The sequence below is a fragment of the Sceloporus occidentalis genome, unplaced genomic scaffold (genome assembly GCF_023333645.1).
Source record: "Sceloporus occidentalis isolate IW3139 unplaced genomic scaffold, rSceOcc1.0.p SCAF_3, whole genome shotgun sequence".
Lineage (NCBI taxonomy): Eukaryota > Metazoa > Chordata > Lepidosauria > Squamata > Phrynosomatidae > Sceloporus > Sceloporus occidentalis.
Genome location: NW_028316983.1, coordinates 218475338 through 218590836, shown reverse-complemented (window position 1 = coordinate 218590836; position 115499 = coordinate 218475338). Strand labels below are relative to the sequence as shown.

General features: G+C 40.2%; 2 protein-coding genes across 5 annotated transcripts; both read right to left on the bottom strand.

Moving 5' to 3' along the window:
* Positions 1 to 3247: 3247 nt before the first annotated feature.
* LOC149317506 (neural-cadherin-like) lies at positions 3248 to 81605 on the bottom strand. Its single transcript, XM_089518381.1, has 34 exons — positions 80885 to 81605; positions 80545 to 80845; positions 59284 to 59478; positions 56795 to 57020; positions 55465 to 55669; positions 53390 to 53501; positions 50296 to 50545; positions 49169 to 49311; positions 48017 to 48189; positions 45791 to 45959; positions 43426 to 43596; positions 41991 to 42163; positions 41695 to 41862; positions 39750 to 39999; positions 38021 to 38148; positions 36910 to 37096; positions 35635 to 35778; positions 34691 to 34974; positions 29902 to 31519; positions 27805 to 27898; positions 26642 to 26826; positions 25611 to 25843; positions 22571 to 22848; positions 19815 to 20029; positions 19447 to 19574; positions 18897 to 19024; positions 16159 to 16282; positions 15883 to 16063; positions 14290 to 14456; positions 12699 to 12963; positions 9715 to 9895; positions 8245 to 8498; positions 6357 to 6511; positions 3248 to 4031 (listed from the first exon to the last, which is right to left on the bottom strand). Exons 1-34 carry the CDS (start codon positions 81569 to 81571, stop codon positions 3633 to 3635), a joined length of 8571 nt encoding a protein of 2856 aa, XP_089374507.1. The 5' UTR covers positions 81572 to 81605; the 3' UTR covers positions 3248 to 3632.
* Positions 81606 to 88704: 7099 nt separating this feature from the next.
* Positions 88705 to 114134, bottom strand: DPY19L4 (dpy-19 like 4). 4 transcript variants are annotated; one of them, XM_089517650.1, is made up of 20 exons: positions 113950 to 114134; positions 112352 to 112445; positions 111358 to 111465; positions 108635 to 108759; positions 107483 to 107573; positions 105461 to 105582; positions 104655 to 104800; positions 103549 to 103672; positions 102127 to 102261; positions 100741 to 100872; positions 100241 to 100339; positions 99182 to 99255; positions 97639 to 97797; positions 96138 to 96257; positions 95302 to 95422; positions 94853 to 94909; positions 94166 to 94248; positions 91964 to 92096; positions 90671 to 90829; positions 88705 to 90547 (listed from the first exon to the last, which is right to left on the bottom strand). In XM_089517650.1, the coding sequence occupies exons 4-20, from the start codon at positions 108695 to 108697 to the stop codon at positions 90383 to 90385; spliced, it is 1983 nt and encodes a 660-aa protein (XP_089373776.1). In that variant the 5' UTR covers positions 108698 to 108759; positions 111358 to 111465; positions 112352 to 112445; positions 113950 to 114134; the 3' UTR covers positions 88705 to 90382. The 4 variants fall into 4 exon arrangements, with proteins under 4 accessions (XP_089373776.1, XP_089373775.1, XP_089373773.1 ...); XM_089517649.1 differs by lacking the exon at positions 112352 to 112445; XM_089517647.1 differs by lacking the exons at positions 112352 to 112445; positions 113950 to 114134 and having other exon boundaries at positions 111358 to 111475.
* Between the last annotated feature and the right edge of the window lie 1365 nt (positions 114135 to 115499).

Here is a 115499-nt window from a genome sequence, read left to right as displayed (position 1 = left end):
TTCCCTCTTAGTTTAACCGCAGTCCTGGCTTTGCGGGAGAGGCCTGCTTCCATTCCAGACTGCAGAGATCTATGTCTGGTCCCACTTTAACAGCCCTGCCTTAATGCCAAGCAGTTCTGGGATTTGTAGTTTGGTGGCACCAGACCTCTCTGACAGAGAAGGCTAAATGTCTCACTGAACTACAGCTCCCAGAATTCCATAGCATTGGAGCCATGGCAGTTAAAAGTGGATTATTTCTGCAGTGTGGACGCAGCCAGAGCTAGGCTGAGGTGTGAAAGGGGTCGAAAGGGGCCTAGTCTGCCCTAGCCCTCCCCTTTTATTTTGGGTGTGAAAATTAGAAACGGAGCTTAGAGATAATACCTTTATTTTGCCTACATTTCCCAGAATCCCCCAGTGCTATGTCTTATGTCCTCCATTTTGAGCATGGCTAAGAAGCATGACTTTACATTTATATGAGTGTTGTTAGCTTTTATTTTGGAGTAGCCTAGGTTTTTCTTGAATGTCCTACATTTTTCAGTGCCTTGTCCTCCTTTGTGGCTATGACATCTGGTCACCCTGAATGGGGACAGCAGACATGGGCTGCTTGAGGGCACAAGGCAAATGTCGAAAGGGGGTTTTCCCCTTAATTTCAGCACAAATGGACAAATGAAAGGGACGATTTAAAAGTAGGTTCAGTCAAGTAAAGTACAATTTCAAGCCTTTGTCTTGCTCAGACTTCTATAAAGTCTTGCAAGCCAGCAAGGTTTCCTAACAAAGATAGGTTCATCACAAAAATACAGTTGAGTACATAATAAAGTACAGTATAGCAGCACATAAACCGTACGAAACAAAATTATGTTTTTAGCATTTTACTGTGTAATAATTTTTTCTTGAATGTCCTACACTTTAGAGGTGCCTTTTCCTCTTTTGCGCTTAGGACATCTGGTCACCTTGCTGGAAGCTGGTATAGCTGGGTAAGACCCATAAACTGTGTCTGAATCCATGTGGCCTAACTATCCAGGAATGCTTATGCTCATCTATGTCCAAATGCATTGCTGGAGATAAATGGCTTGGCCTCAATAATCCATGTTTTAATAATCCTTCAAATGGGCTACTGCAATGTGCCCTAGTGGGGCTGCCCTTGAAGACAGTACAGAATGCCATATCCTTATCCAGGTTATCTGGGGTGATCAAGAGGGAGCATATTACTCCAGTTTTTAAATCTTCCATTGCTTGCCAATGTACTAGCAAATCTAATTCAAGATTTTTTCATTCCAGACGTCAGCAGCACCACCTAGATGTTGCTCAAAAGATGTGAGCAGTACATCTAGAGAACCCCATATTGCCTAACCCTGCCTTATACATTTCTAGGACCCAAGTATTTAAATGGAAGCCTCTCCTGCTATATTGCACTTAATGTGTCAAGATTTGTAAAAGAGTCCTTTTTAGTGCTACTAGTAATGGCAAATCCCAGAGTGCCAGAACAGACTGGGACCTTCTTTGCGGCTGCTCCTAGTTCACAGAACTGTCTGTAAAATAAAACCCCTCCATGGGCAACCTCTTGGCATAATTTTAAAACAGTGCCGGGCAACTTCTAGAAGGTACACATAGCTCACATTGGCCATTGTGGACAGCATTCTTCCACTGCTCTGACATCCACGATTTTCCAACTCAAAAAGGCTCCTTGTATTCTCTAGGTATATGGATGAATTTGCTGTATTAGGGATGGAGCTGGACAAACGTAGGTCCGGTAGGGGATCTTTAAAAACCAATAGCCCCAGAACATAGAGAAATGCTTCTCCACAGCTCTAAATGCTCGATAGCCATTCTGGTGGATAAAATGTTTGCCAAAAAATTAAAAAATGAAATAAAATGGAGGGATCGGGGGGCCACAGCTGGCTTGTGACTCATACTTTGCCCACTCTTGCTTTAAAACATTTTAAATTTTACTAGGTGTTTTGATAATAGAGGTCCTAGAAAGATTACGATAGTTGTTTGCACTGCAGTGTTCTTCTGATTATGAAATTATGGGGTTTTGTGTTTTATGGTGTATCTATAACTGTATACTGTAGTTTGTAATGTTGTTGGAAGCTTCTCTGGGCTTCAGCTATTGAGTGAGCTATACAAATAATATATAAACAATAAAAATAAATAAATTGAATGACTTGGGGCAAATTATTTTTATTAGCCCAATGAATTTTACAAGGTTGTTGGGAGGATCAATGTGGAATTAGATACACAGCATTGAAGGGCAGACTAAAAATATAATTAATGCGAGATTTATTTCTACTTCTACTAATGTACATCTTCACATGTCAAGGTATGTGTTTCCTTCGACGTCTGTGCAATGATGCACACTTATGACTGTATGCACCTGAACTAAGGGATAATGTGTTTCCCCAAAGAATGATAATACAGGTTGCTGACTTTTATTTGTCTGATTTGGGGGGGGGGGGGGTTCCCTCCCTTAGATTAGATTTTTATTTTTTCATAGTTGAAATGAATAATAGCGAAAAGGCATGGCAAACATGCACAAACAATACAGAAATATTTAATGTGGTTTGAAATCTTGTGATTTCATCTCATTCTTGTTTTTGACACGGTTTTAAATGCTAGGGCTCATTTTACTGGAAAAAATGCTTGTGTTTCATTAATTCTCATTCTAGCGAAGGTTATCACTGATATAACTTATAGCTCCCAGCTGGCTTTAAAGACACTGCAAGGGGAACAATTCACAATGATCTAGCAAGAGTGATCTCTCTTATTTCTGCCCAAGCCTATGGGGCAGATGAGGAGAAGCAATGAGCCCTTCCATTTCTAGCTCAAAGTCTAGTCCATTGCTGGCTTTACTGTTCCCAATCCTGATAATATAATACATTTTCAACAACAAAAAATGTGCATGCCCTTGCCGAATATTGACTTAGAAAAGCTGCACCAAACTGAAGTATACATATACTGTAATCTCACCATATTCCGACAGCACCCACAGATTTCATATGAATGATGTATATACTTTGTATTTTTTATTTCCATAGAAGTTAGTATCTATATTCTCGCCTCCTCTGCTTATCTGGAAAAAGTGACCCGGAGTCTGACTCCCTGCACTCATCCCTTGCAGGGAGAACTGGCCCTAATATGTACATAATGCTTTGCCATACAGTAAGTATGAAACATGAAGCTGAACTAGAAAAACTGAGACAGACAATGAAACAAGTATACAAATGTATTTTACAATAGCTTTGCAAAAATTTGGGTTTAATACGATTAAATAAGACAAGATAACAGAAATGGCAATATCTGCACCTACAGAATATTACTAAAGATTCACACATTAGAAATACTTCATGCTATTTCAGTACAGGTACTACAAAATTTATTTCAAAGCTATCATGAAACATTGTGACAACAAATATCCCTCTAGCTTTATTTATACAGTACACATAAAAACCTTATATTCAGATCATTCAAGGGAAGGTGAGATCAGCCACTCTAAGGTACTGTTCCCAAATGATCATCATTAATAAACAGAATAATTTGTTTAATACTGTCAAATAACAAATTAAATACTCATTTTTAGTAAACAGCTTCTTAAGTACAGTCTAGGAGGAGGCTTCCATCTCACAAGCAGTATGTTAGGTTCATGACTCCATGTTTTAGAACTTTTCAGTTCGTTCATATAACTGTTTTAGCTTTACAAACTTTGATCCCCATTCACTGAGACAATCATAATTTAAATCTTCCTCTGTGCTGGAGGTCTCTAAGGAACTCAAGCTTCCACTGAGAGAGCCCTGGCCCTCTAAGCAATAGACATGCATGCTGTCTGTTGGAAGACTCTGCAAATCCTTGTCTGCATTCTGTATTATTTGAGATATACAATGCTTGAAGTCTAAGACACTGGTAACCAATGAAAGAGTTTCTCTCAAGCATGCAGGATTCTCATGGGGGTTTCTTTGTGGTCCCGAATGTGATCTGAGGACTGGAGCAGCAGTTCCTGAAGAAAACTGAGGTATGATTTGTACAGGTTTCATTAGTGTATCTATATTATACGCACTCTGAGGATGGGGAATAGAAGGAAGAAAAAAAGAAACAACAAATGCTGTTATCAATAATAAAATATAATTGCATTATTTTAGTAATTTAAAAATCATTTTATACAGCTCTTCACATTTTTCAAATGCTTACTCCCTTTTGTGTTTATCATCCTAATGACCTGAAGGGCATGTCAATCACTTTCTGTCTTGTTTTGAAAAGCAGAGAAACCACAACTTGTCCTTCAGACCATACAAAAGAGGGGGGCATCTTTAACCTGAACACAATCAGGCTGTGGCAAGTGAAGGAATTGAACCTGGGTTTATGGAGGCTATTTGCCATAATAAATGGAAATGAAATGAACCTGGGTCTACCAGGTCCAAGTTCAATTTTCTGTCCACTGAACCAAAGTCAATTTCAATAATAAACAGAGTCATATAGATGGCAGTACTATGCATATTATCCCCTTCTTCACCTCCCATCAATGCAACTTCATACAATCAATTCCTACTGATATTTTTCCTACTGTAAGTTGCCAGCCACTGTATATAATGGCACACAAACTATGTACTAATGATTAGAATGACACCTCATAAATTATATTGCAGTGATTTTTTTTCTTCACAAAAGGAGAGCAAGTTCTTAGGAAGTTTATTATATGAAAAAGTTTTCAGAGATCCTTTAAGAGGAATTGGCCAGCAAAACTCCAATCCTGGAGCAAGTCCATAGGATGATTTCACACAACAAGGACAAGGACAAACACCACCACTTGAAATGCACAAAGGCAATTAATATCACATACAACAAGACGGGATTGATAATTAAGTACCTTGTCTACTCAGTGTTGGTTTAGCATCAGCTGAAAGCATTGTATTCAGTTTTATCTCCTCCTTTATATGTGGCGACCAATAATAATTGCGAGTACTCCAGGCCTGGCTCTTGGATTTTGGGGGCCTCTTGGACAGGGAAATCTTAACCCCCTTAACCTGGAAGAAGCAGGTCATGTAAACTGAGAACTCTCTCGTCCTGCCATTAACCTTTTGGGGATGGGGAGGATTGCTCCACCCAGAAAGAGAATGGTGGAGTGATAGACCTTTTGCTGGTCTACCTCACCACCTTCCAGAGCCAGGCCTGGAGTACTCAAAGGGATGGGACAATGATTTTTTTTTTTTTTAAAAAGGAAGATAAACAACATGTGTCAAGGAAGGTCTATAGCACAGCTGGGAAACGTGGAGTTCCCATACATTTTGGATTGCAACTCTCACAATCCCTTAATTCTGGCAATTCTGGATAGAGTCAATGATTGTAGCAGGACAAAACATTTGAAGGGCTAGACGTTCTCCTCTATAAAATCCTGGATCCCTTTTACACTACACTATTAGAGTGCTATGATTCCTTGAAATACCTTAGCTGCAACCTTTGGAATTATTGGGATTGCACTTTGGTGAGGCATTAGAGTTTTCCGGCCAAGAATTCTAAATTCTAAAGAAGTGGGCTCATAGTGCTATAATTGTGTAAAGTGAAAAATTCCCTTGTCTATCAGAACTCTCATCATTTGCCTGAGAAAAAATAATTGAGGAGGGAGATGATCAAGGATGCTAAGGGACCAGGGTCTGGAAGGTTCAAAGGGAATGTTAGCAAAGTCATAAAGTTTATGACAGAGTTTGGAATAGAAGTCAAGGGAAAACAGGGAATTTTGTAGGGAACAGTTATTTCCTGTCATTACTCGGGAAAGAACTGTGACTAACCCTCCCACTATCACTCCTCCCAACTCCGATTCAGACTATGGGGTCAGATCCACACTCCCTACTTTACAAGTTATGCATCCAATGTGCCATGCCAGTGCCTTATAAACCCCCCCTCCTCTGTTTTGTTGTCCCCTAAGAACTACATAACAGGGTTATAACAGGATTACAGGTTAGGTAAATTGCATGATAAAGCTTGGGGACTGTGAATGTAGCATGGGTTGTCATTAAAAACAACCAGGGCTACAGTCCTAAATATGCTTGCCCAAGAGCAAACACCAATGAATAATGGTGCTTATTTCCCCATGGGTGAACAGTTGAGACCCTTCAGTTGTTGTTGAACTACCACTCTTAGCATTCTTCATATAGTGGTTAGGCCTGATATCAGTTGCATTACAGCAACATCCAAAAGGACACAGCTGTCCACCTCTGATTTATAGGACTGTTAATTCCTGCAAATGATTTCACCTTTCTAAGCTTTTCTCCTGACAGAAAGATTCACAATCATGTCCCCTATTTACATCTCTGATGCATAATTGAATCTGGGCTATTAATAATTTAAAATGCTGTAGTGATGCCATACCAGATCATGCAAAACCATACCAGGTCATGCTCCCCTCCTCCTTCCTCATTATAATTGAAGACATTTTCTCTAACATCTTCCCAACTTTCATGTTCCTCGGGAATGTGGTAAATTCCTCCCTTCCGAAATCTTGATCTCCCCCACTGACTCCACACAGTATAAGAGACTAATAAACCTGATGAAGGTATAACAAGAGAGACAGAATTTGTCATAAGCAGTATTTGTTATAAGACATACTTATTATAATCTGCAAATTGCAACAGCATTGTTTTTCTAATATAAAAGCAACCTGAGTAAAATAAGCTAGCATTTAATGTTTATATTTCTAAGGAAGAAATGCAATGCTTTAATTTAAGGGTCTAATAAACAAAGGTACACGTTTCAGGAAGGTAATGAATCATCTATATCTTAAAAGCAAGCTTCATTAAAAGGGTATTTTACTTACCTACAGGAATCCACTAGGACATTTAAATAGAAGGCATTTTGGCCAGTCTCTGGCCTTTCACCAATCCTGAGTAAATAAGATACCCAAAGTAAGTAAAACACTGTTTTAATGAAGATTAAAATGGTTTTATAAATTAACTGAGTCATTACTTTTCCGAGACATGTACACTGTTTGGAGGGAGGCTTTTAGCTTCATTCCAAAACAGTCGAGAATTCATTTAAAGCTGAGTTCAGTTTTGAACCACAGGTTTCAAAGACTTGCACACAAAGTTAAAGTACTGAGGCAGCCTCTGCCAGTTCACATCATGTTCTCTTACTATCTAGATATGTGGGACAATGAGCCCCTTTGTAGAGCCGAGTGTATGCATACAGCTCTATATCACAGTCTTAATAATGTACTGTTCAGAAATTTTCTGAAGACTTTCAGGAGGATGGAGAGTCCTTGTACAATCATGAAATCTCCCTATTCAAAGGACTATGATAGCTCATTCAGAAAAGGCTGAACAGTGCAAATGTCTTGAGTTGACAGTTGCAGCATATTTATTAGAATGCATGCACCTTCCTTGCTCTTAATGTCTTACAGTAAGTAAAGTAAACAGTGTTTTACTTACTCAATTTCTGTAATGCACTCTACATGGGGCTACCCTTGTGCCTAGTCCAGAAACTTCAATTAGTCCAAAATATGGCAGCCAGAGTGATCACCGGAACAGCTAGAAGTGACCACATTACTCCCACCTTAAAATCTCTTCACTGGCTGCCTATTAGTTTTTGGGCACAGTACAAGGTGTTGGTTATCACCTTTAAAGCCCTACATCGCTTGGGTCCAACTTATCTGCGGGATTACCTTCTTCCATACAATCCGCCCTGCACACTTAGGTCCTCTGGGAAAAACCTTTTACAACCAATAAAGGCCAGTTTGATTGCAGTTACCCAGAGGGCCTTCTCATCTGCTGCTCCCAAACTATGGAATGGCCTGTAAGAAGAGATTCGGAATATTACCAACCTTGACAGCTTCAAAAGAGCTGTCAAGATGGATCTCTTCCAACAGGCCTTCCCTGAATAATTCACTTGGTCTCCCATGGACATGGATTATCACAGAGACACCCAAAATTGCCTGTCCTCTGTCTCTGACTGGCTTTGACTGTTGACTATTTTAATTGTTTACAAATATTTTATTATGTATAGTTGGGGGGGAATAATAGAATCTATTTTAATATATGTTGTATTTTACTGTATTTTATCAATCCTGTGGGAGAGGCGGGGTAAAAATGGCCACAGCTGGCTATGAGATTCTGGGAGGTGTTGTCCAAAACAGTAATGTTTCCAAATTCTGGCCAAGACCCCCATGGAGTATCGTTACTAGCCAAGATGTTAATCAGTGGGAGAACCCAGAGGCACTGATGGGGAGCATTTCCATCAGACAGCATGCAGTAACATAACATAAGAGAAGTCAAATGTTCCTACCTAAAAAAACAAGCAGGCACATGCTGATAGCCAAGATGGAACCAGAGCTGAGTCCTACTGGTCGCCCCGCTTTTACAGGGCTTACTTCACACCATTTTCCTTTATAGCCTTCAGGACATTGGCAGACGTATTTGTCCCGAGACTGGGCCACACAGGTACCACCATTCCTACAGTTCCAGTGGCCACAGGGTGATGAGGTGCACTGTTTAAGGCCAGTCAGATTATCTGTCACTTCTACTTTTCCAGCTGGACATCTGAAGGAAGAAACCCACCATTTGAAAAAGACAAATACATTATATACATGCTCGGTATTTGGCCAAAGATCTGAAAGCCCTCCCCAGAACAAGATTCTCAGCATGCAGTTTGAGGACCCACAGATCTAAATGGCATTGAGAAGGCTATAAAATGGCCTTTCGGATCCATCTGCAACCTATGGCCCACACTTTACCCATCCCTGCCCTAGACCAACTCAAGTGTCCCCAACTGGTATTCTCCAGATGTGTTAGGATACATCTCCTATGAGCATCGGGATGATTGGTTTTATCATCCAACACATCTGTAGGATGCCAATTTGGAATGGGGATGCCCTTGACCAGGCCTGGACAACATTAGTGGTTCTTGGTCCCCAAACCTACTCTAGAACTCCCCATGGGATATCACCCTTCCCCTACTACTGCTGTGCCACCAAAATTCAGCAACATTCTAGGAAAGCCCCTTTAGCAAGAAGAAACAAGGTTTTTGTGTCTTGTTGAAATTTGTTAATGTTGTTTGAGGGCTGCAAAAACAGCCTTGTTGGCCCACAGGCTGTGCGTTGGTCGCTCTACCCTAGACCCATGGCTGTCACAGAATCTAAAGTGGCAGCAGTACTAGTCCCAGGAAAATATGATATCGAAAAGCTAAACAGCCACACGTCCCTCCCAACCACAGAAGTACAAAGTGTTCCAGACAGAGACAGGAGGCCCACTATACCAAGAAGCAGAAAGGGACAGGATTTCTCCATGCCCATTTGCTGCACCTTATATATGCTGTCAGTGGCTGTGCTACCTGAGGGATCATGGGGGCTACAATCCAAAAAGAGCATTTTTTTCCAAGCAAATGCAGTGTGGCAATATGGGAGCTTCACAGTACTGTTAAACATTCAATACTAAATAAGATACATGGATGGTTTTTCTATTTATAAAAGCATGAAATCTTCATTGTGTCCAGAATAGAGTAGTTTTCTGGTAGAATTTAACACCTAAAGTTGAAATATAATTTGGAAGCCACCTTGAGTCCCACTTTGGGAGAGAGGCAGCATATAAATAAAGTAATAAATATAGTAATCACAGAGCCTGACACCACCAGTGATGCTCAGCATGGTTGTTTGTGTGTGCGCACGCTGTGTGTTTGTCTTCGGAAATAGAAGAAATTTCCTTTCAGAAAACTGCACTTTAAGTAAAAAAGAAAACAAGACCACATAAAAGTGCATACCTGCATTCATACTTCCTCCACAGATCTACACAGTGGAAAGGATTGTAACAGGGCTGATTGCTGCAGGAGTTGGAATGGCAGCCTATGGTAATGCCCTCCTGTTCCACAATGAAGCTGTATTCAGTGCTTTTACCATCTACAAGAAGAGGCTGGCCATTCAGACGGACATCCCTCATACAGCCTGGAAGGAGATAGAAGACAGATCTAGGGGCCATTCAGACTACACTTTACCCCGGATCAGAAATCGATTCTTCCACGTGAAGTTCATATTCACCCCAAATCTGTCACAATCCATTTCAAGGCATGCACAAGCGTTTCATGGCAAATGCCCCTTAGCGCAGGTCATTTAGAATTGGGGCAAAAGCCGTTTCTTTTGAAAAACCCGGGTTCTGCGAATATGAACTTGCCCTCGATCATGATCGGGGCCAGTTCAGGGAGGGATTTAGGTCAGAGGGAGGGCAGTGGGCAGGGCATTCCCTCCCTTTATCGGGGAGGAGGAGGAGGAGGAGGAGGAAAGAGACAGAGTAAGGATGCAAAAAAGGGGAATCTGACAGGAGGCAAATGACAAGAAGCAAAAAGGGGGAATCGGGGTGACTGATGGGGGCTGCAGAGGGCAGGCAGAGGGAGGGCAGAGGGGGGAACTGGAGAAAGTGACGGAGGAGGAGGAGGAAGAGGCAGGAGGAAGGATCAATTCAGGACAGGTCAGAGGGAGGGCACGAATGGAGCTTACATCAGGCAGCTTTTCCTTTTTATTTTTTAAATTATGTTTGGCAAAAAATGCGCATAGTTTTTGTAATAGATATATAGATAGATATATAGTAAGCTGGAGGAAGGGTAAATTCAGGCCAGGTCAGAGGAACAGAGCAAGCCAAGCCTCCGCTCTCCACCAGGGACCTTTCTCTTTTTATTTTATTTTTTAAAAATTATTTTTGGCAGTGTATGCTTCAGGTAGCTATATATTAGATAGAACATGGCTAGCTGCTTGTCCACTTTCCCTTTCATTTCCTCACTTCCAGCAAAAGGGAAATGCTGCAAAGGGCACTTTGCAAGACTTTTTTTCCTTTGTGAATGTTACGTTTCTCTTTCCAATTTGGCAAATTGGCAAATAGATACACAGAATGCTTTTCCTACTGTCTCTAAGGAATTCAGGGGTAGCCTAGGAAAAGCAAAGAATGCATGGCATCGCATCCTTTTCTGGCATTCCGAGGTGAGGAATTTATTATTATTGTTGTTATTATTATTATTATTATTATTATTACTACTACTACTACATGTGTATGAGGCATTCTGGGGTGGCAAGGAGGGAGGATACAGGATGCAGAGATGGCATTAGCTTGTATTTTGGGGTTGAAAACAGGGTCAAGGGCAGATCATAACCTGTACTGACCAAAATGCCAACACACACACACAAGAGGTTTTTAAATTTGACAAAATGTGCGCATTCTGGCGCCTGGTTCTTTAAAAAAAGGGGGGAAGCACACTTCCGATGGCCCAATGAGTGCTGGAAATGTCACCTATGACAATCCCAGAACTACATTTGATTGACAGCCAGGCGCCTTCATTTTAAACCCTAATTCTCCAAGAGGCCATTCAGGGTTAAAATACCCTGACTGGTAGTCAGCACTTGCTTCCAGAGGGACTCAGGGAGAGAGAAACCGAAGCTTCCCAGTTCCTTCCAGTGCAAAAGTGCCAGTGAGAATGGGGCCCTAGGTCACCTACACAATCTTCCTTTGACTGATTTTATTTATAAGGTGTCTCCCAAAAAATAGGACTCAAGGCAGCTTGCAATTAAGCTGAACAAACACAATTAAAACATCAAGTGAATACAAGTATTAAAAATGGAAAACAAAGTTTTAAAAACCTCACTAGAAGAAAATGCATCACCCAGCCAGTTAAAAGTAGATGTAAGAGTAATCAGCAGAGTGAGAGGGATTAGAAATGCAAAAAGTACAAACATTAATCATTGTTTTAATTATGACCATTGACAAATAATAGCTGGGTGGCACACAGACATTTTTGAACTGATTTAACACATGCATTGTGATAAAAAAACAACCATGCTGTCCTTGTTCAAGCTAGAGAAGATAGAGTTGAACTGCTAGATGAATCTTTGTTCAGCAGTTGGAATATCCATCTTGTAAACTAGAATAGAGACAAGGGCTTTTTCACACTTAAGTGAAGCTACATGCATTTGATGAAGTGGACTATTCCATTAGAATTTACGTCACAATAAAAAAGGTAAGATATCTAAAGGATCTTTTGTTGAATTGACACAGACATGCTGGAAACAAATTGGTCTTCCAATTGGATGTGGCACTAGGCAAGCTGTTCAAAGTAGAAATGGATGAAGATAAAGTGGCAATGAAAAGCCATTCCCAACACACCACCTTTGATGTTTCTGCATTGCTGGAGAACTGGAAGCAGTGATGCAATGGTGGGAACCATTTGGTACCACTTGCATTCAACTGCCACAGCATGGATAAGAACCAAAGTTCAGAAGCAGAGCATAATATCTGTATGCATCCACATTCACTGTTCAGTTCACAGCTTCTCTGATGAAAGTGGTTAAAAGAATCCATTTTCTAGCCCAGAATGCTGTCTGGAACATTTTAGGAGCTAGTAGAAGTCATTTCCTGTTTCAAAAAAGGCATTTCCTGGGCCCAAATTCGCATAGGACCCCTACACAATGTGATCAAAATGCACTCCACATGCCCTAAAGACATTTGGGGGCAGTCTGAGGCAAAAAAAAGTTTTGTTGGGGAAATTTTGCAAAAATTGTGTTTTACTCTTGGCTGGCCCAGGGGACCTCCAAACAAGGTGGAAATGTTCTCCATGCTTCCTAGAGTACATTTTGGGACATTTAGAAGCATTTCCTGGGGGTCTGCATGCTGCACTTTACCCACCCTTCATGTTTCAAAGAAGGTTTGAATAATTTCTGCTGTTTTCAAATTTTTTGTTCAGATTCCTTTAGTCACAGCCCTTACCTTGGAAATCACTTTCTGAACGATTTGCCAAGCGGTTTCCTAGCACGATGCTTGCCAGATTGATTTTGAACTGTCCTCTTGATTTGACAATGGCTGATACCTCATGGTCCCCTCCACCATCATTAATACGCAAAGAAAATTCATTGTGATACCTCTCTAGGATTAGTTCAGCCCACTGGCCATTGTCTATACGCACAGTGCTCAACTGAAGCACATGATTCTTGTCTCCCAAATTGAAACTCACACCAAAATGTCCACCAATAACCTGTAAATAGACGGAAGACCATGCACTTCACATATATATTATTTTAGAAAAGATGTGTACAACTAAACATCTTAAAAAATTAAAATGTTTCATAAATTAGAATTTCTATTACAAAGATCTCTGGTTTCCTACTGAACTAGGAGACAAAAAATCTCTTGTGCTTCAGTAGAATTATTACACTTTTATTGCATTTCTAATTATAATCCTTTCTTTTCTCCAGTACACACACTTTTAACCACTACATATGTCTCCTCCTTCCCCTTGTACCTATTCTTTTTAATGGGACCCCTTTGATCTTTATAAAAATGTAACAAAAACAGAGACAATCTTGCAATTTCCTGTTTTCTTACCCCAGTTTTGAGTTCACTGATTAATCTCTATTTCAGATACATTTCTAATAATATTTCACAAGTAAATATATATTTGCATTGTTCTGTTCATGTAAAGAACTTTGATGGGCACCAAAGATGTCTTATGTCAAGGATAGGCACCTGTGACTCTCAAAATATGGGTCGATCAGCTCTTCTCAGCCCTAGCCATAGTCCAGTGTAACCAATGGTGAGGGATAATAGGAGATGCAATACAAAATCATCTCGAGCTACAATACAAAGAGTTACCCAGTCCTACCCTTGACTTGGTCAACCCTAGCCAACATCCATTGCTGACTACTAGTTTTCATGTCAGTGTGATGATGAAACTGCTTTGGGGTTTAGTTTAAATTTAGAGGGGCGATCCAAGGTGCTGAAACCTGTCTCCAAACTGAAATCTGGAGCAGATCCACACATACCCTGAGATGGAAACCATAAGCAGCTCTGCCTGTGTTACCTGTCTTACATTGGTGATAAACCTAGGTACATTTTATATTTGTCCTCTCCATTTGATAACCTGTAGGCTGCTCTAACCCCTGTCAAAAAGGGGTAGATGACTTTCAGTGCTGTTCTTGCCTCAGGCTTCCCAGAGGCAGCCTTGAAGAAGGTAAAATGATGCTTGCACGCATTAAAATGAATAAATCATCCCAAATATCAGTGTATTTTCATCAGAAAGTAATAAACACATTTTGATTATGGTGGATCCAACTGTTCTGTTGTTTGCATGACCACTTTTTTTTAAAAAAAGTAACATTGCTCCCACCCATCTACCCCCACCCCAAGTTCTCTTACAGTTCAGGCTTAACAGAGGCTTTCAGATATTGTTTCAGGATATGTTCTGTTTTAGGAAAATAATATTTTTCCTGGGCTTTTTGTTTGGGTTCCACCTTGGATTGACCCCAAAATGCATCATGATATGCACACAAACACACACATAGAGCACCTGTTAAATGTTTACCTCCACTCTGATGAATCCACTCCCATCTGTAGATGTCATACTGAGAAGGGTACTAGATGACATTCTGGTGCGCACTGAGAGTCGAACGTGTGTGTTGTAAGCATTAAATACACTTTTCAACTCATAAAGAATCCAGCTATCCTTTCCAAATGTCCATTCTGGGAGAGCTGGATGTAAAGAACACACCAAAGTAAAGCTGTTTAATAATCTGGTCTCCTTCCTCCATTTCTTATTCACCCACTGTGCATTTACATGAGGGATAGGCAACTAGTTTTCTGCACAAGGATTTGGGAGGAGAAGTACACTTGATTCTCCCAAATGCCAAAAAAAGAAAAAGAGAAAAAGGAAAGGAAAGGAAAGGAAAGGAAAAAAAGAAATGTAAGTTAATGGAAAACTGCTTCTGATTTTAAAAATAGGGGGTTTACAACATTTAAAACAGTACATGGCAGCGTTGCAATGCAACCCATTTAAAAGGTGAGAAAGGCTGCTCCAGCTGGTCTTTCAGTTGCAGTTGTGGTTCACTCACACACACTTTTTTTGACCAGGAAAAGGGTGCCCAAAGAGTCTGCAGTGGTGGAGGGTTGCAAAAACAACATTGGATGTGTATGTACCCAATGTAATGTTTTGCCCAGTTTGATTTATATGCTTATCATTTCCCAAGGAAAATCTTGCATGAAAATTTCTCAGTTGTCCCACAGTGCAGCTTTCTAGTTGGGTAAAATAAATATGCAGTTCTAATAAATTACAGTTCTGAAATATTATAAAAAAGTAATGTATTGAGATCCAGCATAGCATAAACCAAGTTCAGTTCCCAGCTCAGCCATGAAACCTGCTGGGTGACCTTGAGCAAGTCACACTCTCTCAGCCTCAAGGGAAGACAATAGGACACCGCCTCTGAAAAATCTTGCTGAGAAAACCCCATGATAAGGTTACCTTAGGGTTGCCATGGGTCGGAAGCAATTTGAAGGCACACAACAACAATGTATTAATAACATTACTAATTAGTATCAGCTGATCTTAAAGTAACATGCAGTGAGTAACACTTTACTTGAAAGAAAAAAGCAACTTCAACACATTCCATTTTAATCTTAGAAGTTCCTAAGTTCCTGCCCAATTAATAAATAAATAAATAAATAAATAAATAAATAAATACCTGAGTCCTCCGCTTGCTTTTCTCCTTTATCTAAAAATTCCTATTCCTGAAAACTAAGTAATGAAAGCATTATATATTTGATCTAGCTTGTCATAATTTATTCTGGCATCTTTCTGGTTAGTCTCAGCTAGAATACACCCATTCAATCAATTGCTGAACACTGAGTCCATGTAGGTAAATCCCACTTATTCAATGAGTTTACTCTAGTCAGACCTAACAGCAGAATTTAGGCCTTTATTTTTTTTTCCTGAAGAATTTCAACTGCAGAGTCTTGATTGGTGGGGCAAGAATAGTGCAAAGATACAACCATAGTTGTAAAAATAACCAGTCCAACAATATTATCCCAGGTCTACCTCACAATGAATCTACTGTCAAAAGATCTTTGACATCTGCTGTCAACGCATTTCCTCTACATTCCCCCACCACAGTGCAAACTGTACCTTTGTCACATCTTGATCCCATGTAGCCAATGAAACAGTCACAGTTAAAAGAGCCCCAGTCACCAATGCATTTGCCATGGGTGCCGCAAGAGGGTACCCCACCTTTCTGGCACAGTCCATCTGTCAGAGAACAGCCTGGTGCACTGTTTATAGACTCTGCAGGGTGCTCCAAATTGTATACCTGTGCATACAGAGAATATATGCAAAAAGAATCAAGGTAAACAACTAGTTAGATTAAGTTGAGAAGTGGGGTGCATGTCTTTTTCATGCTCTCACCTGGCTATCAATGACGATATTCCGAATGCAACCAACGAACCCTCTGAAATGCTTCTGGGATGTATGGTAGGGCTGGGCCTTCTTTACCCCACCCAGCTGGAGAGGTTGGTGGACATTCAGAAATCTAGCAACAGAAAGAGAACTTAGAGAAGTGGCAAACTTACCGTTGAGGCTAAATGTGCAAAGCTATTTTTTGACAGTGTGGATGGGTACCCACACTGTTCAATTTTTACTAGGCTTGTCTGTCCACCTAATCATTGGTTCTAAGAATATCTAATGCCTAGATATAATGCCAGCTTGAGAGGCAGGGTCGTGTAGTGGTTTAACTATTGGACTAAGACACTGGGAGATCAAGGTTAAAATCTTGTTCAGCCATGGAAACCCATTGGGTGATGTTGGGCAAGTCACATGCTTTTAGCCTAAAAGAAATGCAAGGGCAAACCCCCTCTAAACACATTCTGCCAAGAAACGCCCATGATAGGTTTACCTTAGGGTTGCCATAAGTCGGAAATGACTTGAAGACACACAACAACAAAGATATAGTGCTCATCACATCTCTCCTGTGTTGGCATCCCTTCACTGGCTCCCCCTCCCTTTCCGCATTCAGTACAAGCTCCTGCTGTCGACATTTAAAGCCCTCCATGGACTGGCTCCTCCTTACTTATTAGACCTTCTTTCTCCTCACCTTCCCACCAGGGCCCTCTGTTCTGGTAGTCAAGGTCTACTGTCTCAGCCCAGGATTTCCTCTGCCCCATCCCGGATTCGCCCCTTTTCACTTGCTGCCCCTCACTCCAGGAACCTTCTTCCCCCACAAGCAAGAGCCATCACTTCTTTAACCAGCTTCAAAACGGAGTTGAAAACCATCCTGTTCAGAGAAGCCTTCCCAGGCATTGCATAATTGTCGCTTACTATTTGATGTTCTTTTGGTGCCTGTTTATCAAACCATTTCCTGTATTGCTATGTATTGTATATGTATTATCCTACTTGAGAGTATGTATTTTCCCTGGAAAATGATTAACCATCCATTATGAAGCCAAGCCCTCCCTCCAGTCCATCTGCCTTGGTCCAGGCCTCGGAGGTAGAGAGGAACTGCTGGACCTCTTACCCTTTCCCTCCACCACTCCCTTCTCCTTCGGTGTCATGTCTTTTTAGAGTGTAAGCCCGAGGGCAGGAATCCGTCTAACTAAAAAGATTGCATGTACAGCATTGTGTAAATTTACAGCGCTTCATAAATAAAGGTTAATAATAAATAATAATAATTATTATTATTTAATGGACAAAATTTACTGCTCATCATTCCAGTTCATAATCTAATCACTAAATTATGTGATGACTGAACATAGGAACATAGAAAGTTGCCTCATACACAATACCACTTGTCTGTCCAGGCCAGTACTGTATTGTCAACTTTGACTGGCAATAGCTGTCTTGGTATGTATCCGCACTGCAGAACTGACGCAATTTGACACCACTTTAATTGCCATGACTCTTATCCTACAGAATCTTGGGATTTGTATTTTGTTGAGGTACCAGAGCTCTTTGACAGACCAGGCTGAATACCTAACCAAAATACAAATCCCAGGATTCTACAATTAAAGTGGTCTCCCAGAAGATATATAAAGGCTTAATTTCCATACAATTGTTAAGTCTACACAGTTGCTAATATGATGGAAGATGTGTGATGCCTTACATGAAACGTGAAGACAATATATAAATTATGTGCCTAGAGACAATGAGAAGTCTATCTTCTTTGCTAAGGGCACTGTGTGTATTTATATTATTTTATTTATATTCTATGTCCATTTTAATAAAGCAGCCTAGAAGAACATTAAGCTACCTGCTCATCTCCCATGTTAAAATATACTGAAATTCCCTGCCTAAGTGGAATGTTGATGCTAAATTTGCCTGCTTGAACCAGTGGTGTCACTAGGGATGCGGGGAGTACAGACCGCACCAGGTGACACTGTAAGGATGGTGACACTGCTCCTCCCCAAACATCTGTCTGTTGGCAGTGGCATTCACCTGCATCCCATTAAAATGCTGAAGAGATGGGGTGAGTGGGGTGAGGCTTAGTGAGAGGAGAAAGAAGAGGTCCGATTTTTTAAATTTTAATTTTTTAATTTTTTTAAAAAAAATTCTTTTAAAATATCACAATTTTACCAAGTTTTCACTTCAACCACATGAAATTATATATGTGTTTATGTAAATGCATTTAGGCTGTGCATATGATATTGTAATTTAAAAGTATAATTTTAATTTTGCTAGTTGTTCATACTACAACTATTGCCATTACATTCAGTAGTATACACGAATTAAGATTAATGAGTAACATTAGTACAAAAAAATGACTAAGGATTCTGTATGGTATACTATAGAAGAAAATCAAGGCATATGTATGAGAGAGAGACATCATGGGTGACACCAAACTTAATGACGACACTGGTTTGGACTGTATTGTTGCTTACACATTGGGAGCCCAGGTAACAAGGAGGTGATGATGGGAACCTCCAAACAGAAACAGGTTAACTGACAAATAACAAAGTGCCTTCAGTACCTCAGTATTAGACTTCACCACCGAATCAAAGACTGCCTTTAAATATGTTGTCACTAACTCACATGGCTCAGAACCAACAAATAAAATGTACTCCTTTGAAGACCCATCCATCTAAATTGGATTAATCCACCTGAAACTTGAGTTGAATAATCTATGCAGTAAAGCTTTCATTTCAAGGGCTTACCTTTCACTTCCTGGAGTTTCAGAAGACACTTTACAGACATAATGATCCACTTTTGAAACATCCTTTAGGGCAACATCATCATTCATAATAGAAACATTTGCACAGTGGTCCAAGATCAGCTGTACTTTCTAAAATGGAAAATATATTCATTTTGACTGTGGCTAGTAGAGGAGTATCATCATCATCATTAAACATCATCATTATTTCTATCCTCTCCCCAGGAAAAATACAAGGGCCCAAGTAGGATCCAGTTACAGATCTCTTGACACTGGCCATGCTGACAGGCAGATTCTAAGAACTGTAATGCAAAGGATGACCTTCTCAAATTCTTATTTGGTTGTTATACAGTATATCTAACAACCAAATAAGAGCTTGAGAAGGTCATCTTTTGGATGATATATTTTAGATATATTTTTTCATTTAGATATATAGGCACATAAATATACACAGGAGAGAGAGAGAGAGAAAGAGAGAGAGAGAGAGACAAAGGAAATTTAGATGCTAAAATTCAAAACTTTGAGAGTAATTTTTTGGTAGATCTTATACTCGCCTTTCCATCGCTTATTATTTTTATGTTATGCCAGCGACGATCAGCCACATTCACCTTCTCCGACAGCCTCAAGAACAATGCCCCAGAGCCATGGCTTAATGTTAGCGATGGAACACCCCCAGAAAGCTCTGTTTAAGAAGAAAAACAAGGGAGAAAAAACAGGTTAGATGGTTTCCATTCCTGGCATAACTATTATGCTGTCCCCCTGACTTGGCACTTTTAATGTACACTGATCATAAAACTAACATATGGCATTAACTTAATGCATTATCCTAACAGCCAGCAAAATTCTGATTGGTAGAGGAAGATGCATTTAACAGTTTCATCTTAGAAAATGTATGTTGGAAAAAGAACCCTGAGATTTTAACCTAGTGCAATGAAGTCCTCCACTTCCCCTGGCTTCACACGTGCTACTGGCCCATTGTAAAGCAAAAGTCCATCCGCCATTTCAGTAATGAAATCCAAGGAGATTCGGCTCTGGAAGCATGGTTTGATGGGTGGGAACCAAGCATATCCATGTCCTCGGAATGTATGCTGTGTCTGTTGGCATTCTGGCCCATTAAAAGCATTTGGGCACTTGCAGCTGTAGAAATAAATGGAAGGTGCTGTTGTAATTGCTCTTTCATCCTTTATCTAAACATGCATTGAGAGTCACTATGGTGTTGAGCTGTGATTGGGGTGACCATCACCTTGACAGTTTCCAAACATTAGAAGTAACATCAAAAAATAAAAACTGGAGAACTCCCTACATTGTTAGGTACTAAAATAATAATCTAAAAGATTTTAAAATAATTTTATTCTGAAGTTAACAGGCCCACTAATTTTTATATTGAGGTGTCTAGTCTAGGAAGAAGTAAAGTACAAAGTTATGACAAAGAACCAGCCCTGAAGAGGAAAGCTCTTTCTTGTTTGGTTGTTAGATGTCATGGGAGTTAAATTTAACAAGAGATTTCACTTTAGGCAAGCCAGGACTGCCATCTAGTGGTCTGAAAAATATATGAACAAAATGCATGAAAAAACTCTATCTCATGTTTTGTGTACACATGAGAAGGCTGTGTGCTTACAATGATGTGCACATTAATATGCACTTGTGATATATGTTTGACAAGCAATAATGTGTGTTTAAAAAGCATAGATTTTTTTCCATGGGGCAAATGGTGTGACGCTTCGTAGCAATTTTGTTGCTGTTGTCAGGTGCCTTCAGGTCAACCCTGACTTCCAGAAACCCTATCCTAGGGTTTTCTTAGCAAGATTTCTTCAGAGAAGGTTTGCCATTGCCTTACTCTAAGGCTGAGAGTGTGCAACTTGTCTAAGATCACCCAGTGGGTTTTCACAGTTGAGCAAAAATCGAACCCTTGTCCTCAGGAGCCCTACTTCAATGCTCAAACCACTACACTACCTTGGCTATCTCCATAGAAGCTAACCAAATGTAAATGCTTCTTAAGTACAAAGTAAAGTATAACTGTTCCAAGGCATGGACAGCAGTGCAATTTGACAACACATCTACTAAGTGGAGCTTCTATGGAATAAATGCAAATGTCAACATTGCATCAAGAAATCCCTGACTCACTGCAACTGATCTCATTCAGTTTAGGTAAGCCATCATCTCTCAGCCACAGCCCCTCACCTGCAGCCCAGGGAGTGTAATACCAACCTACCAAATTTGTATGTGCTTGGCCTAAAACAAAGCATTACAGCACAGGGACTTAGCCAAGGGGGGGGGGGTTCTTGGGGTCCGGACCCCCCCTTCCATTAGAAAAATGAATGGTGCGTGCTGCTGTGCTGCTGCACCCAAGCCCCATTATAATGGTGGCACTTAGTCTGGACCCCCCCTTCCTAAAATCCTAGCTACATCCCTGTACAGCAGATGTTTAATCCCTCAGAGGTAAGTTCTGGTCAAGGATCCAATCAGTCTGAAAGAGCAGCTTATGATGCTGATAGTGTTAAGGCTTAGTGGGTAGATGTGAAAATAGGTTTCAGTTAATTAGGAAAGGGAAAAGGCTTTTTTCTTTCTCCCTACAAAAATAAAATATTGCAGTGTGGAATGCTCATGTTCATTTTCTCAGTTAGCCAGACATACCATTCCCTAGAATATACCATTCTATTCCCTAGAATATACCATTCTACTTCCCATTCCCATTTTTCAAAGAATCCATTTTTCTTCAACAGTTATTCAGAGATATGTGTCCCTGGAGAAGTCGTCATTCTAGCTAGCCTGTTCTGGGAATTCCACCTTCTTCACATGGATTATTTGGTTGATACTCATTTTTCCTTTGGATACTTTTGCAAACATTGGATGTCATCCTCTCCCTCTTGCTGTGGGTTGTGTGCTGTTTTGGCTACTGAAGGATCAGCACTCAGACTGGCCAGATTTGCTTAGTAATAATGAAAAAGACTGGAGGCCTCACACACATTAATGTTTGTTTCACTGCTGTTTTAAACTGTGGTTATATTAATGATCTCAACATCTGTTTAAATCACTTTTTCCCAAAGGACAATGCCCTCCAATTGGTTTGGACTTCTGCTCCTATCAGTTCCAGACAGCATGGCCAATGGGTAGGAATCCTGAGAGTGGTAGTCTAAAACATTTGGAGGGTATCAGGTTAGGGAAAATTGGTTTGAATGATAAAAATTAAATATACCTTTAAAAAGGGAGGCTGTGGCATAGTTTGAATGCTGGACTAGGTTTCCAAGAGCCCAGAGTTCAAATACCTGCTCAGTCATAGAAACTTGGTGGTGACACTGGGCAAGCTGCATTCTCTCAGCTTCAGAAGAGGGCAATGATAAGTGTCCTCTGAATAAATCTTCCCAAGAAATCTTTGTAGTAGGATCATATGACATAGTGGTTTGAGCACAGGACTGTGACGAGGGTTTAATTCCCAGGCTGGTCATGAAACCCACTGGGTGACCTTGGACAAGTGACATCTCTCAGCCTCAATAGCAAACTACCTTTGAACAAATCTTGCCAAGAAAACTCTATAAGGCCTTAGGGTTCACCATTAGTCAGAAACTACTTGAAGACAAGCAACAACAACAGGGGTCACCATAAGTCAAATTGGGCTAAAGGCATGTAACAACAAAACACCTTTAAAAAGCAGATCAGTTCCTAGTTTTTTTAAATTACCTGTAACCCAGTTCAGTGTCCATGCAGGTGCCACCATTAAAACATGGATTTATCCGGTAGGAGGAACAGGAATAGTGCTTCCTTTCCCGAGCTTCACAAGTGCACTGGGAGTTGCTCAAGACAGTAACAGAGGCCAGCAAAATACTGCCAGATGTTGTTATTGTGGGAAGAGGGCTGAATTCAGTACTGCTGATGCATCCAGTGCTATGAGAGCAGTTTGCAGTCACACATTCATCTATGCCAACCTGAGTGATGTTGATATTCAAGACAGCTTCCAGCTGTGGATAAGATCTAGTTTTAGTATCTGCTTTTTCCCCTCCAAAGAATGAAAAGTATCTGGATTTAGCTTGACTATCAGATTGAAGGAGTGCCTGATGGCTGCTCCCATGTTATCAGGGTGGTGAATCCACTCTGAATTTTAATCTAAGTTTCAAAGTACAAAGCAATGAACCTGTACTGGGGATCGATTCAGTGTCTTGGGTAGTGTCTTTAAAATATGGGCTGGAGTTGATTCATTGCATCACTGACATGAGAATCACAAGCTTCAAGCAGACTGAAGATTACTAGAATTGTCATAAATAATAATAAAACACTTTTTTGTTTTTATTTCAATAATCCTTTAACTAAAAGGAATGTAACAATAAATGAAATAGTAATTTAAAATATTACAGTTACTTTTTTTGAACAAATGCATAAAAACAACACAATGCTGCATTTTTGTAATGGTAGCAGCAGCATGGAAGGATTCTTAATAGCAACAAGCAGACTACATTCCTTCTGCTTCATTTTATATCAGCTTCTAGGAGAGTCTGAAGAATGGTATTTTCAAACAAATACAATTATTTGTTACTTTTGCCTGTACTGTATATATTGAGATGTTCATTATTACGCAACAGACACAACACCTGCTCTAGTAAAATATCATCGGAGCATGGCTGCTTATGTAGTAACAATAGTGGAAGTCCCATTTCCAGAGATAGAGATAATATTTAAACAACATTCCTGTACATTTTGCACAGGAAACATCACCTATTAGTCATTTTGGAAGGTTGTTTGTATATTATGTTTACATACTAAATGGGTGTTCAAGCACAGAACCATCACACACATTACAATGAAATATATTGCTCTACTATAAATAACAGTTGGGGTGCCTATGAGGTGGTCTTTCTGTTGTTCATTGCATTTTTAAAGATTACGGAATGGAACTATTTCTATGGCAGACTGAGTCTGATTCCTAACTTTTTATTTAAAAAATAAAGTGCTATCCATTTATTACTGCAACAAACTGCTAGTGAATTCTCCTCATAGCCCCCCTATGAACAAATCTTACCAGAAAACAAATCTTTGCCTTAGGGACTTACCTTCAAGTCCTACCTTACCTACCTGTGCCTTCAAGTCATTTCCGACATACGCGTAAGTCAGAAATCACTTGAAGGCACACAAGAACAAGAAGCCCTAGAATTCCACAATATACTCATATTAGTCGGGATCAGTAGGCAAAGGGCTATTGTAGCACCTTTACAAATTTAAGTACTTTAAGACCGAGAGAGGAGTTGTGATGAAATGGGCTAGAGAAGAGAAACTGACATAAATCAGACATTAGGAATGGAAATGCACAATAACTAGTTGCAGAACACAGTCTTCCTAGGCATTCCATCCAGGACCTCAGAACAGCAGTTTTTGCACAAAAGAGAAACAGCACAACTGGGATAAAAACACAAACTCCAGTCTATCAACAGTGAATAGAACAGAGACAACGGTTTCCTGGCACACTCCACCTTTGATAACACTAGTTAACACCTCAGCCTCATAAGGGCTCCCATGTCCATTTTATCACAACTCCTTTCTGCTTCCCACCAACATCATACTATATTCCAAGTACTCCTTCTGCCTTTCGTGTGATTAACTCATTTTGGCTTTAGACAGTGTCTAGTTTTGTATTTCTATAACTATTCACACACACACACACCTGCTCATTCATGGGTATAGCTCTCTGTCCATCATCACTTCACTCCATGCATTTGATGAAGAAGACTCATGGGCTGTACCAACATCCCATTCAGGGGTGGCTCTATGCTGCCCCTGAATGGCTTGGGTTGGGGATGGCAGCCACACACCATGCCTATAACCCACTGGAAAAAGAAGGGGCTTCTTTTCCCGGTGCTACAGGAGCACCATAAGGGCCGAGGCACACCCTTATGATGCCCCTCATGCACAGTGCTATTTAGGAACTGCATATAAGCGATGTCATCATGGCGTGCACCATCTCTATGGGTGCACGCCAAGACGGCGCACTGGGCACGTGGTATGGTTTCTGAGCATGTAAACGCTCAGCCCCCGCACAACCCTAGTTTGGGCCCAGGCTGGCACAAAGTGCCAGTCTGTCCAGGCCCTTTGTCTATGAAAGCTTATACTACAAACTTCTTTCTTTCACTTAGTCTCAAAAGTGCTGCAATATCCCTTTGCATACCAAGCCCTAAGTTAGATAGCTATTCTTCTCCCCAACTGAAAATATAGGTGACTTTCATTAGTCATGATTATTTTTTTCCACATCAATTTCAATGGGATGTTGGGAGAACTAAGGCTGGATCAAAATCCAAGTTTTTTCAAAACAGTGAAAAATGTGGGGAAGAGGAGAAGCATCTGTTCATGAGCAACATCAGACCAGGACCCATTTGGCACCTTCCAATATACTCACATAACCCAAGTCCTAGTAATAATGGATTTGCTTGCTGGAGTAAATATCACATTTCCCACCAACTAATCTAAATCACTAGTACAGTAAGAACTACAATATCCATTAAATATTTCCTTGGGGAAATGTTATTTCAATCCTGTTCAATTATGTAGTAATTGCTACTTGTGCAAAATCAGACCATCTGGAAGGGACTAGTGTATACAAAGTTCAATGCTATGCATAAAAGAATTAAATGAATAAAGATTACATCACATGTATTCACTAGAGAGAGACATTAAAAATGTTATCCAGATCTACAATTCTATATTAGAGGAGGGAAAATGAAGGGATAATACATACCCGTGCCTTGGAGACAGCAATATTGCCATTAAGTTTCTCTGCTTTGTAGTAGGGTGACCCATGAATTGCAAACCAAACATCTATTCCTTGTGTTTCACCTGGACTATTCAAGACACTGAAGATGTGGACATTTTCAAGCTGGGCCGGTATGATTTCTGAGAAAAGCTTCTTCAGTTGATTGTACTTACTTTCAATCTCAGATGACTGATATATAAAATCTTCTGCAGTGATATCTGTTTTTAAAGAGACAGCCATGTTAGTCTGTGGCAGCATGGTGTAGTGGTCTGAGCGCTGGACTGTGACTCTGGAGAACAGGGTTTGAATCCCTGCTCAGCTATGAAACCAACTGGGAGACCTTGGGCAGGTTACACACTCTCAGTCTCAGATGAAGGCAATGCCAAACCCTCTCTGAAGAAATTTGCCAAGAAAACCCTGTGATAAAGTTGCCTTAGGGTGGCTGTGTTGGAAACAACTTGAAAGCACAGAGCACAAACACATGAGTCTTAAGAAATATTGTTAGATTATGGCTCATTTGGGTTCTAGAGTAGACAAAGCCAAATGGGAAAGAATGAGCAGCACACTTCTGAACTACCTAAGCACCACAGCTTTTCTAGACTCTTCTGGTCTTGGTCAACAATCCATCTAGAATCAATACTGATGGTACCCTACTGAGCCTGCCAAACCACAGCCTTCAATCCCAATGATCATGAGCTATGGTGACCCAACTGTGGGACTTTGTCAGCATCCACTGAACTACGCAGCACTGAGAACATAGAAAGTTGCCTTATACAGAGTCACATCTAGCCTAATACTTTGAATACCACTTGCTCTCCAAGGTTTTGGAAGGATTCTAGGATTCTCCTAGCCCTATCTAGAGATCCCTGGTATTACTTAGTGGCATTTCATCCAAGTATTACATGGGCCTGAACTTGCTTAATTTAAAAACCAGATGAGATCAATGTGCTCAACATGATAGGGTGCAATAAACATTAGCAAGTATAAAGAAAACTTTCATTGCACTCTTCTTTTACCTTTTATTCTGATAGACCCTGCATTGTGAGCAGCTTCCTCTTTGATTTCCTTTACAATCACCTTTACAGTGGAGACCACATCAGGCCAGATACCATCTGTAACTTTAACCCTTAGGTCATATATTCCTGTTGGAGTTCCTTCCTTTATACTTAGTAAACCAGAATTATCATTGAGGATAAAATACCTGGAAGAACAATTCACAGAACAGTTCAGGTTCAAGCAAAATACATTTACTCTCACCTCTTGATTAATTTTTATTGCTGCATTTACCCATTGCATTTGATTTGCATCTATCTCTAGATATTCACTTCCTACTAAAAATACAAGTGTGCCTGTTGGTCTTTATCACAGAGAAGCTTATCACAACCAAGGCATCCAAAGTCTCAAAGCGCTAGAGATCTGTTATGTGTCAGCACTGATGTAGTATTTTTTGTTTATATCAGCAGTGGGCAATTTTGGACCTTCCAGATGTTCCTGGGTCTGCAGCTCCCATGGGCTATGCCAGGGCTCATGAGAGTTACAATCCAACAATAACTGCTACAAATGGTTAATCTCTGATTTATGTACTGATCACTGGCCAACACAGGGAGTCATTAAAGTAATTTAGTACATATCTATAGAGCTTCTCAATCAAGCTATTTTTCAGCTGAGTATTTCATAACTAGTATGATTTTAAAACTGATATGATAAATATTTTAAAAGACCTATTTTGTAGTCCTAGCTCTTTAAGAAAACAGTCTGGGATTTCTTCTTCTTCTTTTTATCACTTTATATTCATAAAATAAAGAGCATGACCTCATGGCATATTCATACTGCCTTTTTGACACAAGAACTTAATTTCTGATGGATTGGGAAACAGATCACAAAGACTAGACTAGAACATGGAATAGTTAAATCTTTGGATTATGTCCAGCAGCTCCAAATTAGCATGGCTGGCTGGGGGATTCTGTCAACTATAGTCCAAAAATTAACTTTTCCAAACTCTGAATTAGAATATAATCTTCCTCTGGAGAATGTGCTGTGCAATGAACACATTAAATGACAAGACAAAAAAGTGTTTTGTGTGCTAAAAGTCTATACTGCAATTGTTTTCAGAACAATTAATTGTTAGCACATACATTTTTATTTGGGTTGGGAGGAGAACTTTAAAATGGACATTTACCTGGGTGCTTTCCCTTCAAAGTGATATGTCTTGTGATCCCAGTCATCATTATCTGGGGCATGAATCTGACCCAGGACAGTTGTAGGTAGGATACCTTTAAATAAATAAATAAATAAATAAATAAATAAATAAATAAATATATGCTTTCCTAAAAGCAAGAAGGCATTCTATACATACTATAAAAGCATTAAATTTTTCAAATGACCTACTGAGGCAGGTATGCTGTTGGAGGTACAAAAGCTATGAGAAGTGGGAAGGTGACTTCTGCATGTTAACCTACTGTCCAAGCTGTTGCAGGGAGCAAGAATGAGGCTGGAGCTGAAAAGGGAATTGTGGGAGAAGAAGGGACAGTCTAGAAAAAAAAGGATGCAGAATGAGAGGTGGCAGAAGTCACACAGGAGCTCCAGTAGCAAAGATGTGGCAGAGCTAAGAACGCAAATGTGAGAACCAGTTCATTCAAGGTAGTTGGAGGTGATGAGATGGAAGATGGGAACGACTGCCTGGCAGAACCTGTTGTAGGTGGAGGTGGGAGCCAGGCAGCCAGACATGGGGGTTGAATGACCCTTTCACAGGGATTGCCTAAGTCCATCGGAAAACACATATTTCTGATGGTCTTAGGAACTGAGACACCGCTAACTGTATGGTTGGGAGCCACCACAAAATGAGGAACTGTATTAAAGGATCGTGACATTAGGAAGGTTGAGAACCACTGCCCTAGAGGGAGAGGCAGAGGAGAAGTCAAACTCAAAGGGGATGTCAGCCTGCTGGCTAGCGAGCTCTACCTGCCTGCAGTAAGGTAAGGCTGTAGAAGAGGTCAAGTCTGGGGCCAAAAACATGAATGGCAAAGCAACAAAAAGGGAAGAGTAATGAAGGGAGGAGTTTCTCAGCGTGAGCAGTGAGCAAGACCTGTAAAAGCAACCAGTAAGGATTCAGCCACGTGAAAGAGGGACTTGTGATAAGGGAGCTGGCACTTCCAGTTCCATATTGCGGTCCAGGAAATGAGCCATGTTCCTGGCACCACTGCATCCTCCAGCCTGCAGCTGCCCCTAGGCACTACAACATCACCTAGGTAAGGTCTCATTTGTGGCAGACTCCTTGTCCCTTCTATGCCACAGCTATGCAGGACCTTTTCAGTAATAGCACCATCACTGTGGAACTCCCTAACGCAGAAAGTGCAGTTGGTCCCCTTACATGTTTTTACAAAGGGCTAAAAACCTGGTTATTTATATGCACTTTTACTGATTAATTTAAAACTAGGTCAGGTTTTTAAACTAAAGAAAACAGTTTTTGCTCTCATCATTTTGGTTTTAGATTTAGTTCTTTGGTATTTTATCATATATCTGTACCTGCTTTTGTTGTGATTTATGCTGTTGTAGTTACTTTCAGAGGGTATATAACTATGGTAATCTGTCGATGGTGCTTTGATTGTGTATTCCTGCACAGCGGAGCTTGGGCCAAATGGCCCTTGTGGTCTCTTCCAACTCTATGATTTTATGAATGACATAAATATTGAACATCTCCCTGACAGGTTCTGCCAATTGCTACCACCCTATAATTTCAAGAGAAGAAAATACTTGGAAGTGATGGATAGGCTGTGTGACATTTAGATTGAAAAACACCAAATTAAGGAATGCACTTAACTCTTCCAACTTATTATTTCAATTCTTCCTTCAAATATATCCAAATTCAACCAAGGACATCTTTTGAATGGACAAGGGTGAGCAAAGGGAGAATCAAATTTGGGAGACAGCCACCGAGAATATCTCCTGTATGCACCTTGTGCTCCCAATTAGCTGTCATGGAACTGGTTGTGAACTCATTTAATGGGGAAATACAGACTTTGATATGATTACAAGTGCTTCCATGCTAGAGCACATGGTTGGCATGAAGATGGCTCCAGCCTCGATTCCTGCAATCTCCAGTTAAAACAAATAGGCATAGGACTGAAGATTTTCCTTTGAACACCTCAGAAAGTTGCTGGCAGAGTAAAATAAGACACTGTGGCAAATGGGCAATTTATCTGATTGGTATAACGTAGGTTCCTGCCCTCCTAAATGGAAGAACACACACAGCCTAGTTTCAGCCATGCCTCCTTACCATTGTAGCTGTAGATAAAACATTCCATGTTGCCGGCAGAATGAGGATGGTCATTTCGGTCACCAATATTAACAGTTAATGTGTTGGTTGAACTCATAGGGGGGTTCCCACTGTCAGCAATGAGAATCCCCAGATGAAATACCTTGTGCACTTCCCTGTCAAATGTATGCAGTGCGGTCAACATTGCACTTCCATTGTTGAAGTCTTGCAAATTAAAATATGTCACACTGCCAAAGTCACTCAGTAAGTGAAAAGAAAAGGGTGCTCCATTGACTGGGCTGTCTCTGTCTTTAGCATACAACAGTGTTGAGGTATCATTCATCTGGACAACCTGAGGAGAAGGAGTGTTTTCCCAAACAACTGGATTATATGGAGCATCAAACTCTGGGCCATTATCATTAACATCCTGAAGGGCTACAAGGACAGTGGCACTGCTGCTCAGGGTGGGCTGTCCCATATCAGTAGCAATGACCACAAGCTGATACTGTGGCATAGTCTCATAATCCAGTGATCCAGCCACTATGACCCAGCCATCGTTAACCACAGAGAACCTTCCATTTGGGTCTGACTTATTTAGTAGGTGGTAAGAAAACCTTCCGTTCAGCCCAGAATCTAAATCAATGGCGATCACCTGGACAACTTTAGTACCAATAGGGACATCTTCAGCCAGCCCTGCTACTTCATAGAACTGTGGATAAAACAGAGGAGCATGATCATTGTAGTCCTCCACATAGATGACACAGTGAGCTATGCTGAAAAAATCCAGGTCCTCAGCTTTCACTGTTAAGTTAAACACCCTTTCATGGGGCTTCTCAAAATCAATCTGTTTCCTTAGCCGAATCACACCACGCTTCTCAGCTTTGTCCGTGTCAATATAGAACTTACGATCATCATCTCCATCTAGAATGCTGAAAGTCACCACAGCATTTTCTCCTTTGTCTTCATCAGTAGCTGACACCTCAGCAACCTCGGTATTGAGACTTGCTCCCTCAGAGACAAAGGCTGTGTAAATCTTTTGTGTAAAGGCTGGAGCATGGTCATTGATGTCAGTCACCAAAATTGTGGCAGTCCCCGTTCCAGTAAGACCCCCTCCATCCTTTGCCTCAACAACTACCAAGTATCTGTCTTGTTTCTCCCTGTCTAAGGTTCCCAGAACTGTATATATCGTGCCAGTGGCTGGATTAATTGAGAATAAATTGAGGTTAATCTCATTTTGAACATTCTGAATAATACTGTAGGTTAACACAGCATTCTTCCCAGCACTGGGGTCATCAAGGTCTACTGCCAGCATCTCCATGACAGTGGAGTCAGCAGGTGAATCTTCTGGAATTTGCCCCATGAAACAGCCATCGGAGGTACAAAGGAAAAGCGGTGCATTGTCATTCACATCCATCACATCTATGATGACATCAGCAAACCCAGTTAGACCCTCACCATCTTCATCTGTGGCAAGAACAAGGAAGCGCCACGTAGATCGTTTCTCTCGGTCCAGTTTCTCATTTGCAGTGATCTCCCCTGTATACTCATTGATGCTGAACTCACTTTGGGCACCTTGTCCATGCAATGTGTACTGAAAGGTGCTCTGGTCAGCTTCCTGATCAGGGTCAGTCGCAGAAACCTGTAAGCAAGCACAAAGACTGGTTTACCCTTGTAAAAATGGCTGCCAAAACTCTAGAAATTCCTTCTGAAGGAAGACAGTTTAGCTGCTTTTTCTAGTGGCCTTCCAACATTTGTAAGAGAAATTTATCTATTTTGAAAGACCTTGCAACCTGAACATTTTTTCTGATGTAGTTTTTTGTAGCATCTGAAGATGCCGGCCACAAATGCTGGTGAAACATCAGGAACAAACTCTTCCAGAACACAGCCACATAGCCCAAAAAAACCACAAAAAACTATGGATGGCAACCATGAAAGCCTTGATATTTTTTTCTGCTCTTTCTGTTTTTAATTGTTCACTTTCTAAACCTATTTTCACCAGTTTGTTTAATAAATTTTATATTTAATGTGGTTTTATATGTTTTACATTTCCTCCTATTTGAAAGTCCCTTTGTGGGCCATTGTGTGGAAAGGCAGGATGTATGTTGGAATGACAAAATGAAAAAGAAAATCAAAACACTTTTTTTAGGACCAGTGACATCTACACAATGCTGGTGTCTTGTAAATATATATTGGCCTGTTACAGACTGCCAAAATAAAGCTGCTTCGGGTCTTTTTGGAGGTATGCTGTTTAAATGATGCATGCATCCGAAGAATCCGGAAGCTGCACCAAAGCTGCACTACAGTGCTTAGGAATGGAGTGTGGCTTTGGCGCGACCTCTGGACATTTAGGACCCATGCATCATTTAAATAGCATACCTCCAAAGAGACCCGAAGCAGCTTTATTTTGGCAGTCTGTAACAGGCCATTGTTACCATTCAATGACTCATAGTACTTGACTAAAACTGTAATTTTAAGCACACTTACTAACCCCACTCAGCAAAATTAGACTTAATTTTGAGTAAAAACACCTGGAATTGCACTGTCAGTTATTTTATTTCAGCAACTGCAGCAGTTATTGAGTCATGTGTGTGTGCGTGTGTAAAAAGCCAACAAAAGGTGTCAAGTGGGACAATAAAATAATGTTTTACAGAAATGCCAATTAGTAAAGATAGCTTTGTTAGAAATCTCTGCAACTTTTGTTAAAATAGTCAATAATATTTCAGCCAAGCAAGTCATTTACACAAGTCACTTTCTTGCTGTATTCAATCTCATTTATCACCTTTTTTCAGGGATGGGCAATCAGTAACCCTACAGATGTTTCTGAACTGTACCTCCCATCTATCTGAGTCAACACATCCAACTGTGTGGGATGATAGGAATTGTGGTTCAATATTTGCAAGATCATAAGTTGCCCACATTCAGGATTGTTCTATGTTATTCTTGTGTATGTATACTTAATAATAATAATAATAATTTTTATTTATATTTCCCACCTCTCCTTGTGGATCGAGGCGGGATTACAACAATAGAGACAATATTACAAGGTAAAAAACTACAATTTCATATAAAATACACTCAATAAAACAGTAAAACCACTATCAATACAATACATAGATTAAATCATCATTTAAAATACATATCTTTACAAATAGGAGTATTTCTAACTCTCTTATAGCAGATTGGGTGGATAGGTCTGCCTTCTTAAAGGCATCTAAGGTGGTAATGAGATGGCTCTCCTCCAGCAAGTCATTCCATAATTTAGGAGCTATGGCAGTAAATGCCCTGTGGGAAGTTGTTGTTAACCTGGTGTTTACATACTTTAATAAGTTCTTCCTGGTTGTTCTGAGAGCGCAGGGCGGATTGTGTAGGGAGAGGCATTTCCTCAAGTAACTCGGGCCCAAGCCATGTAGGGCTTTAAAGGTAATAACCAACACTTTGTACTGCGCCCGGAAGCTAACCGGTAGCCAGTGAAGAGATTTTAATACTGGTGTTGTGTGGTCTGATCTAGATGTTCCAGTGGCCAATCTGGCTGCTGCATTTTGCACCATTTGAAGCTTCCGAACTTGGTACATAGGTAGCCCCATGTAGAGCGCATTACAGAAATCTAAATGAGGGATTACCAGTGCATGTACCACTGCTTCAAGATCCTTTTGGTTCAGGTAGGGACGCAGTTGGTGTATCAGCTGAAGATGGTACCAAGCACTCCTGGCCATCGCATCCACTTGAGATGATAACTGTAGAGATGAGTCCAGGAGTACTCCCAAACTGAGAACTTTGCCCTTTAGGGGAAGTGTGACCCTGTCTAGGACTGGTTGACAAATCTCCATCCCCAGACTTGGGGTACCTATCGCGAGTACCTCCATTTTCTTTGAATGCAGCTTGAGTTTGTTTTCCCTTATCCAGCCCATTATTGACCCTAGGCAGGCATCCAGAGGAGAGATGCCATCCTTAGTCACTGTAACAGTCGGAGACATAGAGAAATAGATTTTAGTGTCATCAGCGTACTGATAACACCGCACCCCATGTCTCCGGATGATCTCTCCCAGCGACTTCATGTAAATGTTAAACAGCATGGGGGATAGAATGGCGCCTTGAGGGATGCCAGATATCAGCTCTCTCCTAGAAGAGCAACTGTCCCCCAGGCTCACCATCTGGAATCTGCCCAAGACGTAGGATTGGAGCCACTGGAGCGCAGTGCCCCCAATACTTAACTCCTTCAGGTGTTCCAGAAGGATACCATGGTCTATGGTATCGAAGGCCGCTGAGATGTCTGAGAGTACCAACAGGGTCACACTTCCCCTGTCGATGCCCAGACGGAGATCATCGACTAAGGCAACCATGGCCGTCTCAACTCCGTATCCTGCCCTGAAGAAGTCTTTAAATTTGTGAAGCTGTCTTGTATTGGACAATCCAGCTGAGGACTTGGCTACACCAGTTAGGAGATTCTGAAAGCTGTAGTCCCCAAAATTAACATTTCCAAGAACTAACCATTTTTTACTTTTTCACTTTGTCCTAAAACTGGATCTGAAAAGGAAGCAAAGAACTAACTTTGTTCTTGGTAGGAAATCCTGTGGACTCTGGATTCCCTTAGTTATGTGATGGAAGGGAGAAATCTGTTGGACTGTTAATGTGAACCCTTCCATAATGATTAGATGCTATATGTGTGTATATAAACTATTTATAGCTTCCAGAGACCTCTTTCTAAAGAAATTGGATTCTGGGCAAACACTGAAGCCCATGAAATTTCTCAGTGCTCAGAAGAAGTGCAAGCACATAACCATAATTTCAAAATCAAAGTTATATGGCTTACTTGTAAAACAACTACGGGCAGGGCAGCAAGCTCCTCCAAGACACTGCCATGGTATTCATCCTGAGAGAATATAGGTGCTTCATCATTTTTATTGATTACATTGATTATAACAAGCGTGTGATTCTCCCATTTTCCATCAGAAGTTACTAACTGGAGTTCATAGTGCTGCTCTTGTTCATAATCGAGACTCTGGGCAATCAAAATGGTGCCCTTCTGAGGTTCCACATAAAAATCTCCTCGCTCATTTCCTGAAGTGATCTGATATCTTAGCTTGGCATTAGATCCTAAAAAAACAAATAAACAAACAGGAAGCAAATATGGCGGCTGCAGATGCTGTATTATCCTTTTTACCACACAGGAGTTGAGTGATTTCTTTGCTCTTTGGTAGCTGATGACTGTACATTATTAGTAGCAACATTAGTGCTCAGAGACTACTGTTGAAACAGGCAACTTGTGGCCCTTCAGAGGCTATTGGACCTCAGCTCCCTCAGCTCTAACCAGTATAGCTAATGGTGATGGGATGATGGGAGTTGCAGTCCAACAACATCTGGAAGACAACAATTTATCCACCTTGCCTCAGATCTAAAGTGGCCCCCATCTAAGCCAGGTTCTAATGCAAATGTCTATTTCTATTCATAGCCCTAGTATCTATCCTTGCAAAACAACAGCTTGAATAAATCTGTTTAATAAGAATATTTATATTGTAAAGCATATATATATATATATATATAGATAGATATAGATATAGATATAGATATATATATATATAATTTTAAAATCAGTATTGCTATATCCCATATTCTATAAGCTCTGTATTATATCAGAGGTGTAAATTTCCCCCCCAACAGAGATCATGCCATCAAAAACATTCTCCTCACTGCTTCCAAATAAGAATGGCCACTTACGTCAAGACTGCACATAGCTCATAAATGAAAGCTGCATACCTTCATCTTTATCGCTTGCTGTAGCTGTCAAAACAGCATAGCCAACATCCTGGTCTTCATCCACATTAATTTCATACAACAAATGTGGGAAAGCAGGAGAATTGTCATTTACATCACTAATAAATATCCTCACATATGCAGTATCTGAAAAACAAGCCGTTCATTATTAACAACTAGATATTGAATAAGACCACCTCACCATCTCATTTTGGGCCCTCTTCTACGATAAGGGAACTGGTAATGTAAGATTTCCCCCTATAAATCTTGCCATCCATATGGCATTAGCAAAGGACAGGAGGAACAAAAGAGCACCTCTGTTCTAGGGTACCTGCCAGTAGCTAGCAGCATCTGCTGAAATGGTTACCAGTGTTTTATCTCAAGGCTGAAGGCAGTGACTTGTTTTTAGAAATCAAGAAGCATATCAATCATGAGATTCAGTGTCAAAAAAGGTCTATTCAAGTGCTGAGATGATACAGAAGACTGTGCAGGCATGTGAGTTTGCTGACTCTCTCCTATTTTTACTGATATGAACTGGTGACAAATATCTGTAGTAGGGAACCCTCTCTATCCATGTAGTTTACCCACAGTTTAATACCCTGGAAAATAGTGGGATTTAGGCTCAAATTTCATCAAACATGTAGTGTCTAGCCAAAGATCCCTTTTTCTAATTTTTTAAAAAGTGCAGACCTGATCTGAATTGGAACAAATGTACATGTACGGGGCAGACTGAAAACTTTCCTCTATCTGGTTTTCATCTAATAATTTATCTCCTGTGGGGTGGGGGCTTGCAAAAGAGGACAGAAGCCTCCATTGGTGCCAACAAAGTTTGCCTTATTTTTTAAACCCCCAAACAGGAGAGGGTGGATTTTTAGATAAAAATCATATGAGCAGAAGGTTTCAGCCTTCCACGCTGATGCTGGTTTTGATTTGTATTGAGACCACATGCACTTTACTTTAGAGTAACAAATAAAAATGGTTTTTAGGTGTATGCTACATGTTTAACAGGGTATGCAGTTTGTTCCAAAATTGTGCACAAAATAGACACAAAGTTTTCTACTGTACATATTCATGTCTGATTTGTGGAGGATGACTAGGATGGAGGTAGGAAAGAGCCAATAGACTCACCTCTATTCCCCTTCACTAAAGGTGTGTGTGTGTGTGTGTGTGTGTGAGAGAGAGAGAGAGAGAGAGAGAGAGAGAACAGAGTTTCTGTTAGTTAGTGGATTCATTCTTTATCTTCATGGCTTCGTTCAACTTCATGGCCATCATGATTACCTGTGTTAGGCTGTCCATATATACCAGGCCGGGCTGATTCAGAAGAATCCTGCGACTGAACTTCAATCAAATAAGATGCTCTCTTCTCCCTGTCAAATGATGCCTGGGTGGAAATGACTCCTGACTTGGAGTCAATGGTGAAGTACTGGTAATCTCCACTAGAATCCTTCAGCACTGAATAGTGAACCTGCAAAAGGAGAAACATTCCAAGTGAGTCATGCTTTCTAATGCATACATCATTCATTTTCAATGCAAACTAGAAAATGGCTTCAAAAATTATTCTGTTGGAACCTTCTACAGGAAGCAGTACTGATAGTTTAGAGATACCATTTTAATTCCTCACAATGCTAATGAATAATGCTACTTTAGGGGTATTGGCAGATTATTTAAATAGAGGCTTTCAGACTCAACATGTTGATGTCTCAAAAGTGCTGAAGGATCTCAGTCAGAAATACTGAGTTGGAGTGAACTGAGTACAGTAAGGGTGGCTAGCTTAATTAAATGAAAAATAAGAGATGCAATATTTGTGGAGGAAACAAGGATACCTTTTAATCTTCACTGCCATCATTCAGCTACTTCACTGGGCAATTTCTTGCTCCTGATGTATTTAAAGAATTTTTTCTCATTGCTCATTTGCTATTACTAACATGTTATTATATTACAGTATTAATGATGCTTTTAGTAATATACTCCTTTAAATCTTTTTCTTTTCCTCTGTCTTTGCATCTCGTATTGTTTTTTTCTTTTCTTTCATGCAAGTTTGTGTTACTTTTTATTATACTTGTTTGGAAAGCTCTCCAATTCCTTAAGCAAACATTTTTCTCAACATTGCTTCCTAATCACGTAAGTAACAGCTTGCACTTTGCATCATTTCCCTGACTGGGTTTATATAACCTTGATGAAACTATTGTTGCACTTTTGGGTAAATCTAACTATTTTGAAGAAATTTTCCCTTCTTGACTTGACTTTCCAACTTTTTTTTGCCAGTTCAACCCTTTCAGAAAAGTTTCTTCAGTATAAGTGCAATTGTTAAAGAGTTCCCTAGAACGTCTCTGGTCATATAAAAACTCAGTTCAACAGTACTGTTTCCAACTAGTTTAGTCACACTCACCTCTCCGTGAAGTCCGGAGTCTGAATCAGTAGCTAGAACCTGCACAACAGAGGTACCAATATCTGCTCCTTCAGGTACAGAAACTTCATAAGTAGAAGATGTGAAGAATGGGACATTATCATTAACATCTGCAGAACAAACAAATATCTGGCATCATGCAATTGTTGGCATCAAAGTTTTAAATCATTATGACAATGTTTTTTTATGACTCTCTGTACTTTCATAAGGCAAATGTGAAGAATATCTTCCTTTTTGACATTTTGTCCCTAGTTTATACATACTATCCCTTAGATAAATAGAATCATTAACTACTAAATCCTCCCACCCTGACACTGTGCCATGCCCAACAGTCTGTGTGATTATGAAAGCCATTTGAACCTCTAGTCAAATTTAGCCTCTCCCAGAACACTGTTGCTGAAACACTGGGTGCAAGCAGGACACATTGGATGATATTCCATTAGTAGAGCATGCGTCTATTCATGTCTTCTTTGGGATGTTGTGTAATTTGGCATTCTCTTCCACCCTTCACAATGACCAATCCTCCCAATTTCCAGATTCACCATTCAGCAGTTGCATAACTCACTCTGTGGTTGGTAGATAATGGGGTACCAGAAAAGCAACTCCCATAGACAGTTATAAAATAATTATACCATCCACCTGGGTCCTCTGGAGGACCCTGGCAGATCTCAGTAAATGATGTACTCATTCTACTTCTTGATACAGGGACATGGCCAGACACTGCTCTGACCCCATTCTCTCTCTCTCTCTCTCTCTCAATCTCTGTGCCTTCAACTCGCCTGTTGACTTATGGCACCCCCCATGAACTTTATACAGTTTTCTTAGGCATGGAATAATAAAATAATAAAATAAAACTTTTATTTATAGCCCGCTTTTCTGTGACAAGACAATCAAAGTGGCTCACAACACATTAAAATTCACATTTACAGCATTGTATCCCAAATTCCCCCCCTTAAAACAGGATTAAACAATTAAAATATCCATTAAAACAGAATTAAACGAGTATAACGAGGACAGAGCAGTGGGCTAGTACATGATGTGAGGGGCAGTCATTCTGTGGCTGGGCACTTTTTTATTCAGGAAAGGCCTGTCGGAAGAGATCCGTCTTGACAGTTTTTTTAAAGCTGTCTAAGCTGGCAATTTGACGGATCTCATCCGGCAGGCCGTTCCATAGTTTGGGAGCAATTGCAGAGAAGGCCCTCTGGGAGGTAGCAGTTAGTCTGGTTTTTAAAGGCTGGAGTAGATTCCTCCCAGAGGACCTGAGTGTGTGGGGCGGATTATATGGGAGCAGGCGATCCTTCAGATAGGAACACTCCAAGGTGGTTTTGCCAGTTCTTAGCATATCACTGGTGATATATAAAATACAGCCTGATATTCACTGGTGGTGTCCCATACAAATACTAACTAGGGCTGACCCTTCTTAGCTTCCAAGATCAGACAGGATCGGGTGCCTTTAGGGTATTTATGCCACATAATGACCATAGAGAGCTGCAGCAGTTCAACTGCGAGTTGGAAGATGTTGTGTGGGTAGTTGTAGCATAGTTCCAAATGTCGATTTGTTATGCTGTACTGTGCCACATAGGATTTCGGCCAATATCCCAAAGCTCATCAGATAGTAGATGACTGCATCCTGAAACTTATAATTAAATTGTCATGAATTTCCAGATCCATATGTCCTGTAACATGCTGTTTTTTCATGAAGAGGACTGACCTGTTATATTAATACAAACAGTGGTGAAGGATGCCAAAGGTATTGTTGCTACATTCTGAGCCTTAATGCCCAGTGTGAAGAACTTGGTGGTCTCAAAGTCAAGAGGTTCAGCAACCAGAAGTGAAGCAGACCCATCAGCTCTGTTTGGTTTGAGGTAAAAGCGGACAGGCATATTCGTCTCTGGAACTTGTCCCTCCTCTAGGTGATATGTAACTCTTGGATCACCCAATGGTGTTGTGGCTTTGACAGTCTAGAAACAAGCCAACCAACAAACATAAACCATGAAGCACATCACTGTTAGAAGGTGTATTTTAAATCACATCCAATTCTTTAATGCAAATTTTGAGATTGACTGTTAACAGCAAATTAACCGAAATAACAATCTTTCTGTTAATTCATCTTACTGTTCTTTAGTTCCACACCTCTACATGATGGGAAGAGAGGGAAGAAGTCAGATAAAGCCAGGAGGGTGACCAAAATGTTGAAAGGTCTGGAAGCCATGCCCTATGAAGAGTGACTTAGAGGCTAGGAATGTTTAGCCTGATGAAAAGAAGGTTAAGAGGGGATGTGTAGTCAGGTTTCAATATCTGAAGGGATGTCATATCAAAGAGGGAACAGACTTGTTTTCCATGGCCCCAGAGACCAGGACAAGGAGCAATGGATTCTAACTACAGAAAAAGAGATTCCACCTAAATCTCAGGAGGAACATCCTGACAGTAATAGCTGTTCAACAATGGAACACCGCACCTTCAGAGTGTGGTGGAATTTCCTTCTTTGGAGGTTTTTAAACAGAGGCTGGATGGCCATTTGTTGGAGGTACTTTGATTAGTATTCCTGCTTGACAGGGAGCTGGACTCGATTGTCCCTGTGGCCTCTTCCAATGCTATGATTCTAAGATGCATGTTTGAGCAGCATTTTTAGGTTCATTTTCCCTTTACCTACATGGAAGAAGAGGCCACGGATGGCAAGCCCATGTTGTCCCCAATGGCAGCGTGTGCACATTGTCATGCTGCCATTAGGAACAGCCACCAGTGGCAGCGCAACCATATGCACCCACCACCATTGGGGACAACAGAACTTGAGCATCTGTGGATTTTGGTATTCATAGGGCAGTCCAAAACGGACCCCTCGTGGATGCCGAGGTCCAACTGTAGAGCAATATAGATGTGTAACATGAAAGAGCCCCTGGATTACAGAATACAGCGGGATCTTAGTATTTCAAATCCTTACCTCCACAGATATCAAAACCTGAGGGACCTCAAGTCCCATTTTCCCCAATGGTGGTACATGCATATGGCTGCGTGCACACGCTGTCATTGGGGTTAATGGAGCCTGTCCCTAATGACAGAGTGGCCATGTGTATGCGCCGCCACTGGGGATAACATGGACCTGCCATCTGCGGATGCTTAAATTCAAGTCCACGCATATTGAGGCCCCACTGTACTGAGATGGATGGTCAGGATACTGAGATGGTCTGACTCAGTTTTGGACTCCTTCTTATACTGCTAAAAAGAGTTTGGAAAATTTATGGAAGCTTTTGGGAACTGTAGTCCATTAAAGTTAATTTTATTTATATCTATTTCTCTTATTTATATATAGTTTTTCTCCCAATAATTTTTTACGCTCTGATTCTAACTCCCTTTCATACTACACAACTACAGAACTATGATTCCACTTTAACTGCCATGGTAACATCCTATTGAATTCTGGGACTTGTAGGCTAGCTGAGACTTCTAAATGTCCCTCCCTAAACTGCAAACCCCAGGATTCCATATGATGGGATCATAGAGGTTAATGTGGAATTATAGTGTCGTAACTGTGTAGTTTGAAAAGGCACCTACAGGTTCGTGTCTGGCAAGTCACTATTGGAACCAGATGAGAAAATACCACAAGGCGCACTTTATAATTATGCAGTGAGTTGAGGGTAGGAGAAATCACAGCATACCACTATCTTGGTGTCACGAGCCGTGCTCTCTGGAATTGTGACCCAATATGCACTCTTATCCCATTGTGGTGACTGATTAAGCACATCAGTTATAGTGACTGTCAGTTCCACGGTGCTGCTCCGGTTGCCTCCATCAGTGGCTGTGATGTATCTGTTTATCTGAAATGTCTGGAAAAAAATTTGCAATAGCCACTGACAAAAATCTGAACATCTAATTTGTTACTACAGTCTGTAAAAGCAGACACAGCAGATATTTTAATAGCTGAGAAGTGATACAATATAAGCAGAGGAGATACCTGGGAGATGACATGATTTACATATACCCATCCTGTGCTAGGGTTGATTTTGAAGTATTCTGGCTCTTGCTGTGACATGGAGTAGGTAATGGCAGCATTCACCCCCTGATCATCATCATGAGCTGTGGCACAAAGGAAACTTGTTCCCACTGGGGTGTCTTCACGGAGGAAGTCTTTGGAAAAAGTACAAAGTATATTTTGAGCACAACCTAGCCTAATTCAGTAGTAGAATTAAGTGATTAAAGACATAGCCTCATCTTGCTCAATTAACTCTAGTAGCAACATCAGCTTCTGTTTTAGTACACAACTCGTTGTGCTGCCCTCCTCATTCACTTTTAAGAACACAAAAAAGAAGCCCTGCAGGATTAAGAAACAGGTTCATCTTGCCCAGCATTCTGACTTCAGCAAAGCACAATGTTTACAAGGACCCAAATTCATTCCCTGGCATCTCCAAATAAAGCTAGAAAGGACTCCCATATGAAAACTTGAAAATGATGCTGCCAGGCAGTCTCAAAAAAACTGACTTAAATGAATCAATGGTCTGATTCTGTGTAAGAGGAACTTTCTCTTGGGCTCTTTGGTGTCTTGCACAGTCCATGGACTACCTTTGAAAAAGCAGATCTTTCAACCATCATGACATCATCTTCATACTACTAGATATTGATGATTTAATAATGCTGTGATAATTACCTTTCAATGGAGTGGATACCTTATGCCATATAGGCTGCATTGTGGTGAAAGCAGCAATTTCACCTTCCCCATGACTTCCCTTTAAAACAGAAGTGGAGAATCAATTTAAGATGCCAGGCTATACCCCGCACCTGCCCCATGTGAGCCAGAAGTTGTCAGGGTGCATACTCCTGGTGTCACAAGTGTCTCAGCTTCCCCAGCTGCCATTTTCAAGTTTAAAACAATGTGCAGGGAGAGCACATGCCTTGCTTTCGAAGTGCAGGTGCCTCCCAGAAGCATAGCATGAATAACAAGTGGCTCAGTCTCCTCTCACCTAGAGAGGAAATTGTGAACTTTGTCACCACCACCGCTGCAAATCAAGCCCTCCTGAAGTTGCCCCAGCCTTAAATCTCCCTCCTCCTCTAAGTTGCCCATTTCTGCCTTTTGAAGTGTTGAGCGAGCTAAGCCAAAAATGATGTGGACAGGGTTACAAAACTTTAGTTTTCATTATCACTGTCATTCTGAACTATCTCTGTCCATTGCATCTCATGGGCTGGAATGCACATGTTGAATTTTTTTCACACAGGCCTTTCGTCAGAGCAGTCTCCACATAGCAGAATTATAACTGACTTTTGTACTTGCACATGCCAATTGAATATAACAAATAGTCTGTGATAAAATTGATACTTCTACCCTCTACATTTAATTATCTATCTATGAGCATGCATCCTCTCTAACAAACAGCAGCCTGTTCCTGCCTACTCACATTGGTACCGGCTGTTTTCAAACTTTGGATCGTTGTCATTTACATCAGCAATGAAGACAGTAATTTGACACATGCCAATCAATGGCTCCTGAGCTTGGTCTGTAGCTGTCACAGACAGAGTATACTCTCTCTGCTTCTCTCGGTCAAAACTCCGAGTTGTAGTGATGACACCTAAACAGAAACAAAGCTGTAAGAGAGACTGCTGTCTCACCTCGACTTTCAGTGAACATTTCGCAAGCTGCAACAATTCATCCTCACTGATGCCCAACATTCAGGCTTACTAAAATCTTTTCCCTTGCAAATTTTGGGATGCACAGAGGACATTTTTCTTTTCCCATTGTTCAATTTTTATTTTTTTGTGTCATCCAAAATAATTTAGAGGGGTACACACATTCATGGAAGAAATTTTCAAACTCCTAATATGTTTTTCCACTCATTTGTCTTAATCCAGGAAAGGGGATTTTTTTTAATGAAACAAAATATAGAAAGTATCATAATGTCTGGTGATATAACCAAAGTTTATAGGTTACAGGTCACGATAACAGCTTGAAGTCTTAGAAGAAGAATGAACAACATGTCATCCTCCACATGATGTTGGCCTGCAGTTCCTAGCAGTCTCAGCCAGCACAACCAGTGGTGAGGAATCATGGGAATTGCATATTGTTAACATAAAGAGAACCACACCATTCTCATCCCAGCCACCCAGGCAATATGTTGCCATTTTTTAAAAAAAGAACCAAACACCAGGACTTTCCTCAGTCTTTCCTCCCATGTGGTTGTCCAGATGAGTTGAACTACAGGTCCCAGCATCCATCCAACATGGCTATGGAAGTGATGGGAGTTGTAGTCCAATAATCTGGATTGCAGCCAGTTGGCTGTATATTTATAAACACAGGAAATGGTAGCTTGACTGCTGGTTCAGAAGAAGTAAACTGTATTGTTCTTTGAAACTATAAACTACTATGAATCCTAACTGGGGCGGGGGGGAGTGGAATGCTATTATTATTATTGTTATTGTTGTTGTTATTATTATCATCTTATATCCTGCCTTTCTCTCAATATAGGGACTCAATAAATACAACAATAACAACACTGAAGCCATTTCCAAGGAGCACTGAAGAGCAGAGAAGCACAATCAAGTGTTTCATTGCTTGATATTTTCTCACTTCAAATCACCTCTCCAAAAGACATTTCTCTTTCTCTCCCCAGCTCCGGTATTAAATTAGGAGGAAGAGATGGAATTAAAATTCCACAGATGGGAAGGTGAAGCATCTCCTCCCTGCACAATTTCCCTTTCCTTCCTGTGTTCCCCTATGGAAATACTATTAATAAATAAATAAATAAATAAATAAATAAATAAATAAATAAATAAATCCTTCCAGACTGAAGAAGACTTTAAAAAAAAATTCCATAAGTATGTGATCAGATTGTTTATGAAGGAAAATGCTTTTAATAATGTGCTGTACTGGTCATACTTCTTACTATTTTTTAATGCAAATGCTTTTCTAATGCTTTTAATTTTTTTGATAGTTTGAATGTATTTATCAGTTCTGAAATGTTTTTGCTGACGTGAGATTTTACCTGGATCTGTTTTCATTTTTGTCTCATTTTTTCTCCATGTCTCAAGCATGGAGGAAATGGAGTATAAAAATAAAATACTTTATAGTAACTGAATTATATTGAATAAGTAAATCTTCAGCAATGTTGCCAAGGGTGGTAGTGTTTTTTGTTGTTGCTATTGTTACTGTTATTTATATCCTGGCTTTTTACCAGTTTGGGACTCAAGGCAGTTTACATCAGATTAAAAAAAATAGTTAAAAATTCACAAAATACAAGAATTAAGAAGTGATTAAACTATAAAAAAAATTAAAACCCATTAAAACACAAATCGATAGGGTGGGAAAAGCACAAGACAACAAAAATAACAAATAGAAAAGCAAACACATTGTTTAGGAGGCACATGCCTTGTATACTCGATGCTCAAAGGCCTGTCAAAGCAGAAAGGTCTGCATAAAGAAAGTAACTTCTCTGGGGGCAGCCACTGAGAAGGACCCTCCCAAGTTCCCATCAGATATAGCCCTGAGGATGGTGGGACAGAGAGAAGGGCCACAAGATAAAATATATGCACAGAAATAGACTCATGAGTACCTTCCCTGCTCTGAGTCTATTTCTGTGCATATATTTTATCTTGGTGGCCCCTCTCTCTGTCCCACCATCCTCAGGACTACATCTGATGGGAACTTGGGAGGGTCCTTCTCAGTGGCTGCCCCCAGAGAAGTTACTTTCTTTATGCAGACCTTTCTGCTTTGACAGGCCTTTGAGCATTGAGTATACAAGGCATACTTTGATCCGGTAAACTTCTTACCTGAATCACGATCAATACTGAAACCTGGTGAAGCCCCATCCCTGTGCATGAGGCTGTACTTCACTTCCCCATTCAGGCCAAGATCTGCATCATAGGCTTCTACTCGCAGAACATAAGTGCCCGGTGGCTGGTTTTCTAGAACCCAAGTGCTGTCACTGTAATAAGAACACTAAAATAGAAGTCCGTTAGCAAGCCTTCCATGAAGCAGTCTTCTCCAACTTTCAGATATGCTGGACAACAACATACATACAATATATCCTTCAGATATGTTAGACTACAACTCCAGACACCCCCAACCAACATAGTTAATGGGAGGAATCATGTGGAGGAAGAAATGTACCATCCTCTCCAACATTTCACAGATGTAAATAGGGGCATGTGTAGCTGAGCAACATCAGCATGTGATCAAAAGGATGTGGCCAAGTAGTAAGAGAGTGAATATTATTAATGAGGAAGACCACACAAACCTGCAATTTTAAGCAGAGAAACCTTTGAATGCATTGAAAGAATTGATGAAAGCCTGAAAAAGATAAAACCCCGACACTGGCAGGAAAAGAAGAGAATCAGAGCTCTTTAAGACCAGTTGAAAATACAGGGACACAGAGAACTACATAGTATGGCCATCACCACTGATCTGTTGGATAAGCTATACTAGATCAACCACAGAATATTTTTACCAAATAATACCTAGAGGACCAAGCAAAATGCATCTTTAAATGCATAATGTGCAGTTGTCCCTTGTTTTCTTTTGTAAATCAAAGCAAATCCATGCAGGCCCAATATGGACCACGAATACCATGCTCAAGGAAAGAAGGTTTAAATCTTTCATCACAACCACTTGTTCCCCTATATTTAAGCCAGTTTTAATCTTTATGCACTTACTCTGGGATAAGAAAGAAAGTGAGTCTGTGCTGCTTGATATACACTGGAGAATGTAATTAAGTTCAGAGTCATTCTTTTGGAAGGAAGGGCTTCAAGAATTTGAGGGTAGGGATGGGCGGCCATAATGGGTTCTGAGCCGACAGAATTTCTACTAATGGGCCACACTCAGTCCTTTCAGGGAAATTAGAAATCTTTTAATCACTCCTATTTTCTATTTGGGTCAAAATGTGTGCAGTGAGCTGCCTTGTTTTAGGCCAAAATCATACTCCCTGGTGGCTTCTGGAGACACAATTCTTCATAATTTTTTAGGGTTTTATTTTCAGTTTGGCCACACAGTTCTCCTGCCTGGTTTTGGGAATGAACAGTATATTCTGAAGATTTAATTAAGGTTGATCAGATCTTTATAGAGATGAGTTTTTCACTGTCAAACAGGAAAGAGAGCACCCATTCCTCACATTAACAACCAACTCTGAAATTGCTGAGGAAGGGGAGAAAGTGAAATAACACAACAAATAACCAAACTGGCAAGAAAAGGCCACAACTTTATTGAATAGAGAAAACAAAGAGGATTGGCCTGAAAGCAAGAGGTCTGGATCTGCCATCCACCAACCCATGTTGGTCAATGAATATTTAAAGAGTGTACGCCACTTTGGGAGCCGGTTATGCGTATATGTGCATCTTCACCCCATGACATCGGGGAATGCCAAATCGATGCCGCCCCTGCACTGGCAACATGGCAAGACCCTTAGCATTCCTGGGCCCCCTAGGGAGTCCCGATCCTGTGCTCCGCAGCATAGGAAACCACACCCAGCAGATCCGAGACCTATGCTATCGCCATAGAAAAACTGTGATAACATACCACCAATCGCAATGAAAAGGAGGGAGGGTGGGGAGCTGGCAAAAATGGCGCCAATTGCCAGCGCCTTGTGGCCTAAATAGGCTATTCAGCCCATCAGAGGCCAGGAAGCTGGGGAGGGACCTCCCCTCCGGCCAATCTTGGGGCAGAAACCTCCAAGGTCGCCAATCCTGGGCCACTTCCAACCCCGAAGGAACCTGGGAGTCGGAGTCCTCCTGTACTGGAAGTGGCCCGGCAGCCCAATGACACAACGTTTCCTCTCCCGGGCACCTGGGAGTTGAAGTCTGCACCATTGGCTCACTCCCACAGCGCGGAGCCCAGAGGCTCATGCCAGCTACCACTCGGACCCAGTGACACCACCGGACCACAAGGGGAAGCCATCCAATTTCCCCCCACAGCAACAGGACTGGCCCAATGAGTTGGGTGGTCCCATTTACTGCCAAAAAATGAATCTTGAAAAAAGTAAGGTTTTCAGCCAATCAGCTCACCTCTCGAAAAATGGGCTTGTTGTTGTTGATGTCATTAATTCCCACCACAACTTCAGCAAAGCTGCTGAGAGATCTTGGCCCACCGGAGGAATTGTCATCTACAGCAGTGATATTTAAAACATATTCCGGACCCTTCAGTTTAGGCACAGGGTTTCTGCGAAGCCGAAGGATACCTAGATTCAGGAAGGGCCAGAGAAACTAAGGTTACCAACAACAACAAGCAAAAAAGCCATGCCACTCCTACTGCACAAATGAGAGTAACTGGCAGGATCCAATTTAAAATTGAGACACAACATGGAATTCTGAGTCTACTGTTGGAAAGCCATACACCAGCTTTCACCAGCCTGGTGTCATCCAGCTGTTCTGGATTGCTACTCCCATTATCCCCATTAATCTTACTTAATGTTACACCATTCAGCTTTATCTTAATCTGACATCATTCAACTTTATTCTTTGATACCCTAGTACTCTGCTGGCAGAAGGACTTCTCCCTATGCATTATTTTGAAAACCATGTTGTTATTTACTCACCTTTTTCTCTAAACTAAAAGGCCCCAAAGGATGTATCTGAGAACTGAGATCTGCTGATGAGGCCCTCATGAATCCCCTCTCTCAGGGCATTACACCATGGAGGAATGCAGGAGAAGGCCTTCTCTCTGCTGTGGCATCACACCTATAGAATAGTACCTTCTTGGTGACCTGGCTCGTGATGACGTTGCCATCATCCCAGCACCATGAAAACGTGGCTTTGGGGGCCCAGTTGGCGTTACAGAGACCCTCACATACACATGATTTTAAGTCATTTTAACTTATTAAACCAGTTGTCTAGGGTTTTTTTAAACTTGCTAAATTGTTTAATGTTTTTAGCCTTTAAAGATCATTTTATTTTTACACTATGTAAATTAGTCAAATTGATTTTATTACACACCACCCAGAAATCTTTTGATAGAGGACATGATAGAAACATTTAAATAAACTAAATAAACATATCCTTTCTCCACTGAGGTGTTATTTCAGCACTTTGATCATTTTGGTTACCTTTTGCTCTGCAGCATCTTTGAGATGTGGTGACAGAACAGTACACACTACTACAAGTGAGTCCACTCCATAGATTTGTTCAGAGAATGAGATCACACAAGTAGCATTTGCTCACCTTTATGGCTATCCAGTTCAAAATTGCCTTCTTCATTACCACCAGTAATTAAGTACAACACTCCATCTCCATCAGGATCTTTTGCATGGATAGTGGCTACTAATGTACCAGGACCTGCATCTTCTGAGAGGAAAGTTTTGTAACTGATACAAAGAGGAAAAAAAGATGAAACCCTAATTATAAATTTAGTCAACAACATCCTATATAGACCTACACCTCTAAAAAATTTAATAAAACAAATACTAGTAAATAAAATAAAAAAAAAATAAAAAATGTATTTCTTTCCCGCTTTTTGCCAGGCAATCAAAGTGGCATACAACAAATTAAAATACAACCATATATACATAGTACCTCCCCTTAAAACAAGATTAAACAGTATAAGATTAAACATACCCCATCTTCCATTAAAAGGATCAAGTAGAGAACAAAGGTAAAGCTGTGGCAGCTGGGGACCTCCATGTTTCTACTCTGGGTTTTACTCTGAATTTCAAAAGGAACTATCCAATGGGCTGAACCCTATGCCCCAAATGGGTATAGCACCTTGATTTGCTTTTTTAAAGTTCAGGCTAAAACTCAAAGCAGATTCACCATCCCATTGACATGAAGACCACCAGCTGTTGCTGAGCGAAAGAATACTGCCTGACAATTGGGAGCCATTGCCAATTAGAACAGAAAGTACTGAGCTAAATTGATAAACAGGCTTATCTAGTAGAATGCAGCTTCCTCTGTTTCTAATATGAATTTGATATGATTTTCCCTTGGGACTGCATCCTCCTCAGCAGGAAAAAAAGATTCTGCCTCTAAACATTAGAAGAACTTCCTGATGGTAAGAGTACAGTAGAATATGCTACCTTGGGGAGTAGTGGAACCTCCTTTGAGGTTTTTAAACAGCCTTTCTCAACCTTTTTACTTTGGAGGAACCCTTGAAATAATTTTAGGTCTCATGAATTCTCAAATAAAAATGATTATATCTACAGTTCAGATTCCCCCCCTCCCAATCATGATCTCTCATGGAACTCCTAGCAACCTCTCCAAGGCACTTCTAGGATTATAGTGAACCCTGGCTGAGAAACCCTAGTACAGCCAATGGAGAAGAGAGCGCTTCAAAAGACAAACATTCTGCTTACACAGATTGGGAGAACACTGGGGCTTCGTCATTCACGTTTGCCATGCGAATGCGCACTGAGGCAGTCCCTGTCCGAGGAGGGTGCCCCTTGTCGATGGCGATCACCACAAACTCATACATGTGGTTTGATCGCTCAAAGTTCAGTCGCTGGTTGGAATTGATGACACCCTCTGGCGTGATGGAAAAATCGGGACTCTGAATGAAATAGACAATCTCGGAGTTGGAGCCAGAGTCACAGTCTGTTGCAAGAACTAAAGCCAGGAATGTTGGGGAAGAATAAAGCCATGAGGAGAGAGAGAATGAGTTATTACACAGTATTGCATACAACAGTGTTTCTTAAGCTATCTGAAATCAAGGACTAACAAAAATTTTCCTCAGTGTGCCAGGAATGGGTACCCTTTTCGTGCCCATTAGTGATACTTATTTTTTTCATTCCTGGAAACTCTCCAAACACTGGCAGCAGATGGCTCAGGGAACTACCTGTTTGAGCAGCACTGGCATACAAGAGTGGTTAACTCTGATTAAATATAGTTTTCAGTAATTAACAGAGAACTGTCCAGAGCAGAATGTGGAGAAAAGCCTTCTTCTAGAACTATAGTTCCCAGAATCCTGCTGTTGGTGGGTTCTGGGAGTTACAGTCCAAAAATATAACTTTCTCAAGCTCTGATCAGGATATACAAATACTTCTTAACAGTAATCTTACAACTTCCAAGTAACAGAATGGAAGAAAAGATAGCTAAAAAGAAACTACAGTCATGGGTGACAGTGCATGTGATGTCGCTAGGGCCACTTTTGGAAATAATATCTATTTTTATTTATTTTTGGCTTTTGTCATTTAGTAGCTAACATATCTCAGGGCAATGTACAAAAACAACAATATCCATAAAAATTAAAATCAACAACATAATAAGGTAACCAATTCAAAGTATCAGAAGAAGCTAAAATACAAGAACGTCTACCAATACTATGGATATATCATTGCTTTAAAATTTTTCCACAAATACTCGAAGGATTTAAAAGTCTAATGCACCAGTCCTCAATTGTATTCTCATGGTGCAATTAGTTGTTTTTTTTAAAAAACCAAACAAACTGCCCTTCCCCCAGAAATAGCAGTATGCTCATAATTTAATGTTTACTTATTTTTGACATTTGTATACTGTCAACTAAATGAAGATCTCTGGACACTTTCAAAAATACAAAAATAATCTTTACATTTTTCTTTTTGTAATGTCCCCTCCAGTCAAATTGATATACTGTACAGCAATGCTATAAATGAGATACCTACATAAACCTTGGTCATCAACAATCCTGCTTAAATCTTGCAAACTCGGGGCCGTGTCATCCTTCATTTAATCAATCCTTTTGTAAATCTTTAAACTTATCACAAATGAAAGTGAAAACGAAGCCCTATTTAAGTAACTGAGACCACCCATGTCCCTTTGATAGTAGCTCTGACCCCTTAATGCCATTCTCTGTTTGTTCAGATTGCTTTTATACACAACCTGTTATGTGCCTTTCAAATGCAACCTAGTGAAGGGGTGATATTTGCACTACAGATCCGAACGAGTCTTAAGAAAAAGAGTTGATCTTGTTAACTATTCTATGCACAGCTTGTAACAAAAAAGGAAGATGCTTCACAGCATGTAAACATGTTGTGAAAACAGGTTCTGAAGCTCTCTCTGTGTGTTAATCTTGGAATTAAATATTTGTTCTTTTAAAATGTGTGATGTAATTAAGTATGTGTATGGTCACCAAATAACAGTCATTCATTAAAAGTATTGAGAGCAACCAACAAAAATGGAGGGCAATTTAAGTTTAAGCTTCAGCCCTTGTCAAGGAAACAAAAATATTCAAATATCAAAAATATCAAAGCCAAGCCTGTTAGGGTCTAGCTTTAAATTAGCAGAGTAGCAGAAATGTGCCTTTATCTAACTATGCTTCCCTAAGAACTAAGACTAACTCCAAAAACAACCTAAGTAGCTTGTACCTCAAACAAAAGTTTACTAATGCCTTTAATCTATATATACATAGAGGCTATATCCTAATCTAGCTAGTGAATAGTTCATGTTAAGAAGAAATATTCCTCTCACCATCTTTCCAAAGAAAGTTGATGGAGGAGGAAGACGGAGGACGCAATAGGTCACAAGAAAATCTTTGAGAGAGAATGTGTTAGTCTCAAAGGAGGAGTGACCTAAATCACATGGTTAGTTTGAATGCGTGAGAGAGAAAGAGAGTGTGTGTGTGTGGGGGGGGGGGGGGAGTTTGTATGCAGGAAATCCCTATCTATTTAAGGAGGGGAAGACAATGCAAAAATCTTCCAACACAACACATATCTAAAATTTAGTTAATAGAAGAAGAAAAAAAAATCAAGAATGAACATGTATGTGAAATAATCTAACTTCCAAAATGAAATCTTGCCAAATAATGGATTATGATTTGCAGAACAAGAACTAGAAGCTCCCAACCTTACTTCTGACAGCCTAAACTGAAAGCATTTCTTAAATATAATTTATTAGGAAGAGGGAAAGGAACATAGAAAACCAAAGGCACTGTACATACTAAGAGTAAACTCAATTGGCCGAGGGTCTCTTAGCCTGGTAGTCCAGCAGAAACATCCCAAATAAGGTAGTTGTTTTTAGTGTTTGACTGGCTCTCTCCTTAAGCAGAGACTTGCTTAATGAGATTTTTATTACATTTGCATATTGCCCCATAGTTGAAGCTTTAATACATAAACACTAAAAAATATATATCAAGGAAAATTGAGTGTGTTCTCCATAAAAAGGGGGGAAACAGAAAATGGTGGTATGGAGTAGTGAATGGGTATGTTTGAATCCCTTACTTGCAGTATACAATATGCTGGAAGAGAACATGGCTGGGTAAGGTCATACGAAAATTTGGATTGAAGTCCCAAAAAGGGATTTTATTTTTACTACCACTCACAGAATTTCCCAGCCAGCCCTTGTATAAACTACGGTTTCCCACAATGGCTACAATCTACCAACTACAACCTACATCACTCATGAACAGGCACCATGAAACAGACTGGAAACTTCTCAAGAACAGAAAAAACCAAACAGGGGATTTCTTTTACTTACCTTGCAATAAAGATGTCCCTATAGGAATTGATTCTAGAATACTTTCCCGACTATAAATGGATTGCTGAAATTCTGGAGAGCAGTCATTTTCATCTGTGATATGAACTATAACCTGCATGGGGCAGGAGAAGAAAATAATGTTATCAGTACTGTAACAAAAATGAAATGAGAGCCATGACTGATATCAAGAACATGAACACATGGCATGTTCCTATTAAAAGAGAAATTGGATTATTTTATATACAGTATTGGAATATCTATATCTCACCTTTCTGGCTTAGAAAAGAATGCCAACAAATAAACACTATAATAATTAGATAATTACATTTTATTTCAGATTTAAGCACATTGCAAGTAAAAAACAATAAAAGGTGATAGAAGAGACTTTGTTGTGAGTTTGTTGAATTGTTTTTTGTGGCAGATTTAAGATGCAGACTCTAGCAGACAGAAGCAGATCCAGCATCCTGGGGCACTGGATGTGATGTCATGTCATTACCACTCTCCACTTTCAGCCCAAAAACTGCCTGGAACAAAAGGAGTTGAGGGTATTCTGGCCATGGATTTGGAGCTGAAAACAGCCAAAAAATCACACCAATATTTTTGGGGAAATATAATAATAATAATAATAATAATAATAATAATAATAATAATAATAATATAAAATTTTATTTATATACCGCCCTGTGGCGAACCAATCCAGGCGGTTTACAACATTAAAATAACATACAGCATAAATGTGATGGGGGAGGTCCCAGGGTACTTTAGAAAACTTCCAGGGACTTTTGGGTCTGCAAAAGTGCGGTCCTTATTCCGGTAGTACTAAGATTGCTCCCTAGCTGCCTCTCCTGATCTAAATTCTATTGCCACTAAAACAGGGAAATGTTGCATTGGTGTGTGTGGAAGACAGGAACAAATCTAAACTCCACAAAACTGATGGAAAAATCTAAGCTCCTGCTTAGATCTAGTGGGGCTCTATCTGGATCTGGCACCTATAATATGACTTCAATTTTTTTAAAACAAGAAAGTAAAGTTCAGCTGCATGCTACAGATTTAACACAATGGCTAGTGTCCTGTTAGTGTCACATGCAGGCAATATGCATGAATGGTTTTGTTTTGTTTTGCTTGCTTTGGTTTTGATTTTTTGGTGAGCAATGAGCAACAGTCATATTAAGCTGGCAGATGTAGAGTTCCACATGCAGAGACACTGCACATGCTGCTGCACACTGACATTCAGTGTGCAAAGGTGCATTATGCTACTAGTTGAGTCATGCATATTGTATTTTCATTCACATTTCTTGTGCCATAGATTCATGGAAATCATAGAGTTGAAAGAGACCCCAAGGGCCATGCAGTCTAACCCACAATTAAAGCATTCCCGACAGGTGGCCATGATCCAGCCTATTTAAAAACCTCCAAAGAAGGAGACTCTACCATTCTGAGGCAGCATATGAATAGCTCTTGAATAGCTCTTAGGTGGAATCTCTTTCCCTATAGTTTGAATCCATTGCTCTGTGTCCTAGTCTCTGGAGCAACAGAAACCAAGATTGTGCCATCCTCAATATGACATCCCTTCAAATATTTAAACAGGGCTATCATATCACCTCTTAATAGCCTCTTCTCCAGGCTAAATATACCCAGCTCCCTCAGCAGCTCCTCATAGGGCATGTTCTCCAGACCTTTTACCAGTTTGGTCACCCTCCTCTGAATACATTCCAGATTGTCCATATCCTTCTTGAATTGTTGTGCCTATGTTGCTATCCAATATAGGAAGTGCAAAATGGAAATAGAACTAACTCTGCTGCTAGTTATTTAGACTATGGGTCACCAATATAGATTTCAGCCAGTGTGTGGTTTAATCCTAAGGGGAATATCACAAGCAACAGGACTTTGCAGTGCCATGAAAAGGAACGTTCTACTTTTTATTGTTATTTCAACTGTTGTGTTTTTTTTAATGTTTGGCTGTCAACAAAGCCTACTGGGCTAGCTTTTAAAAAAGATCCATTCAACCATCTTAATATGTGAACTGTTAATATATTGCAGCAAATGATAACTGCGTGTTTAAAAACTGATTCTACCTCAGTTACACTGCTGAGCAAACTTCCTGTTTCCATAGCCTTCACTAAAAAATGGTAAAGGTGATGCTCGCTCTCGAAATCCACCATATGAGTTAAACTGAGCTCGCCGGTCTCTTGGTCCATGCTGAACAGGCCACTGGGATTCATCAGCAGCATATAAGAGATAGGCTGACTCTGGAAAGAAACTGCTTCAATGACAGCCACTCTAAGAAGGAAAAAAAAAAAAACCCATAAATCAATTTGTTATTTTGGGGTCGGAATACAGATGTGCAAATCTACAGCGCTATATAAATAAATAAATAAATAAATAAATAAATAAATAAATAAGACCACAGAAAAGTTAGGAAAAAACTATTTTAGTCCATATTTTTCCTGAATCATGCTAAAATAAAATATTCCATAATTGATTTTCTTCCTTTTTTTCCAAGAGATGGAAGATGCAAACTAAGTCCCGGTACAGATAGGTGAAAAACGCCGGTCTGGGGCAGGGTGAGGGCTGAGCGTCCCCAAGCTCACAACCCTCCCCATGCTGCCCGGGTGCTATAATCGCTCACCCCCATCCATTTGGGGCGTGCAACGATGACGTCCGCACACAGTAGCGTCCAAACAGCACCAGGAGCAGGTTCTTTTTAGCATTTGTCTGCTGTGGCCTTCATCCAGGGCAGAAAGGGGCGGTGTCTCCCCACCCCTTCCTGCCCATCTATACTGGGTCTAAGTTACCTTTTCAATGAACTACACTTGTAACTTCCAAAGCTTGTAAAAATTACTTATTGCACCACTACTCCCAGAATACACCAGCCAGCAGCTATGCTGAATAGAAACTTCTGGGAGTTGGGGTCCAAAAAATACCTATCCAAGTTCTGCAAGTGTCTTTTTACAGATTCTTCATCTTTGCTTGTCATTTATATGACTATTTTTAGATTTAAAAGTAACTCTTGAATTAAGTCTTCAACCCAGTCACTGTTTAGGTGAAGATAAGGTGAAGATTGTATGTTTACATGCACTTTTGCACATGTCTAAATTAAACACTCTTATTTACTGCAACCTGAGTCTCTCTGCAGTTAGTACTAATATACACATGTGGAAAGATCCCTTAAATTACCCAACCACTTACCGGCCTCCTTTTGAGCTAATAATTTTCTCCCAAATATCAATGTGATGCTGTTATTGTCGGTAGGGATTCCAAGTCCCCCCACCTTTTTGGTTAACAAGTGCAAGACTAACATATAAACTGAAAATATATTCTGCTCCTAGAATGCATGCTTTCTTTGGACAATCTTTTAGAGTGCTGGACATTGGTTCCCTCATCCCTTTCAGTGACACCACTTACCTTTCATCGGCTGGAGTATTTTCTGGGATGAACACACTGTAGGACATGTTAGTGAACTGAGGAGGCCTGGAACCAGCCAGGATGGAGATGAAAGCATAGGGACTTTTGCTACCATATTCATCAATGGCCAACACAGTGACCACATACTCCTGGTTCAAAGTTAAAGGCAAGCCAGTGGTCAATATGACACCTGCATCTGTATCTATATCAAAACGTTCTTCACCACCTAGTCAGTGAAAAGATTATCAAAGAAGAAAACACAAATTATGTACAAATTTTTATCGTCACCTTTTATCTACCTAATTTCCTTCACATTGTCATTTTATTATCATTTATTTAATCATTTATTTATTTTTCACACTGTAGTAGACAATATAGGGCAGAGATGGGGAACATGCATCCACCTAGATGTCGCTGGACTGCAGTTCCCATAATCCATCTCCATTTGCTAGGCTTTAGGATTGATGATAGTGTAGTCCAACATCATCTGGAGGACCATAGAAAACAGGGATGGTGGATTTTCTGCACCATCTGGACATTAAAAAGAGATCCTAAACTCCACACTATAACCTGAACCCTATTGGTAGTCTAAAGTACTATGGACCCATAGATTTTTACCTATGTCTTATTGCTTAACAATGTATTCAATAGGTTTTCTCTACCTGGAACTACCCAATAGGATTCAGGCCTATGCATTAAACATAACATATAGATTATTGACAGATATCTGAATTTACATTCCTGAAGTCTATTACAATAGGTTGAAAAAGTTGCTTTCTTTGACTACAACTCCCAGAAGCCCCCACACTAGAAGCTGCAGTTCAAAAAGGTCTTTCCCATTACAGCTGGCCCTTCATACCCATAGATTCAACCAACCAAGGGGTTGTTCCCACTTAAGATTTGAAACAATTTAAAATACAACGTTTTTAATAAAATCGATTCAAAATAACACTGTTCTTATCCCGCTATCCGAATCGCTTTGTTCATCGTTCCCATCTGGTTATTTAAATCGAAGTTTTTACCTGCAAGCGTTCCTACTTGGCATGAAATCGGTGTTTAAATAAAGCGATTCTTCTCCTCCATACCTTATTTGGAGCTGTCAATCAATAGTACGTCAGAATGACGTAACGTTAATCCGGAATATTTGGAAGCGATTTATCTTTTGGCATCGTTTCCATTTCATTGACAGCCAGGGAGAATCCCTTCAGAGAGCACAGAGATCAATGGGAGAGGCTTCTGGCAAAGCGAAGCTCTTTCCAGAGGAACTATGGGATAGGTTTTGGAGGGCAGCATCCTGTCTCCCAAGACAGCCAGGGAGAATCCCTTCAGAGAGCACAGAGATCAATGGGAGAGGCTTCTGGCAAAGCGAAGCTCTTTCCAGAGGAACTATGGGATAGGTTTTGGAGGGCAGCATCCTGTCTCCCAAGACAGCCAGGGAGAATCCCTTCAGAGAGCACAGAGATCAATGGGAGAGGCTTCTGGCAAAGCGAAGCTCTTTCCAGAGGAACTATGGGAGAATCCCTTCAGAGAGCCCAGAGATCAATGAAGGAGGCTGCTGGAAAAGCAGGGAGGGAGCACTCTTCCCAAAGATTTTCTTTCCAGGGTTGGAGGAGAAGGCAGATTCCATTTGAGAAAGGGAGAGAGAAAGGCTCTATTTCCCCCCCCCCCCATTGATTAGAGCCCTTCCCTGCCTGGGCGAGATCAGATGTCTCCTCGCGAGGAGCCATCCCTTCCCTGCCTCTCCTCCGTTAGAAATGGGCTCTCCCCACACAGAGGGGAGGTTGCAATCCACCGGGGGAAGCCTTGAGCAGCCGGGACTTCAGGTGTTTAAAGCGCTGAAGAGATTAAGCGCCTGTAAACCATTAAAATAAAAAATAAAAATAATCCTTATCTCTTATTGAAAGACCACAGCGGACAAAGGGGTGAGGGAAGCAAAAATGGCGACAGCCAGACAGATGGGGACAGAAAGGGCAACTCCCCCAAGGACAGCCCCATCGCACTCCACTCCTCCCATTCATCTAACGCAATTTCAAAGGCTGTCGTTCCTATTTAAATGCTCCGGTTCCTAAATCGAATCAATGGAAAAACGTAGGTCGGACCCTAGTGTTTTTTTAACACGCGTTAAATGAGGAAAACTCGATTCAAAATTTTATTCCGCTCTACAATTCGATTTGTAGTGGGGACGATTGCGGGTTGCTCTAGAACCGTTCTAGGTTTAAATCGGATCCTAATAGGAACACCACTCCTTGGATTCGATTCAGAACGCGGGGTTTCACCTAGTGAGAACAACCCCCAAGTTGGATTCAACCAAACAAGCCTGAAAATGTTCATTCTCTCTCTCTCTCTCTCTCTCTCTCACACACACACACACACACACACACACACATACACATATTACATTTTCAAAGACCTTTAAAATAAACTCCCAGCAATACTTTTCAAAGTTAACAGGCATAATATGCTTTAGGCAGAAGAAAGCATTTGCTTACCTGCAATCAGGGCATATGATATCCCAGCAGTGGAATTTTCATTATTGCTATAATGGGCAACAAGTTGATAGACCAAAGTGCCCGCTCGAGCTTCAGGATCAACACGTGCCAAATAGGGGTATGGATACATTCCCCAAGAGATGGGTTCCTCTTCAACAGCAATGACCACCACGCGACACATGTACCAGTCACTCTCTGTAACATACACAAAAAATGTTAAATGGACTTTAAAGAGATTGACTTAACTTTGGAAAAATCAAGAAACTGAGAATCTCTAATGGAATTTTAACTTTCCAACCAGAGCTTGAAAAAGATTTTGGCTAAGAAAGGGGTGGTCTGTCGAGCTTCTGAGTTTTCTTTAGTCAGGTCTCACAACAGGATTTAGACCACAGGGTCAGTTATTCATAGCGACTAATGGTCACACATCACAGCCAGCCTCAGTTTATGTTGATGCATCTTTCAATCAAGATACCAATTTTCTTATGGATTGTGCTCCAAAATGCAACTAAAAAAGACTTTTCAAAAAGTAGTTTGAAAATATATCCACATTGTTTTTGTTTGTTTATTGCATGCAGTTCAGAACTCTGTATCTCTACACATAACTAACTGAGATCTAGAAGCTTAATATCACGCCTGCAGTGCATGTGTACTTCATAAGATTTACGAGTTTGCAGAGAACCAGTAAGTATAGACAGCTTTCACACTTTGTTTTAAGTTACTCCAAAAGTTCATGCTATAAACAAGACATCTAATCTTCCATCAGTTACAAATATCTTTTGCAGATGCACCCATTTATAATAAATATAAAGCTTTTGCAGGGTTTGTGTAAGTGTGGGTGAAAAAGAATATATGGTAACAGTGTGGATGGGTCAGTCTTGCAGATGATGCAAATGTACCACAACAATGTTATATCACAGCAAGATATCACATGCAGCTCTCTCCAACCCTGACCCCTCTGCACCAGGTCTTGATATTTTCTCCACCAGCCACACCTAATGTGCTAAGCAGGATTCCAGGTTTGCAATGCAGTGGGTGATTTTAAAAGGTAAAGATTTCCCCTTGACATGAATGTCAGTTCATAACTGACTGTAGGGGGTGGTGCTCATCTCTGTTAGCAAGCCAAACAGCCAACATTGACTGAAGATGACTCTGGTGGTCATGTTTTACCTTCCACTGAAATGGTATCTATTTATCTTCTTGCACTTTTACATGCTTTTGAACTGCTAGGTTAGCAGAAGCTGGGAGTAGAAGTATATATCCATTGCTCTCATTGCAAGTTGACAGGTGTAGCTATATTGCTCTCATGTGACAAGAGAAGAATGTGTGTGCATTTGTGTGTGTGTGCAAACACTCACACACACACCAGAAAAAGAAAGAAACTAAAAAGAGGGCTAAGTAAAGTGGATGGGTGGAAAATGTATTAAGTTCACTTTTTAATGCAAGATTACAGAATTTGCAACTCTTGGATCAAATTCAAAGGAATTTGCCGTCAGGAATCTGCATGCTTCCAAGCTTCCAATGAGATTACATTAAAAACCACCTGAAAATTAATTTGAAAAACATACCTTTGGGGAAATGCTTTGAAAACTGGAGAATGTTAAAGTGAACATTTCAGATATATAGACATAAAAAGTATATACAGTATCTTCAAAATATGTGCTTGGAAAACATGAGCACAAATCTCTGCATGCAGAAAAGAAAAGAAAGAAAAGGAAAAGAAGTGCATAATCTGATGCAGATCCAAGTCAGAACAAAGCTGGCAGGTGACAGCTGAAAAAGGAAAATCTCCATGATATGAGACACACAGAACTGCATGTTCCTTAGTAGAAACTCCATCAGCTACTGTAGATTTTCAATGCTGCCTCCTGTCTGATTAAAAAAACCAAATCAAAACACACATACAACCAGGCATGCAAAATCCAGAATCAATATTGTCATGTGTTGTTTTGTTCCATTGACACAAACAGTTTGATGTTACTGCCAGGGTATTTGTCAATACTAATCAATCTCTCTCACACACAAACACAATGCAATCTCAGAGTCACAAAGCCAGCCTGATTCTTCAGCATAAAAGTTACACTGGTAGAAATCATATTGTCTGCTTAAATCAGAGTAGATGCATTCAAATTTACATTTTAGAAGGACAAATGTATAGCTTGTGAAGCAACCTTAGTCTTTTTAGAGTTACTTCATCTTAAAATAAGAAATGAAAAAATGAATGTAAAGAACAGCTTTTACATACTGGTAAATTTTCTAAACTGCCTTCTTACATGGGTCGAAAAATCAACAGTCGTAATGAATGTTAAGGAAAATGCAACATGGGACATACAGTAATAGAAATAAAATATGTATGTGAAAGTCACAATGACTAAGCAAGAGCAATTAAGAAGCTACACAGGTGAAAAAGCTGATGTAATTTAGAAGTCTTGAAAGTCAAGGACAGAATTATAGAATGTACAATTGGAAACACCTGAGATTCATTAAGTGTACAAGGTAAAATGATGAAATACTTGGGTTGGTCTTAAGTGTGGGTTGAACTATGTGAACCAATCAAAAAGAATGTACACACCCACTGGGTGGAAACTGACTAGTGGGTGGTGATTAACAATGGCTATAATAATTGCAATGTTTGCCAATGTTTTTTGTTGGGTAGTTGGAGTCGTATGGAGATATTGTGGAGTATTGGAGATTGTGATTTTGTAGGGCATATAGTATTTGTATATAGTAGAATAAAGTAGATCTTTTATATAAGACTACTGAGTTGTCTGGTGTCTTGAGTGAAGATACAAGAGTCAGCAGAATCCTGGAGAAGTTTTGGAGACATCTGAGGAAGAAGAGTGAGAAGGCTTGGAGAGTTTGTCAGGGTCTTCAGCCTATTCTCTGAAACTCTGCTGCTTTGAAGAAAAGCATTAACCACTGACCAAAGCTGGTCAGCTCTGCTGCATAACAAGGTGGTGAGTTAGAGCCAGAGGTGAAGAGCTACAACTCCCATCATCCCTGACAATGAACACACAAACTGAAGCTGAGAAGCAGGGCTTTTTTAATCAGTGATATCCTCCTTGTAGGCAACAGCTTCTTCAAAGAGCCCTGTTAGGAGTTTCTGTTCTTGTAAGATTTCAAGTTGTTCCATTTGTTTCAACTTATGGAAATCCTAAGACAACTCTATCACATGTTTTCTGGCATGTCTTTTCAGAGGGGTTTTTGCCACTGACATCCTCTGAGGCTGAGAGAGTGTGGCTGGCTCAAAGTCACTCAGCGGATTTACATGGTCAAACCCAGGTCTCCAGAGTCATAGACCAACACTGAAAACCAATACACCACACTGGCTCACTCTTTCAGGAGAGGCTGGTGTTTTTTTTTTTTTTTTTTTGATGGTTGATGGATGTCTTTGGGCCCAAACAGACAGGCCAAAATAAAGCTGCTTCGGGTCATTTTGGAGGTGTGCTGTTTAAATGATGCATGCGTCCTAAGAGGCCAGAAGCCACACCAAAGCCACACTCCAGCCCTAAGAACTGCAGGGCAGCTTTGGTGCAGTTTCTGGCCTCTTAAGATGCATGTGTCATTTAAACAGCATACCTCCAAAGTGACTTGAAGTAGCTTTATTTTGGCCTGTCTGTTTAGGCCCATTGTTTGTTTTTTTATATCTGTTCCCCTGAGATCTCTACAGAGCCCTGATGGCAGTTAGGTTTTACAGGTTGGTAGCTTTTAGATTAGGAAGATGTGGGATCAGCCATATGATGCGGCTGCTGTCAAATTAGTATTGTTTTTTGATCTCTGCTCCAAGTGTATCCTGATTTTCTAAAAAAAAAATCTTCTGGAATTATGATTTTAATTATTTCATTGATGGAGAGCAACAAACTCAGTTACTGGGCATGTAATAAGTAAATAAATGTTTTATTTTTTTAAAACGCAGAACACTAAGGACAGTCGGTGACCAGTCTGCTGGCATCTCTGGCTCTTCTTGGCTTCCCTTTTTGATGTAAAAGAAAGAAGCTGATGGAGCTGTCATGCCAATAATAGTATTTATTTTTTTAAAAAAAATAAGGATGGATTCTCACTCTCATAAATCCCCTTCCCATTTCCATCAAACTGCAGCAGGGTACAACATTCAGCTTAGGAACAGCTTCACTTCTCAAGTAAGGCAGACACTAGGAGCCCCAGAAAGATCAAGGAAAAGCAAACAAAGAGAAGATTTACTCAAAAAGAATAGGAAAGCCATGAGGACCAGCAGGGAAGCTGCAGTGGTGGGAATTAAAGGAGATGGTGTTTTTGCTGTCTTTCAAAAACTCAGACTAATTCAAAGCTTGAAGTGGGTTTTGTAATGGTCTGTTTCCTTTGCTAATTGGCTCTCCCACATAATAAATTAGACTCCTGGGGACAGGGAGGGGCACAGATCTTTTACCCATTAATATAGAGGGTATTTGGAGATCTCATTGCCAGGCCTGAAAGGGTGGGTGGTAGAAAGTGCGCAACCCAGAGAGTGCGGTTTCCCAAATAATTTTGAAATGCCTGGGTTATAACAGAACTACAAACTCTCAAACAAACATAAAATGCAGACAGCATTGTTCAAATCACTGAGAGGAGTATTAAATCCCCATTGCCAAACATTCATGATGACCTTCAAGTCTGAACTTTCTTTAACCACAAAAGCTCTACAAGAGAGATGCAGAAAGGGAAAGTAAGGACAAACTATACCAGCTATCATGAGCCTGCATGGTGTAGAGGTTTGAGTATTGGACTTCAATTCTGGAGACCAGGGTTCGATTCCCAGCTCAGCCATGAAACCCGCTGGGTGACCTTGGGCAAGTTAAATGCTCTCAGCCTCTGGGAGAGGCAATGACAACCCTCCTTTAAACAAATCTTGCACACAAAAAACAACGCACAAAAACCATGAGTTGTCATAAGCTAAAACAACTTGAAGGCACACAAGGGTGGGGAAATAATAGCTATCAAGTCACAGAGCAATTCCACAGTGGAGTGAAATCTAAACAAAATTTATTTATTTTGTACATCTTATTTATTTAATTTTCAGACCACCTTCTCTCCACTCAAAGAAAGAAACAAACATGTGAAATTATAGTTATATTTATTCTTCACACCACTGTTGAGGTAGACACAGGCGTGTTTGTTCAGGAAGCCTAGGCAAGAAAAATAATTAAGCTGCCACCCTGCTAACATCCCTGGCTCAAACAAATTCTTAAATTTTGAAAAAGGCATACAGGATCACTTCACAAGCCCCCACATCTGGCTTGGCCTTCAGTGACTGTGTTGTTTCTTGCCCATGCACAGCGACAGCAGGCTTCTTATTCCCACAGTTCTTTACAACAAAATTCTCTCCATACACAGAGCAACACAATAACCCTAATCTAGGAACATGCTGCTTTGTCTAATGAGCTGTAGCTATTGAAGTGGCTCATACCTCGACTATGTCAGTAGTACTCCAGTTCAAGGGCATGCTCCTGCCCCATTTATATTCCCATGGGGATTTTGAATCAAGCTGTTAGTGAGAAAAAAAATCAAGAGAATGGGAAAGCTGATGGAGGTCCTGCATTGGGCAGGAGTTGAACTCAGTGGCCTGTGAGGCTTTTCCCCACCTTATGGTTCTATGATTCTCACCTTTATCATCTATAACAAACATTAAAAGGGACCATTAGTAATATATAATTTACACAAAATATAAATGGAGTCAAACTTGGAAGTCCCCTCCCCCCAAAAAACCTTTCCAGGTCTTCATCAATCAGATTTTCACAGGGCATTTGCAAATAGTTTCTTTCTTAACTTCTTCACCGGGTTTTGTAAAACCAGGCTGGCAATTTGACAGTATCTTGATAAATTAAGCAATTACAGAACTCAAACAAGCATTTTCCAGCACACTTTATTTTGCGATCATTAACCAATTTAAAATTTTCATTTATTTTTTAACAGCTGCCCTAGAAGAAGTGCCTCAATGACCTTGTCCTACATGATCACTGGAATGATTTTAACCCTGAGGCATTTGTCTTGTCAATACGTTATTGGGCACAGGAAGCAGCAGCTTGATTGAAAGGGTCACAGTAAAAATCATAATAGAATGCTCTTTTTCAAAATGATACATGAAAGAACACTACACCAATTGTACCATTGGTTTCACAAGTTAAAACAGCGGTAACCTTCATAATGTTAACACAATTCAAGCCCCAAAGGACCGAAGAGCTGAAGCCTCCCGTCCCTGTCTCTCAGCGCGGTGAGAACAATGGGCGCCCTAATGCCTCAATAAATAGAAAGATAAAGCTGGGGAAAGATTTACTTAAGGTGGTTTGCTACCACTCTACCAGAAGAGTTTCCAACAAAAAGCTTAAAGTTTGAGACTCTTGGTAAGAAGTAAGAGAAGTAAGAGGTAAAATCAAGAACTGTGGGACTTTTCACTATTCAAAGATACTGTGTCTTTAAAAACAGATATCAGCAGCCACAGCTGCAGCTGCAATCGAAGCGTGGGCAGTGACACCCTAAATATTGAGCTCTCAGGACTCTAAGTAGACTTTAAAACGGAGGTAGCGTCTCCTTTGGGAGAGAGAGAAAAGAGAGTAGAAGAAACTAAACAACAGGGAGAGAAAGAAGCCAGGAGCGGTGGTAGGAGAAGGAAAAGGTGAAGGCTATCTCGGGGGGGGAAAAAGGTGAAGGTTACTGGGCAGCAGAGAGAAGAGAAGAGAAAAAGAGAAGGAGAGAGAGGCAACAACTGAAACAACAACGGAGCTACAGAAATTGAGTAAGGAAAGAACTCTGTTTGCCTTTACTGTGCCTTTAACTCTAAGACCCAACATCCCCTACAACTGGAAAGGACTCTGTTTGCCTTTACTGTGCCTTTAATTCCAAGACCCAACATCCCCTACAACCGGAAAGGACTCTGTTTGCCTTTACTGTGCCTTTAACTCTAAGACCCAACATCCCCTACAATTGGAAAGGACTCTGTTTGCCTTTACTGTGCCTTTAACTCTAAGACCCAACATCCCCTACAACTGGAAAGGATTCTGTTTGCCTTTACTGTGCCTTTAATTCCAAGACCCAACATCCCCTACAACTGGAAAGGACTCTGTTTGCCTTTACTGTGCCTTTAACTCTAAGACCCAACATCCCCTACAATTGGAAAGGACTCTGTTTGCCTTTACTGTGCCTTTAACTCTAAGACCCAACATTCCCTACAACTGGAAAGGACTCTGTTTACCTTTACTGTGCCTTTAACTCTAAGACCCAACATCCCCTACAACTGGAAAGGACTCTGTTTGCTTTTACTGTGCCTTTGACTCTAAGACCCAATATCTCCTACAATTGGAAAGGACTCTGTTTGCCTTTACTGTGCCTTTAACTCTAAGACCCAACATCCCCTACAATTGGAAAGGACTCTGTTTGCCTTTACTGTGCCTTTAACTCTAAGACCCAACATCCCCTACAACTGGAAAGGACTCTGTTTGCCTTTACTGTGCCTTTAATTCCAAGACCCAACATCCCCTACAACTGGAAAGGACTCTGTTTGCCTTTACTGTGCCTTTAACTCTAAGACCCAACATCCCCTACAACTGGAAAGGACTCTGTTTGCTTTTACTGTGCCTTTGACTCTAAGACCCAATATCTCCTACAATTGGAAAGGACTCTGTTTGCCTTTACTGTGCCTTTAACTCTAAGACCCAACATCCCCTACAATTGGAAAGGACTCTGTTTGCCTTTACTGTGCCTTTAACTCTAAGACCCAACATCCCCTACAACTGGAAAGGACTCTGTTTGCCTTTACTGTGCCTTTAATTCCAAGACCCAACATCCCCTACAACTGGAAAGGACTCTGTTTGCCTTTACTGTGCCTTTAACTCTAAGACCCAACATCCCCTACAACTGGAAAGGACTCTGTTTGCTTTTACTGTGCCTTTAACTCTAAGACCCAATATCCCCTACAAATGGAAAGGACTCTGTTTGCCTTTACTGTGCCTTTAACTCTAAGACCCAACATCCCCTAAAACTAGAAAAGACTCTGTTTGCCCTTACTGTGCCTTTAAGGTGGAACTCTGAGACCCAACATCCTTCACCACTGGAAAGGACTCTATCTGCCTCCACTGTGCCTTTAAAGTGTAACTCTAAGACCCAACATCCCTTACAACTGGAAAGGACTCTGTTTGCCCTCACTGTGCCTTTAAAGTGGAACTCTGAGACCCAACATCCCTCACCACTGGAAAAGACTCTGTTTGCCTTTACTCTGCCTTTAAAGTGTAACTCTAAGACCCAACATCCCTTAAAACTGGAAAGGATTCTGTTTGCCCTTACTGTGCCTTTAAGGTGGAACTCTGAGACCCAACATCCCTCACCACTGGAAAGGACTCTGTTTGCCTTCATTGTGCCTGTAAGGTGGAACTCTAAGACCCAGCATCCCTTACCACTGGAAAAGATTTTGTTTGCTCTCACTGTGCCTTTACTGTGGAACTGTAAGACCCAACATCCCTCACCACTGGAAAGGATTTTGTTTGCTCTCACTGTGCCTTTACTGTGGAATTGTAAGACCTAACATCCCCCACCACTGGATTCTGCTTGTTTTTACTGTGCATTTGCTGTGGAACTCTAAGACCCAACATCCTTTACCACTGGAAAAAGATTTTGCTTACCTTTACTGTGCCTTTAAGGTGCCTAATGACACCCAATTTTGGATAGACTATTATGTGAAACAGAGAACTCTGGAGCAATTATTAGAGTCTGAAACTAGAATGAGAGGAAAATAAGGACATTGATCTTCATTTGTATTTATATCTATTGGATATATTTATTCTTCCAGATAAGAGATAAGATAAGGTTATATAAATTTAATTACCTGATAAGATTGCCTCTTAATATAGGATATTGAAAATCTGTGACAAAAACAGATAGAATCATACAGATTTGAATGGAAACAAGAGGTGCGCAAGCAAGAAGAGAGAAAGCAGAAAAAGCAGGAAAAACTGAAGAAGACAAGGTTGTATTTTGTTTCTTTGTATATAAGAATATTTATGTTACATATGGCACACTATAGTTAAGGTGGATACTGCAGTTAATTGAATATTTAGGTGTAAATCAATATTGAGAACATTATATCATATTATACTATACTACTTTATACTATACATTGTACCAGGCTATATGTCGAACTGAGGAAAAAGTCCTGTATATAATATATATATATCTAGGGGTTTCAGATAAATGGTACAGACAAACTAGATAAGCTAGAAGAGGTAATTGGGTTCCTATTCTAAGGAGATCTGTATCAAATTGACGAGAATTGATCGGAACTAAATAGAGGGGGAATTGCCTGAAAATAGTAATTTAGGCATTAGAATGGTTTGATAAGCAGAAGATTGAGAAGTGTAATACCTGCTACCTAAACTTCTATGTCTTGTATGGTTTCTTATGTGGTTAAATATATGTCATTGTCTTTCCTCTTTGGATACTAAATAAGAAGGTGGAGAAAGTGGATAAAATGGCATCTAATAAGAAGACACAAAATATAGGCCAGAGTGCACAGAGAAGAGGCTCGTTCGAAGGTACTATCAAAATAACGGACCCAACAGTGCATATACTAGATGAAATACGCAAAATGCGCCAGGAAATGAAAGACCTCCGACAGGAAATGAAAGAGGACCTGAAAGAATCAATTCAAGAACTAAGAGAGGAGATAAAAGAGGTCAGAATTGAAATGAAAAAAGATTTTAAGAAGGAGTTAGATATATATGGGAAAAAAATGGAGAAAATGACAACAGAAATTAAAAACACCCAAAAAGAAGTACAAGAAATAAAAGAACGAACTAAGGACTTAGAATCTATATCCCGGAAAGTTATAGATAAACAAGAACAACAACAAAACCTAGAATTGAACAATGAACTTCGTTACCGCGACAGATGCATTAAGATTAGAGGAATCCAAGAGAAAAATAACGAGGATCTCACTGAAAGAATCCTTCCGGATCTGGCAAAATATATGGGACTAACAGAGAGTATAATGGAACTGGAAATCGATAAAACATTTAGAGTGAATTCAGTACAAGCTCGAGAAAGGAAGATCCCACGTGACGTAGTGGTATGTTTAGTCCGGACCAAATTTAGAGATTTAATAATACAGAAAAACTACGACACGAAGCTATATATTGAGGGGAATGAAGTTAAAATATTCAAAGATTTGCCCCCACAGATTTTGATTGCAAGAAATAAATATAAATCACTAACACAAACATTGGCTAATATGGATATCAACTACAAATGGGAAAGAATCGAGGGATTAACTTTCTTTTATAACCAAAAAAGATTTAAAATTGACAATGAAGAAAAAGCGGCAGAAGCAGAAAGAAGATTAAAGGAAAAACATAAAGACAGAGATACAAGAAAAGGAGAGAATGCTTATTACAAAAGAGAATGGCGAAACAGAAGTAATAGAAAGGAAAGTAAGGAAGTGAACGGGGAAGAATCTTCTAATTTAAAAGAAGGGGAGGAAAGGAAAGAGAAAGAGAAGGAAGGACTACGAGAAGAAAGTGAAGAGGAAGCTATCAGAACACTAGTATCCCCAAAAGAAAGAGATCTGGAATTGCTACTGGACCTGTGAGATCTAGAAAGGAAATCCAAGAGATAAAGTTTTAAACTAAATATCTGTGGTTTTTTTTTAAAACCTTCGGTTTCTTTATTCTCATTTTATTTGAAAACCTATATAAGATTACAATTAAACCAAAATAAAGATTTGAAAAGGGGCGGAAGGGGTGGAACAAAACAAAACAAAACAAAACAAAACCAAAACCAAAACCAAAACCAAATTAAGAACATTTATAAATAAGAACGATAACCAAAAGTGAGAGATGAAAATAATCTCTTGGAATGTCAAGGGAATTAACTCAAAATATAAACGTAGCATTGTATTCCATTATTTGGAAAAAACAAAATGTGATATATCATGTATCCAAGAAGTAAAGATAAAGGAGAAAGACAGCAAATATATTAGGAACCCTAAGCTTGGACAATGTTTTTCCGCATTAGCGGAGAAAAGAAAAGGAGGCGTCTCGATATATGTAAATAGAAAATATCAAGCAAAAGAAATCTTTAAAGATAAAGAAGGTGCACATATTGCAGTGGAAGTTAAAACACAAAATGGAATACTCTTGGTAATAGGGATATATGCTCCCACAAACAATCAGAATAAATATTACGCAAATCTCCATGGACAAATAAAAAATACTGAATACACAAATATACTACTGCTGGGAGACTTTAACGCGGTTATAGAACCGAAACAAGACAGGAAATCTAACAAAGGGAGAAAAATACGGAAGAATCAAGGCAAATTGCCTCTCACTTTTTTTGAATTGATGGACGACTACACATTAACAGACATCTGGAGACATAAGTATAAGGAGACTCAGGGCTCTACTTTCTACTCAGACCGCCATGACTCCTTTTCCCGAATTGACCTTTTTCTAACTACAAAAAATTATGTGAATCAGATCCAGGATATGGAAATTCTTCCAAAAAGAACATCAGACCATAACCCGATACTATTAAAATTATATGAAAGGAAATTTCAAAGCAATTGGAAATTACAGAATACGCTCCTAAACAATGGAAAAATTAGAAATCAGATCAAAAAGGCACTGAAATTATATTTCGAGGAAAACAGAACAGAAGAACTAAAAAGCAAAACGGTATGGGATGCCAGCAAAGCTGTAATCAGAGGATTATTTATTAAGATACAATCTGAAATTAAAAGAAATGAAACAGAAAAGGAAAGAATAATTATGGAAAAATTAATAATGAAAGAGAAAGCTTGGAAAAAGACAGGAGATAAAAAATTGAAACATGAAATGGATGAACTACAACATCAGCTAAGACTTCTAACACTGAAAGAGATAGAAAACAAACTCAAAAAAGTGAGGCAAAGACACTTTGAAGCTGGAAATAAAGCAGGAAAGCTATTAGCAAATAAACTCAGGAAAAGAGAAAGTGGGAAAATAATTCTAGAATTAAAAAATAAAGGTAAAAGGGTAACGGACCCAGACGAAATCAGTGAAACTTTCAGACAATTCTTCCAAGAGCTATATAAGGCAAATCCAGAAAATGCAGAAGATAGAGAGAGATTAACCTTATACTTAGAGAAACAAAACCTACCTATATTGAGTGAAATGGAAAAAAACAACTTAAACAAAGATTTTACCACAACTGAAATATCAGAAGCAATTAAAAAATTGCGCCCAAATAAAACACCTGGGCCAGATGGCTTACCAGCAGCATACTATAAACACCTTGAAGAAATAATCATAAATCCCCTGAAAGATACACTAAATGACATACAGCAACACGGTGTCCCTGAATCTTGGAAATCTGCTTATATTACATTAATCCCGAAGGAAAATAAAGAAAGAGATGAACCGAAAAATTATAGACCGATATCACTACTTAATACCGACTATAAGATCTTTACTTTAATTCTAGCAGAAAGACTGAAAGGAATCTTAAATCGAGTAATACATAAAGATCAAAATGGGTTTCTGCCAAAAAGACAGATGAGAGATAATATAAGAGGTACAATTGATGTTTTAGAATACTTTGAACACCATAGTGAAAAAAAATTAGCAATGATCCTATTGGACGCCGAAAAAGCGTTCGACAGGGTCAGATGGCCCTTTATATTTGAAACTATTAAAAAAATTGATGCTGGCGAGAACTTTGTGAAATGGATTAAAGCCATATACAGAGAGCAGAAGGCTCAAATTATAGTCAATAATGCAAGGACAAAAGATATCGAGATCGAAAGAGGAACCAGACAGGGTTGCCCCCTGTCCCCTTTATTGTTCATCTTGACCTTGGAGATCTTAAACAATCAAATAAGGGTAGATCAAAGGATTCAAGGAGTTAAGATACTAGACCAAAACTTTAAACTAAATGCTTTCGCAGACGATATCATCTTGTATCTGGAAGATCCCTCCCTTAGTATATCTCACCTTAAAAGCATAATACAGGAATATGGCTCACATTCAGGATTTAAGGTTAATGAAGAAAAAACAATTATAATAACTAAAAATATGCCAGAAAATGAAGAAAAATTACTAAAAGAAAAATCGGGCTATAAAATTGAAAAGAAAGCTAAATATCTAGGGATTACCATAACGAAAAGAAATATTGATCTTTTTAATAACAATTACATCATGACATGGAAAAAAATAAAAGCTGATCTTGAAAAGTGGTCTAAATTAAAACTATCCTTTCTGGGGAAAATAGCAACGATCAAAATGAACGTGCTTCCAAGATTAAACTTCCTATTTCAAAACCTACCTATCATCTCTCATATGAAGTGCATAGACAGCTGGCAAAAAGAACTATCTGAATTTATTTGGAATGGCCGAAAGGCAAGAATAAAATGGAAAATACTATCTGAAGAAACATCGAGAGGTGGATGTGCGCTACCAAACCTCAAAGCCTATTACTTCGCATCTTGTCTATGTTGGATTGAAGAATGGGTTAAACTGAGAAATAAGAGGATGTTATTACTAGAAAGCACACAGCTACAATATGGCTACCACGCATTCATGTGGTATAACAAAAACAAAGCCAATAAAGCCTTCTCGCATCATTTCATAAGAAACTCGCTGTTAAAGGTTTGGACAAAAATTAAAGAACTTTTTTACCCCAAGATACCCTTATGGGCCTCTAGTCAGGAAGCGCTATTTAAAAGAACTAAAACACATGCCTCTTCTCAATGGCTAACGTATAAAGATCTCTTAGACAAATCAGGAAAATTTAAATCTCTACAACTTATGAAATCAGAAGGTTTATTGGAGGATTGGTATCTATACAGGCAACTGTGGGAAAGATTCAAGATAGATAAAGCAATTCTGAATATAAAAGGAAAATCTGAAATGGATGAGATATTTTTTGATGATAAAGGAGGTCATATGTCTAAGTTTTATAAAATCATAAACAGAAGATCCCTAGAACAGGAAATAGTAAAAGATACCATGTTAAAATGGGCAGCAGAAATCGGTAAACCCATTGAGCTGGAAAAATGGGAAAAGACCTGTCGGGATAGCAACAAATATACACTGTGCCAAAGCTACAAAGAAAATTTTTTGAAGATGTTTCATCATTGGTACATGTCACCGAATAAGCTGAACTTGATATATAAGATAGGAAACGCAAGATGCTGGAAATGTCAAAAACTCGATGCCAACTTTTTTCATATGTGGTGGAATTGCAAATATGCCTGCCAATATTGGAAAGAAATCTATGCGGTGATGTCGGAAATGCTTCAAATCTCAATCCCCTACGACCCTCTCCTCTACCTTTTAAATATGACAGCCATAATAACAGATAAAGATATAGAAAAGAGATATAGAAGAATAATCTTATACATGGTAACCTCAGCAAGAATCATATATGCTAAACAATGGAAAAAACCTACAATACCTACAAAAGAGGAATGGCTTCAGAAATTGCTTGAAGCAATGGAAATGGATATCCTAACCGCTCGACTAAAGAATGCTCAAACAGAGGCAATAAACGAAAGAGAAAAAGAATGGCTATGTGTAGAAAAATATATAGAGAAAAATAAATAAGTATGTAAATATGACTGAAAAGTTAGAAAGGCTATGAATATTAACTTCTCCTAATATAAGTAACTATGTTATAGATAAAATTTCACATTGATAGATAGTAAAGAGGAATTTGCAGGCTGCGGACCCTTTTATTTTCTTTGTATCTCCTTACTTACTTCTTTTGTCAAAAGGACACTTAAGATAAATACACACCAGATGAGAGGAAACAAATGGATATAAACAAATAAGAGTGGTAAAGACCACCTAGGAAGTACAAAATAGTGGATGTAAGTTTTGGTTTAGAAACTAGAATATGACTAATAGATAATGGAAAGCTATTATGTCTTTTCATTTTGTTGTTGATGTCTTCTTTGCCATGTTATTGTGTTTTGTATTTTGTGTATATATGTATGTTATGTTTTTGGTATATGTGTTTTATAAATAAACAAATTAAAAAAAAAAAAAAAAAAAAAAAAAAAAAAAATAATGTTAACACAATTCAGATGACTTACATGGAACTTTTTAGGGTTATGATAAACCTACACATAGGTCCTGCCTAGAATAGAGCTTTCTATGGAATGGTTCATGGAGCAGGGATAGATCTAGATTTGGGAAACACTATGCTTTGCTCCTCCCATTGGAAAATTAGATGGGTAACCAACGTTTATGGTGGTAGTGGTGTTCCAGAAGTTGGTACTAGTGGCTACTTCCCAGCCCATGGCAAAGACTGGCAATGAATTCCATGCCTTCCCTGGAGGAGGCCTCCTTGGATAAGGCCAGGATGACAATACCCAGCGGAGTCAGAGGAAGCTGGTAGCCCTATTGTGAAAGAAGCAGAGCCTGTCCATCCCAGGCAGCTCTTGCAGGTTTGAAGAAGGAGATGGGGGCTCTGCACTCACTCATGTCATGTATCACCAGTTAATTCACAGGGAACAGAAACACCAGAGATGTTCTTCTCTGCCTTAAGTAAACTGAGCTGCGTTAACAAGGCCAGCTGGGCTAATTTATTGCTGCCTATAAATCAGCTTGGGAACCAGCTTAACAAAGTGGTTTGAATGTTTGACTATGACTCTGGAGGCCAGGGTTCAATTCCCAGCTCAGTCATGAAACCCACTGGGTGACCTTGGGCAAGTCACATGCTCTCAGCCTCATGGGAAGGGAATGGCAAACCTCCTCTGAACAAACCTTGCTGAGAAAAACCCATAATAGGTTTGCCTAAGGGTTGCTGTAAGTCAGAACAATTTGAAGGCACACAACAGCAACAGCAGCTCAGCCAAGGATGTTGTAGACAACAGATCCAAAGCCTCTTTGTTACCTTGTCTGATATCTTGGGCTTTGTGCATCTCTGACCTTTGGCTTGAATCTGAGCTAATCAAAATTCCTTTTGTAGTTTTGGACTCAAAAAGACTGGAAAGCTACCTATTGGGAATGCTCTTAGGTGGAGGTCCTACACTGAGCAGGGGATTGGACTCAGTGACACACAAGGCCCCATCCAACTCTGTTATTCTATGGAGCCTCTGATTAGATAGCACATGATGAGAAAGATCCTGGAATGACTCTGTGTGCTAACATTAAGGGCTACTTAGGAAATCTTGTTATAATTGTTATTAAGTACTGAAAGACAATGCTAGGCAGATAATTATTTTCTTAATAAAGGTGACTGGTCAAATCTGGGGAAATTTTCAAAGTTTCTCTGTCCAGATTATTTTTAAAAAATGCTTTGTTTGGTTGTTAGATTTCCTTTTCTTGAAGTTGTTCCCCACCTACCTGTGTTTAAAAGAAATGGAAACTTATTTCAAAGTCTTTCATTTTCAGAATCAGCTTTGATAACTGCTAGTCCAATGGTCTGGTTTGGCGTAAGGCAGATTTCCTCCACATATAATTATGATTATTATTGGTTCTTGCCAAAACAAAGTGCAGGAGGGCCTTCTTTCAAACCTTTCCATGTTTCTAAAGACACATTTTAGGGCGGGAGGTGTGTGTGCCAATAAAAGGGAGGTTAATGGAGGGAGATGGAAAAATAGCTTTGAGGAGCCCTGTATAACCCTCAGGGCCTGTTTTTCTATTCCTTGCATCACAGGCAACTGTTGATTTGAAGCATGGTGACATAGTACTTTTTGGAAGGGTAACAAAGGAGCATCAATATTTATTTTGCAAATTATTTACTGATTGGTAACATCATTAATCTTTAATATACTTGCCACTGGCCATTACTTTTGGAAGAGTTAAAATGCTTTCCTGAATCATTCTGGTTTCCTACTCCCCCAAAAAAGTGAGGGAACAAAAAAGGAACCACAAAAAAGAGAAAAAAGCAATGTAACATATAATGTAACAGTTACTTTTAAAGTCTTCTTAGCATAACAGCACTGTGTTCCTTTGTCAATATTGTAACAACTTGCTTAATTACTTTCAAAAGTAACAGGCCATTGGGCTACTAACCTCTGAGTCCAGCAGTGTGCAATTAAAATACTTAGAAATCTATGTAGGTGTGGTATTTAACAACTAATAGTTTTGAGCCCCTACTGAGTGCCTGGTTAGGAATGTAAATATACCAGAGAAACATCAGGATACAACATTTCTCAAGAGCTGAATTGTGAGTTTAAAAAATAGCTTAAATTTGGACATTTGTAGAAAGCATAGGAAAGCAAGCAGGTCTGGCATTCTTTTGGGTATCCGAAGATATGGGGAATGGGCTTTTTCTAGAAACCCATTCTACTGCAATTCTACCTGGTCATAGGTAATAGAAAATCCATTTACCTACAATCCCACAGGTCTGCAGTATCTGAGACATTTCCCATTCCTGTATTGCTATGTACTGTATATGTATTATCCTACTTGAGAGTATGTATTTTCCCTGGAAGAAGATTAACCATCCATTATGAAGCCAAGCCCTCCCTCCAGTCCATCTGCCTTGGTCCAGGCCTTGGAGGTAGAGAGGAACTGCTGGACCTGTTACCCTTTCCCTCCACCACTCCCTTCTCCTTCTGTGTCATGTCTTTTTAGATTGTAAGCCCGAGAGCAGGGAACCGTCTAGTTAAAAAGATTGTATGTACAGAGCTGTGTAAATTTACAGCGCTTCATAAATAAAGGTTAATAATAATAATAATAATAATAATAATAATAATAATAATATACTTCCAAGTTCCATTACTAAAGTCTTGGGGTCTTTGTTGTTTTTAACAGCCCTTTAATCATCCCCAACCCAGGATGACCCTGTGAATGAGACAGCTCCAAGCCCCCCCCCCCCCCCAATCCTCCATTGCTCTGCTTTGGTCCTGTACATTCAGGTCCATGACCTCCCTGGTTGCATCTGTCCGTCTGATGTCTGGTATCTCTGTCTTTCTACTGCCATCCACCTTTCCTAGCAATATTGACTTATCTAATGATTCATGCCAGCTAAAGATGTGGCCAAAGTATGACAGCGTCAATTTTGTCATCTTGGCTTCCAGAAAGATTTCAAATGCATTGATTTCCCTCTTATCTGCTTTCTTCACTGTTCATCTCTCACATCCCTACAGGGTGATGGGGAATACAATGGCTTGGATGATTCAATTGTACATCTTTGCTCTTTGTGATCTTGTCTAGTTCTTTCATAGCTGCCCTTCCCATTCCTAGTCCTCTTCTGTTCCTGACTGCAGTCTCCATTATGTTCAGTGTTTGATCACTTTTAACTAAGAACTTGCTTTTATATTGATTTTATTGAGCTTCTGGTATAATTACTACTACTACTACTACTACTATATTTATTTTTAGAGTTAAAAACATACAGAAAAGTTAACACTAAAATTGGATTAATGTATTGACAATATTAAAATTAGTTAAAATTATACTTAAAAAGTTAAAATAGGTAGGTGGCTAAGGCAATTATTTCATATGGCCTCAGTCCTGAGAACTGGGGAAACTTAACTGTGTGTGTGTGTGTGTGTGTGTTTAAAAACCTACTTTTAAATAACCAGTGGTATGAACCAGTGTGATGTAGCCATTTGAGTGCTGGACTATGACTCTGCAGAACAGGGTTCAAATCCCAACTCAGCCAGGGAAACTTTCTGGGTGACCTTGGGCAAGTCACACTCTCTCAGCCTCAGAAGAAGGCAAAGGCAAACCCTTTTTGAGCACATCTTGCCTAGAAAATCCCTTGGCAGGTTTGGCTTAGGGTCATCATAAGTTGGAAAAAACTTGAAAGCACACAACAACAAAGTCTGGATTCCAATTACTTTGTTCATTATATTTATATTTAATATTTCAAGTCATGTTTTCAAGGGTTGCATGTTGCCTTGGGGCCCTGGAAGGTAATATAGGTAAATATTTCAAACCCCACCTTCCACTGGGACTCAAAGCAGTTTACAATGAGATTTTTAAATATATATATATATATATATATATATATATATTACAAATAAAAGTTGGAATATTGAAACAGTTAAACAAATAATGATAAAACACAACAAAATTAAATGCCACTTTCAACAAACACACTAGTGAAAAATACAGCAACCTCTCTTCCACTGAAGCCCTTTACTTCAGTTAGGTTTGAGTCACCAACCTGAATACATTAATTTTTTGAATGAAGAAACCTTTATCTTTCCCAAAGAAACAGAACCATTAGCCATGGTTCTCAGGATGCTGGTTTCAGCATTTAGTTTTTATGTGTTCATGGAAAGTGCAAACATGAAATTCAGATTGCCTGCCTGGAACCTATTAGGTTGCAAGAAACTTGCTCTTGGGTCCAGTCTAGAAAAAAGCATTTCATGGAATGGACCACCATAAGGAGGGACTACTCCAAAAGAAGGAGAAGCTCAAGTTCTTCATTTTCCACCAGAAAATGAGGTGAGCAACAGTTATGACACTGTAGATAACTGCCTGAAATTGCAGATATCCATTTAAATAATTCCTGTATAAAAAAATAAAGCAGCAGTTAACCAAAACCAAAGGGCAGTTTTCAAATAAGTTGCAGGTTTGCACAAACCAACCATCATCCTGTTGTAAACTTGTATATTGTTGACCAAGACTAATAGGATACACAGCTTCAAGTGTTTCTTAAACATTTCCCTTGTTTGCTTGGGAAGCTTTGCACCAGACTTCAAGATTCTCTCACTATTTCAAGATCTTGAAATCTAACCCACAACTGCAAGCTGCCATCCAATAAACGTAAGATGGAAGAAAATCCTGGAAAATCCTTAGCTTACCTGGAACCTAAGCCTGGAAAAAATTACGTTTTAAAGATCATAGCCAGTGACCTCCCCTGTAACTTTTCCTAAGTAGCTTATCCTGGGAGAATTCTGTGATCTGTGGTCCAAAAAAAGATGTTTCCCCACATTCTACATGAGACTGACAACTGCATAGAACTGCCTTAACTTAAAACCAAACCAAAAGCAGCTCTCCTGCCACAGTCCTGAGCAGAGAACTGGAAAGAAAGATGAGGACTTGCTTATTATTAACTTTTCCCTTCTTGCCATTTTACTGATGAAAGATAGCTCTCTCCCAAGTTTTGATAATCCAGTTTGGCACCACTTTGACTGCCATGGCTCCATGCTATGGAATTCTGGGAACTGCAAAGATCTGGAGCCATGGCAGTCAAAGTGGTGCCAAACTGGATTATTTCAGTGGTGTGGATGCAGTCCTGGCCTCCCAGTGTCCTAACATTCAAACCACTACATCATACTGTCTCTCAGTTCCCTCCACCCAAAGCTACTTAACTCAGTAACCTGTGGCAGTGAGTTCCATAAATTACCTATGCAGAGCCAAATCCACCAATGACAGTCTTGTTTGTTGCTGTGCACCTTCAAGTCATTTCCAACTTACGGTGGCTGCAGCTATGAAGGAACTAGGCAAGGTCCTAAAGTGTAAAGATACATAACTGAGAAAGTGAGAATCACCCAAGACACTGTATTCTCCATGTGAGAGATGGACAGTGAAAAAAGGGGCTAAGAAGAAAAGCAACTCATTTGAGATGTGGTGCTGGAAAAGAGTGCGGAGGATACCTTGGACAGCAAAAAGTCAAACAAATGGGTCTCTGAGCAGATCAAGGAGATCCAGTGTGAGGGACCAGTCTGAGCGTTGGACTATGACTCTGGAGAACAGGCTTTGAATCCCAGCTTGTCCATGGAAACCCGCTGGGATTTGCTCATAGGGAAACCATACTTGCCCATGGGGGAACATGGCAGAATACTTACCCATAGAGATACATTGGGGAATACTTGCCCATAGGGATAGAATTAAGAGATATTGCCGTCTCAGTCTGTAGACTCAGTATGTGGAGAGATCTTGTAGACCATCACTTTATCCCTGTTGTAAATCTGTATATTGTTGACCAAGACTAATAGGATGCACAACCAAGTGCTTCTTAAGCATGAGGAAACACTGGGAATTACCTGCCCCTAGGGATACATTGGGGAATAATTGCTCATAGGGAAACGTTGGAAACATCTCCTATGTTCCCCTATGGGCCTGAAGAGAGATCTTGTGGCACCTTTGGGCCTAATTGAAAGAAAGAAGTTGGCAGTGTGGGCTTTCCTAGACTTCCGTCTACTTCCTCAGATGTATTAGGAAGTAGCCTGAGGTCTAGGAAAGCTCCTGCTGGCAACTTCCTTCTTTCAGTGAAACTCAAAGGTACTCCAAGACCTCTCTACCAGATCTCTTCCTACAGACTTACTCCAGGTGGCTCTGGGCAAGGATTCCCCAATGATTCCCTCCTGCTGCTCACCTTCTCCGTGGCTCCGGTGGACCTTGACCCCGACCTGGGCCCGTCCTCCTCTCTCCAAGGGCCTGGCCAGGGAGAGGCGCCCGGTGGCCCTGTCCAGCTGGACGGGGAAGGCGCTGGGGGCGGCCAGCTCGAACCAGCTGCCTCCCTCGCCCTCCTCGGGGACGGTGAAGAAGGCCTCCCCGGGCGGCGCCCCGACGGGGATGCGGACCTTGTAGAGGGGGCCGATGGGGCTGGCGGAGGGCGCCGTCGGGGGCAGCAGGGACCGGGTCCGTCGGGGCGGCGATGGCCCCCTTCCTCCTCCCCGCCTTCCTTGGCTGCTGCTGCTGCTGCTGGGCTTGACCTCGACGTCCAGGCGCCGCTCTTGGCTGCGGAGGGGCCGGGGCCGTCCGTGATCCTGGGCCCAGACGCAGAGGGAGAGCCGTCGGAGGCCCAGCAAGGAGCCCACCGCCAAGACCTGCCCGCTGCGGGGCACCACGAACAGCGCCCGCCCCGTCGAGGCTCCAGAGCCTCGGTAGGTGAGCCTAGCGTTGGCCCCTTCGTCCCCGTCCAGGGCCCGGAGCCGACCCACCTCGGAGCCCAGCGGGGCCAGCTCCTCCACTTCCCAGCCGAGAGCCCCCGAGGCCAGGAACCGAGGGCGGTGGTCGTTGCGGTCCAGGACCCGCACCCGGAGCAGAGCCCCTCGAGGACCAAGGCCTTTCAAAGCCAGGCTGTACTTGGGCCTCGCCTCCCGGTCCAAAGGCTCGGTGGTGCGGAGCCAGAGCAGCCCCCCAGACGGCCAGCGCTGGAGGGAGAAGCTGGAGGAGCCCTCGCCCTCCAAGGCCCACTCCCCTCCCGGAGGCTGGCCCGGGGAGAAGAGGAGGAGCAGGCGGCCCAAAGGGATGCGGAGGCCCTGGACCCGGCTCCCTGGAGGGCTGTTCTCTGGGACCTGGCCGTCGAAGCAGAGCCAGCGGGGGAAGCGGCTCCAGGAGGGGCCCAAGAGACACAGCAGCAGGACCAGGAAGGAGCGCAGCCCCAGCGCCGCAGGCATCCTCCTCCTCCTCTCAGCCAAGGACCAGAGCAGCTCCGACGGCTCCGGCTGCCAAAGCCACACTGGCGCCACGTGGGACGCAGGGGAAAGGATGCTACAGACGCCACGCCCCCTTTTGGACCAGCGCGCCAATCAGGAGGAAGGGGCGTGGCCAAGGTTTGGGACAATTGCGTCACTAGGGTTGGGGTCACCCTGTGCTGTAACTCATTGTGTCACCCCCCTCCTCTCCATTGATTCACATCCCATATGGAATCCTTAATAACACTATATAATAAAATAATAATAATAATAATAATAATAATGTCTTATTTTCGGGGAAGAACGGTTATATGAAAAGATTTTATTATTTAAATGAAATAGTAATAATAATAATAATTTGTATCCCACCTCTTCCAGAGGATCAAAGTGGGTAACAAAAAAAATCAAATGCAATTTATATAAACAAGTTATCAAAATATCTCCTCAATCCCCCCTCCCTCCTCAATTAAAATAAATAAAACTACAAATTAAAACAGTATAACACCTTTTAAAATAACAGTGGGAGCGGGTACTTCTTTGCGCGGGTGGTAATCCTACAGCCATTCAGTCAAAAACGGATTACACATGAAATATAACATACATACGCAATCACTTAACCACTTTACTTCTAAATTTATTCCTTTTCATTTTGCTTTCTTCCATCCTTCCAGGAGGGAGCAAGCTTGTTTTCTGCTGCTCCAGAGAACAGCACCTGAAACAATGGATGCAAACTCCAGGAAAAGAGATTCCGCCTCAACATTAGGAGGAACTTCCTGACAGTAAGGGCTGTTTGACAGTGGAACACACTCTCTTGGAGTGTAGTGGCGTCTCCTTCTTTGGAGGTCTTTAAACAGAGGTTGGATGGCCATCTGTCGAGGATGCTTTGATTTGGATTTCCTGCATGGCAGAATGGGGTTGGAGTGGATGGCCCTTGCGGTCTCTTCCAACTCTATGATTCTATGATTCTATTATCCTCCTTCTTCTTTCGTCTTCTTCTCTGTTCCCATTCCTCTTTCCTTTTCTCCCTTTCTCCTTTCTCTTTCTTCCTCTGTTCCTCCATCATCCTTTCCATTTCCTTCTATTATCTTTCACCTCTTCCCTCCAACTTCATTCCTTTCAACTTCCCTCGTGGTTCATTTTATATTTCCTTTTAGTAATGCCTTTCTGTACTAATGTTACATGGATTTAAGATTATTCACGCGACCATTCAAAGCTATGAGGTTTGAATATACGCGAATTTCCAAATTCACCGAGGGTGTGTCCGCAGGGATCCCCCGCAAATTCGGAGGGCAGACTGTAATGCTAATAGTCCTGACATAAAACAACTAGCAAAATTAAAATGTTAATTTTAACTTTTAACTGTCCTGGCTCAGTACGAGGGAATCCTGGGAGTTGTATTTCATTTGGCACCAGAGCTCACTGAAAGAGCAGGCTAAATGTTTCACAAAAGTATGATTCCCAGAATTCCCCAGCATTGGGCCAAGGCAGTTACAGTGGTCTCAAACTGGATTATTTCTGCAATCTGTTTTGGACCTCAGTCTCTCCTCATAAGGCATGGTTTCCAGACCCTGTAGCATTTTGGTCACCCTCCTATGGACACACTTCAGTCTGTAGAGAGATCTTGTAGCACCTTTGAGACTCACTGAAAGAAATTAGCTTTCTTAGGCTTAAATCTACTTCCTCAGATGCATTTGAATGCATCTGATGCATTTGGTGGTATTGCTGTGTGCCTTCAAGTTGTTTCCGACTTATGGCGACCCTAAGGCGACCATGGGGTTTTCTTGGGAAGGTTTGTGGTTGCCTTCCCCTGAGGCTGAGAGAGTGTGACGTCCCCAAGGTCACCCAGTGGGTTTCCATGGCCAAGCTGGGAATCAAACCGTGGTCTCCAAAGTCATAATCCAGTGCTCAAACCTCTATGCCATGCTGGCTCCTGTTGACTTAAATCAGTTATTGGCAAATACTAAGGCAAGGCAGTGAGAGCCAGACACATTATTTCTAATTTGGGGGTGGCAATAGTTCATTAACTGTATCCCTGAGGGAATATGACTCATAGGCTTACTATTTGACTTTACTGTATTTGCTGACCTGAATTGTCTGGATGGGATACTTCATGGATGTGAGCATTAGAAGTGAGATGAGAAACTCGTGGCCCTTTGAGATGTTGTTAAGCTACATTTCCAGGTGTACCTGGCACTTCTAGTTAGGACTGACTGGAGTTCAACATCGAGAAAGCCACAGCCCACCTCCCAGCCCACATTTGAAGATTTCTGCTTTAACATCATTGTGTCTTCAATTTGTTTCTGACTTATGTTGTATCATTTTTGTTGTGTTTACTTGTAAAAATTTGTCCAGAGAGTGCTGAGGACACCATGGACAGCCAAAAAGACACACAAATGGATCCTAGAACAGATCAAGCCTGAACTCCCCTTGGAAGCCAAGATGACTAAATTGAAGTTGTTGTACTTTGGCCACATCATGAGAAGGTATGACTCGCTAGAAAAGACAATAACGCTAGAAGGTAGTAGAAAGAGAGGAAGAATTCATGCCAAATGGTTAGACTCAATGAGGGAGGTCATGGGTTTGAAACTGTAGGATCTGAGCAGAGCAGTTGAGGATAGTGGGACTTGGAGATGTCTCATCCACTGGGTCGCCATGAGTGAAGGTTGACTCAAGGACAGTTAACAACAACAACAATCTAAACAGACAAAAAGCATACTGAACAATTTAACATGCTGAAATATTTAAAAATCATGTGCATGCATATTTTGGAAATAATAATAATAATATTTTTATTTATATCCTGCCTCTCTGTCCAGGACAACTGGGCAGTTTACAAGTTAAAACAGTACAATCCCATATCCCAGAATCCCCCCTCTAAAATAACAATTAAACAATTCACAATTTAAAACAAGAAAAATAGTTCTTACAATGGATATAGCTGATTCAAAGGGGTAATGGGTTCTGATTTTGGTGGCCAGAAGACATCAGTCTTAACAGCTTTTTGAAAGCTGTTTAAGCTGGTAATGTGATGGATCTCCTTCGGCAGCCCTTTCCATAATCTGGGAGCAATTGTTGAAAAGTTCCTCTGGGTGGTTTTCATAGGCTGCAATAAACTGAGTGTACAGGGAGGATTATACGGAAGAAGGCGATCCCGAAGATAGGTTGGACCCAAGTCATTTAGGGCTTTAAAGGTCATAACCAACACCTTGTACTGTGCCTGGAAACTAATGGGCAGCCTTTGGAACAATTTTAAAACAGGTGTTATGTGATCGCTTCTGGCTTTGTCAGAAACCAACCTTGGCTGCCATGTTCTGCACTAACTGAAGTTTCCGAACTAAGCACAAGGGTAGTCCCATGTAGAGTGCATTGCAGAAATAGAGTTGTGAGGTTACCAGCGCGTGCACCAGTTTCTAGGCCCCTCACTTCCAGGAAAGGGTGCAATTGGCGTATCAGCCGAAGCTGATAACAGGCGCTCCTGACCATCACATTTACCTGATTTGTCATCTGGAGTGACAGGTCTAGGAGGACCTGCAGACTGCGAACACAGTCCTTTGAGGAGAGTGTGACTGCACCTAGGACTGGAGGTTATACCACAATACCTGGGTTAGAGGCCCCTACTGTAAGCACCTCCGTTTTGTCTGGATTCAATCTGTTTTCCCTCATCCAGTCAATTACTGCTTTAAGGCATTCATTGAGAGGAGAGCCGCCATCTGAAGTCAAAGCTGTAGACCGAGACATGGAGAAATATATCTGGGTGTCATCAGCATACTGATAACACTCCACCCCATGTAAATAAATTATTTAGGTCCCTAAGGTTTAAATACTATGTTTTTACACAAGATGAGAATGAAGCCAGTGTCAACACCAACCGGGCATTTTAGGGGAAGGCATCCAGTGCTGGGGTGCCATGGGTGAGAAGGCCTTCCCCCATGTCCCCACACAATGTATTGTTTCCACTGGCGGGGCACAAAGGAGATCATTACATAATCACAAGACATAAAGCAGACTATGTAACCCCATTTCCATCTGTCTGATTTTTATAACCTCTGATCCATCTTGCCTCATGTAGAGATCTTAGGCTCTCCAAAGCTTGTCCTTTGTGCCTTTTTACCTAGCCAGGGTATTATCACAATATAGATTTTGGAATTTAACCATAGTAATTGTTTGCCACATTTCTTCACAAAGGTGCTTCTGCCCTTAAAAAATCGGAGTGTGGTGGATGACCATCTGTTGGGGGTGCTTTGGGTATTCCTGAGGTCTCTTCCAACATTATAATATGGCAAGTAAATCACAGTTCCTGAGAAAACCTAAACATTATCCAGTAAGATCCCATGATATTTCACAGCTACCTTCTACCATCCAATAATGGTCATCATTTAGATCAGAGGTGCACAATATGTTTGCGAGCAGGTTGTTATACTATTGATAGTTGCTTTTATAGAGGAGGAAAACAGGTATTTAACCTTATTAAAACAAGAGACAAGAATTAACCCATTCAACTATGGATTTCAACGTACAAAAATAACTGCAAAGAGTGCAAAGGGTTGTATTTACTTCTTTAATAAACGTTTACAAGGCACATTTTTCTAATTGGATTTCAACATTACAGTAACAGGTTGGACTCTTTCCTTTAAGAACTATAGTTCTTTTTTCTTGCATGAAACCCAAAGCAGGTATGTGTGACAAACAGCTACTTTGGGCAAGGTTTCCAAATCTCATTACCTCCAGTCTTCAGAAAACTGCTTTATTTTCAAATAAGTAAAATACAAATACAAATCAAGACTTCCCATCCAATAACCAACATGAGATCTGGAATTCTAACAATCATTTGTCAAAAGTGTTGCTCTTCTACCCCTCTCCCCAATGTAAAAAAAAGCCCAGTTATTTGAACTATATTTCCTAGAACTCCCTAACATAGCCCATGTGGGCTGGGAGACTTTGGATGCATTTTCCCCCATATTTTGACCTCTTCAAATTTCTTTTACAGTATTTTTAAGATCATTTTTACAGTTTTCTCGCATCGAAAATTCAAAAGCCTTTGGAGTTTTCTCTAAGAGTGGTCATTGGGATAACAGCAAGCAACTTCACTATTCAGATCAGGGCCATGTTTTTGGACCATAGCTCAAATTAAGATACTGTCAAAAGATCATGCTACGAGATTGTTTGTCTTTATCTGTGTGGAATATTCTTGCATTATACTTATTAACACATGAACATTTATGAATCTCTCTAAATCACGGGAGGTGCATCATGAGATCATCCAGATGCTGAAAAAGTGCAGCTGTCTTTGTCACTCAGTGTTGATTACTCTGGTAAGAGTTGTGACCCAACATCTGGAGGGGGGACCCCTTACTCAATACTCTTACATACTTAGCACTGGAGTAATACTTAAAAGGAGTCCATTTCAGGAACTGAAATCTGACCACACCTTGAGTGGCGCTACTAGGTTGGAAGATGCAAAGGCAATTCAGCCAGCTGAGATGCGAGAGATTAATGGAATTCATGGACATTAGAAGCCGCATGGCATGAAATGCTTCCCAGCTTCTATTCATGACATTCTATTTAAATCCACCTCAACAGACAATAGATAACAATGGTTATCTATGGCCTAATAAGAGATGAGCTTTATCCCATCACTGATGGGTGGGTCTGCACATACACATCTATGTGGACCAAGTCTGCCAGTGACAATGATGGTACTGTACAACTTGTGTTCATTTTAGTGGAGCTTAGAAACTTTTATGGAAATCAGAGGAGATGGCACAAAACAGTGAAAGAGGGCATAGGAGTAGTAGAGCCCTATTCTAAAAAAGAGAGAAAAGAAAAGAAAAAAAGTTAAACCAGGTACATTTCTAGCAATATAAAATATTACGGAAAAGTTAGTTTCCCTTGTAACAGTTTGAGATAAGTTCATTTGTTAAAATTTGCAGCTACAGAAATATTTCTGTAAGGCATAAATGCATTTGTACAGAGTACGAATGTCTGTAGGATTAAAACAAAGCCTCACACTTTTCAACACTTCCGAAATGACTGCATATAGGCTATATCTATTATAAAAGTTGGGTTTACATCCAATCACTCAGCACTACTTCACATATTTTTTCCTTCCACAAATCACAAACACATTATGATTAAAATTCGATGTACTTTTAAAAGATGATTCCCCTATGGGAGGCAGGCAGAATTTTAATTTCAACTAAAGAAACAGAACCATTCCAAAGTCAGTCATACACAGTGCCTGGAACAGTTATTTTCTCCAGATTGCAGCTACCAGAATCCCTTAGCCAGGATGACCCATGCTGGCTGGGGGATTCAACAAAAGTTGCAACCTGGAGAAGCAACTACAGTCAGCCCCTTCCTACCCATGGATCCACATCCATGGATTCAACCATGCATGTAAATATGTTAAAAAAATAAAAATCCCAAAAGCAAACCTTGACTTTGCCATTTTAAATACAGGGCACTATTTTACTATGCCAGTGTATATAATGGTTCTTAAGTATCCACAAATGTTGGTGTCGGCTGCAGGTGCTACAGCCAAATCCCAGCAGATACCAAGGGCTCACTATATTTCATGTTCTGTTCATACATTATGGAAATTACCCATGACTAATTTACATCTGATTGATTTCAGTGGGTCTGATCTAAGCATGATCAACTCTGCATTTAGCCTCTAATCAGATATTTGCAAGCATTAGTTCATTTTCATAATTTTACTCCCAATTTGTTTTGACTTGCATATGGCAGGTGTAAAATTAACTTATGAAAAAATAGCCTCACATGAAGTGTATGAAATATATGCATGCTTTGTACATTTTCTGACACTGCATCATTATTCATAAGTGTTTATACTTTAAATAGTAAAACGAGCAAATGAATTTCAGTTGAAGTCTTAGACAAAATACCTCCCAACAGACACTCAGGGAATGTTTACACAACTACACTTAAATAAAACTAGTCAATTTTTCTCCCAAAAACATGGATCAAGCTCATACTAAAAAAACTAAAAATAAAATAGCAGAAAAACAAGCAATACACAGAACAGATTACCAAAAACAACAAAAGATGAGAACTACCAACCATAAAAATGTAACATACAAATGTATTCCAGGGGGGAAAAACCTCACACAAAAAATTAAAAGCTGTTATCAGCTTGGTTTTCAATCTGTGACTTTTAAATTCCAGCACAGCTGGAATTTATAGTAATTGTTATAAAATGGCCAAGAATCCTGGCTTAATAAGCTATGTACAGATGTCATATACTTGTTTTTTACTTTCTTTCCCTTTTGACATGCAGGTAACCAACATATGGTTAGGTAGGCTCAAACAAGCCACGGTTCATAAATTAACACTGAAACCATCCTGGTTTAACAGTAAATAATGGCTAGATTCTTTTTTTTTCTTTTTTGCTAGATTTTAAATAGCCATAGACAGAAGCCTGATTCAGATGTACAGTAAGTAAATGCTATTCCCTTTCAGCATTTTCTAAAAAGACATGTGTAAAGGGAGTGTACAGTCACCAGTTGATTAATTGTTCACTTCACAGTTTAATAATTCACAGCCATCAGCCACTAGCCAAGCTGGCTGGGAGATTCTGGGAGTCATGGTCCAAAACAAGAAACTTTCTCAGGTCTGTCTATAACTAAGGGGGAAAAACTATGCACTTCTTAGTCAGGCTAAAGGAGGCACATAGTCCTGTGAAATAGCTGAATTCTGCAAAATTATTATGCTAAGCTTCCTTGTATTTATGATTCTGGGCTTTTCTTGTCAAGGAACTGAAATCCAACTAGGACATCTCTATAAGAACATGAAGGTGTCTGCCTAACACACAAGAGACACATTTTTTTAAAAAATCATCCATATGCACATCAACACCTGTTTGGAGTAGTTATTTTTCAATACATAAAACAAAGGCATACAACCTATTATCTGTGTTAACTTTTTAGGATATAATCTATTTATTTATTGGCCAATTACAGAATACAGTTGTCTGCCATTAAAAATCAATGACAGCTCTGGCAGTGCCTTGACTAGATGGAAGAACATGGCCAGCAGCCTTAATTAAGAAGTTTAAATCTCAGCCAAGGGATAACCCAAGCATGAAAGTTACTTTTTGAGACTACAGAGTCTCCCAGAGAGCATGGCCAATCTGGCTGGGGAATTCTGGGACCTGCAATCCAAAATGTTACTTTTCCAAGCTCTGGGATAACTTCCTTAACCCTATTCATCTTCAGCAGCCTCCTGATCCCAAGGAAGATCCACTGCTTTTTCAATTTCCATGCAGTTCACAAACTTGGAGAGAGCCCAGAGCCAAAGAAGCAACATATTATCCCTCCTCCATCAATAAATGTGCATAGCTTGAGGGTTATTCTTAATAAATTCAAATATTAACCTTCTTGTATTTTCTAAAGTAAATAAATCTAACTAAAGCCAGTAATTGCTATAAAACAGAATTGGGGGGGGGGGGGGGGGAATCAATGCATGTTATAAAACAAGATGATTTAAACCAAAAATACTGTGAAGAGGTATTTAGAAACATGGAAGACTCTTATATCTTCATTATCGTCTTCCTGGAGCATATTCTTCTCCCTGGCCATTCTGACGCCAGTCTTCAATTTTCCAGTGCGTAGCGGTAAGTAAGGAGTTTCTTGCATGTATTCAATAATGTTTGTGCATGTGTGTCCGCTTCTGGGTAATATATTTATACAATAAAAAAAGAATAGTTTGTAAATAACCTCATTGTATTTACGACTGCAAAAATGCAGTCTTTAAAGATGTCATCTCCATAACTTCTCAGGACTGAAAGGATATTACAGTGTTAATTTTGTATACATAGTAGGACCTGTTCCAGTACACTCGAGTGAAGTAGTTCACATAGGGAGAATAGTTCATTTTGATCTCCTGGCAAAACCGTCCATATTTTGAGTAGCCATAGCCATCACTTTCTTCATAATATACCTGGAAGAAAGCAGGAAAAATAATATTTTAACCTGGGGGCAGGGAAGGTACCCCAAATATATATTGCACTCTCTAAACCCTTGCAGCCCCTTCCAACTCTTAAGATTCTATGATTCTACTTACATGGCCATTGGCAATGTCCAATAAGTCTTTGACTCGGCATCCTCTCACAGGTCCCACTTCATTGCAAATTGAGTCCTCTATAACCAGATAGGTGGCTTTGTATGATGTGAGTATCTTATAAATGTCATCAGCAGATCTTTTGGAATAGATCTGAAAAATCTGCCATATTTAAAGATATGCAATCCAAAGTTAAAATAATACAATTAATACACTACAGTCCTTTGCAAAATATTCAGCAGGGTTAATGCAAAGATTTTTAAACAATATTTTGCATATATTCCACACACACAAGTATCTAAATCAGTGTGAATACCAGAGTGGCCTCCCAGATGTTGCTGAACTGCAGTTCCCAGCATTCCTAACTACTTCCTATGTTGGGCAGGGCTGATGAGAGTTCAGTTCAACAATATCTGGAGAGCCACAAAATTACCAAAGCCTGTTCTAAACCCCCAAAATTCTACTACTCAGTTGACAATGAGTAAGAATGGTTGGAAATGCATGCTAAATCCTCTGAGGCACAATGTCCACAACTCAGGAGCTTTGCACAAACTTTGGGCAGAGAACACATGCAATGGACAAGTTCCTGTATGACAAATGAATAAACAATATATTTCACATTTATTACATCTAGCTAGGTGAGAATAGGGGCAGAGATAACTACCTAACTTGACTGCTGAATCAAATGTTGGCCCAGTCCACATCTCACTGACAGACAGGAAATTCTCATCTTTGGTAGTTGGAGATGAAGCTAGAAAGGGGCTAATCAAGAGGAGAACACTTTGGCCATTCACACCAAGAGTGGAAGGAAATGAAATATGGCATTTAAGTAGTCCTAAGAACTCTTTGGTCAAGATATGATAGCTTAAAAGGCACAATGGTGTTCCTAGTATTTTTAGACTACAACTCTACAATCAATTATCATTGATTCTGTTGACTAGGGCTTCTGGGAGAAGAAGTTCAACATATCTGGAGGGCCAAAGGTTCCTTATCTCTGCTTTAAAAAAACAGACACAGAAATGCTGTTCCATGCCATAGCACATTTGCAAGAACTATCACTAGACATTGTTCTGATTTCAATTTCTACCAATGTCAATGAAATATAAATAAAGTTGGCTTCCTCCAGACTATCTGAAAGTATATGTATCTCTGAAGCATGTTTTAAAATATCTGAGTGCATTTTAGCTTCAGTTCCCTATGTGTAAGTCAGTAAGAGCAGCAATTCTCTTGAGATAAACACAGCAAATGTTTTTCTCCAGATGTTAGAAACACTTTACAGAGATGGAGAAGACTTACATTTTCATTCCTCTTTTGTAAGTCCTCATCATTATATAGGGGCAGATTTGTCACCATCCAGCCAGTACACAGTTTGATCACACCCATTAGTTGGGGACTGCCAGCAAACACAGCAGCAATAGGAGCCTGTCTTCTACAAAAATGAAACAAAAAGCTCAATAACAGTATCTTCTCTCAGGCACTCCATACATTTATATCAACAATTTGTTCTCGATCCCACATGCTCAAGAAGCAGCCATACCTGGATAATATTTTCACTGGAGCATCAATTACATCTTTTACTGGTGGTAGTGTATTCAGAGACAAGAATGCATGTGTTTAGTAGCATCATGATGGGAGGTAATTAGTCAGGGGCTTTATGTGAGGCTGCCTTTGACACTTGGAAATTTCAACCTTGTACAAAATGCAGCTCTCAGAAGGAACATTTGACTGGAACATGTCGCTCCCTTATTCTTCCAGCTTCAGTCGCTGCCAGTACTGGTCATTATGTTTGCAGCCTTGCCAACAGTAGAGATTAGCAAAATTACCAACTGCCAGAATCCCTCAGCCAGTGACTACGTATCTTGCTGATCTGGATGGTTGTAGTACAAAAAAAGTAACTTTTCCAGGTTCTGGAAAACAGGACACACAAAAGGGCCATGTTCCTCCACATGATCAAAAGAGGAAGCCCTGATTTGAGTTTCACCGTCATCTGAAGTACAGCAAGTAAGTACACGGGAAAAGCATTCAGGCTATGGAATTTCTTTAATGAAATCTTAAACCACATGGTAGGAGAGATGCACAAATGTTCCCTGCTGCCACTCTCAGCACTGCCATATATCTCACAGATCTTGTGAGTGTAGAGGTCTGCATATGGGCCAAACATTATGTCCATGAGGAGAGCCCTCTTCCAATGTGTGAAGATCTATGTCAGAGATGGGCATCTGTGTTGCTTCCAAATGCTTTTGGAATACATTTCCCATAACCCCAAATCACTGGTTATGCTGACTAAATTTGAAGGGAATAAAAACCACAAGTGTCACAGCAGTCAACCCCAATCTATCATGTAACTAGGGACATGAGGATATGCAGAGTTAGGACATGCAAGTTTCTATATGTCCCATCTTTCCTTTAGAAACACAAGCAACATTGCTTGTTCAGACAAACACATAAACAATCTCATGTGGAATATAATTTAGTGCACTGAGTATAGCTGTATTTATATGCCACTTACCAAGTCTGATCAACACACAAAAAAGGAGAATATCCACCCCAGCCCCAGCCCTCTCTATTGTTGCTTTCCTCACATGTTAAATGAGCAAATACGAAGATGTGAAGTTCCTGTTCACAGAGCTACAAACTAAGGCCTATGAGGAACAATTGAGGGAGCTGGATAAATTTAGCCTGAAGAAAAGAAGACTGAGATCATAGCCATCTTTAATTAGCTGGAGGGCTATCATGTAGGACATGGAGCAAGCTTGTTTATTGCTGCTTCAGAGATAGTACCCAGGGGTGCAGTTGTGGAGGGAGGGGCAAAATGAGGGCACTGTTACTCCCAAATAAGAATCCTTCCACCACAACAAAACTCTCTTTCATTCCCCAAATTTCTACTGTTGCATTACTTCAGCTGAGCATTTAGAAATGCAGTCTACACAGCCAAAGAAAAGGGACAGGCAAAGTTACCAAGAGATTGCAAAGACAGTAAATATAAGGAGTTCTAAGTATGAACAATTTTCAATGTTACATACTTTGCAATGCTATAAATTTGAAATCTGAAAGAAGATTTCACTGGAAGGGCAGAATTCCTCTTGGAGGGAAATACTCTAATTTTGTCCACCCTTCCATACCTACATCCCTTGATATGTCTTGAAACTATGTATTCGAATAAAATAAAGGATGATTACAATGAAGCATTAGCAAGAACTTCTTGATGGTAAAAGCTGTTTGACAGTGGAATGAACTACCTCTGAAGGTGATGGACTTTCCTTCATCAGAGATTTTTAAACATAATTTTTTAAACCAACAGCCATCTCTCAAGAGGGCTTTAGCAGTGAATTCTTTCACTGGCAGGAAGCTGGATGATGTCTCTTGGAATCTCTAGCTACTTCCCTCTTTGTATGGTGATTCACACTAAATAAAATCTATTTTATCACAGTTTAATTTCCAAAAAATGTTCACCAGCAGGGGGGAAACACAAAAAATGTAGAGAATGGGATCACTTACTTGATCCAGGTCATGAGTCCTACTGTATCAGGATCATAAAATTCTTGCAGTTCTGAAAGTTCTGCCATTATCCTAGGAAAAAACTAAAAGGAAGCACCAAGGCTATGAACTGTGGGAAGACAAATTACAGAACTTTAAATAATATAGGAAAGCAAACTAGGGACACTCTTCCAGCTTTACTGCAAACCACACCATAAATTGTTCCCTTTGCTAACTTGTCACATAGCAGGATGCCTTTTATTGCAGAATCCATTTAATACTTGTAATTCATTTTAATAGTAAATATACTCCTTTCACTGCAATGGAAAATTATTACCAGTTCATAAATAATGTATGACACTTGATTGATAGGATAGATAGATAGAAAGACAGATAGACAAATCCAGACAGTCAGACAGTCTTAAAAAGTTTCTCACCATCAGGCTTTTTACATGAAGTGACTAGACCTGTGTTTTAGACATAGAGTGCTACCTAGTGGCCAAACAGTTTAATTATTACAATTTTAGCTGTAGATTTTGGGCCAAGGAAGTGTGTCTGAAAATTCTGCCCCCAAAAGACTGGAATATGTAATATATTGTGAACTATCACAATAATCTATTATCTCCCTTTACAATTAGGATTTCATCTTCTAATACTTGAACAGGGCAATAAGCCTCAACATCATTAGTAGTACTATTATATCGTTACCTCTTTCCACAAACTGAAGCCAATGATTGTTGGGACTGCCATACTCAGGATGAGAGCCTGGAATATTGAATGGATAGAAGAATATCAATTTCACATTGGTTCTGGCATGTATAAACTTGGATGCTTTCATATCGCTACAGCACACAGTTTGGTAAAACTAGGAAAATTACTTTTAGGGCTACTATTCATTGATTGTGATTTCCTGCATGGCAGGGGGTTGGACTGGATGGCCCTTGTGGTCTCTTCCAACTCTATGATTCTATGAATATCACAGGTGGCACAACCAATTGTTGAATGGTGTGTTGACACACAGGTAACCATCGTTATGCAATGGTTCTATTCTACTTTGGACTAATTATGGGATTAAGCTCTTGGTCTGACTTGTTCTCAATTTTCTTTTTCTGTTTTTCCAATGGGCTCATCACTGAGGAGCTGGGAAGAAAACTCACCAGAAAGATAGGGTGTACTGTCTTTAGTCGGAGCCACTTGAAAAGGGTCATCCAGAGCTCTGGAGAGCAGACTCCAAATGCTGCAATCATGCAAACGTAGGGAGTCCATACGTACTTCAATCTAGAAAACCACCCAACAAATTCAAAAACAGATCAGACACCGTAGATGCTATTATAGAGAGGATTACAAAAGCAACCCAGTCCTACAGTTACCTCTCAGTAACTGTCTTTGATTGAATTCTGTAACCCAAAATACACCAAATAACAAAAGAAATCAATAGATTTTCTTCCGCCTTCAGCAAAATACTTCTGCACTTTAGAGCAGTTATATCCTGTTGCACATTTATAATGTAAAACAGGAGCCACTGCAAACATATTTCCCATAGATGAGGCACATCCCACCTCACCACCACCCAAGCTTCTGTATAAAGCCATTTATATAAATCTGATAGCACTATAAGACAAGTTATGAAACCACCACCAGCATTTCCTCTAAAAGCCACTTCCACACAGGACCATCTAGTGACCAAACAGATTTATTCCTGCGATTTTAGCTGCAAATTTTGGACCAAGGAAGTGTGTCTGAAAATCCTGCCCTCAAATGATAACAGTATATACAGTAACTACTCCCACTCCCAGAAAGAATAGAAAACTCCACATTATGTTCTTTAAGCATCTTTTAGAAACTCCAGAGCAATGCCTTGCTATTTTCATGGAAAACAAACATGTACATTTAGGGCTGAAGGGCAGGGTATTAATACCATAAATAAATAAGTAAGTAAGTAAGTAAATAAATAAATAAATAAATAAATAAATAAATCATCTTGCAAACTCACCCTTCCATCATCATGGCCAGCAAGCCTAGGGAAATGGTGTGAAGGACATGGTATGCTACTTCTGGTCTTTCTCCAATCCTCCCACCCCCAAGTGCAGTCGTTTCACTTACAGGCTTGCCACTTTGACATTTGGAGGGGAAAAAAGAGTGCAGGGGTTACTTCTCTAGTTCACAGAATCTGCCTGACAGAGCCTGGACAGATGTTGGAGCTGAACATTAATGTTACAACAAAATAAGGAACACTAAGCTTAGAAAGCTGCTTTTTAAAATTAGTTAATTTCAAGATCTCACCACTGCAACTACAGGCAAGTCTTTAGTTATTGCCATCACTGCAACTAGTAAATGTAACTTAAACTTTCCCATTAAACAAAATAACTAGAGCAGTTACTATTTTAAAATCTCAGTGCTAAAAGCCACTGGCCTGAACTATAAAATACACCCTGACGCTATGTACTTTTGTTATTCCATCAACATCCACCACAGAGCACAAGGGACAGCAACAAAAGAATGCTTGAACCATGTAACAGTCCTCCACCATAATTTAATACAGCCCCCCCAACTGTAAAATTAAGCTTTTGATGTTACATAGAGAAAAGGGTGAATTACCACTCACTAAGTTATAATGCATAATGTAACATAGTTATACATTGCTTTGGGGAAAGATAATTACAGTAATTTCAAGAAATTAGTTATGTGTAATTACTTATTTCTTCACCCTATAAATAAATAAATGCTATAGCAGAATTTACACCAAATGTGAATGGCTTGTCACAGGTCACCTTAGCCCCCAAAGAAACGTTGGAGAGCTGTACCCACCACCATATCCCTCAGAGAGAGAAAAAAATCCTTAAAATGCCGTCAGACTCCTTCTAGAGCATGGGGGTGGCGGCAGCAGGCATTTGTTCCGCCTTTTTGAATCCTCTTGGCCATTTTAGTAAAAAAAGGGAAATGGCCTCTCCTGGGACTACAATAACCCAGAGGCAAAAGAGCATGGCAGAAACACTCCCCCATTTCACTTAGAGAAAATTTAATTTAAAAACAACAATGTTGACTGCTGTGGAGCTATATATGGCCACGGGCCACAGTTTTTCCACCCCTGGTTTACACAATCCTTCCATATCATTTTGGAAGTGGGCAGGTAAAACTCACTGGGCATTCATATGAACTCACATTCATGTCATTCACTCACATCATCTGGAAGGTGAAGTGACATTGTGTGTTTACACCACCACACAAATAGTTTTTCCAGCCTAGAAATCCCTTGCACTGCAACTGGTGTTTACCAGTGAAGGCTGATCAATTATATCCAGAAACTGACATAGAATGCAGGCATAGGGAGTGTACAGCCTTTTGCTGGATTGCAGCTCTCACTATCCTTCACCATTGTTTATGCTAGCTAGGGCTAATGGGAGCTTCAGACCTAAAGCATCTGGAGAGACACATATTCCTCACCCAGACCAGTGGGAGAACAAAAGCCTTAGAATGGATAGAAGTCAACTTACCTAATTCTCTTAAAGATGACTTGACCAAGAGAGACCAGGCAAATAATTAGCACTAAAATGTAGAAAGGCAAGAGGGAAGATTGAGTGAGCCGCAGGAAAAAATCTTGGGATGGCGTCTGAAGGGATTCTTGGCAGAGGAACCAATTTACTGTGAAGTTCCTATGAACACCCAAAAGAAAACAAACAGGATAACCATGAACTCAGCTGGTCAGAACACCTCCCCCTTATCATTCTCTCTCTCTCTCTCTCTCTCTCTCTCGCACACACACACACAGGGCCTTTCACACTACACAACTGGAGGGCAATGATTCCATGTTAACTACCATACCATGGCAGCATCCTATGGAATCCTGTCGTTTAAGAAGAAGTACTTAGAATTTTCAGCCAAAAGGTTCTAGGCTAAAGGACATATCTCCTTATATAAGCCAGCAAGAGTTTTAAGATCTTCAGTGGAGGGTGATTTCAGTCCCACCACCATCTCAAGCCCATCAGTCAAGACAGGTGAAAGCACCTTCTCAGTGGTCTGGTTAGTCCCTCTGTGGGGTTATTCTGGGAATTATAGTCCAAAAAAGTAATTTTTCACGGCTCTGGTCATTTCCCATGTTAGAGGGCCTCCACTGGAACACCCAGCCTAGGAAATAAAGCCTTCTGCTGGACTTCTCTTCAATGTCAACTGAGAGTCTAGGCACGATTAGCCTGGTGGCTTTCTCACATAATCTCCCATTCTATTTCTTCTCAGGCTTTTCTTCATCTGCTTCACTCGCAAACTTCTCCTTTCCTTAGATCATGTCCCTCATTTTTAACTCCTCAGTCTACTGGCCTTACCCATCTCTTAGCCGGGGAATGAGGAACTTGGTGTCAATCCAGATGTATCTACAACTCTCACTATCAGCCAGGCTATCTGGGATTGACAGGAATTTGAGTACAGTAACATCTGGAGGTCCAAGTCCTCCAGCCTTGTCTTGACCTTTCCCTTGAGTTTAATCACACCTCATTTTCCCCCAGTCCTGTTTTATAAGCAGAAATATGTGGATTCAGCTTTTAAAATACTGTACACCATTTTAACAAATCTGCCACCAAAAATGGTGGATCGTGCAAATTGCTCAAACAATACAAATTAAACAATTTTACACAATTTATCATCTGGTATTTGGCATAACTTTATTTTGTTCCTGATCATCATGGTTAAAGGCACTAAAGTCTTAGCATCATTAGTCAGAAGTTCTTCTGGCTTTTAGTAATTTAGTAAAGAACTAGAGACGTTTTTCGAAAAGAACAGTTTCTTAAGAAATAGGGCTTCTATTAAATCATTCTGCAACTTTTCCATGTTTTTGCAGAATCAAAGCCCATAGACTAGCTCTATACAAAGACTCACCTCTTACAAAGACACTGCTCAAGTCGTGATAAATTTTTTCTCAGTCCCAGTATACAAAGTCTGCATAAGACAGCTGTCACTAGGTAAGATTCTCAAGCAGAACCAGTGTGCTCCTGTAATGATCATTACAACTACTTGCATTTTGCAAAGTCATCCTTTCAAACTTACTTAGTTGTGTTTAAACCCAATTTTACTTCAAGAACTTTCATTAAACGTTCATGTTCTTTATGGGAAATAAATGTCTGGAAAAAAATGAAAACAAAATTGTCAGGTAACTATCTCAGTGAAATTGTATGAAATCAAATCTGCATCCTGCATGTGTACTTCAGTAATCACATCTCATTTTCAGAACCTGGGAAAATTAACTTTTTGGGACTACAACTTTCTGAACTTTCTTTCAGATCAACTTTCAGTCACCATGCTGGTTGAGGATTCTGGAAGTTGTAGCTCCCAAAATCAATTTCCCAAGCTCTGTACATTTTCTCAAGAGGATATCAGTTATCTAACAGTGCTACCATTTAGGGGTTCCTGTACTGCAGGGATGGGAATCTTATAGTCTTCCAAATCTTACTGGACTACAAAATTTCCTGTCCTCCAACTACTGGCCATGCTGGATGAGATTGCTGGGAGTTGCAGCACAAGAACATCTGGGAGGGCAAAGCTTCCTTCGATCCCTGCACAAAAGGTTATCAAATCTTCTTCTGATTTCAGAGGAAGATATACCTTTAGCTATAAAAAGTGTGTTGAAAACTACCAAAGTGGTATGGTAATAACAACTGGTAATAAAAGGTCCATTAAAATAAAATCCAACAAAATGGAAATCTCAAACAGTCCACCAAGATGAAAAATGTATCTGTGATCATAACTGCTGTCAATAATATTTATGGAAAAGTTATTTTTTGGACTTCAGCTCCCAGAATCCTTCAGTCAAGGGCCATAGCTGAGGGATTCTTGGGACCTGAAGAGCAAAAGATTCCACCTTTGATTTTATTATAATCTATTATTGCTCTATTATGAGCTATAGCAAAACAAAACAAAATCAAACTTTAAATGTGTGCCTCTACTTCTTTTAGTTTTTCCTCCCTCCCTCTCTGCTTCTGATTCAAATCTTTTCCTCAGTCCTGTAGAAAATGTTGCTAGCAATGATGAGAGTTTAGGAACTGCAAATAATGCAGAACAACTGCATTACTGTACATGATTAAATATGTTTATTTAAATGAGATTTACCTTCACTACCAGGTTCAAAGTCACCGTCACTGTGAATACCAAATAAAAGTAAACAAGTTTCAGCATTCTTGATAGAAGTGTCCCCTTTTTTGTATTCATCTGCAATGAAGAAGATCTATTAATTTTTATGGCATGGCCAGGCAACTTCCAGGAGTGGGAGGGCTCATACTGGACCGCCAGAATCTATCAAAAGGTGTGATGAAGAAATACAGTTCTCCAGAAGGAGGGCACCAGAATGCCCTTCAGTACCACATAACCTAGCAAATGGACAGGGCAGAGTGTTTCTTGCCCTTCTGGAAGGGAAGGACTGTTCATTTTACTGTGCTGCCACCACCTCCAGTTATTGACAGCACAGTCTTTCAGCCAACGGGAAGGGATACCAAGGGCTTCAAAAATCGTTTTCAGGGGCTGCACAAGACCTGATTACAGCACACCTGTTTTCCAGAGAAACAGCAATACAGAAAACATGCAGTACTACCAAATGATCTGACTGTTTTTACCTGAAGATATTTTGCCAGCAGTGCAGCTGCAACCAGACTTAGCAGTGGAGATACTAATAAAGCTGGGTTTTCAAACTGTAACATGTATCCCAGGAAAAGGGAAAACAGGTAAATTTTATAAACTTCATGTACCTGCAGAGGGTAGAAATAATAAAATTAATGCTTCAAATTTTAAGCAACATAGCTGCAAAAATCATTTATCCTCTCTCATTAAATTTGCTGTTTTTAAAAATTCTTTTTATTTCATTTTAAGCTAATATAACAAACAATAAACATCACATTTCAGCCAAAACAAAACAATGAAGGAGGGGGGAAAGTACAACAAAACAACAACAAAAAATTCTGATGTTGCTTCTCTATATCTAACAGTAGATTCATTATAGTAGAGCCACTGTAGCTGGCTATAGAAGAATTCAAATATAGAGCCATGTTAGTCTGGACCAGTATGCAAAGGGATCTTGTAGCACCTTTAAACTAACTGCAAAGCTTTCCATGGACTAATCCTACTTGATCAGATGCATGGAATGAAGTGTCTAGAGACAGACAGGTATGCTGGTCCCTAGGCACTTCACTCCATGCATCTGATCATACAGACTTAGGGGCTGTACAGACAGCCCCTAAGGGGTGGTGGGACACCGCCCTTTTTCTTGTTGGATCGGCCTGATCTGGCCTTTTTGCATCATGGAAAGGCCACCCCAGCCACGGTGGCTTATCACTACGTTTTCGGCACAGCGCGTGTAAGCGCTGTGCCAAAGCTGCAGCGTAACACCTCCCAATGTCTGGATGGCATGTGGAGGCCATGCCCCCACTTTACCCCATGGCTAGCTCTTTATGCCGGTCTGTTGAGGCCCTTAGTCTACGAAAGTTTATACTACCAACCTCTTTCTCTCAGTCTCAAAGGTGCTACAAGATCCCTTTGCACACAGTTCATTATACTTTACCAATCCTCTTCTTTTCCTAATCTTATTTCTTCTCTGTATCTCATTCTTGCTATATAGCTATATCTATCTATTTCAAAAAATATCTTGCCACAGGTGAGTGTCTTGATTTGGTGGCTTTATTATTTCTGCAATTGCATTTGCTGTTGTTGACATTATGAATCTTCAAGTAAACTCCAACTTATGGCAACCCTTTCATAAGGTTTCTTTGTAAGGTTGATTCAGAAGAGATCCAGTGGGTTTCCACTGCTAACCAGGCAACTAAGCCCAGGTCTCATAGAGTCCTAATTCAATACTGAGAGCATCACCTCACACTAACTCAAGCTATACTACCTAAATATTCTGTACCCAAACCAAAACCATCAGATGAAGCTTTCAGGAAACAAGAAAAAAAACTTGATTTAATTAGTATTCAACTACTGGTAATATATTTCAAATATCAAAATACCTTCTCAGACTGCGTAAGACCTAGGAGATCTAGCAAGAAGAGAGAAATAGCTTGGACAAACAGGAGATAGTGACTGTATTCCCACATCATCATAAAAGTGTATGTTGAAGCACTGACCAACAGGTAGCAAAACCTCTGGTGGGGAAGGGAAGAAAATATAAGGGAGAAAGAAACAATTGCTTTAATTTTCTAATGCTATTTTATCTTTAAACATAAACTTTGGAGTGACTCTGAATTCATTTTTATTATGATAAAACTCTTGGGCTCTGAGTATCAAGAAGAATAAGGCCTTAATATACCAAGAAGGGAAAACATTTACAGCACAATTTTAGGAACTTGTATTGCAATCAGTGTTTTGTTAAGCATGTAGAGCACTGCAGTCTTAATGATAGTTTTACTTAGTTCATTTTAACCAGGCATTTTTGTTGTTATATTATTATTACTAGTTTTAAAAAAGGACAGACACTTGAAGAAAATTGCAAATGAGAAACATACTGAGTATCACAAAACCAAATTCAATTGGAAGAACACATCATACTGAAACAAAAACAAGTACATGTAGACTTCTAAATATGTTTTCCCAGAATAAGAAGAGAAGGGGGCAAGAAGAAAACTATAGGCACAGTACAACACGGACAAGAAACCAGGTACTCAAATCCAAAGGGTTATACAAGAGAGGTCTATACATGCACAAATCCAAGTTGCTAAATGCAGCTCCCAATACCATCAGTAAGTCTGGAATTCCAAGTAAGCTACCCCCTAAATCCAAGAGCTCCTGGCATTGTTTTAAGTCAGCACCCCACTGAAACCCAAATAAATAAAATGCCATGCTGTATATACAAATGTGGTATGCACATTAATGCAGATCTTTTAATCCAAGGGAAGGGACAGTGACTAATGCAGAGTTCCTGCATGGCAGGGGGTTGGACTGGATGGCCCTTGTGGTCTCTTCCAACTCTACGATTCTATGATTCTAATGTTACAGTAGCAGGAAACATACAAGAGCTTTTGTTGTTCTGCTAGTGCTTGCTCAACTCTTAGCACATATAGTACAAGCATCCAAATGAAGCTGTAATAAAGTCGTGTGACAAAGTGGAAAGAGAGTGCAAGATCTCACAGTGGTTCAAAGATGAAGACAGGATTCCTGCAAATGGCAGAAACTTTATTGGCAAGGAAAATGTGGTTTAAGCATTACAATTTATTATCAAACCTTGATCCTGGTTTATAAATACCACTAAAATACAGATAATACAGTTTCCTCGTTTGATGTTTACAAACCACAGTGTCTTCCTCAAAGCCAGGTAAGGAAGGGGAAGTAGAAGAGGGACAACCAGGTTCATTCTCTGTTCATGGTTTAATGCACTAACTTGTCACATCTCCACATAGCCTATTTATACCATTACATTCCTATTTTCACCTTACCTCAGCAGAAGAATTTAAGTTGTTCTTTAAATAACCTGTTAAAGCTGCAACTTGGCAAGCAAAATATGGCAGGGCCCAATTTTCCCTTAAAGGGACTGAGTAGTCTATCCTTGTTGTGTCAGCCCTAAAAAGGTACAGAAAAACAAAAAAGGATAATGAAGATTACGGCTTTCAAAACAAGAATTTTCTGTTATACATTATATGAACAATTACTCTTAACATGAGCTATGTACAAGTATCAAAGTTTTAAATGACTGGAACCTTTCTTGGAATTCATAGCAAGCTTGGCTATCTAATCCTAAACTCCTTATGACTAGAAATAAATTCCACTGGAAGCAAGGTCCACATTCTCCAAAACTAATATTTCCATTTCTGTTGTGCCACTTGCACTGCAAAAGGAATGTCCTACAATGTTCAGTCTATAGAACTTTTCACTTTTTTCCAATTTTCGGCAGCCTATAAAAAACCTACCATACAGATGTAACAAAAAAACACACCCCAATATGGTAGGTCTCAGCTCTAATCCTAATTCACACTATCTATTTCCTGTTCCAGTAATTCCAGCCACCCAAATGTACAGCTGTCCTGGAGGTTATCCACAAACAGACCACAGAAATAACATCTTCATAAAGGAAAATAATAGGAACATAGTTGCTTGAATTTGAACCTGAACACCCTGAATCTGGTATTGTCCAACTACAATGCCCTTGATTCTCTACAAGCACCAGACCAAGCCATGCTCAGGTAAGTAGTAACAGAGCAACTGGGACAGGGATAAAAGTAGCAGTTCATCTACTGTTTCCAATTTCACACCACCCAGAGGAGGGGAGGCAGTTTTTTCAACTCACCACAGCCACCAATAATGCAGGCAGGGATTAGCTGGTGTAGTTGAAGATTCAGAGTTACATCACCCTGCTTTAATGCCTACTAATAAGAACACTACCACTACCAGATCTACACTGACAAAACCTTCCAAAGGTGCAACTGGAATTTAAGCATAAATGTGCACGGTCTCATCATCCCAAAAACCCGCTGCAGCAGAGAATATGGGGGTTAGGAATCCACTATAAAGTATGTAAAAAATTTTTTTTAAAGATTTGCTTTACCTGTTTATAATGAACCAGGCAACTGTCAACATACCAGAAAGCCAAGTCCCACTCATAAGCCAGCTGGTTACAAACAATGCAGTCACATAGATCCCCTGAAGTCCAAAGACTATGCCAATGTAAAAATATACTGGTTCTATAACTTCCTGAAAATGAAAGTTTTTTAAAAATGTGTTATAATGATGGTAAAAGGTTTGTAAGTAGCCGAATTGCAATTAGCGCCATTTGAAATTCACGACTCTTCACTACCCCACTTTCTCCATAAATAGTGAAGGCAGCATTATTACAACTGAACAGTTGACTTAATTGCATTTTTTAAAAACAAACCCACCACCACCACCAAAACAACTGAAAACTCAAGCCAGCTATCTTGGTAGATGCAGTTCTTTTAGGAGGAATGCAGAATCATTAGCTCTTTTAGTGTTTTGGCCTTCAGATCCCAGAGGCCTCACCCAGCATGGCCAGTGCTGAGACTGTGGAAGTGCTAGTTTCAAACATCTGGAGAGCCAAAAGGTTCCTCATCCAGTTGCCTCTATTTTAAGATCTGCTTGTTTCATATTTTTCTCTCTGTTGCCATAAAGGGGACCAATTCACATAGTCCACAGTACAGAGTGAGTTGCACTTGTATCTGAATACAAGAGGCATTATCATTGCACAGAACCTTGGTTGGTCATACATTTGTCAAACCTCTGGGTACAGTATTAATGCTCTGAAGTAATACTGTTTACAAACCAGTTTTGTATTAGGGAGCAGTTGCCCCTTCCATTTAACACTCAGAACATAAAAAACAAGAGAATAATTTATACTTCACTGCCAGATGCTTGATACAAGATGCTGGCAATCAACTCTGGATACAAAGTCATCTGTCGCACAGCATTCATAGTCTTCATTGAGAGAGTGCTGTTGTCATGGGTAAGTTGGTAAATGCCTGTGAGTGATGGGGAAAGAGGAACAACTGGTATTATTTATGCAGTGTCTCATGACCAACTGAACAAAAGGTTTCTAAAATATTTAGCCACAATACCCTTCAAATTTTACTTTTGAAGCTGTACAATATCTCCACATATCAGGATTTCGAAAATGCTTTCAGAAAATCAGTGACATCATACCCTACAAAAACAAAAAGCCTGCTAGGTGCCATCTTGTTATATTCATGGCAAAGCTTGGAATACTCTGGAATCTTTTTTTGGGGGGGGAGGGGGGACACTACATCTCCCAGAATCTCTAAGTCAACAAGGCCACTGGTCAAACAGACTGGAGAAAAATTCAGAGTTCAAAAAAGCAACATTTCCAAGCTCTGTTTATGTTTATGAAGAACATAAAAAACAATTATGGACTGATTTATTGCAATGGACCTACACTCACTTTTCTGGAAAACATGTGACACAAATAGCAACTCTCCAATACTTGTTTTCCTACCAAACCTGCACTCATATGTTGACTCTGATAATCTATTGCTTCATTTGTGGAAGAAAATCCAAAGATCCCCAGTATCCTTTACTATGGCTATTCTGAAATCTAGCATCTTACAACTCATCAGCAGGGCCTATTATATTATGGCACGTTACAGATCACCCAAAACGGGCAGTCTGCCGCTGCCGTCATTTGCAGCGCAGAGGAGCCTCAGCATCCAAACCGCACGGCTCCTTCACACTGGAAAAACAAGCCCCAAAATGGCGCTTCTTGTTGCGGCGCACTTTTGACGTCGCGAGGCACCAATGGTGCACTCGCGGTGTCATTTGCGCCACGCGATGTGCGGATGCAACGCATCTGCTACGGCAAGATGGCAGCGCCCGTGTGGAATGGGCGCCACCATTTTGTGCGTGCTCTGCGCGTATTAGGGTTAGGGGCATTAGGAAGTGATGCCCCTTTCTAACCCTAGTAAGCACGGTGCGCGTACTATAGGCCCGTGCGGAATGGGCCCCTATGACTATGTCTGCATGTCACGACAATGACAGTCTCAGTTACTGAAATTTGGCTTTTGATGAGTGTTTACATGTTTGTTACCAATCAACCACAATCTAAACCCTAGTTTTATGTTGTTTTATAAATTCTGGCTTGTCACATTATCTGACTCTGCAAACATGCCACATCCCTAGCTTACTTGGTCCCATTCCATGCAATTCAGATTTAAGCACCAACCCGTGGCTTATTGTGATGTGTGAATGCAGACTATGTGCAGTGGTACAATCTAAATAAACAGTGCCACCGGATGTTTCATTATATTGTTACATCTCACTGATTTCAAAGGGACTTAAAAAATACCTAACTTCCCCAATTGACTTTTTAAAAAAGCTACATTTATATTGCTCTTTTGAGAAAGCTCACAGTGATTCATGTCAAATTCCTAGTAAACTCCCATTCAGGAACTGTTCATGTCCATACCTCTCCTTTGCCTAAGCTAAGCTTTTTTAAAAAATACCACTGGCCTAGTAAGATTAGAAATAGTCACAAACAGTGAGCAAGGGATAACACAGGTAGGTGAAAACATTCACAATGCAGATGGTGTTGGTAAGAAGATGTGGAAACTTCATTGAACTTTTCCTCAGCTTATTTCCTCTATTTTGTCTGCTCAAAAGTTCTATGTAGTTTGGATGTTTGTCCACTTTTTCTGCAGTTCTGAGAAAATTAGTGAATTAGGAATCTACCAAGTACTTGTACCTTATTTGATTTCATCTCAGTTACTATTGACTGTGTGCATTGGAAATCTACTTTTCGATCTCCCAGAACCCCACCACTAGCACAGCCAGTGACTGTGCTGGATGGGAGACTCTGGGACATGTAGTTCAAAAAGGAAACTTTTCTAGGCTTTGGACTATTTGCCTTACCTCTTTTAAAGGAAGGTGCTTTTAACAATTCTTTGTAAAATGAATAATAAATAGCACTATCACCCTGAAATGTGACTTCCCGCTCGAGCTCCTAGAAGAAAGAAAACAGAACAAAATGATGTTTGCTGGAATAAAAAACCAGCTGCCATTCTTTTGGGCCAGCCATATTTATTTAAAAGAATAATGGAGAAAATAATTTCCAACCATGGAAAAGACCTGGATCAACATGGCTTACTATTGTTATTGTTACATGCTCCTTCCTGTAGTCTCTGCTGCCATACTGCAGAAATAAAGTAGTTTGACACCATTTTAACTTCCATGGCTCAATGCTATGGAATTCTGGGATTTGTAGTTTGGTGGGAGAATCGGAGCTCTCTGACAGGGAAGGCTGAATATCTCAAAAAACTTCAAATGCAAGAGTTCCATAGCATTGAGTCATGGAAGTTAAAGTGGTGTCAGACTGCTTTATTTCAGCAGTGTGGCAGCAGCCATAGAAACGCTATCCTCCTGCTCCCCAACTGCCAGCAAAACAGACCTCTGTCACTTGATGCAGCTGCTGGCTGTTAAGGTAGGATTGGGGAACGGGTCAGGAGAAAAAATGTAGTTACAGATTCATAACTACATCTGTGATATAAGATCTCAGAATACATTTATTACAGTACATTCACATAATAAGTAAATTTTCCCTTTCCTTAAACAACATAGTTAGGATTCCTAGAATACGTTGGTGAGTGTCTATCATCTGATCCTGATCTGCTCAGCCTTAACAAGAGTATGATTTCATGTCCCTTCAGGCCATATCCTGGGACACATTGGCTGCTATAAGAAACAAACAGCCAGCGCAGTATAGTGTGTGCAACTGTGTTATACTGGGATTTGGGAAATGCAGGATCAACTCTATGCTGAGCTGTGAAACTTACTGGGTGATGATGGGTCACTGACTTTCTCTCAGCCAGACCTATTTCACAGGGGTAATGTTAGGATAAAATGGGGGGATGGAAAACAAAACGTATCATTCCTTGAATAAAGGCAGAACATAAATGTAGATAATAAAATAACAAGCATTACAGGAGCAGCCAAGTTTGCTTATTTTAGTATAAAAGCAACTAGTTGGATTTCTTTTGCATTGCTTTAAAAATATTTCTATCTTACCGGTCTGCCAGAGAACCAGAATTTGCGCTCATGGTATGTTGAGAGGTACATGGCATACATCATTCCACTTATAACTGCTGCAAGACAGCCGAATAAAAGCTTTGCAAAACGTGGGATTAGGACATCTGTAAATAAATGTAACAAACATCATGTAAAGCCCATTGGAAGTTGTTAATTTTGAGCACAAATTCAAGGGCATACCAATAGTTTTTCTAACGCAATGCTCCTGTCACTAGGTAGTTCTGGTAACCTAGTCAATGAAACCAGCCTTAGATGTACATTTGTCTGAGGTGACAGATGTGATGGCACATATTCCACACAGAAAAAACTGCCTGAATTCAAGGTTCAATCTTACTTCAATACCAGTAAAAAGATTGTGTCCTCTAACCTTCAGGCTAGTCTGAGTACAGAAAGAACAATGGAGGGACTGACACCATTGACACCTTCAGCCCTTGCCACTTGAGGGGATCATCTCACACACTAAATAATGGTAGGGCTGGCCAAACTGATCTGATGTTTCCAGCAGCAAAATGCAATTAGAGGCTGATATGTCAATAGCATTAGGATCAAATAAACAAAGGCACAAAGAAAAAAACATCTGTAAAGGCATAATTCCCATTAATAACTTACTACAAAATTAAAGATTAGAGTTTGCTAATATTTTACATGCCTGAACTTCCTGTTATACTTATAGCTGCCTTTCTTTAAATATCTATGTTTAATGAAAACTGCTAGACAGTTTGGTGCATAACTGTCACAACCAGCATAGAATTTTTTTGCTTTTTGATTTTTAATGGTGAATTTGGTTCTTTAACTCATGCCTGAGGTCACTCACTTGAATGGGAATGAGGTTCTTTCCGCCTCCTAAACTAAACAAATACTAGAAGGCACAACTACATATTTTGCATGCAAATTTGTGTAATAAAGCCCTAACAAGTTAAGGGTTTGTTTCTGTTTTCAAAATAAAAAGCAGCCATGCGAGGTTATAACTGCTAGATGGGGGAGTTGGCTCAGTTGTTTCAGCCATGTTTGTGCTCATAAATTTACCCATGAGCTGTTTTTCTTTCTCTTGAGTTCTAACTAGTGTTCACATGCAGAATTATGTATCTGGAACTTTGCAAGGGAAAAAGCTGTTGAAAGAGGAGGAGTGAATTTGGAGCAAGAAAATAGTTTAAAATGTCTTTCCCTCCTTCTCTAACTCTCTAGTAAAACAACCAAACAAAGAAAATGTCCAGGGGCTGTTTTCTATTAAAAGGGGGAAAAGGAAAGTGGCAGGGACTTGTTTCATACAAAACACATCCCATTAGAGCACAATTTAAGCTAGTTTCAAGATGTTTAACTATTTTGGCTTCTAACCAAGGGACCCTGGGAGAATTCCCAGAGTGCTTTGGGGAAAGTATAGCAATAGCATTGGGCTCAAGCCCTTTTATGTTTCTCACATACACAGTGCCTCTGCAAGACTGCTGTAGAGAAGCAAGCAATGCAGTAACATCAGAGAACATTTATCTGCAGCAACATTTGGCTTTTTGTTGTTATTGTTCACATAATCCACTGGATATTTAACAACAAAACAACAAAAAAGCATGTACTCTAGTCCAGCAGCCAAGCTTTGCATTTAAATTACTCATCTGTTCACCATGGGTGATCAAGAATTTTTTGTAGGTGAGCAAATGGGGTCATCAAAGAGGAAGAGGGGAACACACCCCTCCTCTACCAGCCTTCATAGTGGAAATAAATCTTCTCTTTTTTAATTGCCTAAAAGTGCAGCAGATTGTGGGCAGAATCCAACAGTGAACTTCCACAGACGGGACAGTGGAATCCCAAAGGGGCAACTTCAGCTCTCAAATGCAGCTCCTGTGCACCTCAAAACTGGTTCTGGAAACCTGGGAAACCTTCTAGAGTCAGATTTCAAGTTGGATGAAATACTGCAGTTGGAAGAGCATTCCACTGCAAACACTAGCACAATCTTGGTTTTTGCAATATATTCCCATGTTTCCCATAGAAGAGGAAATTTCCTCTGCTAGTAGCTTCGGCATGTAGGATTCTAGCCTCTTAGCAAGCTAGTAAAATAATGATGAAGCTAGCATTAGACTATGATTTTGTAAAGCATGGTTCGAATCTCTGCTTGGCCATGACAACCCACTGGGCGACTTTGAGCAAGTCACACTCTCTCATCCTCAGAGGATGGCAAAGATAAACCTCTCTGAAAAAAATTCCAAAGAAAACCCTGTGAGCCTTACGGTTTTCAGAAGACAAAAATGACTTGGAAGCACACAGCAATAACAGAAGTCACTTAAAGTCAAGAACCAGCCTGGTATGGTGGTATTAATGTTGGACTAGGACTATGAAGACCATAGTCCCCCTCTGGCTCTGGGTCACTGAGGGCAAGTCACATTCTCTCAGCCTCAGAAGAAGGCAATGGTAAACCCCCTCTGAATAAATCTTGCCAGGAAAACTCAATGATAGGTTTTCCATAGGGTCAGCATAAGTCAGAAATATCTTGAAGGCATACATCTACAAGCCAATTTAGTGGACATACTTACATGATCAAGCTAATAAATAGCATGCTGCAGCTATATGTTTTCTCCAGTGCAAGAACTTTAACACAGTCTAAACAGAAGAATTTGAAAGTAAATTTGTGATACTCTCAAATATCACATATATCTGCAATTTTACTATGGCAGAAGTGACGCATTAGAAGAGAAAAAATTGATACAACTCACATCGTGGAGATCTTTTTGATTTTTTGCTTCCCTCATTGTCTTTTTGGGGCTCTCTCTCTTCAACATTTGTACAGTTTGGAGTCTTTCTTTGCCTCAGATCCACAGCTCCTGACAACATATCCAAATGTTAGTCTTAAACTACAACCCTTTGCAAACTCACTACAGAACTCAAAATGATTTATTTTGGAGTAGGCATATACAGCTTCACAGATAAGCAGATTAGTGTTTGAAGTTGCAATGCTATTCATTTCTACTCAAGCCTCATCTACGCTGCAGAAATAATGCAGTTTGACACTGCTTCAACTGCCATGGCTCAATGCTATGGAATCCTGGGATTTATAGTTTGTTGCGGCACCAAAGCACTTTGACAGAGAAGGCTAAATATCTGAAAAACTACAAATCCCAGAAATTCATAGCATTGAACCATGGCAATTAAGGCAGTGTCAAACTGCATTAATTCTGCAGTGCGGATGCATCCCACAATGCAAAGAAACATGCAAACCCTAATGCAGTGGCATTAATCTTATGGTGGTTGCTTATGTACATTCAATATAATGTCACTGCTACCGTTACATAACTGGGCATCAGAAATCCTTGCCATTCAGCTACATTCTTCTGTGTTAGGTCAAGCTGTCAACTCAGATGGCAAATGATAGGAAGCAGAAGTATGATACAGGACTGTTGTGTACCTGTAAGATAGCCTGCTACCCTCACAGGTGTGATAGACGATGCTCTCAAGTCACTAGGACTGAGGAAAGACTCAGCTGCCAGTCTAGTTGCTTTTTGAACATGGGGATACTTTATTCCAGTCAACAAAGTGTCTTGTGGGATGCAATCGCCCAAAGATCTACAGAGCGATACAGATTGATATGCTGCTCACCCCGCTGTGAACCCAGGAGTGACATTATGGATTCTGAGCTGGTCTATCAAGATGCTTAGGATACCTAAAATAACATTACGCTGAAGGTGTAAACATGCACAAAACTAAACAAACCTGATTTCAATCACACAAGGCTGTGCAACAAGCCCCAAAATGGTGAGAAAATGTCATACTTAAAAGTAACTTCTATGTTTTCTTCCAGCAGATTCTGAAACGGACAGAAGGGTGTATAATAAATTTGTCCAAGCAGGCAAAGTTGAGGCCATCAGACCTTTCATGAAGCTACTTGGTATCTAAACCCTCACTTCTTTCTTCTTGGCTTAGCTTTTTTTCCAGGGAGGGCAAAGTGGGTGGAGTAGTAAAGATGGGAAGCGTTGAGAGTCAATGCTTTATAAGACCAGGGGTGAAATGGCAGACCAGTACTCATTCTTTGCCTGCACTTTTCCAATGCAATTAATGAAATGAATTGGCAAGTATTGTCGTTTGTTTCAGTACGTCCCTCATTTAAGGAGACTGAAGTCTATGAAAGCTCATGCTGCCAACTTCTTTCTTTCAGTGAGTCTCAAAGCTGTTCCAAGATCTCTTTACATACTGATTCCACATGGCTATATCCTTGAATTCTACCTTTATGGACAAGTATTCTCCTATGGTTTTTTTGTGGGTTTTTCGGGCTTTGTGGCTGTGTTCTGGAAGAGTTTATTCCTGACATTTTGCCACAAATTATGCAGTCGAGTTTGGGGAGCATTTGGGGAAATCGCAGGGGTCATCACACCCAAAATGCTGGCAAAATGTCAGGAATAAACTCTCCCAGAACATGGCCACATAGCCCAGAAAGCCCACAAACCTTTGACTTCACATTCTCCTGTGTTTCCCGATGGGCAAGTATTCCCCAATGATTCTCTGTGGGCAAGCCATGATTTCCCTATGGGCAAGTACTGTCACGTGTTTTAGTACATTTTTAGTGGAGCCCTGGTGGCGCAGTGGTTAAATGCCTGTACTGCAGCCACAAACTCAAAACCACAAGGTTGCGAGTTCAAGACCAGCAAAAGGGCCCAAGCTCGACTCAGGCTTGCATCCTTCCGAGGTCGCTAAAATGAGTACCCAGACTGTTGGGGGCAAATTAGCTTACTTGCTAATTAGCTTACTTGCTGTTCACCGCTATGATCTTTGGAATAGCGGTATATAAATAAAAAAAATTATTATTATTATTATTATTATTATTATTACATTCCCTTAAATGCATCTGAGGAAGTAGCCTGAAGTCTTGGAAGGCTCCTGCTGCCAACGTCTTTCTTTCACTGAGCCTCGAAGGTGCTGCAAGACCTCTGTACACTCTAATTAATTCGTGCCATCTTTATCATGCCCCTGACTCCATTCCCAGAAGCCTCTGAATGCCCCTCAATGCCCACATTTCCTCCTAATGCTGAGCTGGGGATCTCTTTCCCTGCAGCTTGAACCCATTGCTTTGGGTCCTGTTCTCTGGAGCAGCAGAAAACAAGCTTGCTCCATCCTGAATATGATGGCACCCCTTCAAATGCTTAAACAGGGCTGTCATATCATAGAATAATATATCATGACTCCCATTTTAAAACAGTTAAAGAAGTGCAGCCCCTCTCTTCCTCTTCCTCCTCCTCCTCCCCTTTAATCTTCTTGTTTGTGTGGGTCGGGCGGAAGGAAAAGGGAGGCGCACACCACACCTCTCAAGCGCTCACCTTCCTCCATCGCAGCCTGAAGCCTTTCCTGAAGCCTTTTGCCTTCTCCGGCTCTAAGCGGTGGGCTCCGGGGTCCCTCGCTCCTCCTTCCCTGCCTGTCCAAGGCCACCACTCCGAGGGACGCGAGAGGGAGGCGGACTCCCACTTCCTGTTAGCCGGCGCCCCTATAGCGATCCAGCAGCATCCCTTCCTTTCATTCAGCCTGAGGCGGAACCGTTTGTGCGGTAGACGAGGGAGCACGCCGGACGCCAATTGCGGACGCACCGAGGCAAAGTTGCCAGTACTGTGTAGCCAACATCCGCCCTTAAAGCAGCACCTGTGTGTATACAGTATTATGGCCTCCTTTAGACAGAGGTCCAAAGCAGGCTGCAGAGTTAATCCACTTACAGACCCCTTTAACTGCCTTGGTTCAATGCTAGGGAATTCTGGGAATAATAATAATAATAATTATTATTATTAAATTAATAATAAACATTTTATTATCTTATTAATTTCATAATAAATGTTTTATTATAAATTTCATAATAAATATTTTATTATTAATAATAATTTAATAATAAATATTTTATTAAATAATTTAACTTGCAGCCTTACAAACACAGTACAGTTGGCCCTTACCTTACGTAAGGCAAAACACTTAAGACAAAAAATATGTATGCTTGAGACCCATTGAATACAGTGGGGCTCAGGCTTGTGGTGTGGTACACGTGCCATGGGCATGTGTGCTATTCGTTGTGTTGCTGTGTGACTTCAGCTTAAGCTGAAAGCCGCATGTGGTGCGCCCACATATGGTGCCACATCATGAGAAGACACGACTCCTTGGAAAAGACAGTAATGCTGGGAAAAGTGGAAGGAATTAGAAAGGGAGGAAGACCACATGCTAGATGGATGGAGACAATTAAGGAGGCCATGGGTGCAGAAACTGGGAAGAGTAGTGGAGGTCTTGGAAATGTCTCATGCACAGGGTCGCCATGAGTTGAGATCAACTGGGTGGTTAACAACAAACAAAACTGACAGGACAGGCAGGGCAGAATGAGAGCAAAATATTGGCAAAGGGCAAAAGGCAAAAGGACAGTTATTATATGGACAAGGACCAACCCAAAAAAAAAAGGGGGGGGGGAATGAAAGATTCAATCAGAATGTATGTGACCTACACTCACCCAGTAATAAACTACTGTGTGTTTCAATTGGTTAATAAAGTATATTGTGCATTTCAGTTGGCCAATATTAGGAGGAACTTCCTGAGAGTAAGGGCTATTCAACAGTGGAACACACTCCCCCAGAGTGTGTTGGAGTCTCCTTCCTTGGAGGTCTTTAAACAGAGGCTGGATGTCCATCTGTCAGGGATGCTTTGAGTGAGAGTTCCTGCATGGCAGGGGGTGGGACTGGATGGCCCTTGTGGTCTCTTCCAACTCTATGATTCTATCACTGATGGGTTTTTGTTTGTATTTGTTAAATGGCCAACACAGCTACCCCAGCATGGTTCCCAGTAATAAACTGATCAAGAAAGTATATTGGTTTACACAGAGACTTAACAAGAGACAATCACC

Excerpts from the sequence above, each read along its gene's own strand:
- LOC149317506 (XM_089518381.1), bottom strand. The coding sequence starts at position 81,571 with ATGCCTGCGGCGCTGGGGCTGCGCTCCTTCCTGGTCCTGCTGCTGTGT. Across the intron at positions 42,164-43,425 it reads TGAAAACAGCCGGTACCAAT|ACTTCCTCCGTGAAGACACC; the intron begins GTGAGTAGGCAG and ends CTTTTTCCAAAG. Across the intron at positions 20,030-22,570 it reads GACACTGAACTGGGTTACAG|CTGCAAGTGCCCAAATGCTT; the intron begins GTAATTTAAAAA and ends TTATTTCTACAG.
- DPY19L4 (XM_089517649.1), bottom strand. Across the intron at positions 104,801-105,460 it reads ATCAAGCATCTGGCAGTGAA|GAAGTTATAGAACCAGTATA; the intron begins GTATAAATTATT and ends TTTCATTTTCAG. Across the intron at positions 97,798-99,181 it reads TTGGGTTTAAACACAACTAA|GAACTTCACAGTAAATTGGT; the intron begins GTAAGTTTGAAA and ends GGGTGTTCATAG.